At 40.4% G+C, this 131883-nt stretch overlaps 1 protein-coding gene across 3 annotated transcripts; it reads right to left on the reverse strand.

Annotated features, from left to right (window-relative positions):
* Nucleotides 1-78363: 78363 nt before the first annotated feature.
* SS18 (SS18 subunit of BAF chromatin remodeling complex) lies at nt 78364-120849 on the reverse strand. 3 transcript variants are annotated; one of them, XM_061994958.1, is made up of 11 exons: nt 120355-120849; nt 117271-117347; nt 115880-115964; nt 102856-103009; nt 97424-97645; nt 88514-88681; nt 87713-87817; nt 85419-85511; nt 84530-84652; nt 82255-82388; nt 78364-80062 (listed from the first exon to the last, which is right to left on the reverse strand). In XM_061994958.1, exons 1-11 carry the CDS (start codon nt 120421-120423, stop codon nt 80036-80038), a joined length of 1257 nt encoding a protein of 418 aa, XP_061850942.1. In that variant the 5' UTR covers nt 120424-120849; the 3' UTR covers nt 78364-80035. The 3 variants fall into 3 exon arrangements, with proteins under 3 accessions (XP_061850942.1, XP_061850943.1, XP_061850944.1); XM_061994959.1 differs by lacking the exon at nt 85419-85511 and having other exon boundaries at nt 120355-120798; XM_061994960.1 differs by lacking the exons at nt 85419-85511; nt 87713-87817 and having other exon boundaries at nt 120355-120806.
* Between the last annotated feature and the right edge of the window lie 11034 nt (nt 120850-131883).

The following is a 131883-nucleotide window of genomic DNA, read 5'->3' on the forward strand; positions in this document are numbered from 1 at the left end:
CATGATAAAATTTGGGGGACCCATCTATGCGCTCTGCCTGTAGTTCTCAGTCCATCTGGAGGTCCTGATGGTGGGGATGATGTCAGTGAGTGGCAGTGAATGGAAACTGACCACAGCCCCCATGCCTTCAGTATCCAGCCCCAAATCTCATCTGGCTCTTGCAGTATCCAGTGCAAGCAGTAACAAATGGAGAAAAAGGCACTATCATCTACGTGGGTAAGTTGCAGAAACTGAGGTTTTGCAGGATCTCTTAAGGACAGAAGGGGCCTGCTACAGGGCAGACACCCTTTTCCCTCAGCAAATACACATGGATGGAGCCATCCCAGTCTCTGTACGGGCACAGCTCAGCCACGTGACATTGGGATGGACAGCATGCCAGGTATGGGTCACACAGCAGGAGAAAGAGGACAAAAGCTCCCGTGGACCTCCTGATAACTCACACCTGACAAGAACTCTGGAGGCAAAATTTCTTCCAGGACAATAAAGTCCTAAAGCACAGGCAGGACATTGTAAAGATACTTAAACCCATGAGGTTGGATACTGGTAGCAGTTCAGTCATGTCAACAGAGAGCCTTCTACTGGCAAACTAACCCAGTGGCATACCTGGATTAAATTTTGCTTTGTTGTGTGAGCAGAAGCTCATTAAGCGTAGTCCAGGGGCTTTGTGTATCCACCATGGTCTCTAATGTGAAACATAAAGCATATTCTCTTCCCTACCATGCATCAGCATTTACCTACCCTTCCAAGTGCCAACTCCACTGAGAGCTTCGGGCAGATGTCTGCTTACAGTCCGAGGCTTTCAAGTTGCCTTACTGTCTCTTAAAAGCTTCATCTTATGGTGACACAAAAGCTTACAACTTTTACTAAGGCAGGGGTAAAATGTAAACTGAAATTTGGATCTTCCATTTGGGAAGAGAGGTAAGCCAGAGGTCCGATCTCTATGCTCCAGAGCTGTGGGTCTTGCCTTACACCTGTGGTTCCTTGAGGCAGGCAGCCCCAAAAGGTCCACGTAAAGCCTGGAGGCCTGGTAGACCCCATTCATCCATAGTGTTGGCTTCATCCCAGACTGTTACTCTCGGCAGTAAAGTCTTCTATGTATTTTAATGGTGAGTTTTATTTGTTGAAAGGATTAAACATTTGTAAAATGTTTGACAAATCAAACCTTGATTCCAATAATCACGATAAGATGGCAAAAGCACTGCGTATATTCAATGGCATGAACATCGACTGGCATTTTAGCCCCACAAGGTCTGCAAACCCACACCTTACTGTTTTTCTTTGCAGAGGTTTCTAAGGACCCTTAAGTGAGTACAAGATGCCACTACAAAATTATACAAAGTGAATCACTAACCCACAGAGCTCACACGTTAGAGCACAGGCAATATTAAACAACCAAATAAACATGCAAAGGGTAGGAAGATGACTGATCAAAGACAGGAGAGTTCCATAAATCAATAATTACAGAGGTATCAGTGTTCACAGCAGGCAGTCATTCCCACCAACCCAGGCTTGTCATGATTCATTCCAGAAAAGCGGGGTCAATTTTACTCTGTGTTTACCACTGATTTAGCATGAAGTACATATTAAAAGGATTATAAATCATGTGCTCTGACTTCAGTTAAGTGGGAGATGCCAAGCAGCCTTCAGACCTACAAAGTAAAAAAAAAAAAAAAAGAAAAAAAAGATACAGAGGTTTTCACTGGCTATAAAGTGCAAATCATCGATTCTGAGTCTCCAGGAAAACTGGACTACTGTTGGCTGAGTATTTTAATGTTAGGCTGCCTGGGTCAAAATCTGAATACACTGATATATCAGAGTAGTTTGGTGGCTGGATAAATCAATAAGCCATTGACATTCTCAGCATTTATGGCAGAAGGTTGGGGCATACACCTAAACCAGGGGGAATTACACAGAACTCCTGTTCTCTGAGGAGAGCCATGACAACATCCATCTGCCTTTTCTCAATATAGGCTTTGCTAATGCTGAGCAAATATAGTTTGGGCAGGCTGGATGCTGTTCATTTCTGGTCCATTTCTGATTTGTTTTACTGTATGACTCTGGGAAATGGCCAGGTGACAAATACGTTGACTAGTCACAGTTCTCGCCATCTTTACAAAGATTATTCCACTTTTCCCTCTTTACTGATGAAATCCCACCAGCTTATTCCCGTCAGTCAAGGCTTATATGAACTAGCACTCCAGTCACAGCCTCAGGCCTTTTGGCCCTGGCTGACTTCAGGGGTATTGTGTTACCTGGGATATTCTCCAACCAAGAGAGAATTGCAGAGCTATTGAGAAGTGGTACGTTGGCTCATCCCACCACAGCAGCCTGCTTCCTGAGAAGCTTGCCGTTCTAGCCACGCTGAAAGTGAAATTTTAATATGGCCCTGGCAGCACTCCATTGGCAAGCCCCCAAATTTGCACTAGTGTAACCAAGATCTGCGCCTGTGCCAGCGTCTGTATTACATTAAGGATAAATTGGAAAAGATGTGTTCATATCTGAACCAAGCTGAGCAAATGAAAACCAAACTTAACAAAATAAAATCAGATGGTCTGACTCATCCTCTTTTGAGAGATCCTGATAAAATACGGCTGTTCCAGAAGTGATAATGTGATCTTAATAGAAGATGACACTGTGAAAAAGGGTGGTGGGGAAAATGAATTGACCAAAAAAGGGGGAGTTTTCACTGCGACTGGATCAGTCTCATAGATCCTGTCCCATATAAATGGAAATAGATGAGAAATCTCAACTTACTTCATTGACATACACGGAATAAAATCACTGCATAGGCACTGTGAGCGTGCACAGTAGGTAGGTACCAGACTATAATTTATTGTTCAAAATACCAAAATGCACCACTTTAACTTAAAGAACAAGGGCATTATATGAAACAGGCATGAGCTAAAGGACAAAACAGGAGGAATGACTGGAGTCTACTTCCTCGTACTTCCGAAAAAAGCTACCTAATCATTAGCCTGGGGAGTCATGCCTTCACTCACCGTTTCTCCTTCTCTCAGTGAATTCAAACCATTTTTCTGCACAGTGGTGCAGCTTCACAAGGAGGGGAAAAGCGTTCCCAGAAAAAAACCTATAGCCTAATGACTAGAAGTGTGTTTGAATTCTTTCCAACAAGGATAGAAACTGAATATGCATTCCCTACTTCCTAACTCCTGGGCTGATGCAAGATAGCAATGGTGGCGGTTGCTTTTTCAGAAGTGTTGTAAAAGAAAGTGAAGCCTTCAGAGAGTTTTACAAAAAACTTAGTCCAGCCAGTCGATGCTGGGCATGCTCTGAGTGCATCTCCAGAGCCAGTCAAGGAGATGCTATATCTCATTGTTTGTTCATTACTGTGGAGGAAGGGATGGAGTAGATCTGTTTTTATATCCTGATGGGCTGATGGGATGGTAGTTAAGAAGGAGAAGATATGAACATGACATTAGAGGGGGAATTTATTGCTTGTTTTCAGAACTACAGAAAGTACCTTTGGATGCCAGGTAAAGGAGCAGTCACAGCTCTGTAGCCATGACCTGCAACTGCTCATTTAATTGCCTATTTGCCAAGTATTTTGCCAAGTCATTTGAATAGCAATATTCCTTAATATGTCTTTTTTTAAATACCCGTGTGTCTTGTCATCGGTGAACATACCTACTTTTCTTTGTATATTCCATGTGTTTTCAAGGATGGGGTGTTCTACCTGGATGCAAGTAAGCATTCTCACTGCAAAATAGATAAAAATACAATAATGCCAATCCCTTACCAAATGTCAGAGGGAAGAAAGCAGGGAGGGACTCAGAGAAGCCTCCACTAGTGTATGCTCATTTGAAGGCATGCCAGTAAAGCTCTTAGAATCATAGAATCACTTTGGTTGTGGAAGACCTTTAAGATCATCACATCCAACCACTAACCTAACACTATCAAGCCTACCACTGAACCACGTCCCTCAGCACTTCATCTATCAGTCTTTTAAATGTCTCCAGGGGTGGTGACTCCATCAACTCCTTGGGCAGCCCGTTCCAGCATCTAACAATTCTCTCAGAGAAAAAGTTCTTCCTAATCTCCAGTGTAAATCTCTCCTGGTGCAACTTGAGGCCGTTTCCTCTTGTCCTATCATCTGTTACTTGGGAGAAGAGACTGACCCTCACCTTACTACAACCTCCTTTCAGGTAGTTGTAGAGAGTGATCTTGTCTCCCCTCAGCCTTCTTTTCTCCAGACTAAATAACCCAGGCTCCCTCAGCTGTTCTTCATAAGACGTTCTCTTCTATATGGCCTGTGTCTTGACACCCGAGCCCATTCCTTCCCTGTAGGACACAGACTTTCTGCTGTATGCCCTGTCATCCTTGGACATTAAGCCAGAGTGAGACCACGCCGTACTTGAAACCCTTCCCCTGCATGGAGGCTCAGAGGTGCCTCAGGCTTGCAGCAGAAGGGTGCACAATACACATGGGCCACAGCTGAGACCAGACGCAGCTAGAGAAGCCAAAGGATCACTCTCATATGGTCTCATACAGGGAACCTTCTTCAATGGCAGTTACATTCACGCCGGTAAAGCCAATGTAATTTTAAGGCTTTGACCCAGGATGTTGAGTGTGAGAGTGTTCTCAGGTGAACTCTGACAGCTCTTTGTCAGTAAAGTTGAGGAAACAGAGACAATAACACAGCAAGACATGAGAAGACCTTTGTAATGGGGTCATTAAGAACAACCTGAGAGTACATTCACAAATATCATGACAACATTGTGGATGCTAAGTGCTATCTAAAAAATGCACTCCTGTCTAAGTGCTAGTATTAGATAAGGTGCATTCTTGTCAAATACTGTTTGGTCCAGTAATTGAAAAGGATCATTAAACATTTACTGAAAGTCAAACTGGAAACACATGGATGAACAGAGCTGTACTTGGATATCCCACAGCTGTCACTGATGCCACCAGATAAGTGTCAGTGTGTTACAGGTTTCCAGGAGAAAATAGACAGTTGCCCACAGATACACACATACACACAGAGCTAGGGAAGGTGACAGTGAAGGAAGACACTTTTGCACGTGACCAATCTCCACACTCACCTTAGAGTAAAGCTTAGAGCAAAGCATCATCATTTGCACTTGCACTCCATTCATAGAGACACATCTACAGATTTATTTCACATGCATATTTGATATGGCAACAGATTTGATGTCAACTAGGCAGAGTTTGAATTATTTAATTGTTTTCCTAGAGTGTTTTATTTTTACTATTTAATGAGCGCTGACTTTGTAATTGGTGCTGGACAGTCATGAAGCAAACCCTAACTCCAACATGCCCATGGACTGATCTAATACAACCCTTCACTGCTTTGAGAGATCCCATCCCATGTTAAATTCTGACTCTCTGCATGATGTTGTCCCAAGAGTCTTCAGGATTAATCACACCAGCAGCAAGCCTACAGTTGTATATTGTGATGGTCTCCTGACAAAATGGGCCACAGATAAGCCTCAAAACAAGGATAAGGCGAAAATTCTACAAACTCCTTTCCCTCTTCCTCTCTTCAATCCCTTCTCTGCAGTGGACAGAACTTTTGTCAAGATTTGATGTGGCATATTTAAGACATGAAAACAACAGAGAAAAAAAAATAATGTTTGTGATCCATTACGCAGAAGAAGCATATTCATATTATTTATTTGGGTTTTCTATTCTAAAAGTTGATTTTATATTCAAGATTTAAGGTCTCCATGGATGTGGAAAAAACACTTTGAGACTCTGAGGCTTTGAAATGCTGAATTGCCTTGTATAAGATAAAATCAATATTTTTGAAAAAAAAAAGCAAAGTGGAAATTAATGTTCTTGTAATAGGTGAGTAGCTTTTACACAATTATTTCATGGTGATAGACTTGGTTTTGATGTAGCTTAATTAGCAGAATATAAATTATATATTTTTTTTAAAGATGTGCATATGTATGTTACAAGAATTTTTTAGTTCATTGTGGAGCAAACCATTTGATGTGGCTCTGCAAAAAGCTCTAATACACATCAAAAAGCAATCAACAAACTCTTTGAGTACATCAAGCAGGATAATTTAGATGGTTTTTAATCATGATTATGAAAATATAATTAGGTGGTTTCATGTTGGTTGGTGAGTGCGTAGGGAAAAGTGATTCTCCAAACAGAAAAATATGGATAACATTACCCAAGAGCCACGAAACAAGCACACACACATACATACACAAACCAAACAAACAAACAAAAAATGCTGGCCTGCTTCTCTAGTAGATCAGCAGGTAACATGTTTAAATAGAATGTCATTTCCTTTAGGATGTCAGGAAGATTCTTATTTAACACATAGATTACACAGAATTAGCTTTGGAAAAATGCCCCTTTTTAATGTGCTATAAATCATTAGTCTGTGATTTAACAAAATAAAATTCTCTTTTCAGAATTTAGGCAACAAGCAGAAGATGCACTTTGGGTCTAATCAAACAAGAGCTTTACTGAAGGGAACAAAAGGTATTGATGAGATTGCTTTAGCTGTGCCTGGGCCTCGAGCACCAGAGCAAATACCACATGTCTGTGTGCACAGTCTTCAGGTGAAGGCTTTTCTAGAAGCTTTTAATCTCTTTAAGTGCCCTGCTGTTCTCCAGTCCAAGAAAGGTTGACTAAAGACTCCTTACTTAAGAGTTGCCACATCTAAACAGCCTCATCTTTGCAGTTTCTCTTTGCACCAAGCCTCCCTATGTTTTTAGTCCTTTTCTGTGTGCTGATCAGGATCTCCCGTGTTCCCCAATGACTTTTCTCACTAGTGCTTGATTAATCCTGGACACAGGTGCTCTATGTCATGATGCTTCACTCCCTTATACAACAGTATCATAGATATTTGCAGCGTTATTCTCGAGTCCTTTTGTTTTATGTACTAACATTACATTTTTGGTTGTCTGTGAGCATTGAGCAGATGTTCTCACTAACCATAGATCCATCTCCTGGCTGGGTGTAGGTAATCTATAACCTCACAGTTTCCTCAGTGCATGCTTGCCTGTACATAATCCTCACACACTCAATGCTCCTCTATCATGGTCTCCACTCATCCATCCACTTCTGGCAAAACAAGGTTACCACTGTCAGCTTGCCAATACATTAAAGAATTAGAGAAATTCTTCACTTTTTCCTATAGTGAAAACTGTCTGTTTTGTCCTTTCGTTTTTTTTCTCTCCTTACTGGGTCTTGTTTCTTGGAGGGCTTTATCTCTTGCTTCAAGGGAATGATTATCACTATAGTGATGGCTAGAGATATCTCATTAATCTCTTACCATCTAACAAATACTCTCTCCACTTCCTACCAAAGGCTAGATCTGTTTTCAGTGACTTAGTGAAAAGGCATTTCATACTGGTTTAGTGATAAAAGAATTATTTGAGGTTCTTTTTAAACACTTTGATCACTTAAAAAAAATATTTAGATAAATAGTTTTGATAGAAATCTTATAGAGATATATATTGGAGAGGAAAAAAAATAGTAGATGTCTGGAAGTGGTTTGGGTTTTTGTCAGCTAAACACAAATTATCAGTGTGCCCTTAGAGATTCTTAGGAAAGAAAATATTGCCTTCCAGTCGGTCAGTCTGAGGTAAAAAATAATGCAGTGGTGTTCTCAAATGGCAATCACAAAACACAGGGTGGGTCTGAAATTTTTTTTTATTAACTTTTTTAAAGACTCACTGGAAAAACAATTAAGCACCTTTTAATTTAGTGGCAACAGAAACAACTGAAGTCATTGCTCAGAGCATGGCGAATCTTGACAAGGCAATAGCAGAAAGGGTAGGGGTGGAGGGTAGACGCAGTAGTTCTTCTGAGTGAAGACTGCAAATAAAATCCTGGGGGTTTGTATGCTTGTGGGTGGATGTGTAAGGGAATTATGAACAATAAGAAAAGAGAAGACATTGGGAAAGCCACTTGCTAGAGTAATAAGCAATGGTGCATTTTCATGGGGTCAAAGCAAGCTATAGCGCTTCCTGGCTGACAGGTCACTAAAAGGAGACTTACACTTCCAAACAAGAAACTATCATGCTTCCTCCTGCCTTGCTGTAATAGCACTTTGTGTTCACCTCTGTAAATAAACAGAGCTGTTACAAACAAATCCTGGGTTCCTATCTTCCTCTTCCCTTCCTAGTGCAACAAAGCCAGCGAGGCCCAGCTTTTGGCTAAGTATTCACACCATGTGGACAAAAATATTAGCTGGCAGCAAAGCCTGTGCTGAACAAATTAGATCTTCTTATCAGGAGTTAGAGAGCTGAAGAACTAGTGCTCTCTGCCTGGGAGGCTGGGGTCCGTGGCTTCCCATGTGGTGTTGCAGGCAGCATTGCCTCCTTCCTTTCAGAAGATTGCTGCAAACTCTGGCCTGATCCTGTTACTTCTGCAGCGAATGGGAGTTTTGCCATTGACTTCAAGGAGGCAAGAAGCAGGCCCTCTGCTAGCAAATCCAGTCTTTATAGTCCTTTCCAGATACTAAATAAAACTCTGCTTGGAAGTAATTTGGATGCCAGCAAGCTGGCCCAGTTTGCTGTGAAATTCAAAGATGCCCAACAATGTGCTGTTTATTAGGATACAATTAGAGTATCTTCTTCACAGCGCAATGTGTAATTTCTTTCCCAATAAAAATATAAACTTGCCTTATGCACAAACAATTTTAGCATTTCTGTTTTTATGCCATCTTACTGACAAGAAACTCCCAGCTGTTATAATTTGTCTCATCCTTCTCTCTCTTGTAGAACCAGCTTTTGTTCCTTTTTGCAGTGCCAGGGACTTGCTGAGCTCCACCTGATGTGATTTGTCCAGGCATTAATAATGCATCTTCAAGATGCAAGATGCATGAATTCCTTCAGTAACAGATCTACCAGCGGACTGCCGCACTGTATTGTGCCACTTTCCTGAGGTGGGGGAGGCAAGAGGACTAGTGCAGGTCATGAGGCTTGGGAGCAAGGGGTGTTCTGTTACTACGAGGGGGTCAGAGCATCCTCACACTGAGGTCAGGCTAAGGATAATGAATATTACAAAAGCCATTCCTCCAGCAGGAAGGTACTCACCCACCATCCAAAGAGTCCTCATAGGATGACCTGAGGTGTCCAGAGATTGGTAGTGACTTTATTTATTGTGTGTGGTGAGAAAGGGAGATGTTACCCCATAGAATAACCTCACAAGCCAGGTGGCCCACTCCCAGGGATGTTGAAGTACCCTGATGGCTGCTCTCCGTACAAGCTCTACTCCGTGCTTTTCCCACATGTCATTTGCAGTGAGCTGCCTGCCCCGCTGCCTCTCCGCTTTAAACGAAAAATAGGTAAAAAAATCTCAAAAAATAATAATATTAAAAGCTCGTTTAATCGATATGATCCCTCGCAGGGCCGCGCTCCCACACTGCGGCTCTGCTCTGCCAGCGTTGCCATGGCAACGGCTCCCGACTCTCTCGTCGGGACAGCTCCAGCCCCACCAGCTTGGTCTCGGCCCCCATCAGCGCGGCCCCGGCCTCCCTCGCGGCAGTGCAAGCGGCACGGTGGGAGGAACCAGCTCTAATGGCCCTGGGGACTAGCAGGTGCTGCTGTTGGTGATGGCCAGGTTAAAGCCCCGAGGCCCAGCCCTGGCTCCTGTAGCTCTATGAATACACCTCCACACATGTGTTTCCAAGATAATGTTTCTGGTAGTGTTGCCACCCTTCCCGGCTTGTGGCATTGGCAGGACATCACTGGGACTCCTTGGGCAGAGGATGGTCTCTACCCACAGACCTTGGTGAGAATCGTTGTGCAGCTGAGGTGTGTATATATGCACTCAATATGGGTGCCACACTGAAAGAAATGCACAGAATTTGCCATTAAAAGCTACCGATGCCTGCGCAGGGGAGCTTGGCAGAGCTACTGTGCATAGCCTGCAGCCCGCAGTGACCTCAGGTTGGTGATCCTCAGCTGTGTCCCCTCTGCACGCAGGTGCCAACAAGTGTCTGATGGGCTGTACCTTGTGTTATGCTTCCATCTGTTCAACAGGCAAATCAATGGTATAGAAAAAAAAAAAAGCAGAAATAAAGTAATAAAGTACACTTTGGGAAAATATATGCAGCTTCTTTTTGTGTTCTTTTTGCATCACTAAACAGCATTGCAATATTGTGTGTGTTTTTTTCAAAAAAAGCTCAGCCACCTTTCAAGTTGTCATTGGGAAGAGTATAAAAAAGTTACTGAGGTGTGTCCACGATCAGAGAGATACCTACAGGTGGGTGAATAATGGGAGGAGGGAGTGAAGAAGGACCATCTGTCTGGGGATCAGTTTAAAGAATCCAAGCAGGACAAAAATGAACCAAAACCCGCCATGCATCTAACTGGACAATAATTTCTCCCGTTTTATCCACAGTGAACTTTATGGGATTCTTTTTTATTTCAGCCAGAATATTTCTATTGTTTTCAATAGGATTTCGTCAGGGGGTTTTGCATAGAAATATATAGGAGAAGCTTTTATTCATAAATTTATATTAAAAACAGTGAAATAAATACTCATGTGAATTTTATTTCCAACAAACTTCCAAATTGTCTGCAGAAGTCATCTTGAAATCACTTTATATTTCTGAAGACTATTCACCTAGAGAATAGAAGCAATAGACTGGTGCTCAAATGATCCTTCATGTACAAACTGCATAATGAATTACAACTCACAAAAACTCTGATACACCATCCAGCCTGTAACCAATACTTAGGCTGAAATATATTCACATGAACAAGTCACAGAAGTATTTATACAGTGAATAAAATTAATAGAAATTAAACTGTGATCATTGATCAACCACAATCAGGAAAGAGAGCTAAATTCAACAAATCAGATGTTTGCAACTAATAGTTTTCCTAGGTCTCATGACAGATGTGGGTAAATGTTGACTTTCTAATTATGACAACAGAACTGAAGAGAGTGCTGAGAAATCAAAATTAACTAGTGCCTTTCTGGAATTGGTGTCAGAATCTGTTGACACAGGTCTGAAGTAAAAGTTCTGAGTTCACAGATTACGCTTTTTTAATATGTGGCTTGTGGAAATGTGCACAATCTTGTCTGTCTTGATATGGGGGGGGGGAAGTATACTTTAATATTAAAGTTTGGCTGAGTACTGGGCAACTGAAAAAGGGTTTCATCCTGGGAGATGTCCAGCTATCCTTCTAGCTGTATCACCTCCTACATCTCCAACAGAAAAATCTGCCATGCACCTGTGAGTGGTGAGGTGGCCTTGCAAGACCTTTGACCTGCCAAAGGGAAGTCTACCCCCAGTGAGTACTTTCTGGTCCACACCAGGATGCTTCCCAGAATTGCCAGAATTGTATGTTTCCCACCATCTTCTGTAATTCTTGCATCACTGAGCTGTTCGTTGAGACCTGTGAAATGTCTCTCAGACCCTTCTCATGCTGAATAACTCTCTGGTCACTTACTGGGAAGGTAACTGAGGCTAATAGGGACTAACAACATCGTTTTCAAAATCTGTTCCTTGGGAGAGGTGAGCTCAAGGAGAGTTACCGCAGGGACTCTGCAGAGCACTAGATGGGGCCAGCCCCACAGCAGCCTCACTGAAAATGCAACAAGGCATCAACCTACACTAGCAGCTCCCTTGACCAAGGAGTTTGGAGTATTAGTGGGCAATGTCAAGGTTTCTGTGTGATGTATGTACTCCCTTCCCTTGCATACTTATTGAAGAGTTTGATGTAGCCACAACGACACCCAAGGATCCATAATGCCGGTGTAGCAGCCCTGGTCTGTACAGTGTTGTTCAGACATAAGCCCTTGAAAGCCTGGACATGAGGAGGCACAGCACCTCGCCTCCGGATGTTGTGCTATTGACAGTCCTGGGAACGATCAAGAGGGTAAGCAGTGATAAACACAAAAGCATCAGGAGTTGGGCAGAGCACCTGATTACAGCTGCCTGTGCTGGCTCCCGGCCCTAGCAAAGCTGATACACTCAGGCAAGGTGATGCAGGTCACCATTGCTGGGGAAGCAAGGGAAAGACAAGCGAGTGAGAAGAGAAGAGCATCTCTGCCTTGCTGCCTGGACCCGTCAGGCAGATAACCCACACGCGTGCACTCAGACATGAGGTGGACGTGGTCCCTCGTCATCCCTGAGGCAGCCCAGGCCATCGTAGAGGATCCGACTGGCAAGGAAGCAGCTGGCCTTGGCAGCGAAAGAAAAAAACAACAGAGCCCAAGGCAGCAACACTGGGAGAGATGGGGGAGAACTGGTCTGGGAGCTGTTTATTCAGAGACATCACCTCTGACCCTTCCCCCCAGCCAAAAATACAATCTAGCTATGTAGGTATATTTAGCAGTCTTGATGATTTTATCATAAGCTATGGAGCTTTAGCATTTGCTTAACTATACTTGTCTATAAATATTAATAATCAGACTGACTTTTGTTGACACCGTTTCATAACAGAGCGTATCCCAGCTTCGCAAAGTTGTAGTCGTCTGTTTGCCTGGGGTGAGCAATTTATTTTGAGAGGCAAGAGTATTCAGACTTTCTTTCTCGACATTTACCCAAAACAGGGAGATTTTGGAGCCTGCTGAGGCAAATGTTCAAGATTTCGAGATGCTCACAACATTTTAGTGTTCTAAGGATCTCTGGAAGGTTCCTCTGTTGGGGTTTTTTTTCCTCTTTGTTTATTCATTTAGGGTTTAGCTCTTTATGTAGCCTGCTGTGGTATAATGTGGAATTGAGACCATTTGCTTCATTCGATAGAATATCAAACTACAATGTGTACAAATGAAGAAACGGTAACAGTTTATGCTAACTATTCAGTGCTTCACTCAGTTTCTGCTGTGTACTGTGTGAGGTTTTTAATCACTGAACTATTAGATGAAAGGACAGTAGAGTTAATTCCCTCTTTACTCTGCTTTACTCCTCTAATCTTCTTCTCAGGTATCTACAGCACTATTCCACTCAAAGACTGAGAAAACCCTCGATTTGTGAATCTCAAAAGAGATTAGACTGAGGCAGAAGCCAAATGCTTCCAAAGATGACAAAAATGTTTCTGGCCATACAGAGAAGCTGAACTTTAGAAATCCAGTGTAAGGTGAATTTTAATATCAACATCTATAGCACTTCCAGAATTATCAAGGAATTTTAGGATCACAAGTCCAGACTCGGATGCCCTTGGGTAGAGTGGGGCCAGTGTTACGTACCTGAGGTTTTTTATGTATCTAGCTGCAAAAATACGTTTTAAAGGAACAATGAGTACAACTCCAGAGCTCCAACCATGAACCTGACTTGATAGCTTCTTGCACCTTGGAGAGTGTTTGTTCTTAGGCTAACATTCATCATCTCTGCAGTCAAGATGGTTCCACCGCTATGCGTTGAACTAGCTAGAACATACTGGTTCACTAGCACGTAGTCTCCACTTAAGAGAAAAAAAAAGAATCTTAACTTCTTTTGCTGCCAAAGCCAGTTTGTCACATAGTTAGATCCTTGGTCCCTTAAATCGTCAAGGTGTTTGTTAAAAAAAACTTATTCATTATCTTGGAACTGATGTGGTAGTGTGCCAGCAGCCTTTTCAGATCAACAAGGCAGTAAGGCATGTGCTTACCTTTAGGTATGTACTTAGTCCCCTTAACTTGCTGGGTTCACAGCAGGTTAGAAAGGCTAAGCACATACTTAAAGGTAGGTGTACGCTTACCTTTCCCATTCTGTATTACAGCACTTTATTACAGAACCTTAAATGTAGCCAAATTCCTATTTCTACTAATTCTAAAAACAAGCACAAATATTTACTTAATATTTTAATATGCTTGCCATATCTTATCTTCAACATAATTACTTTAAAGGAATTTGCAAAAACTAATGTTGTGCCTGCATGCCCTAGAAGTAACGTGTGAACAAAATGGAATTTAGAGTGGCTGATTTATTAATGTGAAAATATGTACTTGGAATGAAACAGGTAAAATTGTATATGGGGAAGAAATATATATGAATAGTGTGTTCTGTAATTTAGATTTGGATGAGTTGTGTTTACACATATAAAGGGCATATAATAGCTGATTATGGGTCATTTTTTCAGTTTTATATTCCATAAAATATAAAAATATTTAACTTTTCTATAAAATGCAAAAATAAGTACAAAGCGTATCATTTTACTGCTTCTTGAGAGAAAATTTTTAGATTGCATTGACTTTCATATGGACAAAATTTACATAGCAAAGATTACTGAGATCTTTAATATTGTATATACAGTAATACTAATGTTATGTACTTGCTATGTACTTCATGGATTTGTACACCTGACCCCAGTTGCCTCTACAGCTTCTACCCTGTCCCTACACATATCAAATGCATCATTCTCCAGTGTTTTCCCCTCCTCCTCTCCCCGGAAAACTTTCTACAACCTGTCTACAGTGCCTTGCAATCAGGTGAAATCTTCATTGACCTCTTCATAGCCAGCTCTGCCCTCCTTAACCTATGAATACCTTCAGACATCATTCCCCCACCTTTTTCTTGAAATCTTCTTTTCCTTTGGCTTCTCTGTCTCTTTCTGCCTGTCCTTCTGGCTTTCTAATTTCTTTTTTGTAACGTCACAGTGCTTTATAATCATTATTGACCGTGTAATTGAACACTGCCTCACTGGTTACTTTTACTCTCTGCCAGCATCCATCAGTCATCTCCTGTCTGGTAAGTATATTGCAAACACATGGAAAGAACCATCTTTGTCTTCCCCATTGATATAACACTGACTACTGGTCTGAACTCTTAAGAAGTAAATGTTAATATCTACTTGATGGACCATAAGAACTATCTGAAGCTAAGTGTATATTTTACTTGTTGATTTATTTAAACAATTGGTAAAGGAATGGCAATGTATTGTTTACATAGGGCAGTTTTATGTCATGTAGATGACATTATCTTTCCTAAAGTGCTTACACAGCAAAATAATGTCAAATCACAACTTCTTTGTAGGGAAGTCTAGTCTTATAGACAAGAAGTCTGGAGTACTAGCCAAAAGTATACATAATTTAAAAATCCTTTTGAATACTGCCAGAAAAATTGTGTGAAATACAAGTGAGCTTGGAGGGAATAAACTATGCAGAGGTTAAGTTGCTTGAGAAAATTGTTCAGTGCTGTTAGAAAATAAGTGTTGGATACTTTTTCTCTTGCTCGTATATCCATGTCAGTCAGGCGGTACAGCTCACAGGCTAGAAGAGACTCCTTATCAAGAATGTTATTTGTGTGACCCCCTGTTCAGAAAAGCACACAATTGATTACTGAAAAAAATATGTTTATGAACTCTGAATGCTATGAGGTTCAAAGTTAGTCAAGCATACTGTATAGGTTACCTGTGTTTGATACTAATGTGCTCACCAAACTGTCTTCACTGCTTACCTCCACACTCTACCAGGTGAAGAACTACCAAAACAATGAGAACTGTGTAAGACATAAAGGCAAATGAAGCTTTTTTTCAACTGTGAGTCAGCCTAGACATGATAATTGTATGGAGAAATTTAACTTGACAATTACAGATTTTGAGTTTAGAGAACATTTTGCTGTTGCTTATATCTGGCCTTGCCTGTGAGTTCTGGAGTTTAAAGGTCATTAATTCTAACAGCAATGTGAAAGCAGGGGAAAAAGACACGGAATGGCATGAAACAAAAATCCTATGAGCAAGAGTGATTTAACGTTTAAATCCAATCTCCTTTATATTGTGTTAAGGAGTCTGAGATGTGCTTTTTTTAATCTTATCTTCCAGGATTTTCTTTTTTTTTTTCCACAGGAAAACTTCCCCATAAATTCACTAAACGTTCTGATGCTTGGTATGGTTTTACACCCTGAGAATTTATTATTCATGAAATAAGTCTTTTGAAGTACAATTTCTAAGTATTGATGTTTTGTCTTTAAACAGCAAAGATGAGCACAGTCTTAAAGGCCCAGTGACATTGATTCAGGAATAGCTCAACTGCTCATGTCTAGGCGAGGTCTTCTCCACACAGGGAACCTTTGGTAAATATTAGTTACTAGAATTGCAACACTAATACATGTAGTTAATAATTACCGCAATGTGCCAAAACTGCACAGTTTGCTCCCTGATTACAATATTAAATTGCTATTGAGCTGTGCTGTTTGCTTCAGGCAATACTATTGAGAAGCCTCCAAAGACTTTGGTTGGCCTCCCTGCACAAGCATGGGAAATGTATGACTGCACAGAAAGCAGAGACAGCGCTGGGGTTTGCCAGAAAACAAACAACACTCAGACAATAGAAGGAAAGTTTTATCAGAGCTGAAGTGTCCGTTCACTTGGGAACTGTCATCTCGTGAAAAGAAAACACACATGCACACTTGATTAGAGCTTCTGTGGCAGGCCATTACCACAAGCTTGGTGATTCAAGCTGTTCATGGAGGGTACTGCACAGCCAGCTCTGAAAGCTTTGTTTTAGTTGCTTTTGATGGCATCTAAAAAAGTGTTAAACCCCTTCAGAAAAGCTCTGAGGTTCTGCTTCTGAGTTTGTACACCTCTATCAACGGGTTATTTCTGTCAATACTTTTGCCTGTCACCCTGCAGACTGAGTAGTTGTGAATGACAAAGGGGAGCCAACATCGCTGGAACCATTTGTTCTTCTTGATGGCACATTACAAATTCATGATGAGTCTGAACACAGGCCCTATTCCTCAACTTCAGGTCTTGATTCTTTATCTTTCTAAACCAATGAACCAATCAGAATTGTCTCCATTTACCTGTAAAATTCAGAAATGGTTCAGGCTCTCACATTTCAAGCCTTTGGGCTGGTATCAACATTCAGACAAGACTGGGCAAGGGTGTAATTAGTACAGCGCTATTTGAGCCTAGACCAGGTCCTACATCAAGGTTTCTGCTTGAGAGCAAGAGTTGGAAAATACTTCTGCAGGGTATCAGCTAACTGGTGCTCGGTAATCTGGTACATAAATGTAACCATAATTTGATGGGATAAGCAGGTGTGACAAATCTATCAGGAGCAATGTTTCAGTCTCAGGATTTTTTCCTTCTCAAAGATGACTTCGCTGTAATTTTTCTAATATGAATGCATTTAACATTTAGTGATGTATTGAAGGCAGCATAGAGAAAAGGACTGCAGTTATTAGGGCATCAGTAGGAATAGTCCAGGAATGTCATTTTCAGGTATAGATTCCAATCCTTGCACTGACAAAAGACCGTTGAAAGAGAGCATGTGGGCTTTTGACACTTTCTATAAAACAAAGCCAGGTGTTTGCACTTGGAAAGTACAGGTGCAAGTTTATGTACTTGAGTTTATCAGGCCCAGGTTGAAACCACATCCCTTATGAGATCATATGCTGTTGTCCAGCTTCTGCATCATTAAGGTATGCTATTCATGTAGGTTCTGGGAAACACTTTTGAAATCACTGTGCTGGGTTTTTCTAACTCTTTTTTTTGATGAGTTTTATGGTGTCTTTAACAGAGCTATGTGAGTTACATGGGGCAGAGCTTCCATCCTCCTTCAGAAAACATATGTTAAATTGAAATAGTAATAATACTATAACTGCTAGAAGGGGAAACAAAGAAGGAAGGACACACATTTGCTGGCTGCTTACCTGAAACTATGCACAGGTACCATAGGTGAATTCAGTGTTTCATTTAAGCATTTGAACTTACTTCAGATGTTTCCTCAGATAAGATACTGGTTCTAACTTGTCCTTTTTATTTATACACTTGCTGAGTTGCAGAATGTGTGTTTTGGGTATCAGTTGTCAGCCTTATGCCATCTCTTGTCCAGAATGAAACATCATTCTTAAACTAAAACACAAAGGTGTTAGAAAGGAAAAGGATAAAGAAAAAATTGTCTCCAGACTATTTTCATGGTTCTTCTGAAACCCAGATTATAAAGTCAAATAGAAATAAACTGTTGTGCCATTAAATCTATCCTGTTATAAACTCCTGCTTGTTTCCTAGTATCGAATTTATGGGACATTCTAGTGCCTGATTTTAAATGTCCCAATCAAAAACTGTGTCTGTGGGTTCTTTTGGTTCATGCACCAAATTCAGATTAAGGTAGCCAGATATTGCAGGGGTTTTGTTCTGCTGATTCTCTTCTGTCAGGTACTGCTGAGATATTTTATATCCTGTCAACAACCTTTCTTCAAGAATATCTTGAGAAAGCAGGCAGGCTTTTACACAAGGAGCAAGGATTTACTCTCTTTCTTCCAGTTTCTCCTTCTACAACAGCAAACACAGAAAAACATCAAGGCTTGTCATAGAAAACAAAAAGCAAAGAACTACCTGGTGTTCTATGTTACATTGGGAGGTACGATAAATTATTTATGCAGTATCATTGGTAGAGCAGCAGACAGGTCAGGTTCCTGATTATGCTGTCTGTGGGCATTTTGCTGATGTATGTCAGCTCCATTCTTGGTTAAATATTTTGGTCCCATCCTGCTGTCAATTGTATCTGTCTTTTATTTGTGAATTACCACTAAAAGAAAAGACATAGATCCATTAGGAAAAAAAGCCATGTGAAGTTGCATATATATAGACTGTTCAGGAAAGACAGATTTGTTCAGGAAAGACAGGCTGACAAGGTGTGGAGGTGGAGTTGTTCTCTATGTGAGGGAGCAATTAATGTGTACTGAACTGTGCCTGGGTGGGGATGAGGAGCGAGTAGAGTGCTTATGGGTAAAAATTAATGGGCAGGGCAAGGCAGGTCTGCTTGCAGGCCACCTGATCAGGAGGAGGATGTGGATGAGGCCTTCTACAAACAGCTGAGAGCTGCCTCACAATCACAGTCCCTGGTCCTCATGGGGGACTTCAACCACCCTGATATTTGCTGGGATAGCCACACAGCCAAGCACACGCAGTCCAGGAGGTTCCTGCAGATTGTTGACGACAACTTCCAGTCGCAGGTGATCAAGGAACCAACAAGGAGTGTGCTGCTGGACCTGGTACTGGAGAATAGAGAGGGCCTGGTTGGGGATGTGAATGTTGGAGGTAACCTCAGCTGCAGTGACCATGAGATGGCAGAGTTCAAGATCCTGTGTGGAAGAGGCAGAACAGAAAGTAAGACCATGACCCTGGATTTCAGGCGAGCCAACTTTGGCCTCTTCAAAGATCTACTTGGATGGATCTCATGGGATATGATTCTAGAAGACAGAAGTGCCAATGAGAGCTGGTCAATCTTCAAGCACCACTTCCTCCAAACCCAGGATCAGTGTGTCCCAATGCGCAAGAAAGGAGGAAAAGGAGGTAGGAGGCCTCCATGGATGAGCAAGGATCTGCTGGGACAACTCAGGCAGAAAGCAGCCATCTATGAGAGGTGGAAACAGGGGCTGGCTTCTTGGGAAGAGTATAGGAACATTGCCGGGACAGGCAGGGGTGCAACTAGGAAGGGTAGAGACCTTCTAGAATTAAATTTAGCCAGGGATGTTAAGGACAGCAATAAGGCATTTTTCAAGTACATCAGCAGCAGAAGGATGGTGAGGGGTAATGTGGGCCCGCTGCTAAACGCTGAGGTGTCTGAGGATGCAGAAAAGGCCGAAGTACTGAATGCCTTCTTTGCTTCAGTCTTTACGGGCAAGGCTGAACCTCCGGAAGCCCAGTCTGGCAGGGTAACAGGATGGCCACGACAGCAGAGGACTTGCCCTGGGTGGAAGAGGAAGAGGTTAAAAACTTGTTGGCCAAGCTTAAGGCTCATAAGTCAATGGGTCCTGATGGGATGCATCCTAGAGTGCTGAGAGAGTTGGCTGATGTGATTGCTAAGCCTCTCTCCATCATTTTTGAACAATCATGGAGGACAGGTGAGGTGCCTGAGGACTGGAGAAAGGCCAATGTCACATCAGTCTTCAAAAAGGGCAGGAAGGACAACCCAGGAAACTACAGGCCAGTCAGCCTCACCTCCATCCCTAGAAAGGTGATGGAACAACTCATCCTGAATGTTATCACTGAACATATGAAGGATAAGATGGTTGTCAGGAGGAGTCAACATGGCTTCACCAAGGGGAAATCCTGTTTGACTAAACTGATAGCCTTCTATGAGTGCATAACCGCCTGGCTAGATGTGACAAGAGCAGCAGATGTCATCTACCTTGACTTCAACAAGGCTTTTGACACTGTCTTCCACAACATCCTCATCAGAAAGCTCAGGCAGTGTGGCTTGGATGAGTGGACAGTGAGGTGGATCAAGAGCTGGCTGAAGGACAGAGCCCAGAGGGTGGTGATCAATGGCACGGAGTCGAGTTGGAGGCCTGTGGCCAGTGGAGTTCCACAGGGATCGATTCTGGGGCCAGTCTTGTTCAACATCTTCATCAACGATCTGGATGAGGGGACAGAGTGTACCCTGAGTAAGTTCCCTGATGACACCAAACTGGGAGGACTGGCTGATTCCCCAGAAGGCTGTGCTGCCATTCAGTGGGATCTCGGCCAGGTTGAGAATTGGGCAGAGAGGAACCTCATGAGGTTCAACAAGGACAAGTGCAGAGTCCTGCATCTGGGAAGGAACAAACCCATGCACCAGTACAGGCTGGGGGACGAACTGCTGAAGAGCAGCTCTGCAGAGAGAGACTTGGGAGTCCTGATTGATAATAAACTAAATATGAGCCAGCATTGTGCCCTCGTGGCCAAGAAGGCCAATGGCATCCTGGGATGCATCAAGAAGAGTGTGGCCAGCAGGTCAAGGGAGGTTCTTCTCCCCCTCTACTCTACCCTGGTGAAGCCTCACCTGGAGTCCTGTGTCCAGTTCTGGGGTCCTCAGCTCAAGAGGGACAGGGAACTTCTCTGGAGAGAGTCCAGCGCAGGGCCACCAAGATCATCAGGGGAATGGAACATCTTTCATACGAGGAAAGGCTGCGGGAACTGGGGCTGTTTAATCTGGAGAAGAGGAGACTGAGGGGAGATCTTATTAATATTTATAAATATCTAAAGGATGGGTGTCAGGAAGTTGGGACATCCCTCTTTTCTATAGTAGATAGTAACAGGACAAGGGGTGATGGGATGAAGCTGGAACACAAAAAGTTCCACTTAAACATAAGAGAAAAACTATTTCACCGTGAGAGTGACAGAGCAGTGGCACAGGCTGCCCAGAGGGATTATGGAGTCTCCTTCCTTGGAGGTCTTCAAGACCCGCCTGGACATGTTCCTATGTGACCTGACCTAGGTGAACCTGCTTCTGCAGGGGGGTTGGACTAGATGATCTCTAAAGGTCCCTTCCAACCCTACCATTCTGTGATTCTATGATCCTATATGTTTTATTAAATCTGGACTGTGCAATGATTTTGATCTGATCTTTCAGTCTGGAGTCTGGACAAAAATGATTGGATTTCAAGCTATAACAAAAGAGGTGGAATAACTGTATTTAGTGTCTACTATTCCTGAGGCAAAACTAGAAATCTAGAATCTTTTAAAAGGCTAAAATTAAGAGGAAGGGATGAATTGAGTTTGGCATTGTTTTGAAGTTTATGCAAAAATTGTTGTTAAATATTTTTTTTCTAACTGTTCTTCTTCTCAGCCTTTCTAATGTATCTCCCTCTCCCACTGACTTTTAGACAAATTTAGAAGAGACTCTCATCTGTACCATTAAAACTCATGCCCTGTATTTCACAATCAACCCGGTATCACCACAAGCCCAAGGCTGAGATGGGCTATGACTTCCCTGTCTGCTTCTACTAGTGAAGATTTGCCACCACTGCTGACAAGCTGGCAGAAGCCTTGCCAGCCACAAGGAACATCTCTCCTCACCAACAAAATATCCCATCAGTCAGTATTAGTCTGGAGAGCGTGTCTCTCCCAAAAACCCCTACGTCATCACCACACCATGACTTGCAATTTGAAAGCCCTACCATGAGGGCAACAGTCAAAATTTATTCTCAGGCCGGCCTCACATGTTAACTTATCACCAACCTAAACTCTCTGCTGGAGCTTGTATTCACAGAGGGTGAAAATTGGTTCCACTGGGAAAGCTTCAAAGTCATTTCAGCCATTAAACTATGACTGCATGTATCATAAGTACATAAGAGGTCGAGGCACTGCCTGTGAACTACGGGGACTTGGTAAAGAAGTTCTTGCTGAAATTGGCAGCACAATTGTGTATTCTGTTTCAGTCTGACTCTGCAGTAGGAGCAAGTCACGTTGGTACATGAGACTCATTATGCTTCCACTGTTTAACATACCAATTACTTTCTGTATTTACCATGTTTAGAGCGACTTCATGTCAAAAATTAATAATGCTAAAATAAAGAGCTGTGATGATGTATGCTAAAGGGGAAGTGTGGCAGGCTAATAGAATGTGTAATGGAAATTGAAGGTGGATTTGCAGCTGTGGGGATCACATCCAGATGAATTTCACAGCATGCCGTAGTAGGGGTCCCACAGAGGCCCATGTGCTCTTTGAGGCACACTTCAGGCTGTGATAAGTGTATCTCAAGAGGTTGCAGCACCTAAGTAATTTCACCTTGTAAGCAGTGTAAACATGTAGTGGTGGCAGTCAGTCCCTCTAAGAGCTTCACTCCTCTGAATTTCTTGTCTGTCTCTCCATACTGGACAGAAGTGTTTGGGGACAAGTCATTGAGTTTGGAGGACAAGATGACAGGGAAATGCTTTTGTCTTTCTTACCTGATCTTCATACAAGCTTGAGCAAGTGAGGAAACTTTGATTCACCCCTGCTGGTTCTGGACAAACCCCTGTAATAGTAGCAGGTCTCTGACCTTCCTTTTCAAAACTCAGGAGTCCACAAAGCATTTTACTCAGATTTCCCAGAAAGCCTATACACTCCAATGCATTGAACCTTTCTTACAGCTCTTGAATTCAGCATCTGTCTGGTACTGGGTCTTGAAACACTGTCAAAGCCTCTAGTAGGCAGCAAATAAGGATTATTTCCTAACTCACAGTCTATGAGTCTGATCCCCATAGACAACAGACTGGACAACCTGCTAATAGGAAATAACAGCAAAAGAATCATATTGATTAGTGTCATTGGTCTGTTGTCATTAATGGAGATCACAAAAGCAGTTACAATATTTGTAACCAAAACAGATGGAAGTTTTATCTTTTTGTTAAAAGAAAGTCTCTGTATAATGAAGATCCCAACAAGCAACTATTGTACAGGCATGTAGTTATTTGTCACCTCCATTTTCAGCAGGGCACCTTCTCCAGGTTGGTACGGGAAAGATCCTGATTTCCACATCATTTTGCTCATAAGCATTGATTCCTTTGTGGGGGACTGTGTGAAGAAGAAAGAGAAGAAGCTCTGAATCTGCCTGCTTGTTCCAGCAGTAGTGGATGATGTTTCAACATTTTGTTGTTTTTCTTGCAGTAGAAAGTTGATCCATTTGTAAGCAAATAAATTATTTCCGCAGTAAAAATGTGCTGAGTGCTGAGAGTTTGTCTTGCATGTTTGTCTTCTTGTAAGAGACAACTTCCACTTAGAAATCCATATTTGATAGTCCATTCAATGAGATTTTAAGAGATGAGATTTTAAGAGTGGAAGTTTGCTTTTCATGGATTTATGTATTTACCTGACTTTTTTTTTTCCCCCCACTGCAAACTCAGCCATGCTCTGAAGGCAAAGCAAGGCTCTTTTCCTTTCAATCCACCACTCACAGGTCATGAAATTGCTGTCAGTGAAGAGATGCAAGAATTGTTGCTGGGCAAACATTATTAGTCTCTTACACCAAGGGAAATTCCACTCATGCCAACACTAAAGGTGAAAAAGGGAGAGATCAGAGATCCAGGAACACTTGTCAACAGTCTGTGTGCATTGACTGGCCTGGTAACTGATAAAGAGTACAGAGTTGTATTAATAATGCAATAAAGAGGAACTGACTCACTTGTCCTGAAGAAGGCTGGTTTTGCAGGGCTAAAAATGATAAACTTTAGTTCTGAACACAGGCAGCAATGATTCTCAATTCACAACAGAAATAGATCTGCTGAGTAAGAAGGTACCATTTTTATAACATTGCTTTTAGAATGAGAGGTACATCAATCTTTTACTCTTAAGCAAGCTCAGTGTTATTCTTACAACAGAAAAGTCAAAAATTCATGATACAAAATCTAAATCACTGTTTCATTCTGCTTGGACTGGATGTGTGGCTATTTGTCTCTCACTGGCTGTGTGAAAGATGATGTAAGTGTAGGACTATCTCAGGTTTCAGTACCCTCCAGAAGGTACAGTGAACAATGGAGTATGGCTACCAAGCAAACAGAGGCTGGAGATATCCATACTACAGCTAGGAAGCACAAAAATGAACACCAGTTTCATGACCGGCTGCTATGCCCAGTCACTATGCCCAGTTGTGGAAGATGCTTGGCAGTACTTCGTGTGCTGACCTCCAGGAATTGCAGTAATAAACCCAACAGCTTGAATATCTGTTTGCAATTAAAACACTCTGATTTTTCTTCAGTGCTTTCTATACTCAAGACATATGAAAACACATGGCACAGAAGGGGACCCAGAGGTGCCAGCATTTACTGTGTGGGAGTGGACAGTCCTTTTCACTTGCACTTGGGTGGTCTGAGGTCTCCACTTGCTCTGTGATACAGTATTTGAGGCCAGTCACTCCAGAGTTTGCCTCAAAGGGATTGGCTGGAGTCAGTCAGCAATTGTCAAAGCAAACCTTCTGGTGAGAGACCTTCAAGGACAATCTTCCTCCTGCCATGGTGAGTAATGGTCTGTCCAGTGAGAGCGTTCACTCAAGCTAGAAGACATCGCTCCTGCACTCTTTTAATCACTAAGGACTTGTCTCTCATCTAAGATTAATGTTTTATTTTGTCATGATCTAGAGTGAATCCAGTTTAGGAAATATCACATTTTTTCACAGCAGCTATTTCTCTGTATGCCCTGGATTTTTACTCTCTAAGACATGCACTTATAACTATCTACACCAGAAATCACGCTACAAGACCTAGCTTCTTGCTGTAATTATAAGATTCGGTTAACAGCAGTAATTTGTAACTGCTCAAAGTTATGAACAACTCTATCATTTCAGGGCAGTTCATTGCCTGGACCTGGAGATACTTCCTTGTTTGAATCCTGATGATATTTTAAAGTAATCTAATCACTTGTCATTGGCTTAGCAAAAATTATATGTCACAGGATGGAAAATTCACATAAGATTCACATAAGAATAGCAAAGATGCAGCAGTGTTGGGATTCCAGAAGAAAATAACCAAACCTCACACCAAACGTTCTGCTCAGGGATAAATAACATTTTACCCATCAAAGCATACTATAGTTTGCATGGGTAACATCAGAAATATACAGTTGAATCTGTCTCCAGCACGTAATGTGCACCTTCCTGTGTGATAATTGTACAACTTAAGGCCATCAACAAAACACAAATAGAATAATTAATATCTCCCTCATAACACAAAATGGTGGGATGGACTAATGTTTGATCTCCTTGAGTCTTCTTGTAATAAGCTCTCATTTTATATTGCATTATGCATAGTATATTCACTCATGTCTCACCATTGCACTGTTTTCTACCAACACAATGAAAAAAGGGGCCCCCTTTTACATGAACCCACACCACATATTGCCAGAAGTGGCTTACATCTAACCTGAGGCCAATAGCTGCTGGGAAGTAATTAGTTGTGTTGCTGCTATAATCCCTTAGTAAATGTAAGCACAACTCCTATTTGTGCTGAAGGTGAAATGTTTGTGGTAACAAATGCCCTTTTCTCTGAATAAAAATGTATTTACTTTTAATCAATCAGGGAATCATTATCAGCCTTGTCTTCATCTTCCTAAACCTCGGCCTTTTGTATATGTTTTCAGCGTTGGAGGAGAGCGTCTGCAGGTTATTAAGACAATGTTGAAAAATAACTCTAATGACCTGAATCAGCTGGGGATAAATGGTCAGAAATTACAAGGCAATTCTGTTATATCCTGATACCTCCAGGCTTTCACCAGACCCTCACAGTCCTCAAAACAAAAGGTGGAGGACACTGTTGCCGCTACTATTTAATCAGTGGGCACATTCACACGTTGCATTACATGTGTACACGTGCATATCATACATGTGAAGAGCAGCCTCCAAAGGGAGAGAGGAAAGTGATCCTAGGGCTTTGCTGTTGAGGACTATAACTGGCACACTTTGGAAGGTGACACAGAGAAATGGCTGCCTTAATTTACATAGCAGAGCTCGCTGAGGAGCAGAGGGGTAGCTAAGTGAGGAGAGCCAGAGCTGTGCAAACTAGAGGGCCAAGTTGGCTGCGGGGCTGAGGCAACTGAGGGTTGGCTGAGTTGGCTGAGGGTAGAAAACAGTGTCTGTCTCTGCAGTGCTGAGTCCACTACATCTCACAGCCATGGTCCGCTACATCTCACAGTCATGCGAGTGGACAGGGAGCTATTGATGGCTTCTCTCACAAGCGCATCTCTCCCTAAGAGTGCTACTAAGCCAATGAGTGCCACCAAGCAAAGGTCTCCTGGACACAAACAGCCCTTGAAGACTCCCATAGATGGCTGCAGTGCTTTCCCCTCTACACCGCTTTGCAGAGACAAAGCATCCAGAGTGGGATTGAAGGTTTGAGTCATAAAGTTTTGCTGCTTTTAAAGGCTGAGGAGGGAACTCTGGAAATCAGTTGCTATGAACTAAAGCTGTAGCTTTATTTATTTTCAGTTTCACCATTCCGCTTCTCTTGGCCAACCCTGGAAATAAAAGTTACAAATCTCAGCTATTACGGTAAGTAACTCCCCAGCAGGGGCCCTCTGTGTGATCAGACGGAGAGTCTTTCCAACAGGCTTTTCCAGGACATGCATGAGGATGGAGGAGGATCCTGTGCTAGAAAGAGTATGAGTGGTGCTTCACCTCACCTTCTTGGTCTTCATGTTTGGCCCCAGAAAAGCACCTGCTTCAACAGGTATGTCATCAGGGATGTGAGAGTGTTGAAAGAACTGAGAGGAAAATTGTTGTAGCAATCTACCAGAAAAAAAGTATTTTCTGAATTTGTGGCTTCTTTGGACAGCTGTAGGATAGCCCATTCTCCAGCACAGTTCACCTGTCAAGTCACGTCCTCCTCATTCTTTGGTGTCCTATTCACAGCAAGCAGGGAAGTGACTAATATTTCTGAATGTAAGAAAGTGGCACCGACTTCAGATATGGCTGCAGCACCTGGAATTACTTTGGCAACATAGAATCATAGAATGGTAGGGTTGGAAGAGACCTTTAGAGATCATCTAGTCCAACCCCCCTGCAGAAGCAGGTCCATCTAGATCAGGTCGCGCAGGAACATATCCAGGTGGGTCTTGAAGACCTCCAAGGAAGGAGACTCCACAACCCCTCTGGGCAGCCTGTGCCAGGGCTCCCTCACCCTCATGGTGAAATGTTTTTTTCTTATATTTCAGTGGAACTTTTTGTGTTTCAGCTTCATCCCATCACCCCTTGTCCTATTGCTAGATACGATAGAAAAAAGGGATGCCCCAAACTCCTGACACCCACCATTTAGATATTTGTAAATATCTTATTAACAAGTTCTCCCCTCAGTCTCCTCCCGCAGCCTTTCCTCATAAGGAAGATGTTCCAGTCCCCTGATCATCTTGGTGGCCCTGCGCTGGACTCTCTCCAGAAGTTCCCTGACCCTCTTGAGCTGAGGAGCCCAGAACTGGACACAGGACTCCATATGAGGTCTCACCAGGGCAGAGTAGAGAGGGAAGAGAACCTCCCTTGACCTGCTGGCCACACTCTTAGTGATGCATCCCAAGATGCCATTGGCCTTCTTGGCCATGAGGGCACATTGGTGGCTCATGGTTACTTCGTTATCAATCAGGACTCCCAGGTCTCTCTCTGCAGAGCTGCTCTTCAGCAGGTCAATGCCTAGCTTGTATTGGTGCATGGGGTTGTTCCTTCCCAGATGCAGGACTCTGCACTTGTCCTTGTTGAACCTCATGAGGTTGTTGAAGGTTGTTGAAATTTTGACACTGATTGTGAAATGCCAAGACCAATGAAAACGGGAAAATCTTAATAGCAAGCTCACTTTAGAGAGGAGAAACTCAGAACTGGCATCTTTTCCCATGTGGAGGTAATCTGTTATCCCTCAATATACAGTCAAGGCTTCCATAGACAAATGTAATGGCTGTGCATAGCATCTGTTTGCTATGGAAGGAGCATAAAGTTCTGGTAGAAGGTATGTATGTTGCAGGAGGAATTTTGTATTCTGAATACATGTGATTAGCTTTTGATACAAAACTCTGCCACTACCAGTGGTGATCTGGACTCCTTTATTACTTGTTTTAAAGATCTCTTCCTATAACAACAGCAATGTGGAATCAAGCCAGCACATTTGACTTACAAGAATAGCTTTAGCAAAGGGTAAATTGTGACAAAAACTATCTCCTTCCTTGTTTCTTTGTACAGTGCAGATCAAGTGATACACTCACAGCAGTAATGCAGCCTGATCATTACTGAGCACTCTCTCTGGCATGCCTATGAGCAAACTTTCTATTGTTTCAATTAGATGATCTTGGGCATTCAGGGAATTTAATGCTGATGGAGCTCAGCTCCTAAAATCCTAGAAATTAAAGCCTGAGAGAACCTAGGGAATCATCTTGTCCATCCCCCGACAATGCAGATTATTTTCTACTGTATTTTTACTGTGGTTTTTTCCAGTCTATTTTTAATGATTCTAGCAATGGGGTTTCCATCACTTTTCCTAGGGGACTATTCCACATTCTAATAGATCTCACTGTTAGGAAAATTTTCCTGATATTCAGTCTACATTTTCCTTTGCTCAATTTCATCCCATTACTCCTAGATATGCCCAGTAGAGGCGGGTGAAAACTGAAAGTGAGTAGGCAAACCTGACACATTATGTGTGCTCAGAGCCAATTTACAGCAGCAGGTAAAGTGATAGAGTCAATTTGCAGCATTCTGTAAGTGACAGAGAGGGTCTTAGGGCATGCACTCTCTGAAAATGGTTCTGAATCTTGATGAAAACCCCAAAGTATAGAAAAATATCCAGGAGCCGTAATGACTTTATATTTTTTACAACACTCTGGCTGAACACAACAAGAATCCTCTATGAAGAGATAACAGGTAGGGCACCTTGTTTATGCTATGGCTGCCAAACACCTTAAATTTATTCAGGCATCTGGGCAGCATACTTACCGTTGCACAAAACACTGCAAGTTGTCATTTACTTTTACATGCCAGACAGAATTAAAATCTATGGCACATTTCTTGAGCTATTATCCACTAGATAACGAAGCCTACAGCTGAAAAATGTATTTATATTGTAAATATTCTTGTGTAAGTAAGTTCATGTCTGGAGAATTTTCTGATTCTCTGTTAATAAACTTTCTAACAAAAGAAATTCACTAAATCCCCTCTGCACACACACATTGCTTTTTTTTATTTTCTCCCTTTTTTTCTTTCCATCCTTTTATGTGCCATTATGGGGCATACCTCTGTTTCGTTTCTTGCTGCTAATTAATTTCCAAACAAGCAGATAATCCTGCCACCACTTTGCTGCCCACATCTCTCAACCTTTCAGACCATTTGTCTACTTTCTTTTCTCATGCTGTATAAAGATCATGTTTCTTGTCCTTCCCTGCAATACCACAAATCTCTTTATTCTAGGACATACATGTACTGTTTCTACCCCATCAATTTGCATTACAAAAAAAATTATTTGCATCCTACTCCTTATTTATATCCTTTCTTATAGTCACGTGTCCCCTAGCACCTTTTACAGGTGCTCCCCCACGACCTATCTGTATCAACCTTCAGCTAATAGTTGTGTCTGATCAAATCTGCAACATTCTCAGGTATGGACAGTGCCTTCCTTTGTATCAGTTATGGAAGATGACAGAAAGCTAGTGAAGTAATTCACAGTGAGGAGTGATATGGACCCAGCAATAGGAAAGGAAGACAGTTCTCACTGCCTCTTGAGGAGCAATCCAACCTCCCTTGAAACCATAAAAAGTTTAGCAAACTAAAGAAAACTAAATGGCCATGTTAGCTTCATAGTGTACGAGGATGTGGTCAGAGTGGTATCAAGACGCCTAGTTGGTGAATGAATCTGGTGAATCAGATAAAAAAACATGAAAAGAGTCCGCTCATGACAAAACAAGTGCATCTGGAAGAAACACAAGTCTTCCACACTGGAATTGCTGGCCGAGCCACAAGTTCTGCCCTTGAGGAGGGATTCAGAACTTGGGACAGGCAAGGAACAGAGAGGTTTGTGAGAGGTTGCAAGGGAATGCCAGTACATATAAAGAGCCACAGTATGATGAGGGGAAGGAGAAAAAAGCTGATTCTGAGGCTGGTGGGAAGTGGAGGGAACAATGCAGTTTACGGGACAGGGAAAGTAGAATTAGGAGAATGCAGGGACGCATGCCTGATGTCTCACTGGTACTATCAAGGATGCAGATTTACCTGGTGTTTGTATGAATATCTAAGGCCAGACAACAGAAGGATAAGAGGGAAAGTTGTTTATCCAGGTACTCAACACAACCTCAGAAACATGTTGTTCGGGGATCACTGTGTGCAATGTTATGGCCTTGTTCAAGAGTCAGATCACTATGGACAAGATTACTGTTTCTTTTGGTCTTGGATTTCATTAGTCTCAGTGTCCTCTCTTATTTTCCTCTTCTTTCTTTTGTTCAAGAGGGAGATCACCATACAGGTGTTTCTTCTGGTCTTGGATTTTATTAATCCAAACGACCTCTCTTATTTTCCTCCTCTTTCCTTCTTTTTGCAGTAAGTACAAACACTGCTCCAGGTATCACTTTTTTTCTCACCTGTATTTAATCACATAAACCATTTGATCTCCACCCTGGACCTTTTCACAATCTTTAAGTCTTTGTCTTAGTCTGAACTCAAAGTGGGTGTTTTGAGCAAAAGAAAAATAATTCTATATCACAGAAGAAACAAATTACCACAGTTGAGGCCAGCAGCTATGTTCAAACTGGAATTATGTCAGTGGCTCAGCAAGCAATCATCTCTTGTAGGGAACTTCTGCTCTAAGAACTCTCTTCTCACCACTGTCCTCTAAAGTCCTCCACATGCCCTACCTGTACTACCTTTTTGGTTTTCCTCTCTCAAGAGAGAGGAATTTAGCAACACTTATAATTAGCAGTGGTCTTCATTCACGGCACCAATCTTTAACAGCATTTAGGAATCAGAAGAAAGTGTTGTAACAACTTCCACTGCCTTCATTATTCTTTAGGGGACCACGCACAATCTCATCTCTGCACTCCTTTCATCCTATTTCTCTCATCGATTCCATATTCCTCCGATCCTGCTGCTCAAAGTGCTCCTTGTGATCCTTTCTTTCACTCTGCTCTCTGTCTTCTTTCATGCCATTTAAGCTAGATTTTCACATCTCCTTGCTCCTTATCTTGTCTTAAAATCCATGGGAATGCTATCCTGATCTTCTCACCACTTTTGTCTCCAAGCGCTCTTTCTTCTCAATATTGATTGTAATTTGTTTCAATCTGTGAACTCATGAGGTCTTTTGGACAACAATCTTGACTCCTTGACTCCTTCAATGATTGTGAGATATTTATCTGTCTACCTAATGAAGTAATGTATCTATATGGTGATAACCACCAAGTTTAAACTTAACTGTTGTGCTTTACTTAACATATCTATAAGAGGAGTTTAGTGCATGTCTCTATCTAAATATAGGACACATAAAGGCTTAGGAGTATTAACTCCATAGATGGAGAGGATTTGTTGAGGTAGAGCTTTGCAGAAGAGACAGAGTACAAGGAGAAAGAAGCAGCAGCAGTCTGAGCAGACCTAATGCATAGCCTGCTCAGCATTGCTGTGATTCTGTGTAAGGGAAAACGCCTTTTCCCTGGCTACTACTGTATGCAGAGGACCAAAACACGCTAACATTTGGAGGAGATCTTAAAGGAGTCGTGAAGAGCAGAATGCACTTTGTCTCTAACCCAGTCTTGCCTACTCTGTCCTATTTAGACCCTTTTCTGGTGGCCATTGGTTTTAGAGCATTACATTTTTGTCTTGCCATTGGTTTTAGAGCATTACATTTTTGTCTTGGCTGTAACTCTTTGGCTTGGCATACCTTTGTCTGTCTGTGACTGGGGTGAGTGTTTCTGCCTTTGGTGTACAGATCTGTGACCTTCCTACAGGCCCCAAGGGGTGGATAATAGGTATGTTTTTTGACAGGTTTCTAACAGAAAGAGCTGTCAGGAAGAAATCTGTGCATGATTAACACTTCTCCTAAGAAAGCAGAACTTCATACACTATTATAACTTAACAGAATTGTATCAGAAGTATCTTCTCCATCATTCTCTCCTTCTAATTGGACTAACACGATCAAGTCACAAGATAAAAGCCTGATGTCAACATTGGGACCCCATTCAAATAGAGAAATTATGAGCTGGTATTCTTGAACCAATGTCAGATCTGCTCTTAGAAAACTAAACTAGCCAAAAAGAATTAAAGCAAGACCAGAAGGTGCTAAACAAGAGTTGGAAACTTTACAAAAGGAATTACAGCAGTACCTGGAGGTTTCCTGGAAATGGCTGAAGTGATTTGCAGGCAGAGGTGGACTCTCTGTTCAAGTAATGACTACAAAATGTCCTAACAGGCTAAGAAAGCCAGCTGCAAAGCTTCCAGGCTGGATTGGTAAGCCCCAAGAGGTAGATGGCAACCATACTGCCATAGATGCTTCAAGGAGGGGAGATGCCAGATGGGAACCCACTAGCAGGGATCAAGAGAAATGAGGACTCAGTGACTAAATTTCAGCTCCAGGAAGAAGTGTCTGGTCAAAGACCCATCATGGTAGCCAGCTATCTGGATGTTCAGTTAGACCAATCAGAGTGCTACTGTACTTCATCTACTTATTTGTCAAAGTCACAGAGTCTCCTGGGAGAGGCTGGACTTTCTTAGGTCAAATAATACATATACCTAGTATCTTTTAGGAAAAAAACTCCATTTGAGATTTACTGTGCTAAATATAACTTCATAGGCTGAACAAAAGCTGGTGAAGATGGAAAGAGGAGTTCTAGCAGCAATCTTGAATAGCCATGCCCGGAGAGTGCCTCGGCTCTGACTTCAAACCTTGTTTCATGCAAACCTTTGCCTCTTGTTAGAACCATCCACACATCTAAGTAGATCCAGGTGCAACTAAAAGCCAGAAGGAAAAGAGAAAATCCCACTTGAAGTGGAAGAGAAGCTGTAGAAACTTATGTTTCTGACACGTACAGATGTCAGTGAGGGCTTTCAAGATAATCTGTCAAGGAAGGGATCAATTCAGAGGTGCTCAACTAGACATAGGCTTTCACATTACGGTCAGTGAATGGCAGTCAAAGACACTGCAAGGGGCCTCTCAAGTTCATCATGGAAATTGTGACTCTCCCCTTGCATCTGTGGACCAAAGGAGGAAGCAGATTCTGGTGACAGGGATGAAAGATAGTTACTACAAAATCTCCAAGGACTATTCTGTATCAGGGAAAGAGGATACAAATCTGCCTCATTACGTTATTGCGAAATAATAAAAATGAAAGGTTTGGCCCAGTAAAATGAAATTGACAATAATGTGAACTTCATTTGAAAACTGGCCCCGTGAAAAGGGGGATTATTATGAACATAAGGCTGTACTGGGCAGACTATCATTACTTCCTAGAGAGGAACTTCTGTTTCAGCTCAGGGAATGGAAGGACATCAAACTGAAGAAGCAGAACTCAGGGACATGTAAAACGACCAGAGTGCCATTTTTATTTCAAGCTGGACAGCTAACAACAATAAATGGGAATGCTGGTGATTGAATGTGTAATAGAATCAATGAAATGTGAAGGAATTGTAGACATTGTCTCAAGTCTTACATTTATTAGACTAGACAAGCCAAAAAGACTAGGGATTTGGGAGATCCAAAACGGAACCTCCTAATTGGTTGCAAATGGAAAGAACATCTGGGGAATGTGAATGCGTCCAAAAACTGTAAAAACAGATTTTGAAACCAAGACCTCTGTAATTTGAACAAGAAGTATGGGTAACTGAGGTAACAGATGAACCAATAAGTGAGTTAGGGTTTATCATACCTAGTAACAACAGGAGAAGTATATTGAACATATGATCTTTGGAAGTTCCTTTTGCAGATATGGGCTAGCTGAAACAAATGAAACAAATTATTTTCTAACTGGCTTGCAGTAAAAAAAGCTCTCCTAATTCCAGGCATGGAAACCATTAAAGTAGCAGCATGTTCTGCTATCTTTTCTACAAAGGAAAGACGGAAGTGGCGGAAATATGTTTTGTAACCCAAAAGCTTGGTGAAACTTAGAAAGTTCTTGTAAGTCTACTCCAGGACTAAGTCGCCTGCTGTTTTTTGCTGAGCAAAAGATATTATTAATAAAAAAAGAAAAAGAAAGTTTGGTGGCATATTTTGGATTGGCCCTAAGACACAAGAAAATTGACACAGTGTAGAAGTGGCCTGTGCTTCATGTTGTCCCAGAAGCAGAAGTTTTGTATTACTGATCCTGTTCAGTTATGGGCTCGCAAATAGCACCAGAAACACCCCATAAGTTTGATGAGAACAGAAATCTGTATTTAAAAAAATTATCTATACACCTCACCGGAAGGATTGCTTAACATCTTCTTGTTTAGAAATGTCACTGCTGGGTGGTGGCAATTCCTTCAGTTCCTGAAAGACACCTGTTCCTCCTCATCCTCAATATTGCTTTCAAGCCAATGGTATGTCAAGCAGCCCTCAGCAGATTTGCCTGCATTTCTGGCAAAAAATTTCAACCATTGAAGTCTATTGAAGCTGACCATACCAACTTCCATGGGGACTTCTCCTTCCTGTAGTTGTTGTTATCTCCTGTAAGGCATCCCTAGAACTTCTCTGTTGTCTCCTGATTATGCGTGTGGCCATGGGAAAGTGTTAGTTTATACATTTGAAGCATCAGAAAAAAAATCAGGACCATGCTGATCTAGTAATTACTTTGTTTGCAGACTACCAATGTTGAGAATTCCTTTAAACTGGAAAAAGGTGAGAGGAAGGGACAGTATAGACCCAGAAAGAGAATATGGGGATCTTGCAGAGAAAATACTGGATACATTAAATTCAAAGGCTCACTAGAGATGACCTTCCATTTGGCAGCTAGAAGAAAATTAATTGGAGTATTATTATAAATACTAGGAATGCTTTATGATATGAAATTAGCTTACTAGGAAGAGTCTATTAAGGTGGGAAGACTTATGCTTTGTTTAGTTTTGTTTTGTCAAAATGTGAGAAAACTTTATCTTGACTTTGGCTGAAATAAGGTGGCTCCATTTCAGTAAACTGAGTTGAGGGGAAGGATTTACATCACGTTATTTCATTCAGACCAGTATGTTTAACTATCAGCCTTTAAGATAACTGTAAGAGGTAGATGACCATGTGCTTTCACCTACAATAGACAAACGAAGACATAGAAAAGTAAGAGAGAGTAAACAAGACACAAATCAACCCGAAAGCAGGAGAAAGTACACTTTTTTTCACAGGCAGTTGTAAAGGAGCTTTAAGCAAGGAAACTGCCTGTCTTTGGATCCTTCTCACATGGAGAATGCAGGACTTGGTATAACAGTTTTTTATCAAATACACCATATCCACCACTAATTTCCCCTCTTAGCCAGAATACTATAAAATTTTGGCTACCTGCTCATGTCAGAAGGAATCACAAAGCTGCCCAACTTTATGATAAAATACAATAAGGTAAAAAGCTCCAGTGGTAAAGCATCATGTTTTCTAGCAGAGAACTTAAATACAGAGGTATAGGCCCAAGAAAATCTTCTGCCATGTTTCTTACAAACTTCTTCTGTGAATTAATTAAAAGTTTGGTTCTCAGAAGATTAATCCCAATTTAGACATGTTAGGGTTTTTTTCCTAGTTGCAATATCTAGAGAACAATATATGTTAGAGTGGGGAGAACTCCCAGAAACATAAAAAGTGAACTAGGACGACAAGGTGAATATTCTTTACTGATAAGGAAAGAGGTTTGTGATGAGGAAAATGTTGTGATCAATAATCAGACACACTTCAAACTGAGAGCTGAAAGGCAAATCGAACAAGTAGGGCAGCACCTGGTGTGGCTTATTTTCTTTCCTGCTGGATTGCTGGGTTTGCTCTTTGTGTTAAAGTTTTGGATGATATCTACATAGTCTGAAAAGACATCCCTGATGTCATGTGTATTTATTCCTTTATTCCGCAGACACTCTACAGAGAGCAAGATCTGATCCACAACAGAGGATCCTTTGAGTTGTAGTGTTTACCGTACTGTCTCAAGGCCTAAACACTTCATTCTTTGTAATTTGATTATTTGGTCACGCCCTGGAATGCAAAGTATTACTCTGATGTATTTGTATAAACCTAGCCTCTTCAAATACAGTAAGTAGTTGAATGATGTATGTTAATGTCGTGCTCTCAATAATTTTTATAGTGGGAGATCTCAGCCTAGATTTGATGTTTAATATCCCTGGGATTCACACTGAAATTATTACACACATTATGTATTCCATTCCTTGGACTTAGAATTAATTTCAAAACAGAGCAAAAGTGCATCCTATTTGTTTTCTTGAGGGAGTTTGCATCAGTAACAGTCTATTTATTCTGGAGTTTCTGAAGTTAGAAATACCTTTTCCCTTTGCTATCTTTGATATATCCTGATAAATTTTGTAGAACATTTCAGTTCTGTGTCTTATCTCAGTTATGTCATTTCCTCGTTCACTTGAAAAAATATTTATTCTAGCAAAATTTACCTCCTTAAATAAAGGACACAGGTTGTTACAAAACAGACTCACAGAATCTTTGACATAAAGCTGTCTGCTAAAAACAAACAGAACAAAAAACCTAGCTGCTTCTCTAGATCCCCTATATGGAAGGCTGCATAGGAGAATTAATAATCTGCATTTCTTTGATCGATCATTCAATCTTTGCATTGGTGGTGTTTCTAATACAGGGGCTTAGCCTCTGGAATTACTCCAAACAGGATGAAACAAAGCAGCTAAACCTGTGTTAGGTTGTGATCTGAGTACTCTCAGGCAATAAATCTTTAATTTGCAAGATTGGCAACTGTCTCTAAATTAGAATTAAATGAACATTTAGCATTAGTGATGTTCTCGATGTTGTCAGGAATTGCTCTCTGTCCTGGTTTAGCCAGGAGCAGCTTTTGGCTTGGTAACAGGGGGAGCGGGTTGCAGTGAAGACCCTCCCCCGGCTCCTAGGTTCAGACCCACCTCCGGCCCGGCTGGGCCAATCTGGCGCCTCTGCGATCACTATTTAGGGGACGGGAATTTGAAATGCGAGTGGGGAGGTGGAGAGTGATACAAGATGGAGGCCACCACGCGGACCCTTCAGCCAGAGAAGGAGGAAGGAACGAGAAGCAGTAGACCGGAGACCCCTCTGCAAGCCGTGGCGAGAATACAAGCTGTGCCCCTGAAACCTATGGAGATTCGTGGCAAGACTGAGAGCCACCAACAGCTCCGTGTGGGTGAGCCCGGACGGGCGGGGGACTGTGTGGGGAGATGGCCATGGCCCAGGCCGTGCTGGAGAGCCTGCGCGCCGCAGAGCAGCCCCACACGAGAGGCAGAGAGGAGCTGCAGCCTTTGGAATAAGTGGGCATCGGAGCAGCCCGTGCAAGTCTGCCATGCTTGTGAGTTACCCCACGGACTTGCAGGGAGGACTGGTGTGGAGTTCACCCGTCCTGAGGAGGGACAAACGGCAGAAGCTCTCGGAAACCGACTGACTGAACCCCCCACTGCCTGCCCCCCCGAACCGTTCGGGGGGGGCAAGGTAAAAACACCGGGATCAGGGCTCTGAACCCGGGAAGAGGGGAGGGGTGGCAAGAAGGTGTTCTTAAAAAGGCTGGTTGGACTCTCCATTGATGTATTACTCTGGGTTGTTTCATTTTGGTTATGTTTTGGTTGATTTTGCATTAAATTATTTTCTGTTTTCTTCCCCAAAACCGAGTAGCCTGGTCTGTTTTGTCCTGAACCTTAAGCGGCAATTAAGCCCTCCCTGCCCTCGAGCAATCCTCAGCCTCTTCAGTACTCGAGGCTAATCGTGGCCTTTGTTCCCTGATGGGCCTAAACCACGACACTCTCCTAGACATTTTTGAAAGGTCGGGTCTTAGTTCCAAGCATGCTTCCAAGATACCCAGTAAACCTACTAAGCCACACTTTCATTCTCCTTCTTCTGCCCAAATGAGTTGTTGAGTCTCCTTCTCTGGGTACATTCAAAACCCACTTGGATGAGTTCCTGTGTGATCTACTCTAGGTGGTCCTGCTCTGGCAGAGGGGTTGGACTAGATGATTTTTTGAGGTCCATTCCAATCCTTGAGATTCTGTGATTTAAAAAATATAAGACCAAATGGCAGCAGGAATGTGTAAAATATGAAAGGGGGCTAAAGCGCCTGTTTACTACAGTCCCACCTGATGGGATAGTTTGTTCTAGCTGGTCTTCTATCCATCCCCTTGTGTTGGAGCAGGTCTTTTAATTTAACAAGTGCAGAGAGAAAGCCACAGTGTGAACTAGCTTGTTTAGGGAACGGGAGTTTCCCCTCAGACAGGGGATAGCATATTGGAGATGTTATTTGGGTATGCGAGGGCAGAAAAATCCCCCCACAGTGGCTGAGGGAGGATTTCTGGATTACCTATGTACTTGCTTAAGCCTCAGATATGAACAGTTGCTTGGCCACACAGTCCTCCTAGGCTATAGCAGGCTAGAGCTGTGGAGGGTTTCCCACCTAATTTCTCCTTCAGGCATGTTAAGTCCAAAGCTATTTGGTTCCCAGCTTTCCTCTTTCTGCAGGACATATGCCCATGCATGAGTGAGCACCACGCCATCAGGATACTGAAACAGTCCCACCTATTTCAAAAGAAGTGCTCACACACTCCTCCAAACAACTTCTCCTCCCCTTCTCCAATGAATGTTCCAGTAGGTACTCTCTTAACAGCTCCACCAGGCATCACACCAGGCAGAGTGAGCAGGGGAAATAACGCCTCCTCTCATCTAATGACTCTGTGAAGTTTTCATATTAAGTAGAGCAGGAACTGAGACATCCCAACTGAGTGCCCTAATCCCCACACCATGCCTCCATACTTTCTCTCCCTGGCTACTTAATTCTCTCTTACAAAATAGAGCTGCTTCACTAGAGAGAAATTGGGAACAATCCCCTGCAGTCCCTGGCCTGTTAGTTATGGTATTCCCCCGTGAAATGTAAGCCTGAAGCTTGTTCCAGTAGAGGAGTGAACTAAGGTCTCCTACAGCCTGATACAGCCAATCAAATACACTTCTCCTTACCATGAAATGAAGCACATCTCCGAAGGACTGTGTTCCTGCCAATGCGTCTTTCCATATGCAATTACCTTCTCCCCCCTCCTCTGCTTTGGGATGGGGAAGAGGTGGGAATTTGGCCCTGAATGAAAGATTATTAGCTTCTCTCTCAGCAAGGGAAAAGACAGGGACATACAATAAGAATATTAATTTTAATGAGAAACTCAGACTGGCAAGAGAACTTTATTGGCAGAAGTGAAATTAGCTTTTCTACATAAACTGTTAGTGGCATCAAGGGACTAGTCATTCATTGCCCAGAAGGAAAAAACCAAAACAAAACACAAGAGTCTTTAAGGGTCCTTACTCTCAAGAATGCTCTTCTCTATTTAATGCAGAGAGGATTTGCTTTGTACTTCAGCAAAAAATCAAGTATGAAAGATGTTGTCCCTTTCCCGCGTTTTGAAGCAGTAAATATCCAAAAGGAACCAAGTACTTCAGGCTTCCTTCTTGACCCTTCCCCCTCTTCCACATAGATACATGTTCACGTGCTCTACATATTTATATTTTTTAAGTTGTTTCCCAAATTGAGAGGAGCATTAAGTGTAAAAATCTTCATAATCTCACCCAGACCTATATCTGGTTTGTTCCACCCTTGTAGGACTCACTTTTCCTGGTCCTGCTCTTCCTTGTTCTCTCTCCTTCTTGCCACCATCTTGGAGAACAAACCATCAAGGATGAATCCTTCTTTTTCCCTCTTTCCCCCTTTCTCATTCTTCTGACCTAGTCCAGGAGGGGCACCCGGTGTTCAAGGTCCCCCATCAGGTGACAGATCCTGCAGTGACCAGTCACCAAGAGTACATAACGAAAGGTAGTTTCTTGATACTTCTATGGCATCTATTAGGATAACTTCTGTACTGCAAGGGGAAAAGCCAGCCAAGTAGCCTGCCCAGTAGTTTTCCTCTGTGTGTGTTTGGTGGTAGGATGGGATCTAATCCCCAGAGTAAGTAACCATGGAAGAATTACAGGCTGTATGCTTCGCAGAAGGAAGGGGTGTTTTTTCTTGCTCTCATCTGAGAGAAAAATAACAATTTATGTTGGGGAGCAAGAATGTAGCCAAACTACCACAAAAGGTATGATTTGGTGCAAGTGATCCTATTTTACATTTGAGAGTAGGACCAAAAAGAAAATACTTACTGAGTCTTGTTTCTTCACAGAAACTGGCCACATCTGATAAAGTCTGGTTTTGTTGCCTACCACAAAGGAAGGCAAATGTGTGCAGATTCTCCAATACTTCCACCTTTGCCCTGGCCAGGAATGACTGTACGTGAAGAGAACTGGTTCCCCAAGGTGCATCAGTGAGCTACAGCCAACATCCCTCCTCCCCACTGCTTCAAGGCAGTCTGCTTCTCTTACCTGCAAAACTTTTGCAGGTTGCCTTTTGGAAACACTGTGGTGTTTCACTGTACCTGGAATGGACTAATCCAAGCTATGAAGACTAGTAGGACAGATACAAAACTTGTGTTTCAGAGTTGGATAAGGAAGCACATGCACAGAATGGGGGATTTGTGCATTCCACGACCTGTTGTGTTACTCATCCAGGAGTTGACATGCATTAAAATTTCTTCCATTTTTATTACCAATAGTCATACATTTCAGATTCTCCTTCTCTGCAATTGTTCACCCATGCAGACAGCCTTTAATTGTTGCTCAGCAGCCATGTGTTTTTTCTGGGATCAACTCTCGGTATTGACTCTGAAGCAAGTCTCGGCTCTAAAATTGGCATTGGAGGTATCAAAGCACCCACTGCCACTTTGCTGCATGGCTCCTTTGACTATGCCCAAACATTAGCAAAGACAGTTCAGTGAGGAACCACCGAGTGAAGAGGCAAAAGGAAAAAAGGAAAAAGTAGTGCTGCTTGTACCCTGAAGCTGTTGCCTGACTTCTCTGGGCTCCAAGCAGTAGAAAGGCCAATAACCCCCACTACTGAGGGGTTTTCCCTTCCTCCATCCCAATCCCTTAGTCTGTTGTCTCCCCTCAGGACCAGAACAGCTGGGCAGGCACCTCTGGGAGGTTTGGATCTGCCTCTGCAGTGCTGACACGCACAGAGAAAGACTCATTTACACTGGCTAAAAAATGTCTGTAACACATCTGTTGACCGATAAGAATGCATTTTGTCAAAGGAAGATGATTGCTTATGCTTAAACATTCGTTTTCATTTTTCTGAAGATATACAGCAAATCCCACTTAGGCCCAGATGCCATGTCCCAGTAATTCTGAACACATTCAGTTTACATCTAACTTTGCTCATCTTTTTTCTCATCTTGAATGCAGAATAAAAATCTGTCTCAGAATATGTTCTGCTTTAATTAAACAAACATAGTCAAGATTCAGAGCCATCTGTATTTCATACCATACTTTGTAATGTCTCAATATCACAAACTCCAAGGAGTAACACTATACATTAATGGGAACATGTGTCATATCTACTTGTTCTTTATGACTTACGGGCTATCTATATTATCCCCATGTCTCTGAATCTCTGAAAACAAGTGTAAATAGTAATTCTTATTAACTGCAGAGACACCTGCACTGATATGGACAAATCTGGTCAACAGCAGGTTCCCCTGCTGTTTTACTAAGCCAGCAACATGCTCCTGTCTCTGGCAGATGCTCCCGTTCTGTATTACTTCTTAAGCAGATACCAACTTTATGCACTTTTTGAGATTCCTTTCAGGAACCAGTGTCCTTCTGGCTACCAAGGGCCTTTTGCTGGAACAAAGCAATGAAGAGATCAGGGAGGTATCAGGAGACCGAATTTTGGTCCTGAAAATTACTGGCAGCTTTTGTAATCTTCTCATATCCCTTCTGCTAGGGATTAGTAGCAGCAAGAAGGATAGGTTTACTGGAGAAGTCTTGTAAAATAAACAAACATTACCAGTCTAAGCATCCACCCACTAAATACCAGTTAAATTACCAGTTTAAGCACCTAGGATTACTAAATATCTTTCTTGAGCACACTAATAGGTAATGCTTCTCTTGAAAGCTCTCAGTATTTATATGAAGCAAGAACAGTGTTGGGAAGAAAAAGTAACATAGCATCAACCTGGGAAAATAAAGAAATAAACAAACCCAAATGAATGGTAAGTGGAACACTCTCCACAGTGGTTTTTGACTATTCCAGCGGTTCATGGAAACACAGGGCTGAGGGGACCCCTTGAGTCACTTAGTGCAAAGCCGTTTGATTGCAGGCAACAACTTTACACAATCCTTTTCTTAAAATGAGGAAATGTCATTGTAAATCTTTCCAGGACTTTGCCCCATTTTTTTTTCCTAACAGACCTCTTTCCCCAAGACATATTGAAGCCCTGAATGGAGCCATCTCCCTTACAGAGATGGGGTAGGCATCAGAGGTAGCATGTGGCGGCTCTCCACGTGGTACTGCATCCTTCCTGGGACCCTAACCATTTCAACTGAAAAATTCATGACTTCCAGTGCAATGGATCGTTTTCTTCTTGTCGCACTTCTTGGAGGAAGCAGCAACTGTGTTTATGAGCATTTTTAATCCTTTTGTTTCCAGAGATGCTGAAGGGGACAGTCAAGAGCCGCACACCACATACTGAAACACCTGAGCAGCTTCACAAATCTAGGCACAGCTCTACTTGTGCAGCCCAGCTGGGAACTGCAGGCCCTTTGGCACAGACTCCCGCAGCCAGCAGTTTCTGCCTCAAAACCACCATGATTAAATCACAGCATGGTATTCCCAAGTAAACGCAGTGGATTAAGGAGAAGCGTAGTTTGTCGAGCTGTGTAGAGCTTCCCTTTGTTCAGAAGCAAGAATAGATCCAATATAGATATATAGACTAGCTACTTCTATGTCTTAAATAGAAATACAGAGATCTGATGTACTAAACCATAGCCTACAAGAGACATGCCAGGACAGCAAATTCAGAGTACACAGAAAAAGGAGTAAGAGCAGTGAAATGAAAAGGCACCTTTTTTAGAATTGTTAATTGTATGGTAATTGGAAGTAAAAGTAAGGTGTATTTAAAAATCCAAGTTGTCTACTAGGAGTCCATGGACCAACAGCACTCCAACAAAAATTAGAGAAGAAAGTCAGATTTTAATTGTAAATGGAATACTAACCATCAACAGCTCAGTTTCCCAAGTGTCAGTTAGAGATGGTTCCTTGACATTTTACATTTTACTCTTTGCTTTAACAAAAGCTCACTGATGGCCTGTATATGACAAGGTTCCTCATAACTGCTAACTCCTGCACATTTAACTAGACAAGCAGAAGTACCTATTATGTACCTATTTCGTTAAATGTCCAAAGCCTCACCTATAAGTGCCTACATCCTAGCTCTATAACTAAGAGGATGAATACATCCATGAATGTCTACAGCAAATTGTTGTACATTGGCAGAGGAGTCAGCACTGAGTGTAGCTGTTACTGTTCATTTATCCTGCACCCCAGCTTTGATGAAACACAAGCCAAAGTGCTGTCTTTGTAGGATTTCTTGGGAAACATTGCAGAGTTAAAATGGGGGCTAATGTGTGCAGTTCTCTGAGAGGCATTTAACAGTTCCCAGATACCTTTCTTGCCTACAGAGAGAATATACAGCATATTATGCAGGGGTCACATATAAGGGGTTGCACTCATTCTTTGGGATGATGTTTGGGTTGTACCAAGAACAGCTCCCTGGAGACTTAGCCCAAAGTATCTGGCACACTCTCAGTGTGAGTGTACTCATTTCTAGCTGAGAAATTTAGCTCAGAGAATTTTCAATCAGATGAAGATTGTCTACAAATGGAGGCAATTTCACAAGGCAAGCTCCTCACTGGACCTCAGATGAATTGATTTTATCCTACCACCACAGTTTAGCAAACAAGTAATTTTGCTTCCTGGAACAGGTAGAATGGTATCAGGTATTTCTTTTCTGTGTCCAGTGATTACAGAAACACAATTTGCAGAAGCCTAATGTTTTTTAGGTAATTTTCCATTATTTTGTCTATTAGAAATAAGTGGAAACATGCCCATTGCTGAATGCCAGGTAGGCAATTAGTACAATCCAATCATTCCTTCTTCCTTGCTGCTCCTCGAGACTCCAGCCCTCCTCAATGAGTGAGGATTAGTACAGCAAACTCAGCCACTATGACTGACTCAAAGAAACTGTGTTTCTGTTAAACTTGGGCATGTAGGGCACCCTATCTCCCAGGCACTCTGACTACTGTCAGCTTACATTTTAGAGGCAATATGGATAATAATGACCCCTTACAGAACAAAGTTTCACCAGAACACACAGCTCCCAAACACTCCAAACCAGAGTGATGTATTTCTGCTAAGAGTTTTTCCACAAAGTATCAAAACAAATTCAGAGGTTTTTTAAAGATTACTTTAAAGGTTACCTTTTGTATGGCCTGGGTTAAGCACTCAGGAAGGGTTTATCAGGAATAATTCCTTCATTTCAGTTCCAATTGGCTGTGTAAAGCCATCTGGCTATGTATGTAACATTATCCATCACCATGATATCTAAGTGTCCTCTTCATGTCCACAGTTATACTCATTATTCATGAACTTTTGTGCAAACAGGATTTTGTTCCCTGTGAAAGCCTGGATTAAAAAAAAAAAGTGCTCCTTGTGCAAATGGACACATTCATAAGTTAACACAGGTGTCTGTATGCAACCAGATATTCATTACAAACTTCCTCTTACCCAAAGAAGAAACTTCTGTGACCAAATAGCAAATTATAGAACTTAACAACTTGCAAAGACCACCCTTCAAATCACAAACATTCTCTTGTAATAACACGTTACACAGCTAAGCCCTAGTCTTTCATAGTGGTTTCCAAATACTATCTTAGTGCAGTCACAGCAGAAGCCTGGATTGTTTCACTGACAACCAGAAAAGAGAGAAAAAGCCATGTTCCCCAAGCAATTGATTCAAAACACCAGGGGGAACTGATTGGCATCATTTTCCTTCTAACCAGGGCTTTTTGTGTGCCTGAAACACTTCTAGTTTACCATGCCGTGTTAATCGTCATCCACAAAGCAGTGGATGTGTATTTAAAGAACAAGGTGCCATTTTCATAACAGAAGGACTGAAGTCAAGGATTCAGCCGGGACATCAAAATGGAAGATTTCATCTGCACTAGTGCAGACTGTCCTGCATCTCCAAAATCAAATTAACAGGAACTGCTTTGCCATCAGAACATTTGTGCATGAAGCATCTGCTTATGAAGGAAAATATTGGCTTTGAACTCTATTTTTTTTACTCCCAGTTTGAAATCTTGTCCAAAGTAAAATCCTAGAAACAGACTGCTAGTTCAAGAGATAAAATTTAGCAAGTGAATAGTAAAAAATCCCAATCAAAAGACTGATTAATGCATGAGTGCCAATGTAAAAGAACATCTAAGTAGCTCACATCAACAGTTAAGGTAAGTCTGATGGCATTCTCTTCAGCAGCAATGCATCTCAATCTATGCCATTGCAAACAGTTACATGCAATACAAGTGTGCAGTCACATTTGTCACAAGTGCAAAGGAGCCTGAGTCACACAGGGAACATAGTGAACCTAAATACAGGGCAAACCTGTTTATCACAAGTATCCTACATAAAATCAGATCAGAGAGCAAGGAAAATAAAATGCAGAAAGAGAGCTGAAAATTGGTTTGAACATCTTTTACAGTGTATAAACATACTGACACCTGTTTGTTTAGTAGTGAGTAGAATCCATTAATTAGTTTTAGTTTAAAAGGTGACTTTGAAAAAGTATTTGGCAGGAGATGTTGAGGAGAGAGAGCTTAAATCTTCTAGAGCTATTATCTTTCTTGTGCGAGGATGTTGCATGGCCTCCACAGTCATCCAAAGTGGCAAACGTTTCCCAGAATGCTCTGGGAGAGCTGACACACTGAACTAATCTTTAATTAATTGATGTACTACTTTACTAAGAGATGTAGCATATCAATAAATGGCTTTAGTTAAGAAGCTAAGGTCTAAGAAGCAGGGGTAGGAGCTTGCAAAGGTGCATCAAAGCTTACAGAAAATAAAATCAAGAGCTTGAGGGAGAAAATTGATGTTTAGGAAGGACATAAAGAACGAACAAACAAACATCACAAACTTTGAAGTAGAAGTTTTGTAGAAGACGGTGGTTGTGGACATCTTAAACACACATTTGGCAGGCTTCTACATCCTTCTGGATTGTCCAACAGCTTAAAAAAGGTTATTATGGAATAAATAGCAGCAGTCACCAGTAGCAAAAACAATTGCCCTAAGATGAAATAGGAAATCACTGTCCTACTTAGAGCAGTATGGTCTGGTAACTGATAGCTTTTTTGAAGTGATATACCACAAATCACTTAACCTGTTACTGCAGTCAGCAGCATTTAGAAGCTTGTTTGTCTTGATGGTAAGCTCAGCAGACAGGGCAAGGAGTGAAAGTAAGTTTGAGTTCACTCAACACAGGAAACAGTATTTGTGGCCCTTTTTTTAAACTCCTGTCTTTTGTCTTTTTTTTTTTTTCTCTAAAATCAATTGAAAATATGAGAAAACTAGTATATCCACAGCAGCTTCGGTACCTACCTGCAGCTGGTATCTTCAGTATACTTCTGTCTTCTCACATCTGCATACAAGTGTTAAGGGTAGTTCCCCACACCCAGCCCATGGAGGAGGTGCAATTGCCCCATGTCCCATTCCCAATCCCACTCTGCTGGTGGATATTAGCTGGCTCAACAGAGCTCCCAGAACTGATTCCCTCAACCCACTTACACCCTTCTTTACATTACACTGAAGGACATGCAGAATTAAGGAAGCTGGGTGGCAGGATGACCCAGTGCCACGGCAGGTCCTTCATGCAACACACTGCAGATGAACACAGGAATCATGCAGAAGTATAGCGTCTGCAGCACGGAGAGGAGGACATCTCTCATCTAAAGGTTTTCATCATATGGTTCCTTAGATTAACGTCTGTAAGTTGACATGCTGCGGTTGCTGGCATTGCATGGGAAGCTGCTGAAGATAAAGGAAGAAGCTGTTGCAATTGAAGAGATGGGCCAGGCCACTTGACTCAGGCCTTGCTCTTGGGTAAAACTATTCAGACATGTGGACATGCTCTCCCCTATGGGAAAATGCCACCTCTACAATCTTGACACATTCCTGCAGAACACAAGGTTCTTGTGAAATTTCCCTGGTAGAACTGGCATAGTTTCTCAAAAGCCTTGCATTTTCTATTACCTCATCTGCCTGTCAGACTTCCCTTGCACCACCCTCAAAGTCTGGGGATCCCCAGATAAGACACAGAATCCATGATGCTAAATGCATGGAGTTGAAAGCAGGCAAAAAGCAGCGTAATCCTGCTAAGAGCTGTTGGATTGCTGGACAAGGTGTATGACTACAAGCTCCAGCCCTGGTCTTTCTTTTGCTGCTCCTGCCTTTCAGGCAGCCATGGGGCACTGAGTCCCACTTCACAAATTAACCAAACAGTACCACAGGACCAGTCCATGGTACCATGCCAGGCATGTCCATGCTTTCCACAACCCCACAATACTGTTTTGAGTGTTTCCTGGTTCAATGTGTGGGTACCGTGAGGTGGTCCCCATGCAACAAAGAGCAGTGACATGTTTCATGGTTTCATGCCTAAGCCTGATCAGTAATGAAATTATTGATTCAGACAACAAAAAAAACCCCTCAAAAACAGTGGTGTCTATCCTGCTGTTGCGGTCTCTCTTCCCTACTTCGATGTCCTCTAAAAGTTCTTCTCCCGAGTTCTTCTTCTGACATGGCACATTCCCAGCAGCCTGTGCCATCTGGAGGATGCTCAGTGGGCTTTTCTGGACTCTCTGAAGCTCTGGCTCTCTCCTTCCAGCTCCATTTTTTTCTTCGAAAGAACCAATATGAGTGTCAGCTAAGGAAGTGAGAAGTGTCTCTGTCAAAATTGAAAAGTCCTGGGAAGGTTGTTCACCCAGGGGTTACACCCTGGTCCTGGCCCTGGCCTTTTGCTCTCTGATGGGCTCTCAAACTCAAGTGAAGCTGTCAAACAATCCTTTACTCCATTCAATTTCTATGCCAAATACGTCTTTGCAGATGAAAATGACTTATGCCCCAACGCATTGTTTTACATTCAGAAATGCAACGGCCCTCATTTATTGCAGATTTCACCTGTGCACAGCCTGTGTTCATGTTACAAATTCATTTAATGTGCAGCAAGTAATGTCATAGGCAAACCCTAGCATTTTAGCCAGGACATCTCGGTCAGACCTGCGGACGTTTGGCCAGGCAAGATGGTGTCTGGCTACAGAGGCCTTTGCTGCCTCAGGCTCTCAGGCATCTTGCAGTGTTGCTACTCCAGCTTTCACTTTAAATCAATCCACCGATTATGAATTTCTACAATGTCTTTGCAGTTTCAGAGCTTGAATTTCCTACTTAGGCAAAGCTGCCAGTGAAAACAATGAGCCATTTGCCCGAGTAATGAGCATAAAATTGGAGCCGAGGTCAGTAAAAATTATTGCGGGAGAAAGGCTGTTGTAACTGAGTATTTGCAGCACTCCTGATAGACTCCTGTCAAAAAAATAAACCTTTCATTCTATAGATCTTTTTATAAACCCCCCTAGCTTACAATTTTCTCTGTAAAACAATCATGGATTTAATTTGGCTTTTGAAGAACAGAAAGAAAGGAAACACCCCGCACCTGATCTGCGTCTGAAAGGTAAAGAGGGAGTTTTATATAAAACAAAGCAAGTCAGAACTTTTTTATTTCCATTTTTATTTGGACTCTTGATTTTAAGTTGGAGAGTATTTCAGAGAGTCTCATGTACTGCTGTTTTTTTCCCAATGATATGTTTTTAATCCTCGACTTTGCCGGTAGTCAATTGCTTCTTCTGTCCCTTGCTGCCCACCTCTGACTTACTGTCAGTATTTCTGTCTGACTCTATTCACAGCCTTCCCTTGCTAAGCTCAACGTCTGCGCTGAGATTTCTCCCTACAGTCACAAAGCCAAAAGCCTTAATATAACCTGGAAGCCAAGCAAAATCAGCTGCAAGACACTGTATGGGAGAGACTGACTGTGTCTACTGAGCACTTATTATGTATTTATAGTGAGAGCTAGCAACAGACAGAGTAAAAATTGACCTGGAAACAAGAGGGAGCAATGTGGGGTTATTTTAATCTATATATTTATTTTTTTATGATGCAAAATCTATTATCCTTATAAACTGTTATTAAGGTGGGCTAGGCAAGAGGTTCTCATCTCTTGTTCTGAAGACTAAGTCATATCTGTCTCGACTTTGCAAGAGTGTTTGTAGCTCACTGTAGAGCCAGTATTACTGTCAAAAGCATGACAAAGTAAACCTGAAAAAAATAAAGATTTCATACTTCTAGTCAGAGGATTTAAAGCTATTTGTTATTTTTTCATAGTATCTCTTCACCATACCCAAAACTGGTTAGGAGAAGCGATCTCTGTTATTCAGCATGCAAATTAAAGGCTGATAAATTTGATTGTTCTGAAGGGTTCTCTCTCTTTTACTAAGTCAAGGTGATCTCTGGCAAAAATGAGGAAGATATATATTGTTGTCCTTATGGATCAGATGGAATGAAAGAAAAGTGTTAAAAACTAGAAATTAATATTTATTATTTCATTGTGCCTACACTTTATGCAATTCCTTTTTTTCCCCACATTCCAGGGTACATTCTAGGATGCCATCTTCAGCACTTTTTGGAGAGGGCACATAAAAATTAGTCAGATCATTTTCACAAAAAGCCTAGAGGCAAATAACACACTCTTCTACTCATTTTAATAGTCTTAATAATTGTAATAATTAATAATAATAGTTTGGAACAATTCTCCAGCAGAAACACCCAGCATAAAAAAACAGAGGGTGTCACAGTCACTTTAAGGATTCACAAAAGATCTCTGCTGAAAGTTGGTAGAAATTTGACTCGTGAGTCTTTAAAAAAGTGCACTTTTTATCACTGATAATGTTTTCCCAGAAGCTGGGTGACAAGCTGAATAGGTAGCAGATTTATGAACAGCTAATCTAGCAGTGTAATAAATGTCCATGCTCAAAAAATGTATATTAAACAGGCAGGAATCCAAATGACACACAAAAAACAGTCTGTATCCAAAAAAATGGCACAAGCTTTCCCACCAGTTCACTGATTTCAGCCTGGTTTCAGGAGGAAACGAGGTTTCTGCAATCAGGCTGTCCTCCCCTAATAATTCTCTAACCCATTAGTGACTTTCAGACAAATTTGAAAAGAGCAATAGAAGTCTCAAAGATATTAAGTCCCTACAAGTTTCATAAAAATGAACAGCTGGATAGAGGAGAAAAACCCTCATGAGTACCCCAGCAGAGGGGAAGAGAGACTGACTGTTGGTGCTGGCTCTGCTGCCTGTCCCCACTCTCCTGCCTGGGCACTGTGGTCCAGCCTCAGCTCCCGGCTCCAGGGGTCTGGCTTCCCTCCAGGCCCAAGGCTGCCCTTGGGTGGTGGCAGCAATGCAGGGCAGCAAGGAGAAGCTGCAAAGTGGTCAGAAGAAGGGCTTCACTTACCCTGCAGCCCGTGGAGCTACTCATTTCCTTTCTCAATTCAGCTGCTCATAAAGTTGCTGTTTCTGAAACCACAGGTTTTGCTCTTCTTCCATGGAAAAGGAGAAGGGGATATGAAGGCCAGTCCACTTCCTTTTGGAAACATCTGTGCAAAACTTGACTTCTTTCATCCAATCTCGTTCTGCACAATTCATTTGTTGAATCACAGGTTATGGAATAGCTTTGGTCAAATGGAAATAGCATTATCCAGTGAATGAGGTGGATTCAATCAAAAATCTCAGCTCTTCTCATGGTTCTCAACATTCAATTGGAAGTCTGTAAAACAAAGCTTTTCTCTTATCTTTTCAAAACTACTGGGAAAGCCAGCCAAGACATCTGAAGGAGGCATGCAACAAGGAGCTAGGGAAATTCTATTAAAGTGTTTGTTAATAATTGATATGTAAGAATATTTTCTGGTGGAAGCAGATTAATCTTAAATTTCTTCCAGAAGTAGCACAGTTCTGAAGAATATTGAGAACATTTAGGTGTCTTCATTAAAAAATGCAAAGGGCGGTATGTAAGTTTCTCACCACAGTGAGTTTTATTAAGAAGTGAAAGTGAATTGAAAATGTTTTTCAGAAGACAGTTATTCAATATGTCTTATGCTAACAGTTTGCTGTTCCAGAGGAGATCTTTGGAGAGAAGAATGGAGGCAAAAAGAGACCAACAGCAGAAGTACCGGCAGCAACAGGCTCCTCATGTCTAGCTGACAGCTTTGGTAAAACAGAAGACCAACTGGGGTTAGATGTCATTGGCTATTTATGGGGATTTGCGTATTTATTTATTTCATTTTTGCATTTCAAAGGGAGAGAACAGTGCTGCTTCTCTATGGACCCTGCAGGATGCACTCTTTAAAAAAAATCTAGGTACATTTTCATACCCACAGCCCAAGCTAACAATTAATAGAAGCTGATAAACTCTTATTCTCATTCCTCATTCAGATTCGTCTCCCTTCCCAGAAGAAATGTGATAGCTGAGAGGTAAGTATTTTCTTTCCGGGGAAGACAAAAGAAATTGCCTGACCTCCCAGTTGACTGGCATTGCCTGACCTCTCATTGACCTCACTGAAACTCATACCAGCTTCTTAGAAAAAAAAAGCCACCTTTCAAAATAGGCCCACTTAAACACTGTGCTTGGGGAAGATGATGGGGAAGGGAAGCAATACCTGTTTGGATTTAACATTTTAGTAACAATACAAAACATACATTGAGGACGGACATAGTTCTGGGAATGCCTTGGGCTAGGTTTTCTCTCCTTTACCATCAACCTTTCCACAGTTGTTCCATTAATTTCTCATCCTGCTAAGCCAGAAGTGAGATCAGGAAACAGGAAACTCCTTTAGCTATTTCATCACTTTCAGAAAGTACAGGGGAAATTCTTAAGATCAGCAATTAATGTTTTCTATAATGAAGTTTGAAAAATCAGATACCTTTAGAAAACATCTGAGCATGTGGATCACACAGACCAAGCTCTTCAGACAGCAAAACCAAGTTCCTTTGGAGCTGTTTTGTTCATCAGAGCTCCATCGGGGTTAATTCAGTTCTCTGGATCTTGATGCTTCTTTTCCTCTCTTCCATTAGTAATAGACCAGTGCTCCACAATTCTTTATCTATAAACACCTTTTCCAGAGAAGGCAATATGAAACAGTATGGTCTCACAGTGCCTCTGACGTGTTGCCCCACCTTTTCCCTTCACAGCCCCACAGGCCCTCCTTCGGGTAGCCAGGGATCAAGTGAGACAAATCTGCAGGGTGTGCAGATGCCCGGGAAATAGTTTCTATAGCAACAGCGACTACAGTAAAGCATTTTGAACTTTCTTCCTACTCATCAGGCTTTAAGAATTCAAATAACATAGAGACTCTGAACAGGCAAATGTCATTTCCTTTATAGTGATCTCTACCCTGCTCTCATCAAAACCAGTTTTGTGTTGAGGGGAACTCCATTTGCAATGTCTAAAAGGAATTGTGGCACAAGAGCAATAAATAAGCAGTTGAGAACAATGCTCACCAGCTAGGGGAGGAATGGGCTAGGATGGCACAGTAAGTACATATCACTTTTAGGATCTCTAGTCCACCTGTGTTTTTCTCATGTTACATGCAAGCACCCGCAACCGTAGCCTGAGTCTTTGAAGGAGACAGAGTTTGTGCAACTTAATCTTTCATTACCATTGGTTCTCATTTAAGTACTGCCTTGTTCTGTCTGCTTGGTAGCTGTGCTACGTGTGACAGACTAATGAACACAAAATAGTACAGAAGTGGGTATTTTATGTAGTATCTCCTCCTTCAAAATCTTGCAGATGTTTGGATCCCAATGATATTTCTTAGAGGATGGAGTTTGCAACTGCTATAATTAAGCAATACAGTAACATTAAGTCACTCGAGAGGAAATTAGGAACAAAACTAGCGCTATGTGCCAAGGAAGCCAAAATTGTGAGCTGAGATCTTTATTCAGTCTGCCTTTTTCTAGTTTGCTTTGAAAGAGGTGTTGTTCCTATTATACACCATCAGAAGATGTAAAAAGCGAATTAAATCTGTATTCAATGTTTATTTTACGTGTAAATTGGGATCTTAAATTGTGGGAAAAATATGTTTTTGTCAACAGTGCTTTCTGTTTTAGTAGTATTGTATTAGTTTTTAATGGGCAGGAGAAATGTGCCGATTTGGAGACTTTCCAGGGGTTTGGCAATATTCCACTGCGTCAGCACCGAGTAAAAAAGATGTTATTCCTTCTTGTCACATTAAGAATTGGATAAAGGCAATGTCACTTCTCTGAGCTGTCCTGGCAGAGCTCCATCTACAGAGAAGCAGTTAGACCAAAACAACCACAATGTGAGACAGGGAAATGCTATGTGGTAGGATATGAACTCTCAGTAACCTGTCTGGGACAGTGATACTAACACTGCCTACACACATCAGCTTCTGCAGCAAAGAGCACAATAGGGTCAGGAGTGTTGGATCTAATGCAGGAGACAACTGTCTCCCAGACAACACTGAAGGGTTAGAGCTTGAATAATCCATGATCACAAGAGCCTCACATCTGAGAACTTGCTAGCTCATACAGAGATATACGAAGCAGAGGAAAGTGCTGTCTTCAGTGTTGATTTCAAGACACACAAGGTGGCCCATCTTCACACAGCTTTTTTTGGGCAATTGCCTCTGCTTCCTACCAGTAGATCTGCATCTCTGCTAGATGATGCTAGAGGATGGTTGATGTGGACTGGGTTAAGGATCACTTGAGTAATCTGGATGTGCAGAGGCCCCAGTGGGATTCACCCATGGGTGCTGAGAGAGCTGGCAGAAGTCATTGCTAGACCACTCTCCATTCCATTGTCCTTAGTAAGTTGTGGACAACAGGAGGTGCCTGAGGACTGGAGGAAAGCAAATGTCACTCCAGCCTTGTCCAAAAAACACAAGAAGGAGGAGCTGGGTAACTACAGACCAGTCAGCCTCACCTCCATTGCTGAAAAGCTGATGGAAAAACTTATCCCGGGTGCTGTCTCCAGGCATTTAAAGGACAAGAGGGTCATTAGGAGCAGTCAACATGGTTTTACCAAAGGGAAGTAATGTTTGACCAACTTGATAGCCTTCTATGAAGACATAACCAGGTAGATAGATGGTGGTAGTACAGTGAATGTGGTTTATCTAGAATTCAGTCAAGAATTGACATCATCTCCCCCAGCATCCTCATAGCAAAACTGAGACAGTGTGGGCTGGATGATCAGGTAGTGAGGTGGATTGTTAACTGGTTGAAGGGAAGAAGGTAGAGAGTTGTGATCAATGGGGCAGGGACTAATTGGAGGCCTGTATCTAGTGGAGTCCCCCAGGGATCAGTGCTGGAACCGGTACTGTTCAATATATTCATTAATGACCTTGATGAGGGAACAGAGAGCACTGTCAGCAAGTTTGCTGATGATACTAAACTGGGAGGAGTGGCTGACACACCAGAAGGCTGTGCTGACATTCAGTGAGACCTGGACAGGCTGGAGAGTAGGGCAGGGAGAAATCTAATGAAATTCAACAAGGGCAAGTCTTGCATCTGGGAAAGAATAACCCCATGTACCAGTACAGGTTGGGGAATGAACTGTTAGAGAGTAGTGTAGGGGAAAGGGACTTGGTCTTGGTGAGCAGCAGGATGGCCATGAGCCAGCAATGTATCCTCATGGCCAAAATGGCCAATGGCATCCTGGGCTGTATTAGAAGGGCTGTGGGCAGTAGGTCGAGAGAGGTACTCCTCCATCTCTACTCTGTCCTTGTGAGACCACATCTGGAATATTGTGTCCAGTTCTGGGCCCCTCAGTTCAAGAAGGACAGGGAGTTGCTGGAGAGAGTTCGGCACAGGGCCACCCAGATGATGAAGGGAGTGGAGCATCTCCCTTATGATGAAATGCTGAGGGAGCTGGGGCTCTTCAGCTTGGAGGAGACTGAGGGGTGATCTCATTAATGTTGGCAAATACGTAAAGGGTGGGTGTCAAGAGGATGGAGCCAGGCTCTTCTCAGACATGTCAAATGATAGGACAAAGGGCAATGGGTACAAGCTGGAACATAAGAGGTTCCAAATAAATGTATGGAAAAACTTCTTAATTGTGAGGGTGATGGAGCACTGGAATAGGCTGCCCAGATGGGTTGTGGAATCTCCTTCTCTGGAGACATTCAAAACCCACCTGGATGAGTTCCTGTGTGACCTACTCTAGGTGTTCCTGCTCTGGCAGGGGGTTTGGACTAGATGATCTTTTGAGGTCCCTTCCAGTGCTTAAGATTGGAAGATCAGCTTGGTTGTCCTCTATCTGCAGTCCCACAAGAATTTTTGTTTTGTCTTTGTCAGCCTCCAGACAACTTCTTGACTGTGAAGCACTGACTGTCTCACAAGGAACAACAGCATTTGTCTGACTCCAAGAAGCCTTTGTAGATCTCAGATGTGTCAAAAGGTATTGTCCTTCCCCTCCCTTTTTCAGGTGATGTGTTTTTACTCAGCTACACATAGAAAGCCCAGCAAGATATGATATACATTTTCAATTTAGTTCTTGGACTGATCTTTCTGCCCCTAAATTGCCACTTCAATAACTTACTCTTCTCACTGGTCTTGACATATACCTCCTCTGACCTTGCACTAGGCTACAGTTTGGCAACTTTCATAGATGCACTTATCTGTTTTTATTCTAGTTCACAGGCCCGCAAACACTTCATTCTTCCCTAACTTACCTGCCTTGGCTGAATACGATTTACATAAAGGGAAGCTCTCTGCTTGCATACAAGGAAACAAATAATTCCACCATAATCCAAGAGATCCCAAGGCCTTGCTACACTCTCACAAGACCACTAATGAATGTGCCAAAAGAAGACACTTAGGTGCCACTTCGCAGACACATGGCTCCCAGGGTCAGATTTCAAGCTTAGTCTTTCTAGAGTGAGTGTTAACTGTGTTACAGCAGCAGCTTCCAGTCACCACAAACACCATACTATTATGTGCATTGATGTGCAAAAAGTAAAATAAGAGGCAGTCCTTTTCTGCAGGGCCTGACAAAGAAGTTTTATACAGTGGCTGAACCCACAAACATTTAAAGCAACCAGGTGAAATTTTATTCTGTCCTGTTTTTCCTCAGGGCAAAGTGGCACTGCAATGTTGATGTGCTACACTGACATTGCAATACACTCAGTCATACTAATTTTGTGTTCAGAAAAGTAAGGAGAGGCTTTAGAGGGGGAGGTAGGACCTGAACCTGTCTCCAAAAGATAGCCCTATGGAGTGCTTCTGCAGTCATCCAAATGCCATTCTTCTTACCCTAAAAGGTGCTGCCCCTGTGCAGAGGTGCACAGCCTGCTCTGAGGTCTCTGGGGGTGCCAGGGGATGAGGTCAGCTAAGTCCCATGGCTCTCTGCTAGCTTTACAGAAAGACTAGTCTCACCCTGCACAACTTCTGTGGCAGTGCTGGGAATGAGTCTTTTCCCAGCCCTCGCCTCTGAGAAAGACATGGTTGTTTCTCCAGAAGGAAATAAGTCTTCTAGGGTTATATATAGGGTCTGGCAGGATACAAAATACCCTGTTATTTGGTGAAGTCAAATTAATCACACCAGTTATTGGAACGCCAGACACTGCTCAAAGAGTTTTGAAAGGCGAGAATCAGCTTTGTCTCATACAAAGTCTCTGCATAACAGGGGAAAAAAATTCTGTTTGTCAGTTGCTTCCTTGATTATGTTCAATAAGAGTATACAGGGCTGTTTTTATTTTTACTTGGCAATTTCTGTGTTGCTATGACTTCACTAATCTCCAGCCCATAAATCATTTGAGTAAACAACACACCAACAAGCTCAAATCCAGAGGAAATTTCTCCAAGGCATGTTTTCTTTTTTTCATCTTTCTGTCTTAAAGGGAGAACTCAGAAGATTCCTCCTACATGGAATGTCACCATGAGAAAAAAAACTCCTGACATTCCCTAGGTTTATCTTTAAATCTTATCATTAAGTGTAGATATTAAAGTGAATACAGAATAGCAAAGTATGGTCAGCTGATTTTTTTTCTCTCTAAGAGTTCTGCTCTGTCTTGACCCTTACATGAGGATCCTTCTGTTGACTAGAGGGTCTCTGCTTCTCCTCCCACTTCAAAACCCTTCCTCCTAGCAACAGGAAAACTATCAATGCGTGGAGGCTTTCATGGCAGCCCGTAGCTGTGCTCCCTGAATGTCAAAAGGGGTTGGTCTCAGAGCTACAAATCGAATGTCATTCTACTCAATAATGTATTTCAATAATGTCTGTACCTCATCTGGGTTGTTTAGTTGCACAACTACCCTCTGAGTTTTCTCTATAGCTACAATCCAGCACAAATAACCCTGGGATCTGGGATAGGGGAAATGTGCACCAGCTTTATAAGACAAAATATAATCCCATGGGGAAAAATACTTTCTAGGAATCAGAGGCAGAAAAAACAACATGCAGAGATGTACTTATGTGAACAGGTAGTCAGATGGTCTAAGTCTCTACTGCTGTGTATCTTGCTATTAACACAGTGAAGAGTAAGTTTAAAACACAAGGGAAACCATAATAAGTGTAGAAAGTTAATATTAATTCATGGCATGGCCCACTTTGTGCAAACATTAGTAACCACACCCTGAAAAAGCCAAATTGATTTTGGGGTATTGTTCCCCACACATAGGGGATGGCTACATAAAAAAGATAATCTCAGGATTTTTAAAATCTCTTTTGCAGGCTGTGAATGAAGAATTTATGTGCCAGCCTTTAGGAACTCCTCACCTGGACAGGAAAACAATGTCATGAACTGGCTAGAAAAGGATGTCACGAGTGCCTTGCAATCATCTCCTGCTGGGTGAATTGTATAGTCCTTCTTTGTAATGAAAGCATTCTCTTAATAACTGACATGCAAGTTGTCAGGTGAATGACCTGACATGTAGGAGATCCATGCCTAGGTATGAGTTAGATACATTCTGTGAGGACACTAAGAAACTTAATTCCCCTGGCAATTTGTTTACCCAACTGTGTTAATATTTTCTTCATAGCCAGTAATCAAGAAGTCTAAAAAGTTCTTGACACATAGTATGTTTCTGCTGAGAAAGATTAAATAACATTTATTTCTAGAGTAGGTACCTTGTCCTTTACATTTATTCTTAGTCATTTTAGTAGAAAAAATATCTTTGTTGTTATCAGGATGTCAGGATCGATGTTTTCTTTCTGACCACCAGCTTTCCTAATCTTCTTCCATTAAAAGATTTATCCTGAATTTTCCAGTATGTCATGGTTTTTCCTAGCATTTTGTTGCCTCTTCAATGCTCAGACAATATTTGAGAGGTTTTGTTTTGTCCTCATCTGCCTGCATGTGTGGTTCGATTTCCTCTCTTCTCTGGCTCTTGGCTTTCTTCATCATTGCTCCAGGCTCACCACTCACAGGAGCCATAGAGGCTTTCTGGCCTGTCAGTTTTTGAGAGAATTTGCTCAGACATATCCTTGGGAGAGTCTTCACTCCAATAACAGCAAGAAAACCCCAGTACAGAGCAATTTAAAGGATGGTAGGAGGGTGGAGACCTACATCACAGAAGTCTTGGCACAGAAAAGGAAGCCCCAAGACAGAAATCTCTTTTCTGCTCCGGTTAGGCATATTTCCCCTTTGCTTCCACTTTCCTTCTTTCACATGAGATGATCTGCCAGAAAATATTTCTTCAGCTATCTTCAAATGTTCATCTTTTTTTTTCATCTACCCCAAGGGCAAACTCAGTCCCTCTTTTATTATCATTGGGTTTTTTTGTTGGTTGTGGGTTGTTGCTTTTTTTTTGTCATAGAGTCAATATAGAGCAATCTCAAAATAAAAGCACTGTTTTTCCAGGGCTTGGGTACAAGGATGGATGCTCAGGAAGCCAGAGTGGGGAGAGGGGGGCATAGGAAAGCCCATCCCAGCATCCAGCAGAAGGTCGCAGGGCAATGAAGGGGAAAGACAACGGAGACTGAAAAGGAAGTGTTGTGATGGACAATTAATTATCATTTTTTTTAAGTAAACCAACTGTCATATAATCATCAGCTAATTTAGATACTTGTGCAGTTGATTGAAAATATGCAATATCCTGCTTGACCAACCTGATAGCATTCTGTGAGTCTCGCTAGATGAGGCAGTGAATGTTATCTACCTTGACCTCAGCAAGGCTTTTGACACCATCTCCCATTATATCCTCATAGAAAAACTTAGGCAGTGTGGCTTGGATGAGTGGATGGTGAGGTGGATTGAGATCTGGCTGAATGACAGAGCCCAGAGGGTGGTGATCAAAGGCACAGAATTGAGCTGGAGGCCTGTGGCCTGTGGAGTTCCACAGGGATCAGTTCTGGGGCCAGTCTTGTTCAACATCTTCATCAATGACCTGGATGAGGGGACAGAGTGTACCCTCAGCAAGTTGTCTGATGACACCAAACTGGGAGGACTGGCTGAATCCCCAGAAGGCTGTGCTGCCATTCAGTGGGATCTCGACCGGCTTGAGAGTTGGGCAGAGAGGAACCTCATGAAGTTCAACAAGGACAAGTGCAGAGTCCTGCACCTGGAAAGGAACAACCCCACGCACCAGTACAGGCTGGGGGTGACCTGCTGAAGAGCAGCTCTGCTGAGAGAGACCTAGAAGTCCTTGTTGATAATAAACTAACCATGATCCAGCAATGTGATCTCATGGCCAAGAAGGCCAATGGCATCCTGGGGTGCATCAAGAAGAGTGTGGCCAGCAGGTTAAGGGAAGTTCTGCTCCCCTTCTACTCTGCCCTGGTGAGGTCTCGTCTGGAGTCCTGTGTCCAGTTCTGGGGTCCTCAGCTCAAGAGGGACAGGGAGCTTCTGGAGAGAGTCCAGCACAGGGCCACCAAGATGTTCAGGGACTGGAACATCTTTCCAGGCTGCAGAAACTGGAAAGGTTGCGGCAACAGGAAAGGCTTAGGGACCTGGGACTGTTCAGTCTGGAGAACAAGAAACTGAGGGGGGAACTTCATTAATACTTCCAAGTATTTAAAAGGTGTTCATCAAGAGGATGGGGCAACATCTTTTTCTGTTATCTCAAGTGATAGGACAAGGGGTAATAGAAAGAAGCTGAACCACAGAAAGTTCTGCTTAAACATAGGGAAAACTATTTCACTGTGAGGGTGAGGGAGCCCTGGCACAGGCTGCCCAGGAAGGGTGTGGAGTCTCCTTCTCTGGAGGTTTTCAAAACCCACCCAGACACGTTCCTGTGTGACTTGATCTAGGCAGACCTGCATAAGCAAAGAGGTTGGACTAGGTGATCTTTAGAGGTCCCTTCCAACTCCTACCATTCTGCGATTCTGTGAAATGTTGGGTTTTCAAATAAAGTTCATCTAGAAACAGTGCAAAGGAAGGAGGTAGAAGTTTTAAAAAATAAATAGATTTTTTGAAAAAAAGACCTTTATAATACAATTTAATGACTGAGGCATCAACCTTTTCACTTTGCTTCTCTTGACAGAATCTAGCTCATTGTTTTTGATCACTTGAGGTTTCCAAGTCCTAGAGGCAGGGAGACATCCTTTAGTAAGAGAGGGTCTAGACAGCAGGTCCAAGCAAGTCTTCCTGCAAAGAAGTGAGTTTTGTTTGTTTCTGCATTTGGTCTGTACCTGCCACTATAAGAAATGTTTGGTTTTCAGACTCTGCCAAATTTACCTACACATTCAAGCCCCAGCATACCCAAAGTGGAAACATGAGACACAGGGATTTGGTGAAGGGGGTGCTCTGGGAAGGGTCAGCTCATGCTGAAGGGAGTTAACGCCGGTCCCAAGGGATCTACAGCAGTTCAGTTGCAAAGTCTGATTCCAGGATGTGCTGCAGGGAGCCCACAAATCACAGGTGCTGTGTGTCACTCACATGGAGGGAACCAACCCAAGAAGCAGTCCAAGCACTCAGATACAGAAGTGAAAGCCATCCAAGCTACATGATGAACTGTATCAAACCATCGACCCAACCAGGCTCCAGACTTAATGGATGTTCTGGAAGGCTGTGAAGCTCAGCTGAAGGACTGCTGCAGATTTAAACAGCTTTAGGCTGGGCTTCCACATTAGCTGTTGGCAAAACAAATGCTTAAGAAACAGTGTTAAAAATGCCAAAGGAATTACAAGCATGAAAACTGTATGGAAAGGCTATATTTCTCTGGGTAGGAGCCTAAGATCTAGCATAAAGAGACTTAGACACTCACTGATTTCCAATAGGTTATAAATGCTTGAGTATGCCACCATTTAAACCAGCACTGAACATCTAAATCTATCACAAAAAGTAGAGTTTAACATCAGGTACAGTGAGATATAATACTTACCCTTCAGGAGGATAAGGCTTGCCAGATTTTGTGCCTATCAGTCCTCAGGAAAAGTAAACTGAGACTATGCAAGGGAAACCAAAGTGCAGATGGTGAGCTAGAGTCTGTAGAAGGAAATTCATTCCTCTCTGAAGGAAAAATGCTAGTATCGCAAATATTGTTCCTGCAACACAGGTCAGGTAGGTAGAAGCAAAGCCTTATTTCTGGGCAGACCAGGACTGCTTTTCTTTAGGTTTTGTTACTTTGTGTTTAAAGACCCTTACTGGACTCTTGCTATTGCCTGGAGAGGCTCTCTCACATTGAAGATAACCGCTTAGCCTCCTTGAGAACAAGAGCAGTCAGGGCGAGACTTGTGTAACCTCAACAAACTGAAATCAATCCCTCCTGTAACGGCTTTTCCAACTCTTTGCTTTTGTTTTTCTCCAAGCCAAGGAGTATGTCTGAAACAAAAAAAACCCATGATGTGATACACAGTTCTCCTCCTTGGGAATTTCAAAACTACCTTTAAAACTAGAACTCACAATCACCTTTTCAAAGTCAGATTTCCTTTTCTTTGCTACTTGAAATGTGAATTTGAGGCTTTACCTAGGCTTTAAATGAACTTTAGACACCTTGATGTTCTGTGTTCAGTTTGAATGAACATAGTCTAAAGTAATAAGGACAGAAAGTTCTTCAAGTTAATCTGAGATGTAAATATTACTACAGGCCATTTGTTGCATAGACCTTCATTGATCACAGCAGAGTTCAGTGTCTATGATCTGCTGCCAAGCAGCGTTATTCAGCCCCTTGCTGTAGGATATCTTATCTTTGTACAGGCATAACAGCAGAAGATTTGACACTTCAAAATGAGTTGAATACTGTGGTCACTTATTACTAAGCCATGCAAATGCCCACACTCTCCTGTCAGATTCTAGAAAAAATATATTTGCTGAGGTGTGAGCAAATGTAGAGCAGAAGCTGGAGTGCTCAGTGCCACCTACCTTCTCTAGGTGTCATTTCCCCCTTATTGCAAACAGGCTCTTACATTCCTCTCTGCTTAGTAGGATACTCAAAAAATGAAAACACATCCCTGAAAGATTATCGCTGATAATGGAAGACAATTTTGTGGAAAGGAGAAAGATAAAACACACAAATATATATTGACTGACATTCTCCAGTTGCAGTCTTACCCTTATTTTGGGTCCTGGTATTTGTCAGAGAAAATCCTTTTCCCAGAAAGAATGTCTCCCCACTGCAACCTAATGAGATTCTGGTTTGGGGAATAAAACACAGAGATATGAGGGGTGGCCACAGATCTCCAGAGGCCAGCTCTGAGACTGCTCCTCAGCCACCCAGGGGAGCAGAAAGCAGTGCTGGAGCTCACAGATGAAGGGCCAGGGCCTGAAGACAGCACAACAAGCAGCTGCCAGCCCTGACCAGAGCCTCCTCTCACCCTGCCAAGTCCTCAGAACCAACAAGCAGCTTGAAGGCTCCACTCTCATGTGCTCTTTTCTGTTATCAGAAGACCACTGCCCCACTTTGCTCTTCAGGACTGGATTGCATGGTTGGGTTTCTCCAGGCACACTGGCACACTCTTGGCAGCTGTTGTCACTGCAAGAATACCACCAGCCACCCTTATCGGGGAAGGAGATGGGAGCTGAAAATGCAAACCTCAAACTTTGCAGTCTTCATTTTCCCATGGGAGAGAGAAGGAGCACCTGCACCAAGGGGAGAGCAAATGGGCACGGGCAAGATCCCACCACCCACCCATATGCACACACTCACACTTGACTGCTTTGCCAGCACAGCAGCACCATGACAGTCTCTCGCTCGGTGCCCCCATTCACCCCCACCCTCGTTAAGATGGCGGAGGCCCCAGCGAAATGGGAGTAAAAAGATAAGCAAGATTGTTGTGGATTGAGACAAGGGCAGGGAGGGCTCACTGCCAATTACAGTTCCAGGCAAAACAGACTCCAGTACTCGACTTAGAGAGGAAAGTAGGAAAGTTTATTCTACAAGAAACAGAATGGAATAAAAGCAAAAAGGGAGTAGGATGATGAGAAAATGACAACCAACACTTTAAGATCTCCCTCCCCCATCCCTCCTTTCTTCCCGGGCCCAGCTCACTGCTCCCCATATCTCTACCTCCTCCCCCCTCAACAGCTCAGGGGGGCAGGGAGTGGGGGATGTGGTCAGTCTCTCACAGATGGGCTCTGCTGCTTCTCCTAAGATGAGGACAACGCCTGGCATTCTTCCCCTGCTCCAACACGGGCACAGTCCCTAACAAACTTCTCTGGTGTGGGTTGCTCCCAACAGCTGCGGCTTCTGCTGATACAGGGTCCCTCACACGGGACGCAGTCCTTGGTGAATATCTTTGGTGTGGGTTCTTCTCCACAGCTGCAGCTTCTGCAGACACAGGGTCCCTCCCTCGGGACTTGGCCTCCTCCGTTCATAGCTTTAACGAGCTTTTTTGGTGTGGGTTCTTCCCCACAGTTACAGCTTCTATGAATATTGGGCCCCTCCCATGGGACATGGCCTGTTCCACCATAATCACTGCCCCTGACACGGGGTCTTTAATGAGGTGAGTCACTGCCCCTGTTGGGGGGGTCTTTAGCAAAGTGCAAACAAATCTCAGCTTCACCAGCTCTCTCCATAGAATGCAGGGGAGTCTCTGCTCCAGAACACCTCCTCCTCTCTTTCCTCACTGACCTTGGAGTCCACATGATCGCTTCTCTCTCTTCCCACTCCTTGCACCATCACCAGCCAGAGAAGAAGAAGGGAAAGTAGAAGGAAGAAATAGAAAGCACCCTCCTCTTCTGACTTCTCCTTAAAAAGTGATCATGGAGGCATCTAATTGGCTCAGCCCCAGAAGTGGGTCTGGCTCAGAGCTGGGGAGAGTTTCGAGCAACTTCTTGCAGGAGTCATCTTTACAGCCCCTTCTCCCTTACCAGAAATAGCTGGTATGTCAAACCATGACACCTTTCTGGGTCATAAGCTGGAGTTTTTGCAGGCAAAAGGGCTCTTAGTGCAGGCGAGTTTTCTGTACTTCTCTGCATTTGCTTACATTGTCATAAGGTGGTGTTTTTGCAGGCAAGGGGGCTCTGAGCATGGGTGAGGTTTCTCTACTTCTCTGAGTTTGCTTTCCATTCTGATCTCAGCTATGGTGTCACCCGTTTCTTCTCCTACATTTGATCAGACTGAAAATAACCCATAAAAAAATCACACGGCTCCATTCGTAAACAAAATAAGCTACTGTACCTCTCTGGAGCAGCTGCTCCCCTCTGCCTGTGAACCCTGATGACAAGAGAATTGCGATTGACCAGACTGAAATGAAAGCCTTGGGAGGCAGTTTTCACTGCTATGAAACTCAATGCTCCTGAGGAAAGGATGTGACAGCAGGTCACGCTGACATATCTGTACCTTGGGTAGGGTCTTGGGTAGCTGAGTTTTGAAATGATAGATGTCCTGGGGCTTCAAATGCTCCCAGCTCCATTCTAGGTAGGTTTCAGACATATGCCTCTGGCTTCCTAATTAAGGGGAAAGCCACAAGTAAGGCAGAGTCAATCTCTTGGAAGAAGCTTCCCTCTTCTGTGGTTGTTTCTGTCAAAGGGAATGATTAAGATGACTATAAATGATATTAATGTTGTCCTTAAAAAGTCGTAAGGAAATCTGCTGTGCGCCAGGCTGCCGTTCCCTTGGAATTCAGAAATGTGCTTGTTTGTTTCCCAAACAGTCATTTGCTGCAGACAAACAGAGAGCAAAAGGAAATACATGGCGCCGGGTGGCGATTGAGAGGGTGGGAGAGCTGGGAAGCGCTGCTGGAGCGGCACAGCCGGGGCTATCTCCTGCCTCCAAGGCTCTGGGCAGCGGCATGTGACCCCTCGGATCAGTCATTGCCATGGAGCTGGTGGGGTTCGGGAGAGCTGCTACAGGAACACTCAGTTTAGAAATGATTTTGTTCCCATACCATATTAGCTGTATTTCCCCTCTGTCACTGCCATTTACAAGGATATTGACATACAAACTGATGTTTGTTTTGTTGAGCTCATTTTCTCTTCCTACCTATTTCCCCTCTGAAATCATGAGATGAACTATTTGCAGAAACAATATATTTGATAAATACACTCCTTTTTCCTTTTCACAAATTATCTGGGAACAGACTTTGATTTCTTATTACTTTCTTCATTATCTAAAGTATTTGTCAAATTGTTTACAATAATATTCCAAACCATGCATTGCTACCAAGCGGCCTGTCACAGCTATCGTTAACAATTTGACTCGGTGATTTACTTTCTGGAGCCAAATCTTGAATAATTCTTCATGTCATTTCCAAATCCCACAGACACTGTTAATTTGCTTTGCAGGAGCATCTTCTAGCCCTTGCCATGCATCAGGATGACAGTGTGCTAGGTGCTGCCTAAACGTAGATCAAAAGTATTCTTATTGCAATACATAGCCTAAGTCTAGAAATAGACAGATGTCACCAGAAAAGGCATGGCACAGGAAAAGGCGAGTATGCTGGACGCCGGTCCAGCAAACAGTTATCAAATGTTTTGCAGGAATCATAGCAAAGAGGAGTTTTTCTAAGCAGAGACTGGAAAAGCGATGAGGTATTTTGCATATCTAAATCATTTTGGTTTATTCATTGATTCGATAGTTCTGGTCCTCTGTATTATTCAATATTGCTTGAGTTCTTCTCAGACCTTGCAGGCGAGACGCATGAACAACTCTGGTATCAAAACGTCTAGAAAAACAATATCTGTAGCGATGATCTCCGTTACCATTTCTTGTAATTACATTTTCAGAGAGTACAAGAGATCACAAACACAATCGGAGCAAAAGTAGTCGCTCAACCTTTAATTCAAAAGACAGTTTTCTAAGCTCAATTAGGAAATCGTCTCATTTTTACTACAGTTTTCCTGCCTGACAAGGAAAGGGTCTGCATAAAGAGACAGAGTCCACATATGAAGAATTTTCCCCATAATTTTCCACAAGGAGCTCACAGCTCTTTAAAACTAATAATCACCATTTCAATATATAAAATCAAGCTTCAGCAGAATCAGGCCAGAGCATATCATATGTGACTGCTGGGATTATATAATGGGAAAGTTCTCATTGATTTTTATAAAGCGCCGGATCTCAGAGATTTTAAAATTAAGCACGGAGGCTGACCCAGTTTGGGTTGAAAAAGCTTACAGAATCCCAGGGAAGAGCACAGCCCAGGGAGAAGTCTCAGGAGGTACAGTTATTTTTAACCTTTCAGACCTGTGCGACAAAGAATGAATTCTGAAAACTCTGGGTAGGAAAGAGGTATTTAGTTTCAAAATTTGAGAATCCTCTACCCCTTCCCCTAGATCCTGACCCTGGTAGAAAACTTGTGCAGCAAACTTCTTTTTTTTTTTTTTGGATGAAGAAAAAATTTTGGAGTAAACTGAAGCTGTCATTTCACTCATCCCTTCACAAGTGTGCAAGGCATTTTCTAGGATGTGATTCAACCAAAGAATAGAGCATGCGAGGCTAGAATACCAAGACAGAAAGGCTTTTCATATTAGCTGGAATTAAGAAAATGAAATGTATAACCAAACATGGCAGACATAAACTGTCAAAATAAAAAGCTGCATTTACCCTCTGAATTAACACTTGAAAACTGCTCTAAAAAATGCTGCAGTTTTCCAGCAATTAAGTGTGCCTCGTTAGATGATTCAAACAAAATTAGATCTGAACAAGTATTCTGTTGAAATCATAATTGAATTTTCTTTCAACTATTGCAGGTTTCAGCCCTTCTTATAAATGTGATGGGACCATTAGCTGAATGGTTTTTATTATCTGCACTGGACAGTATTTCAGATACAAATTTGTTTATTTGTAGCGGAGTAATAGTAAACAGGCATTTGTGTTTCAAATGAGATGCTTGTATCGGTACCCGATCTTTCCATACCAGCCCATATATTTTTAGCTGCTCTGAAATGGGGAGAGGACTGAGTACCCATTATTTTGACAATCTAGTTATTGAGTGCTTGTCATTTACGGTTTGAAATCCTCACTACCATTTCAGCCTCATCGTACCAGATACAAGGTCTAGTCTGAGGCTTTAACACATTCCCTGATCCCTAAAGAGGGAAGGAAAGGTAAGGAAATGCAAAGAAAAGAAGAGGTAGAGCAAGGGTGTAATTTCCAAAGAGGCCTTTAGAACCCTGGGCACAAACACAATGGGGAGCCATCAGTGAGACAAGGGAGTCCAAGCTGGCTCATGACTTGGTCTGAGACACAGGCTGCCTTTTATCAGTCTGTATGGAAATTTTACAGCATGGGACTTTGGAGGAGCTCATGAATCTGACAGCATGGCCAGCAACAGACAACAGAAACCTGGCAGTGGAGCTGAGTCCTCCCCGACGCTGTCCTGTCTGGCTCCACAGCGTGCTTTCCATGGTGGCATCCTCCAGAGCCCACCCCAGCGTGCTGGGCAATAGGTAGCCTTGGGCAACCTTTTCTGAGTTAGTACCTGCTGCTGCTGTCTCTCATTCTCATCACTCACTGTGCCAGTCCGTTGTCCCAGGACAACACTGCCTGGAACTGAGCTGGGAAGGGCTCAGGGAATTTACTTTGTTGGATTGGGGTTTTTTTTAAAATGTTTCCTTATTTTTCTGCTCAAGCCAGTCTGGATTCCTCATCATGTCCACGTCTTGGCGCAAATATGAAGGCAATGTGCTGCGGAACTGACAGAAGGTGGCAATGCCTTGAGCTGGTATTGCCAGTGAGGACATGGGCAATTTCTCAGATGGAAATCATTGGCCTCACAGCTATATTTTGTTAACAGAGATGAATGTTTCTCATTCATTGCAAGCTGGCTTTGTTTGAATTCTCCTTCCCATTTTTAGCAGAAGAAAAAGAATTCTGTCTGTGCCTTGAAAATTAAGATGTTGGTCTTTTTTTACATAATAACCTTCCCTAGCTCTCACAAACTCTTCTTTTTTACCCACGAATTTTAGAGTTGCTACCTCAGCCCAAAAGCCAGAAGCACAATCCTATCCTGTTGATCCTCAGCCACCTGCCGTTAGAGACACAACACAAAGCACACGACCACAGAAAGGCGCTTGGACAAACTTCATTCTGAGGCAAGAAAGAGTCAGATTTCATTGATCTACAACTTGACATTCAGTTCCTGCAACTGAATAGAAAAAAGGCATTTATAACCTATTAAAAACCCAAGGATGATTTTAGTCTTTTTTTTTCTTTTCTTGTTGGAGAAATCGGTCTTTCAGAATAGGCTGGGAGTTGTGAATAAAAAAGAACTTTGCTGTGTTTATTTAGAGAACCTAACCCCTTGGAGCCAGCATTTTCACTAATGCATTTTACATTAGCGGGCTGCATCAGGAAATCCTGACTTTTGGTGCCAGGGGGGTAATTAATATCAGATCATGTTTGCAAAATGGTTGTGTTTATGTGGGAATGAGGACTGAGCTCTAACTGGCAGGATTTGAAGTACTCAACTTTGCTACGGAGCCTCAACAACTTGCTAGAGTGTGGGATGTTGAAATTGAAGTACTAGCTCTTGATGGCTTAGTAGAGCTATGGCTGCTGAAGAGAGCTGCAGTCTTTAGGATTCTGCTCAGAAACCTTCAAGCAGAGTCTGAAGGGTTTTTCTTAAAAAAGTGAGGGGATTGTAGATAACATAGAAATAGTTGTTTTGCTCCTGTGGTCTCAGATCTTCCAGGAAGTGCCAAAATAGGCATAATACAGTCATCACCCCCCAGTATATTCCCCTATCCACTCACCTCTCCCCTCACTGTTGCTGCCAAGTCCCTGTGCTTACAAGCTAGGAAATATCCACAGATGGTGCCAACATTTTTTTTTCAGCACACTTCAAAAGAAGCACTTGCTTTTGTGTATGCACTAGCTACCATGGTCTAAAGCAATAGGTGCAGGTCAATTTAGTACCTCTGAAAACCAGTTTCTAATGAGTTGTGTCTTGCAGGGTCTCTGCTGTGCCATCCCAGTGCTTTCCACTCTGGGAAGTGCAGCTCCCCTTGTGCTTGGAACCCAGCTGCTCAGCACACCTGCTTCTTCCTCCAGCGAAAGAGGAAGTATACCAGCTCTTCTCCACCTCCTCTTCCTCCTGACTCAAGCAAGTGTGTCTAGGGAACAGGAACAAATTTTGCAATGGTGATACAGCCTCCTTCCCTAGCACAGGCACTGTCTGCAGCTCCAGCTGGTACATCCCCAGCTCAGCTGAAGATGATGGTGGATGGATATCCTGAGCATCTTTAGGTTTCTCAGAGTCAAAAAGAGAAACAAACCATAGAAGACAGTGGTGCTTAAGAACAGGCTATTTAGCAGAGCACTTGGATGCTCACCTCTCCAAAAGACACAGTTTCTCATCACCAGTTGTGAAACTTGCACTGATGTTTAATCAGGATGAAAAACACTTGGGAGTACCTATCCACTGAATCATCATGAATTTGTGAACCCTAAGTTTAAAATTAAAGGATGTTTTCTGAAGTTAAAAGGGAGAAACAGTAGCACTGAAGAGAAGCAACAATTGATGCTAAAAAAAGGAGCTTTACCTATGGTTTCCCAGCATCCATTTCCATGGGATGTGGCAGCTGGCATGTTCTCTGCAAGACCATTTATTTACTCCCTCCCCGCCAGACCCTTTGCTGGAAGTTCACGGCTCCCTCAGTGGTGGTGGGGATTAAAAGTGCAATCTATGTTAGAGCTAATATATGTTTCGTACTATAATGAGCCAATATACTATTATGGATGTTGTGGTCTGCTCACTGTGTTTGATAAATACGATCAATACATGTTATTCCCCTCTGAGATCCACCCACCATCATCTCTCCATACTCACCTCGTGCCAGTAGTCATTTGGGGAGAATTATCCCCACCAAAAGCCTACCTCTAATGTGCCCACTGTCTTTCCTCCTGCCGTAAATTGGTCTGATACAGCCACTAAGATAACAAATCTAGACTGTATCATCGTTATTGCTGTTATTTTACTAGTTCCTTGATCCTAAAACAGGGGTATCAATCTAATAATTTGCTGTAACTATGGTTAAGTTATATGTACTTCATGAATTGTTCCTCATCAGGTATTTGTGTAACTGATAATTCCTACCTAAGTCTAGTAGCAATGTTCTAAGTTTGAATAATCTTCAGCAACACTTTCTACAGCTTTGTTCTCTGTAAAGCAATGGACCAACTCTTCCTTTTCTACCAGTAACTCTGAATAGCTACAGTTCATTTTGTGGCTTGATTTTATTTCAATGTGTACTACTTTTCTTCTAAGCTTATTCCTAACAAAGAGAGATTTCTGTGCACTTCCTCTTTTGTTTGAAGGTGCTGATAAGCTCTTGATCATCCACATTTGGATAGTTTATATGTCTACCCACAGTATTACTTCTTTAAGGGCTTGCCAGCTCTCCTGAACTCCTTTTTCTTTAGACTTTTTTGTCCCCAATGACATGTTTCCTCTTCATTCTCTGAGATTATAGACATCTTCTTGCAGAAGTTTGATGTTTGTTAAGCTTCCCAAGGAAAACTCCTGGACAAATTTAAACCAGATTTGACAAATTTCACTCAACTCTGACTTGAAACTCTGTTTCAAGGCATTAGATTCCTACAAGGGTCATGAAACAACCCATCACAGAAGGAAATGAAGTATGATCATACCTCCATTCAGCAAAGGCTGTTGTTAGAGCATAACTCATTAGGCATCAGTGAATCCAACCACCAACTTATTCTTGATACTACAATGCAAAAATGGACAACATTGGTTCTGCTGTTCAAAACGTGATTTGCTCCTCTCCTTCCTTCCGAGAGTAAACTCTTACTACCTCATGATTTCTAACTGAAGGTGCTTTTAAGCCCTGCATTGAGTGATTATTCCTGTTTCCTCTTCACTGGTGAGAAAGAACATAGAAAATCTCTTCTATTTGGTTGTTTTCCCTGTGCCTTCTATACCAAAACTCTCCTAGGAACCTGCCCATTCCCTGCTGCTGCATCCCTTGCCCAAGAGATTATCAGTTACCATTTCCCATTACCACCAACTCCTGCACATCAGATAACTCGTCTCAGTCATGGAATGGCCTGGTGTACCTTAGGCAGAGCAAATTTAACTCTCACCACAATGACAGCATTTGCCCTCTTCCAATTTGTTGTTGCCACAGATTCTCAATTGGTCAATCTTCCATACCTCAGAGAACACATATTGTACTATTCACTAACAAAGTATCTTTTCTCTTCAATTTGTTGTCTTTCCTGAGAAACATTTGGTATCAGTTGATGTTCAAGCCCTGTAAATAAATAAAACAGAACCATGCTTGTTATGCCAATACAGTCATAATTTTGATCATACACTTAAGTACCTTTTTGTACTTACTGCACTCATATAGAGACATTTATTGTTTCAAACGTATTAGTTCACTATCCTCATTCTTGTTTCTCCTCTGATAAGTACTCCCTTGTATACCACTTATAACAAAACACTCCTTCCATATAATCTTTAGTTCCTGACATTTTCTGTTTCTGGGCACTGACATCACTGACTGCTAGTGACTGTGTACTGGGAGTTGTGTGGACCTGCAGTACTGTGTCCAGCCCCAGACTTATCAGTCTACAGTATGGTGGTTAAATGTACCCTTTTTGCTCTTGTGATCCTGTGTCACAGACTGTTGGCAACACTGGTCCTGAGTGCACTTAGGGATCTGCTCTCCCTAGATATTCATTTATCTGGAGAAAATGGTGCACCAGTCTCTGCTGCTCTTAAGATCTACATGCACAGAAGATGGTGAGGGAGAGAGGTGTCCCATTCTGGTTCAGTGATGTCTGTCTGTACATCTGTGGAAAGCCATGAAGCCTTGCTTGGAAGGAGCAGTAAACTCACCTTGTTGATGTGGTTACAGGTGCCAACAGTGCTGGAAATTCAGGACTCCACAATGCATGATGTTCCACATGACCTTGTGGATGTTGCCAGAAGGTGGCAGATGTTGTCCATCTTCCTTGTAGTAAACTTCCCCACTCCAAAGTCACCAGCTACTAAGCAATAAAAGCAAGGCTCTTGAGCATGCTCTCCCTCACATGTGCTGGTGCTTGAAAGAACATAGACAATCTCTTTTATTTGGTTGTTTTCCCTGTGCCTTCTATATCAAAACTCTCTTCTAGAAACTCTTGGAGCAGTTCCCTATAGAGATCTTCACCCCAAAGCTCTGCTTCCAAATTATAAGAATGATGTAAATACACAAATTCATAGTTGTCTCTTGGGTTTAGAGCCTCCTCACATGAATGGAAAAGGTGGTCTCAAATACATTTTCTTCAATGACCTGGATGAAGGGACAGAGTGCACCCTCAGCAAGTTGGCTGCTGACACCAAACTGGGAGGACTGGCTGATTCCCCAGAAGGCTGTGCTGCCATTCAGCGGGATCTCAACCGGCTTGAGAGTTGGGCAGAGAGGAACCTCATGAGGTTCAACAAGGACAAGTGCAGAGTCCTGCATCTGGGAAGGAACAACCTCGTGGCCAAGAAGGCCAATGGCATCCTGGGATGCATCAAGAAGAGTGTGGCAAGCAGGTCGAGGGAGGTTGTTCTCCCCCTCTACTCTGCCCTGGTGAGGCCTCATCTGGAGTCCCATGTTCAGTTCTGGGCTCCTCAGCTCAAGAGGGACAGGGAAGTGCTGGAGAGAGTCCAGTGCAGGGCCACCAAGATGATCAGGGGACTGGAACATCTTTCATACGAGGAAAGGCTGTGGGAACTGGGGCTGTTCAGTCTGGAGGACACTGAGGGGAGACCTTATTAACATTTACAAATATCTAATGGGTGGGTGTCAGGAGGTTGGGACATCCCTTTTTTCCTCTAGTAGATAGCAACAGGACAAGGGGTAATGGGATGAAGCTGGAACACAAAAAGTTCCTATGCGAACTGATCTAGGTGAACCTGCTTCTGCAGGAGGGTTGGACTAGATGATCTCTAAAGGTCCCTTCCAACCCCTACCATTCTATGATTCTATGTACCAAGGTGGAACTATAGGCCATCTTATCCACCACCACTTATATCCACTTATATCCACCACGTGGATGGTTCCATAAATAACTGCTATCTGTTCTTTGTCACAGACATTTTCCAGTACCTCCAGCAGCAATTCTACCTTTGTACCTTTATCAGGCTTCAAGGTGAGTCTAGCCTGCTAGAAGATGGCCATGGTCAAAAGATGAGTTGTCATGGCTTACAAAACCAAGAGAGATGATCATCCCAAGATGAGAGAGGGAAACAGCAGCAGAGAGTTTCTCAATATTAATCTAAATATACAAACTGTCTGCACTACTGATGGCATAACATGGGGTAGCCTACAAGTTATTGAGTCATTGGACCACTGTGTTGCAAAGACACAGATACACACCAATCAGTATGACACCCTGCAGCAGCAGTCTCTTGCCAACAACTCTCAGTGGAAACGTAGGCAACACAACAAAAGGCACTTTGGTCCACTATCTCACCTTAAAAATCAACACAAATCAGTCCTGTAGACATAGTGCCAAGTGTTCATTACAATGGGGGCCAGCTGTCAGTGGTAATGATAATAGAGAAGAGTATCAAAACAGCCAACAGCTCACCTCTAACATACCTGGCCCACAGACCAGACTGGGCCTCATGTAAGACTCCTGGTTTTCTGCTTTCCTTGTTTGTGACCAGAAAGCTGAAAAACACAAAGCAATGTGAAATTGAAGGGCAAATAATCCAGGCCATATAGAACTGAGCTTCTGCAGTAATAAAGTATCAGTGCTGTCTTTACAGCAAGAGCATAGCAACAGTCATAACAAGCACGGATGAACATCATAACAAGCACGGATGAATGTCAGCGTGCGCACAAGGTACTTGTAGCAGTTACAGATACCGTATTCCCCACCAAGCATCTATTTACGGTCCTGGAATCAACCACTTGCCATCAGCCAAAAAACTTTTGGGGATATAACAAAATCCTTCATGCTTGCCTCAGTTTTGCTGTGTTCTTACCTCTCCTGAGCCTACATGGATACTGAAGCAGGTGATAAATCTAAAACCAGTGTCAAGCTTGCAAACACTTTGTCATACTCAGATGGGTAGGCTCTCTGTGCTTAAGAAATTACAAACTCTGGCGTTTATAGGCAGAATCCTTTTCCCCAACAAACAGGAGTTTCTAAATACTATATTTCATGATAGAAAGCAAACATTTTATCTAAGCTGGAAACAGCCTTGGGAGCAAGCAGATAGATGCAGTTATCTAGGTGCTCAAATAAGAAGAGCCCACTCTGAAATGATCTGTATCTTTGCTGGGGAAAAAAAAAAAAGAGAGAAAAAGATATACAGATCATTAACCTTTGAAATTGACACCATATCAACTTGGAAAGAAACTATCTTAACAAGGCTATAATCAGTATTTAGACAGAAACTCTTACAAACTGTGGTACTTGTTTATATTGTAGCCCCCTGGAAAGGAAGTCTAAAGGCTTCGAGGTGAGAAGAGCTATTAGTGGTGGAAAAACATAAAGATGGCAAATTAATACTGGAGATAAAAAAATCATCGCTTGAAGTTTGTTAAAAAAGAAGAGATATAACTGACGTAACTTAATTTCATAAAAACAAAATGTGTGCTCCTACCAAGCCAGCCTCAGCAAATGGCATTTTTCTACAGAAGTTATCTGTAATGGACTTGTGTCAAAATGCCAGCCCACTACTGGCAGCACCAACTGCAGTAGGTGATTAGAATTTATGCTGTGTAAAATTAACTTTTAGATTAAATGAAAATGATGAACCAAAATGCAAAAGCATTTATATGCCAATTCACCTACACCATTTGTTTAAAAAGTATCAAGGCAAGTGACTAGAACGCAGCGCTCCGAAGAGTTCACAGGCTGTTAGCTCTGCCTATTCCAGCAGCTTTCAGCCACGTAGCTCTTCCCCACCAGCAACCCAAAGTGTGTGCACATACGCTGGCTCACAGACGCACTGAACTACCTTCATTTCTTAAAGATCGAGTGGAGAACAGTGAGGGAAAATTCAAATTCATTATCTATATAAAAAACTGCTCTTCTAAAACTCTCAGATCTCAGGCACAGGAAAATCACACATGCTGTTGGGTTAGTCATGAATCTTTCTTGAAAAACCATGTCACTGGAAGCTTATGAGAATTGAGTGAAAGCACCCAGCACCTTTCGTTATTTGCATTATTTGGGCAATATATTTCACCATGGTGGAAAAACGTATGTATTCTTTTTCTGAACGGGACATTGCCTCTCCAGTTCAGATCTACATTTCAGTTTAGTTCTGTAACCCAAGCCAACAAACAGTCTGCTGTGAACAATGCCTGCTTCCAGGATTTGCAGAGTGAAGCTCTAAAACTTAAAATAAAAATATGTCTAAATATACTCCCAATATCTTCTGTGAAGGCACTAACACAAAGATCTTCCAAGCTCTAGCATGCTCCTTGTTGCATAAAGCTGTGAAGCACAAGGTCTCTCAAAATAAACCATTTCCTCTGATCTAATGTAACTGTGCCTGTTCTCATACATACCTACCTCAAATTTATTTATTTTAATCCTACCAAGTCTCTGGCTTCAATAGTATCTTGAGGACTGAGCTTTCAGTTGTGCATGTTGTAAAAAGCATTTCCTGTTACTGATTTTAAAGGTGTTGCCTTTAATTTTCATCATATTGTCTGTACCCTTGCAAAAACCCACAGTGTCATGTATGGCTGGTTTATACACACTGACTTATGAAATACAGAACACACGCTTCATTTGTTCTCATTGCCCACTTCTCTTTTACCTAAGCGACTTTTTTGTTGTGACAGGGGGGAGGCAAGGATGAACATAGTTAATTCACAGTGTTGACAGAGCTCTGATCAGTGTTACAGTATTGTTAAGCATTCCATACCACTGCTTCCCCAATAGTTTGGTGGCACTGTGGCTTCTGACACCCACTGAAGAGAAGTTTACTGCATTTCCCCAGTCACTGCCCCATGCTGTGTGATACTGGTGTTATCCCACTCAGTATCTACTTTGCTGTATTTGTAAACATCAGTTATCTCTTTAAATTCTGCTAGGTCCAACACGTTTCTGCAAAGTTTTAAGTCCTGCATGATCCAAGTAGCACTGTTTCCACCCCATTTTGCAACTGGAACATATTCTTTCCTCCAGTGTATTTGGGTGTTAATCGGTGGTACCAACAGAGCTCTGGCATAAGTTATGACCAATCTCCATCACTTTTTATATTTAGCACTAACTATATTTATATTTAGCACCTAACTTCCAGAGCTCCACAGTCTACCTCACTGCATGCTGTATTTCCACGCTTCAGGCTTTGTGAACATACAAATAAAGATCAATTCCCTCAGATTGTGCTATCATCTTTTACAATAATTCTAGCTGAGTAATGGCTATGTTTCGGTCCTTTAAAAAACAAAACAAAACAACAAAAAACCAATTCACAAACATAATTTAACATACTAATGAAAATATCTTTTTTTTTTAATTAACTTACTATTTCATCCAGTTATTTATTCATTTCAGAAGGTTATTTTGGGTTCATTGCATATGATTTCACTCTTAAGTTTCTATTTTATGAAAAAGCAACTGTTGTCTGGGTAGGAAAATCAAGTACGTACTGCTTCTTCAGGGCTCCTGGCTGAACACCTTGACTGCTGATGTAAGAAATTCTCTTCATTTTGTAAACATAACTATTGTCACATTCTCTGGAATCTAAAACCTGGGTTTAATTTTTTTTTTCAGTTTTAAAAAAAAGCCAAAGTTGTTTCAGCATCTTCTGTGGTAAAAGCTGTAGAAGTACAATGATATTTTTGCACTGAGGTCCTTGCTCCTCTTTAATCAGGAGTATCCTCTCTAAAAAAATCAATTACTTTAAACACAGCCAGCTTCTCCCTTCTGTGAGTCATTCACAGAGCAAAAAGGGAAATGAAACCATCTGAAGAGTAAAATACGATGGCAAAAATTTCAGTGCACTGACAACCAAAAAAATCACTTAATTCATTACTCTTTGAACATTTCTATAATTTCTGTTCACATATTTGATTCGCTGCATCAGTCCCCATTCTACATATAAAATGTCAAAAGTAACACCTTTTTTCCAAGTTTCATGTTGGTTGCACTTTAATAAAGAAAAGTAAGTAGAATGAACCTTGTTATCTCGCTATTTCATCCTGGGTTTGTGCATTCCAGCTTTTTGTTTGTTTGTTTAGGGAAAACAGTTTCTATTTTAATAAATACTTTCGGCAGAAACACTTTTACATGGAGCTATCTCCTCTCAAGTTGTTCTTCTGGCATAGTATCAGAGGAATAAGGTAATTTTTGTCACCACCAATTAAAAAGTTTTACGAAACAGGACCGTTATAAAACAATTAAACCTTGCAAATGCAGTAGTCTCTAGGAGGGAAACCCTGGAGGAAATTCTGCTTATTAAAATTGCAATTTTAGTTTCCATTAAAAAGGAGAATAAGACAACAGAAGATGGGCTGGCAAGACAAATTATTTCTTAATGTCAGTTGAGCTTATTTCAAATGAGATAACATATCTACACCAGGTTGGGTTCAACACATTTTTGCCTCCTCAACTCATTTATCTAATTCAGTCATCTTGATTATAGCCTCATGGACCTTCATTTTCAGAGGAAGAATTTCGTAACAAACAACCTACACAACATGCTGATTACTGAACAGTTAATTCTAATTAAGTTGGCTGTGGCAAGAGAATTTTGATAAAGTCCTAGAATGCAAACACAGTTTGGTTATTCTGGCCAAACTTCTATAAAATAAAAACCCACAGCAGAGTCTCCAGATGAGACATCAGAGTGATAGGGATCTAATTTAAAGAAACAAATGAGAAAATTAAAATCACAAATAATTTATTCTTCCGTTAGAATTGATGGGAGTACAGTTTTAAATAGCAATGAAGTACACAGTGGTGGAAAATTGGCACAGAACCTACAAGCATTTCATTCATAATAATGTTCCTTATGCCATATCTGTTCAAACCTTGATGTGCATTTTCTATTGACTTTAAGAAAATTGTTTCCCTTGAGAAATAATGAACACATTGAAAATTGTCTTCCACGGATAACGTCATATATATTATGAATACCAGTTTGCTTTTCTTTTTCTCTCCCCCTAAACGTGATGACTGACTGAAAAACAAAGTACTGTCTTACTCCTGGGCTAATTTCAAGTTTTGCACTTTATGAAAGTTGCCAGGAATTCCTGAATTCCTGCACAACAGAATATCCATTTGTTTATCTGATACACAGTTGCAGGACAGTCTCAAAACCAATTTTGTGTACTATGCTATTGATCAAGGTGCTGCCTCTATCTCACATGCAACGCTATAAGCATTAATACAGTTCAAAAATGAAATTTGGCATTTACCTCACCAACAGGTTTTATATTTGATGTCATAAAACATCCCTTGGTCTCATGTTAACCAATAAGAAAAATGGACACACACAAAAAATGCCCCCTTTCTAAAGATATTAACTCTCAGTTAGGAAAGTTTAGATAGGCTTTACAAAGTCTTCTAGGCTATTTTGATACATACAAATTATTCAACTAAAGGTTAAAATACACTTATACAATACAGCCCTGTCCTCCATATTCTTTTTCAAGTTCTTTGCATATTCAAGCCAAGTTAAAATTAACACTTGTCATTTTCTTTGTTATTGCAATTATTAAGAGGGATTACAGCTTGCTTATGCAAAGCTGCGACAGAACACTTGAGAAATAAAATCCAAACGTTTACCTTGTTACCTAAAAAGTGTTGCAGAAAATTGTCAAACTATGTTAGAAACAGTTTTTACAAAAATGTTTCACTCTGAAAAACTGGAAAGCTTAAAAAAATTAATCTTTGCACAAGACTGTATTATGCTGTCCTTAATTATGTTCCCATTTAGATAACTGGGATTCTTAATTCTTTGTGCATGAATCTATCAGAGATGTACGATGCTCTCCATCTTTTTTCACTGGTATCTTTATTGTACACCATTTTGAGACTTATACAATCAAGCACTTATCATGCCTCAACCCATTTGTAATAGCAGATTTCTTATCCTGTCCAGCAAGTAGTGTACTGTCTTGCATATTCACCACATGAAAAACATAATATACAAAATATTGCTGCTGTAAAAAGTGTGCATTTCCCCTTTCCCCTACAAAAAAAAAATCTGTCGAAAAAATATTAAATTCCCATAACCTTCAGAAACATACAAAGCTCTTTGCACCTTTCAGTCTGTAACAGTCTATTTGACACACAGTTCTCAACTCACTGCAAATTGTTATGTCATGTATTTTCTGTCCAATATTGCCATCTAGAGTAGAGATGTGAAATCAGTTTCTGAGAATCTACAGTCTTTAACAATTAACCCATAAAGACTGTATACCATAAAACAGCCACAAGATTTTCCCAAAAGCTAGATGGAATGGAAGGTTCTCATCTCAGGAAGATGTCCACAGTGCTGAAGAGATAATATGGCTCCCAACAGATCCCGCCTACTGGAATGTGAGTACTTCTTCACTGTTGGTAATTTCCATACTGACCCTAAAAAGGAAATTTCAAATACATAATCAGACCATAAGGCATATCTTTCTGTATTAAAAGCTGAAATCAGAAGACCATACAAATAAACTATGATGTTAAAAGGTGGAAATGAGCAACGACATATGATAAACCAATGTGAGTGCTACAGAGTTTCATCTCACTAAAAATCCTCTGTGTTTGAATGTTAAGATTCACAATACAGATTTAAAGCTGGGAACTTAATTTGATCAGAAAAGTAGATGTTTAAATCCAGAAGATTGCTCTGAAATTTGCAGAACGGTGTCAAAAATGAAAGATGGGAATTACTTCCCACCTAAACTTTGAAAACCATTTCAAAAAAACAAGGTCATCCAAATTCAAAGCAATTTAAGGAAACTAACCTTCTTTCAGAGACACCTAAAAATATTCATACATCAAGCACCACAGAATAAACTGATATTTAAAAATTCAAGGCATATCCCGGAGAATATAAAGAACTAGTCAACATATCCTATGGGAATCAATTACTCCATAGATCTGGTACACAGAATTACTACCCTTACTGATGTTCTCTATTTCCTTTGACAGAATGTCACATATTGCAGAGGGCGGAGGTGAAAGCATCAGTGCAACATGCTTACCATGATGCTTCACCACAGGGCTCAAGACCTGCAGAAACAACTAGTGTGCTAGGAAGTGAATGTTCTCCAACCTGCAGTCGGTCTCACCACCGTACCGTGTTAAGCACTGTCACAGTAAGGCAGTATTTTAAATTCCAGTTTTCTGCTGCCATGTCACTTCTTTCCATTGTAATATGACAATCAGTCAGGAAGAAGAGTTTCAGAACAGCTGCCAGATGAGAATTTAAACAGCACAATTCCTGTGGGAATGGCTAGTATGAAAGAGTGGAGAGGTCTTCTATAATTCAATTTCCCAGTGGAACTTAGATTGCACAGACTGGAGGAACAGAGACTATCTACAGAGAAGGTTATCCACTTCTACTGCAAAGAAAGCTGGAAGAAACTCAGCTGAATGAGATTTAAGTTTCCTTGACCCTGCATATGCCAGAAGCAGAGTTTTCCTGTAGTTTATTTGCAGAAGGAAGCTATTAGTTCAGAGCATGATTTTGTTCATCTGTTAAACAGTTAAAAGTAACTGCATTTCTAAATTACCACACGGAAAGAGTTTGTTCTTTTCTTCTTGTCTTTTCAATTTTCTGTAGAGGAAGCCAATTGTTCATGAAAAATGCAGGGAACTGTGGCTAGTCCCACTTCCAAGGGAAAGTTTTTCTTGAAAGTTTCCCTTTCACTGGCACAGTGATCTAGGTGAACTTGCTTCTGCAGGGCGGTTGGACCAGATGATCTCTAAAGGTCCCTTCCAACCCCTACCATTCTATGAAAGTTCAACTGATCTTCTGCTGACAGATCGAGATTGTATTTACTAGAACTCCAACTTGATCAACATAAGGTATATTTGCTTACGTGCCGAGGAAACTAATAATATACATTTTAGTGACATTTCTGAACAATTCACACTGCAAAAATGAGATTTCTATGGTTTAGTACCTTCTACAGGAGTAAAACTTCTGCCTCACCCCTTAATTAGAAAACAGTTTTCTACAGGAGTCCTCCACTACAACTTCATCCTAATGGTTTGGTAGTTCTTGTTTGTTTCTTTTAAACCTATCCTTGTAGTGATAGGAAAGAAGTAGTCGATTTTTTAGGTTACTTCTTCCCCACATTCAGTGCAACAGGCTTCAAGTCTCCCCACACAGCTCTACAGTACAGTGACTTCAGTTGCACATCTCAGGTGATTCAGCAATTAGAAAGGAGAATTACTGGATTTGTGTTTGCAGAAAACCAATTCAATCATTTTCATTGCAAAGCAATAATGAAGACGGATACACCATGAGGTTTAAGAACCTCACTTTTCATATTAGTCAGATCATCTTCATTTTTAAGGTCCAAAAATATTTTTTGGAGCGCTTCACTTTGCCAAATTGCATCAAAACTTTGTCAACTCAAAACGTAATTACTAATCACACCTGCAGATGAATAGTTCTGGGTAACTCACCTGAAAATAACATCCATGAGAACTGGATATAGACACCTGAGAGATCATGTCCTCAGATTAATTAACTTAAATCCAGAAGAAACTAAGAGTATAAAATGAGCATGTAAGAATCACGACTTTCTCATAAAATGAAAGAATACCTGGTCATATCCATAAGGCCTTTGCTGTGGTGGCTGTGGTGGCCCAGGCTGTGTGGGTCTGTATCCCCCATATTGCTGGCCTTGTCCTTGTGGATAATTGGGATACTGAGGTCCTGGACCACTCTGAGAAGGGCCTGGAGATCATAAAAATTGGAAACAAACAAACAAAAAGATTGCTTAAGGTGTTAGGAAGAAAGGAACAGTAAAAGCACTGAAATTTTACAACTGAGCAGGGCTACCAAGTATCACTACTGTGCAATTAGGTCTTTTCCTACCTATAAACGTACCAGGGATCAGTGGTCCCCCTTTCACCCTGGAAAGCACCTTCGCTGAAAGGGCCCGTGCTTCAACCACAGAAATATTTACCTTTATTTATATATTCATTATTTATTACTAATGCATGTAGTTTCATACGTGAGGTCATAGGACAGAGAAAAACAAGGCAAGAAATGACAAATCACAATCACTTTTCAGGATTTAGGGAGGCATGTTCTGCTCCTGCTGTATGCTGCTCCAGTTCCAGAACTTTATAATGCCAGGAGCAGGCAGATGATCAGCTGTGTTCAGCATTTGGACCTTTTGAAGAGACCAGCAGCGTTGTACTGCCAGAACATCGGTTCTCACACCACAGCAGGCAATCATAAATAGAATGTCAGGCAAGCAAGTTACACACATAAAATGCAGGATGTGACAACCAGTAAATGCTACTGTGGGATGGAAAAAAGCACCTTCTACTCCATACGCCTCTGATCATCTTAACTCTCCAGGAAAAGGAGAGGAAAAAAATCCAACCTCAAATACCCTCCACAGTAAAAACTTAAGACCCCAGTCTTTTTTGGCTGTAAAAGGAAGCAGTTCTTTTGTCTATCCAAACACTTTCTGTTACCATTCATAACAACTCACTCTGTCTACCATTGGAAGCTGCACGTTACTACCACCAGGCAGGGCAGCCATGTTCCAAACAAAATTAAGTTCATCTCTTTCCACCTTAGAAGAGGTGGTGTACTGTGTTTTCAGTGAAATGATAATTTAGAATTGAATTCTAAATATTCAAGGATAGATTTTATAAAATAAAAATGAAACTTCAATATCTAGTTCCACTAAAATATAGAAATTGAGAAGACTGCTATTTGGGTTTACAAATTAGACTGGATTAAGTTGTTCCAACAGACTTCTTCATCCCTTTCACCTAGTATTTCTTAACCTAAATTTTCAGAGTAAATCAGACTTTATTTCTTTACTTAAAACATTCAGAATAGTGAGCTAGATGGACCTTCACTCTGATGTTCATTCTGTTACTGTGTTACGTGTAGTAGAATCCAGGTGTAGGAATATTATTTTAGAAGTATCAATTCATCCTTAACCATCAAAAGGAGAAAACTTGCTAAATCTCAGTGGATGCTCTTAAAACTTACTTCTGTCTCAAATATACCTGTCATTTACTTAAATAGCAAACAAGTCAGCTATGCACTTCCTCACATACAAGGTTGAAGCTAACATTTAAATCTGCAAGAAAACTAAATGGTAAAAATCAACAGAATCAGATTTATGAGATTCCTTCTTCCAAGATAAATACACATGCGAGCAAGTAAAAGTTAGGAAAGTAGTATTTTCACTATGCACTTCTGACCAAGTTGTCAGAAGAGAATTTTTCACAAAAATTACACACTACTGAGTTTCCTGTTTGGGAAGCTTTCCTTGAATCCAGGGACTATGCTACCTCAGCTGTTGTAGAGGATTTCTCACTCCTGCCGTACATCAGACGGTTCACACCACTATTACAAATTCCTAAGACAAACTGTTTTGAAGCTGCACTGGCAATGCTTCTATTCATTTCCGTAAGAGAACTATTCACGTATATTGTGTGAAATTTTAAACCAGTTTTTAAAACATCTTGTTCTGAATGGCAAATCCAGGGATGAAAGGGTATAAGTGGCTCACTGCCAGCTCTCTGCCCTCCTGACTCTGCGTTCACCTAGAGGACAGAAAAACTCAGTGTTTTTCTGGATCTTTCTACATCATGGACACCCATTATAATTTTTTCTAGCCACCCTCACTGTTCTATGCTACCACATTGTCCTAGACTGCCAACATTGGATTTACTTCCCAAAAGATGCCATCTTCTAGACCTTCTTCTCTGGCCCAGTGAAATTGTGGGCATACAACCTTTTTTCACAAGCCTGTCCTTTCAACCCAGTAAAATGGGGAAGGAAGAACACATGAAGATCCCTCCTGGTCTTTTCTGAGATTGCTATCTGTGTCTTCAGGTTCTTACCATAACCCTGCTGTTGTCCTGGATAGCCTTGTTGGCCTGGATATTGCTGCTGCTGTGGTGGATAACCCTGCTGTTGGGGTGGTCCTTGATATGCATCTTGCTGCTGACCATACTGTGAGTTTCCTGTAACGTGATTGCAAGAAAGCAAAAACTTATAAAGACACCTACTTTATCATTTTTTTTTCCTTCTAAGATGCACAGTCAACAACACAAGAACAAAATGAAAATGCAATATTGATTTTAAAAACTGAACAAAACAAAGAAAACTCAAACCAAACAGAAGGAATTCGGCCAAACAAACTGCAGTTAAAGCGAATTTTGCCAAGTTGAACTGCAGCACTTTCAGCATCTCTGCCAAACGAGCGTTACATTTACCGGAACATCACAGTCATAAGATCATGACTATGCTAAATAAAATTTAAAAAAAAAAAAAAGACAAAATTAAGGACAGCTACAAGAGCACACACTAGCTACACAAGATCAGCAAGCTGTTTCCTAACAGCACTATAATTATACAAAATATATACACACACAAAAAGATATACAACTGAACCAACAAATTCATGTTTAAATAAAAGTTTCCATTGAGGCAAAAAAAAAAAAAAACCACCATAACCAAAACCACCATAACCAACAACCCTCTAGAGTGTTTTAGTCATTTTACTGTTGTTAGAAATGGCAAATTGTGGTTACATATTTTAGGTGTTTGCAAGAAATTATTCTGAACGCTTCAAGTTCCCTGCAATTTTCAAGACAGCCAGCAACTAGTATTCTACAAGAGCTTTGCATGGGTATAAGTTGTGTTGATCAAGAATCTCTGATGCCGTTGCGGGTGGGGGAGGAAAGGGAATGTATGTGCGTATGTATGTGTGTGAAGGTATATAGATACCTCCTTCGTAGTAATGTTGTGAGGAATCCTCATAAGGCCTATCGTAGCCTTGTTCAGGATACGACGGTTGCTGATAACCGTAATCATTATGACCTACATCAATTCGACAAGAGACAGGAAGAAAAGTTAATGGCCTCTGAGTGAAAACCCTAAAAATATTTCATTTCTCAGAAGAATGAAAAAAAAAAATTCAACTGGATATACATGAAAAAGAGTTTTCAATTGTATTAGCCAAAGACTTATTAATATGATTTCCTTTCATATTGAATTAACATGTGGCAGGGAAAAAAAAAAAAGGCTTAATGCAGTAGTTTTAGCAACATCACAGCAAGGGATGGTCTTAACCTTCTGATAATCCTTGTTGGGGGGGGCAGGGGTGGGGGGAAGTACTTAATCTTTCACTCAAAAAAAAAAAATGAAAGCATTTAGGCCTTTCACATGTAAATAACCTGAATTAAATTAGAATGAACAAAGAAAGTAATTATCATACTTTGTCTAACACCTGTTCTGCTGATCTCCAATTCAAAAGCATATGCTAAAAGCAGTGTGAAATATAACAAATAAAGCCCAATGAAGTTAGGAACCACAGTCGACATTAAATTTTGCTTTTAAATGACAGAAAAAAACATTCTCAAAGTTTTCCCTACAAACAGAATTCCTACAAGTCTCAAGAAAACTTTTCCTCTTACATTCCAATCCCTACCATTCCATGATTCTACGATTCCAGTCCTGCGCAGGATCAAACCAACCTGCCTTTTCAGAGACTACAGGCATCTCTTATTAAGAAAATATATGCAGTAAGCAGCCCACCTGTTGCCATTTTTAGAACAAATGTATTTTGTCCTATAGATGTCCAAAGTACATCTTATTCCTAACTTGGTCAAGAAAATAAGCCAAAATTTTGTTTATTTTAAAAATTAGACAAAATATATAAATCTGGAATAAAATTTTGGAATAAAAGTGAGGAAAGGAGAAAACAGGTCTAAAACTAAGTGATCCTTGCATTAGTTCTTTAACTGTACAATACATCATTGATTCAATCTAATATAAACACACAACTGTTAAAATAAGTATTATAAAATACTCTCTTTACGTTCCTCTACAGAAGAATAATAATGAGATAATTATCTTTAGAAGGAATAGGTCTTAGAGAAGTAATCTGTGCCGCCACAGAGCTATTGATGGTAACACTGAATTGGCCTTACTAGAGCAAATTGCCTATAAACATTTAAAGTTCACTTGTATAACATAAAAGTTCCAAAATGAAAGCTTAATAATTACGAGGTAGTGCAACTTGTAAAATAACTCTGCACCTATATCCCCAAAAATAACACATGTAAGCTTGTACAGATGTGTCTTGCTGTATCTGAAAATCAATGTAACAGAAATTAAAATTCAAACAACTAATGTATCTTCTCATTTGCAATTAGTAGTTGCTTTGACAATTACACAGCTTTGCTTTGTATACATTTTTAAAATGTTAACATCTGCCACGTTCCTTGAACTTTGTAAGATACCATTAGATTTCACATACAGTTACCACAGCAGTCATGAGTCAGCATCTTTGTTCTTCCAGTCTCTGCTTAGCCTAAAAACAGGTTAATTGCAACTTTTCTAACTTATAACACAACCCAATAGCCTTCAGCACTGAATTCCAAGAGGCAGGAGGACAGATCTATGAAATTCAAAGTTCTGGTCTTGTCTTGAAAGCACTGGAGGGACTTCTAAAGAGGATTCACATTTACAATTTCCTCATGGTAAGGACCATTTTATTCCGTTGTAAAAATTGAAGTCCCATACCATAGTAGCAATTACACATTTGCACAACTGATATGAAAACTAAACACTAAGTTAAAATAATATTTACAGAAAATCCACGTATTTTTAGCAAGTTTTTCAACTTCAATAAAAGCATTAACAAAAGGATATCGCCCCCTCACTTATTTACAATGAAGTTATGGCTGTTTTAGTTCATCTCCATTGTATTAGATAGGCTAAGGAACTCTCCATACTTTTAGATATACCAATTACAGAACTTTTATTTCAAAATACTTAAACTGTTGCTACAGTTTCAAATGTGGGTATTACAAATCACATGCTTTGAGTAAGTTGAAAAATTAACTAGTCATAGTAACTCAAACTGTAGTAACAATTCTGGAATTTGGAAGGTTTTGTAAATGTGAGGTATGATATCCAATTACTATTCTTGCCTCATTCCCTAATTTTGGGCATATGACTACATTAGTATTGGGCAGGTATAGAAAATGGGAAAGTCAACATTTATGAGAGATTACCATCAGGGTAATATTGCTGGTTCATGCCTTCTGGAGGACCTTGTCCACCATGACTGTATTGGTCCCCATAATAGTCTTCCTGGCCTGAGTACTGCTGTGGTGGGCCTGAAAAACCACAACCAGTCAATACGTAAATAACTTGTTTTCTCTGTTATAAAGCCTGCTAATTTCTGATTTTAGTATGAGAAATATTTCTCAAATGTACTCCCCACCCATATAGCTGCATTTCAGACAACATATGCAATTTGGTTTACTTAAAGAAAATAATAATATCTAGTTATATACACACACAGAGTTGTATGGCTATACTAGACTGAGCACATATAAATCCAAATTCAGTTTTGAGCTCATTTTAGAAACGTGTATAACAGATGAAGGTGTTAAAAAGAAATTTATTCCTTTCCTAAAAGGACTGGAAAAGAAAAACAAAATAAGCAGGATTGTGGAACATTGTTCCTACTTTGTACTTGAGCAAATTCAGAACCAAGTAGGCACTTTTCTGTACCTATCACTTAAATATCAAAACAGAATTCTGCATCAGTGCATCTGATATGTGTATTTTTAAGATACTTTTTGTCAGAAAGAACTCAAAACAAAAAAAAGAAACTTGTCTTCATGTTTCATGGTGATACTTGTAATCTGTTGCTGCAATAACCACCCTTATAAGGATGACAAAAAGAGTCTGCAAACAAAGTCTGTGGCTCCCAATTATTTGATTGAAATATTGAGTCAGCAAGAAAGTGATTTTAAATAGTTTTGAAGATGGTTACTTAAAATCAATGTAACAGACTGAAGTCCTACCTTGCTGTGGTGGCCTGTATGGAGGAATCTGTCTCTGACCCATCATGTGATTTCCTTGGTTAACTTGGCCCATCATTCCCATAGGTGGCTGCTGGCCCTGGTAATGCTGGCCACCTGCTTGTGGCATGTTGTATTGCTGCGAGGGAGGCTGCTGGTGCATCATAGGACCTGTCAAAGGAAAAGTAGCAAAGATGTCTTCTGTAACACACCACACACGACTAAATCTTTTCAAAAAACCAATGGAAAACCCAAGCTTTAAAAACAGATTAAAAAAGTCTCTGCATTTCCAGTGGTCTCGTAAAGACTTGTTTCTTGACCTATGCAAATACAGGTGATGAGTTCAGTGACTAAACTACTGAATAGAACCCAGCCTAAATAAAGCTGCTTTTTAGATGATTTTTCTTCAAACTACACAGACATTAGTTTATTCATGCACAAAGATAACTCAATCATTTTGTTTGTTTGTTTTAAAAAGCATCTGCAAAGAAAGGTTTGATGTGACCTGATCTAAGTGAACCTGCTTCTGTAGGGGGGTTGGACTAGATGATCTCTAAAGGTCCCTTCCAACCCCTATTCTTCTATGATTCTATGAAAACCTGATGGTGAAACCTTGATAAGCCATGGAAGAATTACACAACATTGCAAACTCCTCAAGGCATAGTTGTTGTAATCCATCAATGAGCCACTTGGCTGTTATCACAAAATAAATTTTATTTAGCCTGTAAAGAACTCACACGTACCACCACCAAGCCAGACAATCACACAACAGGCAGTATGCAGAAAGGCCCACAGGAATACACATTCTGCCCACCACTGAGCAATCCCAAGCAGCCCGTAACAAGTTGCACTAAGTTTTTATGAACCACAGGAAGAGACATGGAGAGATCAACTACTGTCCATGTTTCATCATTTGAGGAAATCTGATTAAGGCTGAACTTGGGAGAAATGTAGACTTCAGTAACAAAAACAGTTGAAGAGCACTGACATCATACAGCAATGAAAATGATGATTATTACATCATCTCATTATCTGAGATTGTGGGTTAGGTTGATACAGCTTTTAACGAGGAATAGCTTCTTCACTTCCTCTCTAGTTCCACTTCAGAAAAAGAGTTATTCCAACATTAAATTATGAGAAGAAAAGAGTTGCAACAAGGAGATAAACTTATCACAAACTCCTTAGCTCCATCCCAGGAGAAAAAGGAAGGTATCATCTACTTTTCTGTATGCTAGATTTTGCCATTGCGTTTAATGATTTTATGGAACTGGGTGCTGGAGCCCAAGCAGAAAGTCCTACATGAAACCATGGTACAGGAAAACTCAAATACAGTCAATATTGACAATAGATTTCTAAAAGAAAAGGAATACATAGTCGTTTTAGATCCTGTCTATGTGGAGTTCCAAGAGAAAGTTAAGCCAAATTAATTAATGGTATGAACCGAAAGTGCGTTGGTTAAATCCCATTAAACACCTGTGTGGAATCTCTCTGTGAGAAGTAAGGTGGTCTTACTTCTGTTCAGCTTCATTTTCCTCTGATGATAAATATTGGCCACTCTTGAAAGAATCCAGTTATGCTTCTATCCTTCAACATGGCAGTTTGTGTGTGTCAATTTTAAAGTGAAAAAATGGTTTAAAAAAATTGAGATACTGTAATTATTTTTCACTTAGCAAAATTATATTACATTTTTTGATCTTCTGAACAAGTAGGTAATTTAGATCATTTCATTTCACTGCTGCTCTGTTTGGACGTACTGAGAAACATTATGCAGCCTTAAAAAAATAAAAACTTGTTGCCATAATAATTCCTAGATCTCAAGAAAGCTTGTTAATTAACAATATTAATATTAGTCACAATACAATGTGATAAAATGTGTTGGGTCCCCATGGTGCAATGTAGAGGTTTGCTGTTTGCTTTTTAAATTAGAACTTCATTAACGCTTTGTAGAGTCACAATGAGAATTCACTACCCTGTATCAGACTGTGTACTGTGTTCATAACAGAGCATCTGGCTTCCTTCCAGTTTGGTTCACATCTCTCTCTTATTGCAAAGATACCTAAAATATCATCTCATGCAGGAACTTTGAATTTGTTTTTTCTTTTGAAAAAAAAAATCAAGCTTGCAATAAAGCTGCATTTATTCATCATAAAATACCTAATATGACCTAAAACTAACCTCCAAAAACCCTTCACAAAATCTAAGTAAAAAACTTAAGACTATTAGCTCATGGTCTAATAAATGTAGTGTGTAGTTTTACAGCCCTCTTAAAATATAGCTCTTGAATCTCCAGTCATGTCACAACAAATTACACTCAGTTGAAGTCATCTGTTCAAGACCTGGGGATGACACTTCACATACAGTTCAGGAAACTACATTGCAAGAGAATGCTCGCTGCTTAGAAACTCTCCTTAGAAAACCTTTCTTGGTGAATTTCTAGAACTATTTATTCTAGACACAAGACACCTGTTTTATAGAGAGTCCAAAATGAGTCCAGGAAAATATTGTGTAGGACTATGCCTGTAAATATGTAGGTACATAAGCAGACTACTGTCTTTCCAAGAAACTATTTTACATTTGGTAGTACAAAAGCCCTCTAGATGTTTCTGTATATCCAGAAGGCAGCCTTTACACGTCAATACACTGGAAGCATTCCTTGGATAAAAGTCTACAGAAAAAGATGCTAAGAAGTAATATCACAGGTTCTGTGAGAAGTGTAGGCAATTTTCGTAGTCATTAAACAAGTATTTGAAAAATGCACTGCGTAGACCCAAATCAATCTTATGGAGTGACTAAATATATAAAGCAAGCCAGACAATAGGTGAAAACTGAACTGCACATTGTTCAATTTAAGTAAAAACAGTCTACGTTATCAAGAATATGCTCACTTCATAGTCACCTATACCTACTAAATGAAAATAACTGTTCCTGCTCCAGAAACAGTCTCATAAGGAAGACTCACGTATATGGAAAAAAAGGTACATGGATTTAAGTAAATGGGCCAGTATGTGATCTTCTTGGAAGTGCAGTGACCGAGTGGCACTATCCTGACAAGAAATGACTTGAGGAAAGTGATAACCTAGTGTTCAGACATGTAAGATGAATAGAAACTAAAACACAAACTAGAAGCAAGGCCCAGATCTAAGACTAGACATGCATAGAGGATGAAAGAGTTGCAGAAAAACTTAGTGGTTTAAAAACGTCTCCTTAGCTTTGTCTCTTCTGCTGAAACTCAGGTGCTGGTGGTAAATGCTATGAGAGGACAAGAATAACTGCTGCCACGGTTGAAACTTCTGAAGAAGGAGGGAAGTGAGGAACTAACTCTCTAATGAACTGGTGGCTCTGCTGTTCTGATTAAAGAGCTATGGGAAAAAAAGCAAACAGTTACAGTACCAGCTGTTGTTTCCACAGTCTTCAAAAATATGTTCGTTTTATTGCTAAGAAGAGGCTTATACTTTTGGCATTTGACAATGTGCATTTGTATCAACAAAGCAATTGGACATTCACATCTCTATTATCAGCAAATTGCACCATGTCAGATTTGCAATGGCAAACGTCAGCATTGTGTCCACCACCACATAAATAACAAAATATATACTTAGCAATGCAACAACCCTCATCAGTTTTTCTCATGGTTAAAAAAAAAAGTTTGTTTTTAAACCTAGGTGATGGTGATAACTCTTGCAAGAGCTATCTTAGCAACTCTCCCACAGGGTAAATTTAACTTTCCATTTTCTCAACATTCTTGACTACAGTTCAGATGTACTTAGTCAAATAAGCCAACATCTTAAAGCTGTTTTAACATGAGTTTGAACTCCCTTATCCTCAGAAGATTTTAAGGATACAAATTTTTTCCTAGTCTTAATGTATAAATTAGACTACAGATTAAACATAGTAGAAACTTCTCCACACTCACTTATTCTCATCTCAAACCAAACCACAACTTCAAGTGTCATTTCAGAAAAAAATATGGTTATACAAACGAATTCCTTAGTTACCAACATCATCCTTCACATTTTACACGAGGGAAGAAAGATGAAAAAAAACAACCACTGTGGCATCTGTTTATATCTTTGTTTTTTCAAGATAGGGGAACTGTCGCATCTTCTAGAACTAGGTATCCAAAAACACCAGCTATAGTAAGATGGCACTAGAGAATGTGGAGCCAAATTTATTTTTCTTTAATAGGTTAACTGTCAAAAAAACTGAGACTGCCCTGCTTTGTCCATGACATCATGAATACTGTAAGCAGCTGAGGTATTAAAATGTTACACGTTCTGCTGGAAAGAACTGATGGCAAGACATTCACAAAAGGTCCTTAATCTCAAAAATCCTTTTATCCTTATTGCCATTTAACCCTACCTGGAGCAATTTGCTCACTGTTTCCCCACATTCCCTGGTGGGATGGGAAGAACTGGAAAGGAAAAAAACCCTAGAACTTGTGGGTTGAGATAAGAACAGTTTAATAATAGCTTCTAATGAATAATAAGAAGAAAGAAGATAGAAAGCAATGAAACTGAAGAAAGACAAGTGATGCATAATGCAATCGCTCACCACACGCTGATCAACGTCCAGCCAGTTCCTGAGCAGTGATCAGGTCCTCCCTGCCAACTCCCCCGTTTATATACTGAAAAAGACACCCTATGGTACGGCATATCCCTTTGGCTAGTTTGGGTCAGCTGTCCTGGAAACACTCCCTTCCAGCTTCTTGAGCACCTGCTTGCAGGCAGAGCATGGGAAACTGTAAAATCCTTGACTTCAGATAAGCACTACACATCAACAACTAAAACATCCGTGTGCTATCAATTATTCTCATACTAAATCTAAAACACAGCACTGTACCAGCTACTACAAAGACAATTAACTCTGTCCCAAACAAAACCAGACAAACAATCTGACTCTGAAAGATCTGTTCAACATAGCTAAGAGGAATTTCCATGCAAGTTTCAGGTTCTACAAAATTTTGTTTACACCCGCTCTCTGAAAAGTCAAAAATTGGCAAGACTTGAAATACTTCATTCAACGTAAGTAGTTTCCCATACAAAAGAAGAAATGCACCCATAAGAAAAGAGTTTCTTCCACATTCCCTCAGCTCCTGCTGCTTCTTATCTTTTAGAAAAAGGCAGACAACACTCCTTGTGGATATCCTAGGCTGCTAGAGCAGCTTTGTAATCAAGAGTCATCTTCAGAATCTTCCACTTAAAACATTCTGCTTCCTAAGGCAAAAACGATTATAATTCTTCTTTTAACTGGACTGACTACATTAAAAGAATTATTCAATTTTTCTTAACTATGATATATATATATACACATTTTTATAACAATATAAAAATTCTTAGAACATTTTTCTTCTCATTTTTAGGTACTCCTTCAGCAAATATTTCATAAATTAATGTAAATCAATGAGTACAAAGCCAAGACAGAAAGTAAATCCAACAATGGGTTCTGTTACTATGCATTTCGTTTCTTAATTGGCACTTTCTCATTTTTTCTTACTAACACCATCTGCCTCAAAACGTGTACATACAGCAAGATGTCTTACTAGAAAATGCACATAAAACCACTCAAAAGTTAGCTCAACACTTTCTGTGTGTTAGTGTCTTTACTACATGACAGCATGCTTTTTTTCCTACAAGTACTGGCCTCATTCAGTACACAGTAGGTATTACTCACTGAAAAGCTATTTTGGTATTTTGTTTCCTCCTAATTGTTTGTTGAGATGGTATGCCTAGTCAAACACTGAAGAAAGAAATATTAATTTGCTCATGGGTTTTCTTATGGCACTCATAACTAAAATGGCCAAATCTTTATAATGAATTTACTCCTACAACACTCCTGTGAAATCAGATGGTATCATAATCTTACCATCAGATTCATTCCTCTACAGATGGGGAATGCATGCAAGGAAGAATTAAGGTCAAAAATATCTACTAATTTTTAACAGTCAACTTGAGATGCTAAGCCCTTATCTTACAAAATATTTAGCACTATATTCAGCTAGTGCTGTTGTTAGCTAACAGACACAGTAACATCTCTTATTCTTAATATGTATCATTTCTTTATAGAAGCAACAAAGTGTGCTTAAGGGTTCACAAATATCTCCCAACAATAATATTGAGGTTCAGAAATGTTGGTTAATTTCTGTTTCTGAATGGCAGCCCACACTACCAGTTAAAAAAAAATCTTCAAGTCACAATCTGTTTATTCCCTTTTTGATAAACTGCATCTCAACGTTATTTCCTAGCAGCTCATCCCTATTTCTTCCCTGAGATAAGCCTACAGCATCCATGCTTGGCTGATACCTCTGCAAAACCAGACTGGATCTTGGCTGCCTAAGTCTTTCATAGTCTCATAGATTTCTCTGTCATTCTCTCCCCTGCTGTCCTGGAGTCACAAGAAAGTGAAGATATAAAAACATTTCCTCTAATTTGTCACCAAAACTCAATACAAATGCAACACCTAAGAGCAGAAAATGGAGGAACTATATTAAGTAGATCTGACCAGGAATATTTTTGGTCAAAAATCTTACCTACCAATACATAATAAAAAAGTACATCTCCAGATGTTCGACTTCTTCCACTATAGATATTTAAAATTTGACAATGTGAGACAATATTTTCATTGAAACAGCAAATAAGCACCTTGCTGGCATAACTGACAAGTTTGAAAGCCTTGCTCTACAGCAAGGGAGACCTGTAATGCTACATTTACAAATCAAGTGCTCTATTTACTTACAGGTTTTGAGACACTGAAATATTTTAAGGAACGTGAGAAATGGCTTTCTACTTCTGTGAAACTTCAAAGAAAAAAAGAGTCAGTCTTGAAGTAGTGTTTGCAGTGTAAAAAGTCTCAGCCTAAAGGGTCAAAACTTGGCAAAATTAAAACTACCCAATATGAAAGCTTACTGTAGCCCTAAGTGCAGCTAACAGTACTCTTGTTCTAACTACAGATTTTGTTCTTGTTCATATATAATTTCTTTAGATACTGCTTTATTCTTTATTCTCCAAAGCCATTTCAGTACTATTATTTGTTCAGAACAGAAACCTTTCAAGTATCTTTGTCTAATTTCTAATGAACACTTTTTAAGTTTGACAGAGTACTGAAAATATAGCATTGGAATATTATGAGGAAGAGTAAAAGAATGCTACTTTGAGATGGAATAATCAGTAGTCCTAAACTGTAAGCCAGTTATACAAAGTAAGTTCTTTCCTGTAGAGTAACTTAGTGGATGCTCCCTCACACATACTGCTACATATTTATTGCTAGCAGTCTACAACTAAGAAAGTTCAACTGAGCATGCACAGGACTATTCCAAAGTGTTATAGGTGCCGGGAAGATCTCGGGCTGTAATGCGAGAGGTGGAGAGGGCAGAAGAGGTGGGCACACGGTGAAGTGAAAGGAAGTGCTTGTGTTAGCAGATATAAGTGCATGGCGCAAGCAATAAGTTGGAATAAAGCATCATCCATACTGAGTATGCAGTGATCTTGTCCCCTCAGCGGTAGGTGGGCTGAGTGATCCGTGTGGGCAGTCTGGTGATGTTGCCGGTAGCAGCAACACTAAAGCATCTTAAAATGTTTACAAAATTACTCTATCCTTTATTTCGAAGCACACACAGATAACTTGCCAGTTCAGACAGTCAAAATACTCCCATTTGCGATGGTTTCCTCAGCTGAGTGCCTTTTGTTTCCTCTTTTGTTAAATTTTAAGAAAAATGCCAATAACAGTGCAAGCCATGAAGGTCTCAAGACTTCCCACTTTCACTACTAGTAAGAAAACTTCAGAAGCAGCTGCTCCATCTTGACTCATTTTTGGCCTTCCATTAGCTTAGTTTTTGGTCTGTTTTAAACCCTTCTGTGATCAGTATGACCTGGTCTGTTTGTACACCTGAGGAACAAATGTTACCTATTTTACAAAGGTAGCTTTGGTCTTCAACAAGAGTACACTGCAGTAAGGAGAAGCTATACCACTGGAGTATTATTTTTTCCACAATCACCTGGAAGGGAGCATTAGAAAAAAAAATACATTCTCCTATAGCATCAAAAGAAAGGGGAAAACCTCAACTCCAGCCATATCCTTCAGCTCTTTTATCCTAAGAGTTCACATATACTGGCAAAAAACAACATACTTGCTGTAAGTGTAGCAGAATAATTTTAAAAAAACCCAGACCTACAGTATATCTTCTATCAGGTACATCCAGATCCAGTGCACACTTAACAGGCAAACTAAAAATGCTGTTTGCTGACTCTTAAAGCACATTTGTAAGAATGCTGTACACATACAATTTAATAATTTGGTCTGTTGTGACACTAACGCAATATTTTAATTCTTTAATGTCCTTGTATTTCAACAAGGACCATGCTGTCAACAGTAGACATCATGTTTACACTATGCAAATATCCTAGACATAAAATTAGTTTCAAATTTTACAGTATACACAAGGACATCTCCTGAAAACAGTAGGGAGTAGTGGATTTGTTCCTGGAACTGAATTTTATTTCTTTAACAGACATTCCATGCTAAAACAGCATGCAGTAGAGAACAAAGATTAATTAGGTACAAAAACCTGAGGGCTACCTGACTTTAATTTTTCAATTTACCCAAGAGGCTGAAGAGTAGAGATGTATTTTATCAACTCGAGTAATAATAACACTGAGATAAAAGTGTAAAGTCTGCAAAAGATACACAGTTGTTGTTAAAACTCATGAAAGCAGATCCATTCCCAGATCCTCACACAATACTTGAAAACAGTTCCACGTCTGCAAATAAACAAAAAGTCTCTGACACATGCAAGAAAAGAGATATAGAGCCCTACAAACAAGGAACATAGCTACTTAAAGCCAACATGCATGTAGAGAACGGAATCACTGTTAAAAAAACAAGAAGTTTCCTTTTTACAGAAGCTAACAAGCACCTCACCTTGGTTTGGTTGCATATTCATGTTTGGTCTGGGACCATAGTTGCCCATTGGCTGTCCCTGGCTCATAGTCATCTGATTCTGCACTGGCATGCTCTGTGAGGATGGCACTGAGTGATTATAGCCACCCATTGACCCATGGCTACTTGAAGGCATGTTCATGGAACTGTTCGTCATATTGAGCTGGTTAGGTCCAGGTCCTTGCATAGGCATATGGTTAGGTCCTTCACAAAGAAAAACAGAGAAAAAAGTTACACATTAAGTATCAAGAAGCAAGCAAATGTAGTCATGCTGAATCACAAAACTAAAGTTATGAAATACTATTGCATTAAAACAAAGCTGAAAGAGAGTTTGCTCATTATCTCCCAACTTGAATTAAAGAAAAGTAGTCAACAGCAAAGTTCAGCCTTACTATGCAAAAACGTTCTTTTGTGAAGCAGCTGAAGTCACTAAAACAAAGGTGTAAAATATCATACAACACATATCAATACCATATGTACAACTAGTCTTTTTTGTACTCACACGACACATACGGAATTTCAACCTGAACTGCACAGTTTTACAGTTTAACAGTCAGCCTGGTAGCTCTACCATGGTTGCATACATAATTGTTCTAAAGGCTGTAACATATCTGTTTATTCAAACAAACCATACTAGATACTTTTCTGAAAGTAACACTTACTTTCTTCCCTTTTTTTCACAAGTCAAGCAGTATTAACACTGAGATGGTACAAATACATGTAGAATAAGAACAGTTGAAGGTATTTAGCATTACTTGAATTTACACTCTATAGTCAATATTCCGCAATTGTATTTAAAGATTACTAGGGTGTAAGTTGACGGCTGGAAAGACAACCATCAAATTATTAGCTCACTTCTCGTGCCTGCAAAGATGCAAAGGAAGAGCAACCTATTAAAATACCCATGAGGCCAACTACATTTCTGCACCCTTTAATTTCCCTCATCCTGAAAACAGAGGTTGAAATTGGATTGTTCTCTGAATTAAAAATACTCTCAGTGGGCATTTTAAAAAGTACAAACACTACAATAGCATCTAATCGGTTTATTCAATATTTTACCTGGGCTAAGTGAGCAGCTACTAGAAGTAAAATGAGTAAGAGGTGTGACTGGATATTAATATGACAAGTGAAAGGATTATGCATATGACAATGCATATGAACAGTATATGAGCATATGTACAATCATAGCATGTAACAGAGCAGATCAGCTGTAAAGAAGGCAAACGTAGGTATATAGAATTCACCAAGAAGCCATCATTGCCCAACACGCCATAGGTTTTTCTTGTTAAGCTACAAAAAAACCCTGAGAAACACAGAAAACTTCAGAAGAGGAACCTGAAAGAAAGTTGTAAAGAAGGAGACGTAGGAAGATATTGACTTGGTTGCATATCTCCCCATTTGATAAAAAAAAAGTATGTGCCTTCAGAGGTAAACTAATCCTGAGTTCTGTTTTGGCTAACAAAATAAATGCACTAATCTGGAACAGAATGAGGCAAAAATAAGAATTTAGAGAGCTGTACACAAGGTCACTGAGGCAACACCAACTGACCTGCAAACAAAAAGATGCAGAAGAACAAGATAACAATGATCAAGGAACATAGCTACTAAATGCAAACATGAAGAAAGAGAGAATACATTTAAGAATATGTTTATCTTCTTGCTCTTTTCAAGACTTACTGAAACGAACATATAAGCTTATTTTATCAAGGAAAGCAAAGAGGCAGAGATTGCTGAATTGTACAAAGCAGATCCCTTAAAAATACAGAAAAAAATCCCTCAGTGAACAGGATTAAGACCATGACAGAGAGCTACAGATGCCTGTATTGTCTCCAATTCAACTACCTAACTCTGTAACAGCGAGAGCATGGAGACAGTTTCATTCTGAAAAGGCAACACCACCTCTAACCGTAAGATCAATCATCAATGTATTGAAATAAAACTAAAGTGAAGAAAAGCTCCAGACTGTAGCACCAAGCAGCTATTGCAGGACTGCTAGAAAACTATTTTCTTATTTCCTAAGTAAAGGAAGGAACACATAGGATCAGTGCCAGAAAGTCGGGGCCTTAGAGTGGTTTTGTTTCTTTTTGTTTAAAAGGAAGCAATTGTCAATAATGGATTTCAGAGAGCTAGCCAAGTACATGTTTGAATAACTTTTTAAAAACTGGCAATGTAAGACGCAAAATGAGGAAGGCAAAAAGCATCAAGTGAGAAACTGAAAAAAAACCCCACCTTCTCTAAAAGGCTAGTTAACACTTCACATCTCAGAAAGCAACAAAAGAAGATAAAAGCATTTGAAAAAAAAAGGCACATGAAATGTCAAATGTGCGTTTGTTCTGTGGACAAAACCAAGTAGTTTCTTAGAAAGAAGCTACCACATAAGGACAGAGGAAAAGCTAAGATTATAGTACCAAAAAATTTTGCAAATGAAAAATAATCAGAATACACTTGACTACTCATTTTTTTTTAGTGTGACAAAATTTTTCACAGGGTTCTCCTGCACATATAGACATAGTAGTTGATTCTTTTTTTATACCAATAAATGAAATAAGAAGAATGGAATATGAATGAAATATTAATATGAACTGTGTATCTGCCATTAAAATAACTGCTTTAAATGCTATAGTAATTAGATTCTGTGTCCTAGTTTAGTAGAATAAGTGTCTATCTCAAGTATAAACAGAATATCTCTTTCCTCTTAACCACTTCTGGACAGTATTTTAGCTCTGAGAAGCTGTAAGCCAGTCTCAAAGTGCATTTGAGGAATATGGAAACACTTGTCATTCACGAAGGTCATCCACCAGTGAACACCAGCACTATACTCAGTCTTACCTTTTAACTTTCTACATATCATAAAACAAGCTCAAGAAATTAGAAAGATAACTTGACACACCAGCACATTCCCAGTTCATCATCTCATTCCAAATCCAGAACACCCTTACTTCGCACCCCACAAACTCTCAGTCAATGTAACTCTTTTAATGGTACTTTTTTTCAAGTAAAAGTCATTGTCTGTCACAGATACAGGTAACACTCAATTCCACCACAGGCTGAAAAAATTTATCACGACAGTCTTCCCTGGTAAGAGGACATAGATACTCATCTACCATGGGATGCAACTAAGGGCCTCAGCAGCACTTCAGGTCCTTTATTAATCAGAATAGAAGTATAAGAAAAATCATCTTTTGCCCTTTAAGTAATGGGACAGGTCTATAGCAGAACTCTAAATCAATCTGCCTTGACCCCTAGGCAGTTCTTTTAATCCTCCTATCAACTCCTCCACTCATGCTCAGGCCTGTGGAAGCCTCTGCTCAGATAAGGCCTTCCAGAAATCCTTAGCTGGTATTTTTAAGAGCTTGCAATGTATTTCTTCCAGGCTTGTCAACTCGTGTTTGTCAACCCTGAAATCTCTCAGTTTGCACCAGAGCGACTTTAGTCCTTTTGGACAGATCACTTCTTCAGATACTTAAGGTTTTTTATCTGGCTACTATTAGAAAGTGTTTAGGTAACTTTGGAGTAAGTGTCCTATAAACAGAAAGCAAATGCATACACTGCAGCAATGATTATGAATACATGTCTATGAAATACACAGGCTTGCATACAGCCAAACTAGCAAACACTTAAAAATAAAATAATCATTCAGCTACCCACTTAACAAGATGATTCTATTTCCCCTTCCTCTAACACCTAACTATGAAATCATTTTAGCATGTCTTTCCAATATTAGAGATGTGTTCATCCTAAGCTGTTTATCTTCACATCCTCAGAGACAAACTTAAACAGAGAATGGAAGGAACAGACATTCAAAATAGGCAACATGTTGGAAGAAAGGCTAAATTAAAGCTTAGTTGGAAACTGTATTTAAGTATCTGTCTAGGTGAATACCAAAACAAACCTATTTACCTTTTGCATATTTTTGTAAGAGCTCTTTTCTTATTCTATCTAATTACAAAATATGTATGTTTAAGGAGTGACTTTTCTCCCCCGTGGCTCTGTGGTGAAGTCATTACGCTCACATTGTGACTTAGTAATCCTTCTCCTTGGAAAAGATCATTATAATAATAATAATATGATTACACTAGAGGGTCAAAGAGACTGATTTGTGAGAGGCAATGTTACTCTCCATGGGAGCTGATGGATGTTAGATGGATAGAGGGCTCCACGACCAGAATATCTCTGTCCTACTTAAGGAGCAGCATATATTGCTCTTTCCACTTCCAAATGCAGACCATGACCATCATGTGTGATGAAAGTAACTTCTGCAGACCTTTTATTACACTTCTTACACATGGCCTCTAGGGGATATTCAGCTACTCTTCTCTGAAAAGCTGTCACTATTGGGTCTGCTTTATCAAGATTTGCACAGAAGAGACTATAGCAATCACTGAATTTTTTTACCTCATATTAAGTTTTGCATAGTTATTTACTGTGTTTGCTGTAACAAAGCTTATCCTTGTGACCACTGAGATGATTTTTCAGAGATCCTGTGACAGCATTTTCCTTTCATGGAAGAAGCAACATCTTGAAGAGCTTTTGTATGAAAAATTCCTCCATATACAAAAAAAAAAAAAAAAAAAAGAGGGTCCTGAACAAAAGTAATCCTGGGAATGCAATTTTAAGCTGAAAGCCAATTCACATGAAATAGGCAGTATGACTTTATGAGTGGAAATTCTGGAAAATGGCCTCTATATAAAGAAGTAAGCTTTTCCAGGACCTACTCTATTCTGATCTGACTGCTAAAGGGAATAGTTACCCCAAAGTCAGTACTAGTAGTTACAATGTGGAACTTTATCATCTTGTTTCACTGCTTTCCTTTCTGACTTCCCAAGTACTTTTCTTTTTATTACAAAACACAATAGCATAAAAAGTGACTCGAAATTTACACCTAGAACAATAATCTGGAGACCGTTTCTTTACAAATCCCTTACGATTCCACACATCTTCAACAATAAACAACACAGAGGATTGCTGGAAGCTGTATAAAAGCCATTTTGTTTTTTTAAAACATTTACCACTCTTTAAAGATATATCTATTTTATTATTATCTAATTATTTAGCTGCAATGATTTGACATTATCTTTTTATGGAAGGATTTGTGTTCACTCAGCCACAGGCCAATACCTTTCCCCAATAAGCCTTCTAAAGCCAGCTGTACTGCACGGTTTCAAACAGACTAAATTTAGCCAGTTCTGTTCATCAGAGGAATGCTGTGTGTCAGCTACATCAAAGCCCAAGGGCAGCCTGACAAACACTGAATACAGGTCACGTAGCTCTGTAGCTAACAAACTCTAAGAGAGCTTGTACTCCGGGGCATTCAAAGCAGTTTTGTCATCAACAATCTAGTATCCCTTGAGCCCCCATGTCGTTTCAGTTGCCAGGCAACGCTGGTGTTAATGTCTTAGAGGAGAAAAACTTACCAGGCATCTGGCCGTTCATCTGGTTCTGCATGTGTGGTGCAGGAGGGCCCCCACCTACCATACCATCTGAAGACATGTTGTGTGAGCGCGGAGGTGGGGGAGGGCCGCTCTGACTCATCCCTCCCGGACCCATAGGCATATTCTGTGTGGGTGGCTGAAAGGAGACAGTTTAGTCAAACACGAGAAGCAGTTAGTCTGACAAATATATTATATGTACATATGGTACAGCAGTTGCCTATATTGTTCAGTGGGGTATGAAAGCAAGCACTGAAATGCATTCCTTGCTCTTTCTGATTCACTTAACTCCTCCCAATATTAATTTCAGTAAAACGTTTAATATTTCAATCAATGCTACGTGATGTATTACATGCAGATGACACCACAGCACCTTCAAGCACCACTTTAAAATAAAGAAAATACAAATCAATGCCTCATTAAAAAATGATATCTCAACAGTTTAAGATTGCTGGAGTCGCTCCCTTCCCCCACACAAAAGCTTTCCTTCAAAGCAACATTCAGTGAACAGAAAAATAACTCTTCCATTATAATTCTCTCACATCAACAATTTCTTGCTGTTAACAGACCTTGCACCAGGACAAAACAGGTATAACATGAGATGAAAGCCTCTGACTGTCCATCGACTAGCAAAAATTTGCACCTGGGTGTGGTAAAATATTTGCAATCTCTTCCCCTTCTCTCCCCCGAAGCTCTGAAGGCCTAGTTCATAATTTTGTGCCAAACACCCCCTACAGACTGGAAGCACATTAGTGCTGGCCTCCAAAGGTCCAGAGACAGCTGCCTAGAAAGGATGTTTTTGGCAATTTTCCTAATGAAATTGTGAGGAAAATAACTGAATAACCTTGAGAGTTCAAAGAGGAAGAGCAAGAAAAACAGTTAATACAAGGGGGAATTTAGTATTAGGTTCTACTCACAGCAATGTAAGGAAATACAGAAACGGCTAGTAGCCAGCTTTGTATTACTATTAAAAACACCTGTGAGACTGTATGATATTGCTCCCATACCTTAGCCAAAAGCTTTCAGGAGAATAAAACCCATTTCTGTGAGATCAAATGCCTGCATATTGTGTCTGGCTTTTGAGAACCCTCTCTAAAAGGTCCTAACTACCCATGCAAAACCCTTCCTGTGAGACAACCATGTCTGTACTTCACAGCATTTCTTTTTATAGAAAGAATCAGGGTGGTGAACCCCAGGTTCCTGTTCAGTTCAGCCCTCCTTATACCTACATCTACCCATCAGGACGTGCATAAAGACAAGATGCAATGCAGAAGAGAGTAATGCTTTCCATATTAGTACTAAGGCAGGACCCTTTTTGTCCTTGGAGATGGCAACATCAGTGTAATAGAGAAACACACATATACACTTGCCGGGGAGGGGAGGAACAGTATTCATTCTTTTTTCTCAACATTTCCTCAAATACCTCAAGTAGGTATTATTTTCCCTGCAATACTTTTGCAAATTCCTCAAGAAATTAGTGAAGGCTTTTTTTCAGCAGAAGGAAGGAAGGAGATGAAGGAAAACACAGATTAAGAGAATGATATTTTATAAGTAAGTTTCTTCCTGATCCTATAGCAGAAGTGTCTGAAGGTAGAAAAGGTAACAGTGAAAGGCAGCTCTACTTTGAACAGTGTTGAAAGGCTGCACCATTTTGCTTGATCTTCCTCAACTAGTGAGCAACCAAAGTAAGGCTGCTTTAGTACAGTCTTTCTTCCCTTCACCTTCATCCAACAGAAATTATCTACAACTGATACAAAGAGAAAAGAAACAATGAAACTATTTTACATTTTTATTTAGAAAGTGTGTTTTGCAACACTAGCAAAACTAACACGCTTGGCACCTCCACCCGAGCAGGTGGAGCTCAGAGCATAACAGCCCCATGTCAGCAAACAGAGAGTAAAGACAAAAAATATACTATTTGAAATATTTTCAGAATTAAAATAAATTTTTTAGATTCCAAGTATAAATCATTAGTAAATCCAATAGTCACAAAACATGCTGATAATGAAAAATAGTAAAAGGTACCCAGGTTTTAGTTATTCTACAGGTGTCACTGCATAAACATGAGCATGCCCTTACGTATGGAAAAACAGACAAAAAACCTCCAAAGCCTGAGACAAAACTATATTTTCCAACTCTGAAACTTATTCTGTAAGTTCTCAAAACAACTATGTTTTAACATTAAGACAAACACTGTAGTGATCAAAAAACAGTGTTGAGAGAACAAACATTCAAGGACAGGAAAATACTAAGGATTTTTAAAATCCTGTTAGATGCAAAAAACTGCAAATGACTTCAGAAACCACAGTGAACTAAGAGAATGGAGGGACTCATTAAAGACACCCAAAAAGGTACCACCAGAAAATAACTTATTAGGGGCAGCTTACGGATATGGAAACAGCCCAAAGACCCATGTGAGCACATTTGAGATTCTTGAAAATAATGCAAGAAACAGGTCCAAGCAGCTAACAAATCCAATCTTTCATTAAACTATCCCATAAGATCACTACAAGTTAGGTGAACACTGTACCCTGTTTTTTTAAGAAAAGAGTAGGACAAATTCTAGGAATCATAAATCTGTGAGCCTTGTTCCTCACACTATAAGTAAATTGCTGAGAATAATCATAATATCATAATACTCTAAGGATGACAAAAAGGAATATGAGTTAGTAGAGTCAATATAGGGAAGTCATATATTTCTAATATATCAGAAATTTTCAAAAGCATAATTATGTCACTTGGTTGCATGTTTTACAAAAACTTAACATAAAGTTTTTGACAAAGCCTTTTGGAGAAATACACTGTCCAGGGGTACACACTTTCACTCATCAGAAACTGCCCAAAGAGAAGAAATAAGCAACAACTTTACACAAAGCTCAAAAAATAAAGGAACATAAGAGGGATCCTGGAAATATTTGTTAGTAAATGTCGACATCTGAAGTCATAGCAACACTAGTTACTGAAAATCATGGAAGAATAAGTAGAGGGTGACAGGTAAAATTCGACATGGATAAATATATAGCAATTGCACTGACTTTTGAACCACTCTTTTCTGAAGAAAGGGAAACTCCTATTGTAAGTATTCCAGAAAAAAAGATACCTGACCACTACCCAGACAGTTTGGTGGGAAAAATTATTTTTAAAATGAAATCTGTAAAAAGTACTTGCACTCACTGCACATAATGAGAAGTAAGGTACAATGTGCAAGGAAAAAAAATGTCACGATATTTGTCATCACAATACACATTCTGTTTGAGGAAAACAATCACAAAAAGGTAATGTAAAAGCAGAAGGATTCCAAAAACAGGCATGCAGTGATTAAAGATTTTGAATGTTATTATCCAAAACATGTCAAAAAGGGCAGGGGGGTTTTGTGGGTTTTTTTAACATTGAAATGAAATGAACGTAAGAGGATACGACAGAAATACAATTTAACATATGATTCATACAAAAAGGAGATCATCCAATTTATGCTTTAACAACAAAGAGAACCCCAGGAGAAGAGTCAATAAATAGAGGAATAACATTAAACACACAAGATATCACATAAACTGTATAAAACTGAGGAATTCGTCAACATGAGACCCCAGAACAAAGTTTGAATAAGATTCAGAGATAATTACACATACATAGATGCAACTGAAACACTTATATAGGATATTTTAAAAGTGTATTATGGGACTTCATATCAGGGTTATAAACCAGTCACTACTTGATAGTAATTAAAAAGAAATGTGTCCTGTAGATATAATCATTCCCCAGTGAAATTGCTCCAGAGTATTTTTTTACTGGCCATAGCCAGAAAACAAGAAAAAAAAAATCTTTTAAAAAGGCAAGTTCTCTATTTCTGTTAGAGTTGATCCAGGCTTTTACAGGTGATAAACTTATTAAAAAATCTTTAATTAAAAAACAAAACAAAACAAAAACAAACCCACACCAAACCAATGACAACAAAAAAAATCAACATCAAAACCCCACAAAACAAACCTGGATGGTTTAATGTTTTCATACTTCATAGAAGTCAAAGGAAACTGACTATACCCAGCAATATTTGTTTCAAATGATAAAGAACTTTCAAAATACAAACTAATCATACAGAATTGAAAAGCCAAATACTAAGAAAATAAAAAAAAGAAAAAAAGTCCTCACCTTTTGTGAAGGATACCCAACATGAACCTTATCCATTTAGTCTAGATATGAAGGGTGAAATGGTATCTAAATGTAGTTAAGAGAATCAAAGGACAGGCTAAGTTACAGAATTGAATGGAAATTAAAATCGGTGCTGATTTTATTCCAATAATGAAGTAGAAAATGTAAAATATTTTACTTTCAATAAATGTAAATTAAAGATTTATAAGATGTTAGATATAGTTTCACTTGTTAAACACTAATTTTTGGCTCACTTCCTCCAACACAGATTACAATATATAGCTGCTCTGAGCACTCATCAGAAAATAATAATAAAATTTAAAGCTATTTAAAGCTCTGGAAATCTGATCTGAAAAAGGATTGCAACTGACCTGCAGGTGTAACCAAAACAGAGACAGGAAAAAAAGTCCAAACATCAGATTTTAACTGACGACTTTCAGAAAACAAAATCCTATTAAACCAAAAAGTTATCTGAAAGAATATACCTTAAACAATAGCCAAAACACATTTTTAGAGGATTTTCTTTTAAATAATAAATTTGATCAAATGCAAGGCAGCAAGAAACAAATGCAGCTATGGTGAAACTGTACACCTGGAACTTTCATCTATTATTTCTTCCCTGTCCTATCAGATTTTTCTTATCGTCAATAACAGCTTGAAAGATTTGTTTCAGGAACATTTATTGTTATAAAAACTGAGGTGGAATATCAAGTCAATCATCAATAAAATGTAAAAGACGAGAAATACTGTTAAGCACACTAAAATACAGTATTGATAATCAATACAAATAGCAATAGATATTTAAAGTATACTATCAAAAATACAAATTTCTATAAATTCTCTCAGAACAACAATTAAAAGCTATATGGAACACAAACACAAAAGTCTTCTGATCTAAGAGAAGCACTAACTCAGGATTATAATCAATCATCTTTGTTTTCAGTTTTCAAATAACATTTTCTGCAAAGCAAAACATCCCATCCCAGGAGGTACCCCGCCCCGCTAATATCACATTGCTAATATCACAGCACCTGTCCTACTCTCAGAGAACAGTATTCTGTTGATAGGTGGTGATGGCACCTGCAGAGAACTTACCAAGGTGTCAGACTAGGAAATGAGATCATAAAGGAATACATTTTGGAGATTTAAAACAGGTGAGATTTATTTAATTGGATTACGACTCTTTCTACAAGGTGCAGAGAGAGTATTCTAGTACTGAGGGTATCTTATATGAAAAAAAAAAAAACCAAAAAAAACCCCTACATCTATTCTCAGTGTAATATTTGGGGATAGGGAGGACTTGAAAAGCATTTACAGTCATGTCTAAATAATGAATTCAGCTACAAATTAGTTTGGGCTGTCACTGTTAAAAGTACCAGTTGTGACACTTGCAGTAAAGAACTTTAAATTTAGAATAACACCCAGTTTCCAAATCTCGATTTACATCACCATCTTCAGAAATCAGAGGAACTCTAACTTAATATTTGAACAAAATGTTAAAATAGCACATAATGTAATACTTAAAACAGGAAATTGGACTCTCTAGTTGCTTCAAATTGCACATATCATGATATTAAATCATTTCACTGTACAAATATTGTTTAGCATCATTTTAACAACCAGAAAATTTAACCCTAAAATACTTATGTCCACATAACAACAGCTTTTCCAATACTTAAAAAATAACCACACAAAATTCTGGATATAACTAGAAATCATTTAAATCAAAAGTTATACTGCTACAAATTCAGACGGTTCTATTTTAAATGACCAGGAGTGAGTTAACTGTTAACACTTACTCGGTGAACACTGAGCTACAGAAACTTCAGAGGTACTCTGTAATTGCAGTTAGTACCCGTCTTAAAAAGCAGGAGCTTTCTGCTCCACAGCTGTTTACCTCCTGCCTCTCTGGCTTTTAAGACGGTTTAATGTCTGGTCCAATATTTGCAAGTTTTGCTTCCACTTAGTAACCTAAAAGAAAAATTTCACCCCTATTCCAGCTAAAATACTTCATGTAAACTCAGAGCAGAAAGAATCCTGCAGAACCCTTGAAACATTTCACTGGGGAAACTGCAAAACCATACAAGCTATAGGATTTGGCATCTGTCACCAGACTGCCTGGTACAGCTCTCAGCAAACTGCCTAGGGTTGAAATAAGTATTTGTTGTGCAGATACTGTACTACTGAGAGGCAAATAACATCTTTAAGTTTGAAAGAATTGCACTTTAGAGCATACTCCTAATTCAAATCGGCTTCTATTTTTACTGATTTCTAAATCAGACACAGAAGTTAGCAGGCAATGTAAGTAGTTTTTTGTGTACAGTGCACTAGCTCCCCATGTGGACATACCTGACTAACAATACATGCAAATAGTTTACAGAAGTTAAGAGTGATCCTCTCATTTAAAGTGGAGTACACTAATGGTCTATGAATTCAGCACTAACATGTTAACAACTTAAATTCCTGTATTCTATTTTTTTTTTCTTAGTGGAACTGCTGGCTTAAGAAGCTTCCTCCAGCAGCTCTCCATTTCCCAGTACTACCCTTTCAGTTGTGGCAACACAGCCACGTACATAGCTCTGAAGTTAATCTGAACTAATCCAGAATGAAAACATCTCCCTTTGCATCTAATTAATCTGGACTGATTCTCCAGATTGGTTTATCACGGAACAATTTTAAAACATCACACAGCAGAACTGCAGTTGATGAGAGTACAGCTCTGGTTATGTCACCATAACCATTACTATCAAAAGCAAATCTTGTCAAACAGACAAACCTCTTTACAACATGTAAAAGCCTCTCTGAAGCAAAACTAACCACCTGGAAAGGCAATTTTTATTGTAAGATCACTGCATACATGGATAAACTGAGGATCCACAACCTGAAAAGTCATTTTAAAATGCAGCATACACAATTTTCTTTCGTTAAAGCAGGATGACACTCTAAGCCCCAAAAGATATATATCAACCCAAGGACTGGTGGTGTTACAGGGATTCAACAAACAAGCTGGGAGTAAAACAATCTACAAAACTTAAATCATAGCAAATTTGTTTGGTTTGTCTTTAAGTCTTCTAAAAAGCTTGTACCACTGACAATTATACAAGATTTCTATAATGAGTAATTTTTCAGTTTCCTAGTATAAGCAGTAAGTGTGCTCCTTCATACTACACACACACACAAATAGCTGAGTAACTATTTGTAAAACTAGCTCTCTTTTGGTTAATATCCCATAACCACATTTTCACATACAATGAACATGTAGGCAATTAGCATTCACTGAGAGGTCAGAAGTCAAATACCATACAAAGCCTGGAAGAAAGATAATGGATACAGATTATCACCAACTGGCCTTGGAGCAAAGGCAATTAAGTGACACAGACACACAAGACCTCTCTGTAAGCACTTACACGGCTAAATCATAATGCACTGCTTTTATGACTGGTTACTGCAGTCATACCTTAAGAACCAGACTACTGACAGCAATGAAGAACTAAATCTCACCTCCAACAAACCCATAATACTGTACAACTTCAAGAAAATTCTTCTTTGCTATTTTGCTCAAAGTGTTGAGTCTCCAAGATCACCAAAACAGCAGAACACTTAATTCTTATATGGTATATAGTAATATAGTATAGTAATATAATATAGTGATATTATAGTAGAATGTCCTACATTTCCTGTTCTTTTGTGACAAAGCCTAACTCACTCGAGGCTAGAGACTACTACCAAAGGAAGCTTATCTCATGTGTCTCTCACTCACAAAACACAGGAAATATTTTCTGCTACGCAAAACGAACATATCAAATAAAAAGGTTAAGGACAAAGACTTGGAGGAAGGAATGACTCAAGAAATTATGTTTTCAGAGAGGATATACGTACAAATAGATAAGCCTTTATCAATTACAGATTTGCACTGGCTTGATAATTTCTAGGAACTACAGAAATCTGAAGCTTAATTTCTTTTACCCATTCCAACCACAAAGGCTATACTTGTCTCTCATTTGAAGACTAGCAGGAAAATTCCTTGGACTGTACTTGCATAATATATGTATGAGCACAACATCTTCCCTTCCTTTCTCAAAAGATCTGGTACCTTATGTTTCTCTTTTTAAAGTCTTTCAAAATTATTATGAGTTTAGAAAACTGTTTAATAAACATTTAATCAGAGCAATTATTATTCAAAATCCAAGCTCCCCTTCCAACAACTCACATGCCCCTTGACAGGAAATATTCAACATTTCTTTTGCCTCTGTTCTCTATTACCTTAGTTTATAACTAGTTGAACTTGAATTTGGCATGGACTTGCGTTCCGAAGGGCTAATGCAGAATAATACACCATACTGCTTCTTGTAGTTGCTTTGAAACTAATCTAATCAATATTCAATACACACTGAATTAAGCTAGAGGTTTAAAGACCAATGTCAGCTGTGATCAGCAGGAAAGCAGATACCACAAACAGACTTTCGGCAATACTACCACAGATATCAGACTTTCCAAGGCAATTTGTACAGAACTGGACAAGAATCTTAGTAACTTAAGAATCTTCTCATCTTCTGCAGAAATTTTATCTGCAAATTTTAATTTAAGCTACAAAAACTGAGATGTATTTTTCTTGTCTTGCTTTTTCCAAGAAAAATGTTATCAAGTTGTCTAGATATATCGTGTTCAAAACGAAGTCTACTAAAAGTAGAATGCGGTAGTCAGTTCCCAATACTCTGAATTGTTTTACTAATCACAAGTACACTAAAGCCATTTATTGAACATTACTCCTTCTAAAAATACTGAAGTGTATTTAAGATCATGTAAGACTTTCCAGTGACTGACTAAAACCATTCTTGCATTGAACATTCCTATTTAGTCACTTGAACCCTGCAAAAAAATCCTTCATCTTCCATTAAAGAACTTGAAAAAAAGTTGTAGTCAGGGTGCTAGTAATGATGTTTAATGGTTCCAGACCTTGAAGTAGTTTCTTCAGAAGTAACTGGCATTTCAGTGTTAGTTCATGTTGGGTGTTTATAAAACACAATCACCCTTTTGTATAGAAGTATTTGTGCCTAAGATGGCATGGACTCTGCCCTAACCTGTTTGGGAACAGCATCCATTAAAGTATTTCATGAGACCTACAAAAAACACTATTTTTGAGAGAAGTATCTCAAGCAAAAAAAAAAAAGATAAACTTTATTAATAAACTTTCCAATATTACAGAATTAAGAAAAACAATTTAATGCAACTTGTACTTATTTCCACAACTCACAATCCGTTTTCTTGGACGTCACTTCACTTACAGATTTTTGTGTGCTGCTGGAGAAACCAGCACTTTCAATATAAAATACTGGTATGTTTTAGAAGGGAATAATAGTCACAAGCATTTATATTCATCACCTTGAAATACATACTGAAATCAAGAGCTCTGCATGCTGACAGACAGCAAGTTGCATTATGTAATATAAACTCAAAAAACAGTTTTGTCTGTTTTAAAATAACAATGAAAGAATTCCTGCAGACTTCAGTGTTTGCCTATTATAAACTAATGGCAAAGTGAAAAGGCCGGAGTGCAGGACAATTTCACCTCTACTTTTTTCCCAATAAAGTGATGGTTCTGGGTTGTTTTCTTATAAATATTCAGAAAAATAAAGACATGTGGCAGACACGAAATGTCCAAACAGAAAAGTTTGGGGTTTCTTTATTCCACGGTTTGCAATTAAAGTGAAGGAGGATATGATGCCTGCTCTAGAGCTTGAGATTTGACATGTTTAGAGACACATAAACATAATACTTTGCTACTATTTTTAGAGGTTCCCTTGAAAAGTCAAAGTAATAAACTTTTATTGCATCTTTGCTCTCTACAGTTCAGGGATTCTAGTACTGCTGTTGCCTCTCAAAATTAGCAACAGTGGAAGTCAAAAGAATGTAAGTGTTGTGTTCCTCACCATACAAGTCCCTTTTGGGAAGCTGACTTATCCCATGTGGTGGTGGTAAACAGAACTGTTGTCCAAGAAAGAATACCTGCTGTAACTTGGAACAGGTTGGCAAGAAGTTGCATCAATTTCACATGGAGACTTAGCCACCACTGTCATTCAGCTAGGAAGACACTCCAAAACAGCCCCACCCTTCATGATGCTGTCCACATGGCTAAGATTGGTTGACTGAAGGAGGTTAATCTTGCACTTCTTGGTCTTCTGATGTGAAAGAAGGTCTCGTAACCCAGAAGCCATAATTTAATACTCTAAATTTATCATATGTACAAAGACAACTGGAGCTTTGTTATGACACTGGAGTTTCAAAGTCTTTCTAGTTCACTTCACTCACACCCTGCAATAGTTGCCTCATCCATTTCACCTTTTTCTCACTTCCAGGCACACTTTACAGAAGCATTTTTCTGTACAAGACAGTTAGTTCACTATACTTTTGTTTAGTCTAAGATCTAACATTCTCTACAGACAAAAACACTCTTTCACAAAGTATGTACAGTCATCTGATTAGAATATTGTATTTTAAAAAAAATGTAGACAGTGGCACAGAATCTGACTGCAAGCATTCCTCCCAACAATATGAAGCATTAAGTCTAAGGAATATATTGAGAAGACATAAAGTTATCATCAGGTTCAAGTCACTACTGCTTATATAAAAAACTTCAATTAACCTGATAATTTAACTCCTTTTGTTCAGTGTGAATGCTATCTTAACAACAGCACGTTCTTCTCAACCTCATTTTATCACATAACTACTACTTTTTATGAATGCCTTAAAGTTGTGAAATGTCTTGTGAGTGTATTTACCTGATTAAAACAAAAATAAGATAAAATTTTAAACAAACATTTAAAAAGTAGTTTACTAGAGGAATGATCTTCCACATTTGATCAGATACAACCTAAATCAGAAGCTATCCAGACTCAAGCTCTCCTAAGTTATGTGGGAAATTATTGCAACAATAGTATCATAAAATTTATGTATTTTACTATTAAAAATAGATGTTTACACACACAGTGTCTTGCTCCATATTTAACTGTTGCCACTCACGGACACTTGAATTTAATAAGACTCTTCAACAGCTGACACAGCAACATGGTGAACAGAAACATAACACTTCCAAGTCAACTTGAGCCTCATCAGTTCTTAAATGGAAAGTCAAAGGCAAAGAGTCTGAAGTAGTTTATCTTGCAGTTAAAAAAAAAAAAAGCAGCTCACACATTCCCAAACTCTTCTGAGACTAAAATTTGTTGGGAAGACAGAGAATTTGAAGAATATTTTTTTAAAAACCTCAAAAAAAAGTAATTTTCTCCAATTATGTTAGCACATTTCAGGCAAATCTTCAAAGATTTGGCTTGGTAGGTCCAAGCATCTACGTTTGCAAGAAAAACCAAGGAGCTACCTTTTTGCTCCCCTCAGTTGTCCAAAGCAGACTCCCTCACACTCTTCCATCTCAAACTTTATTTTTCTCATTACTGTGAAACATTCCTTATACTAAGAATCAGAAATGCACTTCAGTTCTGATCTGAAAAAGCCTTTCCTATCCTTATCTTCGTTTTCTTTTAAGAAGAGAATGTCATCACACTCAACTTTGAGAACAGGGCTGTTCAGCAGGGACTAGAAAAAGGGCAAATTCATTTCCAGTTGTCATCAGAACCTCCAAAAATGTATTACTTCAGTAATATATACTGCCCTCTTAAAGGTTTCTTTCCTTTCCCATCAGCTACAAGCATGTATTTATAAAAAGAGAAGCCTCTACAGGCACAACAGGTTGGACATAATGAAGCACAGTTCCTATAGTCCTCTAGGTACCAACTTTAAAGGATGCTTTTCTAGTAGCAATGATTGGAGAACACTTCTCCAGAGACCAAAGAAAAAGTAATTCAATTTCAGTTGGTGAAAACTAGTATCTAGGAATGGCTGTTTTATAGACATTCTTTTTAGCTTTATATTACAGAAATGAATCAAGACTATATTAATTCAAGAAAAGTCTTATTACCAAAAACCAAAGAATATCCTTGTGCTACTCACAATGAACTCCCCAAGCTTTCTGATTAACACAAAAAGCAAACAGATAACAACCTATTTTAATGTTTGTTATATCTTTTCCTACTGCTCCATAAGCAATACAAAGAGGGAAAAATCTGAGTTATGTTATAAAATAAAGAGTTCAGGAATACAGATTCAAAAAACTTCAGAATAAAAAGCAAAAGACAGTAAGTATTATCCAAGAAACGCTTGTGACCCCAGTGATGCAGTGTTTCAAGTTAAATCTGTGCAACTTCTTACATATTACCTTTTCCACCTTAAAAAAAGTTGCTTTCTGACACAGGACAGAGGTAAAGAATTTAAGAGTACTCATATAGAGTACAGAAAAACAGACAAATATTTACCCAGCCTCATTCCACTGAAGCAAATGAATAGAAGGAAAAAAAAATTAATCCCACCCACCACCTTTCCCTAACCTATGAGCAAAACCAGAGTACTGCTCTAAGAGTCACACCACTAGAGTTCTTGTCTGAGAAAAAATATCTAAGACTAGAATATGACCTGACCTAGGTGGTCCTGCTTTAGCAATGGGGTTTGAACTAGATGATTTCTGAAAGTCCCTTCCAACCCCTACCATTCTATGATCTGGCCTAACAGATAAATTTAACGTACAGTGCACATATTAACAGTCTTAATTTAAGTCAGATTGTGAGCAAGACCTAAGCAGTGAGATTATTCCAATTGCAGCACAGAGAGATAGTGTATCATGTATTCACTGTACACTAAATCAGAGGCTAAATGTTTGGTAGTTACCTAAAATGCTTCTGCTTGGTTTTGGTTTTTTTTCCTCCAAGAACAAACATGTAATCTATTCCCTACTTTCACACTATTTTGTACTTACTGCTGGTAGCAGAGACTGCATGTTCTGGTTGGAGTCAGCTATAGTGGCTAGGTAAACCAAGTTTGTATGCAGCATCTGCTGGTATCTATAAAAACAAATAAAAGCAAAACAGATCTTAGGTCAGAAATACAGGAACATCGTAATTTACTTATAAAAAACCACTATCTATGTAGAAAGTTACTTTTGCAACACAAGATATAGGAGACTTAGAAGAGTTATCACCATTAGGAATCATAAGCCTTTGCTCTAAACTCATTACCCAATCTTTCCCAATATCTCCATCAAGTCTGTGCCTGCATCTTCTCTACAGCTCCTGTCTCGCTACCAAAAAATCTAAAGCTAAGTGACACTGTTCCCACCTATTTCACTTCCTGCCCCAAACTAGAGTCACCAGGAGACCTCACAGTGCATGTGGCTATCTGGTGTCATTTTAATCACAATCACTAGGGAAAGAGAGCTCCTTCTATTATGTCCCCAGATACAAGATATCATAGATTTATGTAAAACATGACCAAGAGCAGTGCAAACGTTTCATCAGGGCCCTGAGTTTTGGAAGTTTGCTATTTGGAGTTTTTCTTTTACAGAACCATATTCTGGAGTCTCAACATCTAGTCCATAGTCACAAAACTAACCTCAAAAACAGGAATAGATCACAAATACATAACTATGGGCTTGCAAACAGCTTAATACAGTAACTGTGCTACAATAAAAGCATTCCGTTAAATAAAAATACCTACTATTTATGACCTCTCCTCCTACTCCCAGACTATCAGTTCTCTTAGTAACGGATTCAAGACATACCGCGATGCCTTGTCTATCATATAACACTTTATTTGTCTGACTACAGGTGCCGTGATCACTTTATATCAGAATAGAGTAACGGGAAAATAATATTGCTTAATAATTCACTCCTTCCACAAACCACTCTCCAGAGACATCACTAGACAGCAAATCCACATGGGATATTCTGGCAAGCCAGACTTTTAAGACAAGTCTGTTTCTTCTTGGGCAAGTGGCAAGCAAGTAGGTTTCAAACATGCCTGCAGGAAGAAGAAAGGTCTATTCCTACATCATTTGGGAAGATCTGAGAAAAAAACTCTCTTTCATGAAGTGCAATTATGATGCAAAGGAGAAAGATCTTGGTTATACAGTCCTCATTTTTATAAGCTCCAATCATGACATCAACTTGCAGTACGCAAGTTTTAACATTTCAGTGACAGAAGTGATAGTCCTATGGCAAATTAAAAAAAACAAAATGTGTAGTATCTATAGTAACACTTTTCTGTTCTTTACAGCACAATCTTGTCCTACAAGGTGAGCTAAACAAATCAAGAGTAATGATCTAGACAGAAATTAACTCAGTCCACAATAGATTTGGATTAACGTCTTACTGAGAGCATTCAGTCGTCTTTCCTTTGTTCTGATAGTCCATTATACACTGAATAAGATGGTTATTTTCATCCAACATCTGAAACGATAAAGAAGTTTGGAGTAAATTTCACATTCTTTGTGGAAAGAAACAAGAACTGAGCCTTCACAGCTTAAAAATAGCAATAAAAAAAGAAGGATTCCCAAAAGTACTACTTCAACCAGACATTTATAGGACACTCTTTTGCTCCCATTTATCCCTTCCAGATAGTTTTACAGCTTTTGAGTTTTCACATCACTATTCTAGCTATATTTGTGAAGCTTCCCATTCAAATACTGCACTTGTTCTACATCAACTTCTTAACAAACTTTCAATTTTGCACTTCATTTGATCTCTACTGAGAAATTTAAAATGTAAGCCTCAAGTTTCCATTTTTCTAACGCCTGCAACTGTTCATAAACTTAATAATAAAATGCATTTGAAATTGCTACTGATAGAAATCAAGCTTACCACAACAGTTTACTTCAAGGAAATGCATTGGAAAGCTAGGCTGTACTTACACAAAGAACCTCTAGTTAAACTGCACTTCATAAATATTCTGTATAATGGGCACGATAGAGCTATCATACTTTGGAAGTGTTCATAAATATTAATATACGTGAATTAATTTTCTGACATAACAGTCCTAAAATCATAGGAAATTGCAGATCCCATGGTTTTCTACAAAAAGCTGAAAAACTTGAGGTATTCCAAGCTACATAAATCCATTAAAAACAAAAAGTTCTGCCATCCTAGAGTTGCACATCCCCACACACATGTGTTTTTAACTACTCTCTCACACTCTAATAATTAGACAAGGGTCAGCAGAACCATGGCTCATCTGAGCTACCAGGCAAGTTACCCAAGTCAACCGAACTAAATGCAAAAGATTACCACCAAATGGAAAATTTTACATTGATTTCTCCCTTTGCTTCCTTATCAGCAGAAGGCTAGTTTAGATCCCCTTACTCTACCCAGCTGCTAAATTTCACAGGACTAAGAGGATCTTAACCCCCTGCAAGACTCTTTCCTTCTTCCAGACATGGCTGAGACATGGCTCATGCTTCTATAACATAGGCACAAACAGTGTTATTTCATCATCTTTACTTCTCTAGAATCCATCCTAAACAAATTCCATAGAAGAAAGCAAAAAGAAAAGTAGTATTGTCACTTTTTATTTTCTTCTGACAAATCTACCTCTACCACGAGAAGGGTATGGAGTCAGAAATCCCATGGAGTCTACTCAGGACTTAACTCTACCTAAGGATGATCCAACCAGTCAAGTCTTCCCTAAATTCAAGCCAGTTCACCAGAACCGACTAGAACCATCATCATACGGAAACACTGTCATTAAGCACTACACAAACGTAACTGCAGTATTTGGAGTCACTATGTGACTCTCAGAAACTAGACAGAACTGTAGTTGCACACTCTGAAGATCACAAACAGTGCTACACATGACATATTTCACATGTCCAAATACGAAGCTCTAGAATGGTGTCCATTTTCATTAGAAAAAAAATAAGGAAAATGGAGCTCTAATACCTTTGATACTAAAGTCTAATATAGTGCTTGCCAAGGAAGCCTTGAATCAGGGCTCTCCTCAGAATGTCTTCCACCTTCCAGAGGAAGACAGAAGACACTTAAAACTTTGCAGATAAGTAGACTTGTCAGATAGTTACATTCTTCATTGTCCCCGCGTAAACTGGATCTCCTGGGGAGGTGGGAAAGGAACATGAGGGCCAAGAGAAAAGCAAACTAACAAAACTGTATCTTAGACTGGGCTGCAGGCACTATTTTACACAATTTTGATGGAATAGCTGCTGATAGAAAACTGAAACAGTTCTTTCAGAGTTATTAACTTACCATCAAAAGATAATTTCATTTCCAGCTGAAGACATCTCTAGGGCTTGTACATTACAAGGACTCTTCAGCTTTAACAATACTAGGGTTTTGCCAGCACATCATCATCAAAGTAATGGTTTGACTACAGCACAGGAGAAACTTCATTGTCTGCGTTTGCCACATGCACCCCAGTGATATGAAGTCTCTACTGACTACCCTTAGGCAGCTTTCTACCCAGTGGTTATCTATTTTTCCCCTGCACTTTTCAAGCAATTGTGTAGTAGAAATCTCCACTACAATTCTGGGGTCTTCTTTGAGGTCATGATCTCTAGGCCACCTACCTTAGTGACACTCTCATTCTCTACTAAATCAGAAATTAGTTGTAACTATGCAAAAGCCTCCCACACAAGGAGCTTGTATAAATCCGAATCTATTTGATTCGTGGCTATTTACCGTAGTAACACTGTGAGTATTCAGTTAAGCTTCTAAACACCAGCAAGTTGTCAGAAAACTTGAACACGTTCCTTTACTTTTGCTGATACAAAACACCGAGGATGATTACAAATTCTATATACGTTTGACTGCTTTAGCGAGTTAACTTGCTCCCTCCCACAAAAGCTTAAATGGAGTCGTTTGGAGTCGCTGCCACTGGCTCCGGCCCCAATGTTCTTCTTCAGTAGCACTTAAAAAGTTTATCGGGGAAACTTACTACAAACTAAACCAAGTTGGGAGCTGCCGTCGTCGCTTACCCCGCGGAGGCAGAGCCCAAAGTTCTGACGGCTTTATTAACACTCCAAGCGAAGCCTGACTTACAGGCACCTCTCACAGTGAAGAGTTACCCCACTCCCTTCGTTTTCCCACCGAACTAAGCCGAGCGCTTACAATTGAAAACGTGTCCGCGCCCCTGGAGCGCTCAGGGAAGCCAGGGGAACGGAGTGGCGGCGGGGGGGCAAAGCCTCCGGCCACTCTCACCCTGGCCGCCCATTCGGCGCCTCCCCGGCCCCGAGACCCCACAAGTGCCGAAATGCAGAGGCAGCGCCTCGCCGGCCGCCTCGCCGGGCCAGGCCGTTCCCCGAGTGCGGCTCCGCCGCCTTTCCCCCACACCAGGGCCTTGGCGCTCCGGGGCGCCACCACCCAATTCCTCGAGCAGCCCGGCGGCAGGAAGCGGCTGCAGCCCCCGCGTCCGGGCTGGGCCCAGCCCCTCTTCTCCTCTCGCCCTCACCTTCTGGATGGCGGCCGGCGTGATCTCGCCCTTTCCCCGCTGCCTCGGGGCCGCGAACGCCACCGACATGTCTCTCCGCTGCCAGCAGGACCCACCCCCGCCGCCCGCTCACGCGCCCCGCGGAACCAGCAGCGGCGGGAGGCGGCAGCGATCCGGGAAGAACGCAGCGCGCGGGGGGCGGGGGCGGCTGCCCAGCGGGACGGCCCATCTCCGTCCCGCCGGGGATGGGCTAAGGAGGCACGACGGTTCCTCTCCTTTTCCCGCTGCGTAGGGGAGCCCCAGTGAGGCCACAGCCGGCTGGCACCGCTCGACCAAAACAACGGGACCGGCAGTCGGCGCTGCACCGTTTTGAACACGACCTCCCCTTGTCACTCGACCTCCTTGACTACCCCTTTTCCTCCGCGGTGTGGTACGTTCCTGCCCAACGCGCCTCAGAGCCGGACAAGCAGGGAAGTGGTACGGCCGGCGGGGGGATGGGAGCGCTATGATGCGCACGTTACAGGGGACGCGCTCCGGCTGTGCTGAGCGGTGCGCTCTCCTCCCCCCTCTCCTCACCGCGACAGTTGGTTGCACCCGGACAGCCCGTTCCGGCGGCCGCGCTGGGCGGGGCGGGGCGGCACGTCGTGGGAGGGCCGCGAGGCTACGGCGGGTCGCGCGCTGCTCCGGTGGGGCGGGCGAGGCTTCGGGCTGGCCCCTGAGCGGGGTTGTGAGGCGCGGGGCTGGTGCTCACCGCCGGGGGAGGGGCCGCTGCCGCCGCGAACCCTTGTGCTGTTCGCGGTGCCGCTTCTTTGGCAGCGCCTGTGCTGGCGACGTTGGCAAGTGGCGGGAAAAAACAAACGGTGAAGAAAAAGTTGGAGAGGAAGCAGCTGTGCGCCCCCCGGCTCGTTGGTGTGGGGCGGCTTTCCTCGGCGGCCACAGCTTCCCCTTCGTGAGAACGTGAGAACGAAGGGGAGTAGGGAGAAGCAGTTGATGCCGCCGCTTGTAATAAACTACAGACGGTGAAAGTGCTGAGATCAGCCTTGGTTTCTTTCGTTGCGGCCGCTGGAGGGAATCTCGGCTTCGCCAGAGATCCTCACGTACAAGGATGGTAATTTCAAAGGGTAATGGCGCTGTAAAGCTGAAAGTCCCCAACTAAAGCATTTTAAACCTGTCTTTTCCCAGGCACGTGTGCTGCTCAGCCTGTGTACGTTTGTGTGGATGCTGTCTCTTTCCCGGGCCGTGGCCTTTTGTAAACTGACTTCTGCTCTTGCAGTTGGCAGGAGCGTGTGCTGCTGTGACTGACAGAGCAGCCCTTGGTGACAGGGGACTGCACCACAAAATGCGAATATTGTTTCTTTACTCAGTGCATTGTTTGCTGCATTTCATAGCTATTGCTGGCTGAAGGCACTGGTTCTCCTCTCAAGCCCTAACCCTTTTGGTTGCAGTGCACATTTGTCAGTGGCATCTGTGGCCACCCCATGGATGTACTGCTGCTTCCCTCCCAAATGGCACGCCCTTGACTCAGCTTCTAGGCTGGCTCCTTTCCCCAGCCCCATGAAGATTACTCTTTTTGGCTCTACTGTCCTAGGATGTACTGCAGCTGCTCTTCACGTCCCGCTTTTTTCCTTTGACAACCAGTGCCTAGGCTGCCATCCTTGTATTCCTACAGCATTCCCCTTTCCAAAGGCCTGCCACCCACTTCCAATACTGTCTTTTACTAGAATGGCACTGCTGCTGCTGCCCTGTCTCATCCAATTATACAGGACCCAGAGCTGATGTGATGCTAATCTGGCCTGCTTTCCTCTCCAGAAAACGCCTCTGGCCCAGTCCTTGCACTGTAGGTTACACTAAGGAGGAGTTTTGCCAGCACATCCATTAGGCTATTTGTGTTTCACTCATCACCATGATGTTATCCATTTTTTGGACTAGTAGGTTGCTTTTTCTCCCACACACTTATCATCGTCGTCACTATCATTTGTCACATTTGTCACATATCACTTGTAGGAAACCAAAAGAAAAAGGAAAGGCATGAAGGAACCTTTCTAAAGTTGATAGACTTTGTGGTTATCATTGTGTGATCTTTGAGTGAACTCAGAGGATAACTGTTTCAATAACTCTGTGTTCAAATTGATACTACTAGTTACTACAAATGACAACAAAGAATCCTGAGAATGAAAAATGCAAGACAGCAGTGGCTAAATCAGCATGTGATCAGAAGGTACCATCTCCTAGTGAGTTGCAAGTAGAATTATGAGGACTTATTCCTTTAGCAGAAGTATATACCTGGTTCTGGAGAACTGCTGAGGTGTGTGAAAGTGTCGCAAGGCTGCAGGCATCTTCAGCAGCTGAGGGCAAACATTCTCATAAAATACTCTGAACACTGGGAATTCTACAAAATGCTTTTACTCTTCCCAAAAGTAACTTATCTTGCTCTTATCCTCTGGTTACTCAACCACTGTTTATAAAATAATTTGCATTGGGGTGTCATTGTGATCATAGCATTTGAGACAATGTGGATTAGATGCCAGCCACATAAATACTGCTTTTAAGATCTGAATGTTCCATCATATTCTTCCACATTTGCAGGCTGGTGTCAAGTAGAGGAAAAAAAATAAGCTTGTGGGGTGCCACAGGTGAGGAACCTTAAAGTGAAAGAAGTAATTTCCCATTGTATTTACAAAAATGGTCCTAACTAAATATCTGGGGATTTTTATTACATTCCTATTTCCATGCAAAATCATAGAGTCATATAATCTTCGAATCATTTCAATTCGAAAAGTCACACCACTAACCTAACACTGCCAAACCCACCACTACACCATGTCCCTCTGCACCTCAGCTATATGTCTTTTAAATATCTCCAGGGACAGCAACTCCACTACCTCCCTGGGCAGCCTGTTCCAGTGTCTAACAACCCTCTCAGTGAAGAAATTTTTCCTGTCTCCAATCTAAACCTCCTCTGGTACAACTTGATGCCATTTCCTCTTGTCCTATCACTCATTACTCGGGACTTACTTGACCCCCACCTCACTACAACCTCCTGTCAGGTAGTTGTACAGATCAAGAAAGTCTCCCTTCAGCCTCCTCCAGGCTAAACTATCCCACAGGAAGAATATAAAGACATCACCAGCACAGAAAAATCCTGAGTTAGTATGATTAACTTCATACTTGCAGCCACAGTATTGAAATACATGAGAACGTTGTTTGAAATTCAACTATGTCACTTTTCAGATAAAACTATAAAATGATTCTTTCATAGAAACTAAAACCATCTTCTTTGCAAAATTTTGTCTGATTATTAAGTTAAATCCCCTTTGTGATGATTTTTCTTTAATACATTTAACATTTTGGACTTCCACATTCATAAATAGCAGCAATTCTGAAGACACATTGAAAAAGAGTCTGCAGCTCCATTTTTTTTACTATGCAAAGGGCAATTCACACTCAAAATCAACATTTAAATAATGGCACAGTTGTATACAAGCAGGGAAATAGATGGTTACAATGGAAATACGCCACATGTCTCAGAACATATAAGCACAACAGGGTGTCTCTTTTATGACTTTCCTAATGCACTGCAATATGCCTAGATATCAAAGGACATATGGTATATTTTCTCTTTAATTGCACATTTCTTTGCTCTTGTGAGTTACTCACAAGCTTAACATTATTTAATTCTAATTTAGATGCATAAATCTAGACCATCATCAGGAGTTTCAAATGCAAATATCTTTCTATCAGTTCCTACTTTTGTCTCTGTTTTAACTTTTTTCAGTGTAGTGTCTTTTTTTGTTGGTGTGCATTTGAGTATGTCATATTTTTTTGGAGAGGAAAGAATGTAGACAGGGGAGGATGCACATTTTTCTGAAAGTTTTTTTGCCCCATATCTGGAAAACATTAACATTTAGTTTCTAGAGAAAGCTATCTGTTTGAAATGAAGTGCTAACAGTAGAGCAATTTTAGTCTTCTCAGGATTATGTCAAAATTCCTAGTTGCAGAGGAATTAATTTAGATTTGGAAAACCCTTTAATTACAGTGATCCAGTCTTCCAACAATTCTGAGGGGGAAAAAAGGGTAAGCAGTCTTCAGTTTCTGTCTGTATTAGCTTTCTTTTTTATTATCTGAGTATCAATCAATTCTCTGGATTAGGAGAGATAAGTAAAAGAAAGGATCAGCCAACAAGCAGGAGAACACAGAATGCTGATTCATCAACATTTCCAAGTTTACATTTAAAAGTAACGTTTCAAACTGCACATTTACGAACCTGTATATATAGTAAAGAGGACAGCAAAAGATTTTGTGGTAGCACCCTCTGCTTGAACATGCTTGACTAAAGATCTCAGTATGAAAGTTGAGATTGATTCTTGAGAGTTGGATATTTCTCAAAGGCTTTAACATGTTGGTGACAGCACCTCATTTTGTGCGTTCACTCCAAATTGACAAAAACACAACCCACTTTCTTTTCTACACTAGATATGACAGCTCAAGATCTGCTGCTATATGGGATAGCAGGGTGAATTTGAGCCTCTTTTTTCAGGGTAGACTACTTTTTCATCTTGCAATTAAAAAAAAAAAGAGGGGGAGGATGTTTATGCCTGTGTTTTTTAACATCAGCAATACAATCAAGCAACAGAGCAGATCCCAAGGAAAGAGCATCTTTCAGTAAATGAAAAAAGAAGAGGGTGAAAGGGAGGAATGCTGGGTTAAGTGTAGTGTTTCTTCACCAACTAAACTTGGTGGGATCTCATAATTGTCATGGGATTTCCTACATGCCCAGTCTCCTTGTTAATTCATCTTGTTGGAAAATTAAGCTTGCATCTGAAGGTCTATGTAAATGGTTGAACCTTTAAAATGGTTCTTATTGTGGTTATTTAAAAAACAGTTACTTGTTATCAAAATACACAACAATATCAGTGGTTTTAGAGTAAATGGTGCTTTTTCCTTCCTAAAAGGGATCACAGTAACAGGATAAACTTATCTTGAATTTATTCTATCAGTTTCTTGTCTGGTTTGTTTGAGGTTTTTCCCCCCAGTTTTGTCATTTATGTTCTGCACTGGCTATTGAAAGGAATTTTATGAAGAAGTAGCATCTGAAATGCAAGCCCGTATGTTCTGGTATAAAGTGAAGTACCCAAACAGCACTGCATGCTACAGGGATATTGGTGGCCCTGCCATATTCCAGAGGGGCAATAACAAACCCAGAAAAAAAAACATTGGGATGCTAAACTTTTATTCTAGTATCTATCATTTTAGTCTGCAAAATAGAAATACTTGGAATAAAGAAACTCACAGCAGGTTCAGTAGTTTGCACTAATGGGAGTAAGTGCAACAGCTGTGGTGAGAAAAATCTTTCTATGTCCTGATTTTATTCTTCAAAAGGGAATCTCCATCTACTAGAAATGTAGGCTTTAAATAAAGAATAACAGAACATCTAATCTAAGGCTCCTTAGAGCTGAAAGTTCTTCAAGAATTCTTAGAAGTTAATATTTTATTTTAGGACACAGAGGCAAAGCACTGTAATTCCTCATTTTTGAATGTCAAAAGCAAAGCAGAAATGATGAACCTGAGAAAGCACTGCTAAGCAGTGCTGAAGACAAGGTAGCAATGACCTTGATGATCTCAGTGTTCATATCTATAAAAGGCAACACATTTGCAATGGAGGGATATAATACTTTTCTGGCACGGCCTCTCACTTCTGCATCAGCTACATAATCTTCAGCTTCTGCCTTCTGAAGACTCACAACCATGAAGGACCAAGGAGATGACTGAATGGCTACAGCACAGTACTTGCACCTTATTGTCACAATCCAAATCAACAACTTGCTGAGGAAGTATAGAAAGATAATTATATGAAGTGCAATTTTCTATCAGCAAGCTTGATCCCATGACCTGAGGAACACCTCCCTCATTCTGCTAGCAGTGTTTCTTCCTGTGCTGTCCAGGGAGCTGTTAGTTTTTGCTGGAAGGGCACACTGTCTCATATTCACCTTGCCCAATAGGACACTCAGGGCCTTTTCTGCAAAGCTGCTTTCCAGCCAGTTGTCCCCCAGCCTATACTGGTGCCTGGGCTTGTTCCTCCCCAGTTGCAAGACTTTGCACTTCCCCTTGTTAAACTTCATGAAGCTCCTCTCTGTCCATTTATTTCATCTGTTGTGGTCCCTCTGAATGAGAGCACAACCATCTGGTGTATCAGCAACTCCCCTCAGTCTTGTAACATCTACAAACTTGCTGAGGGTGTACTGTCTCCTGTCATCCAAGTCATTAATGAAGCAGTTAAACAATACTGGCTCCTGAGATATATCACTACTGGCCCACAACTCGACTCCATGCCACTGACCACAACTCTATGAGCCTAGCAGTTCAGCTAGTTTTCAATACACTTCACTGCACACTTATTTAATCTGTACTTCAATTTGCCTATGAGAATGTTACAGGAGGCAACTGTTTAAAATATCACCACATGCTTAGTGTATCTGTATTGTTCCAGGTCACCTGTGCCTGCTTTCACCTCTGGTAGGGTTCCTTTTTATGTTCAGGTTTTGTCAGGAGCTCCTTGTTCATCCCCACAGGCCTCCTTGCTCAATTTCCTACAGGTTGGGGTGGACCAATTTTGAGTTTGGAGGAGCTTTGAAAATTGACCATCTGTCTTGGATCCCTCTTCTCTCCAGGGCCACATCCCTTTGAACTGTTTCAGACAGGGCCCTGAATAGGTGACATTCTGGTCTCCTGAAATCTAGAGCTGTGATTCTGTTTTTTGCTTTGTTTCTTCCTCTCTGGATGCTGAACTCCACCTTCTTATAGTCAGTGAAGGCAAGCCTGCCCTAGACCTTCACATCCCCAACCAGTCTCTTGATGTTTCTAAGTGTGAGGATGAACAGAGCACCTCACGTCACCTTTGTTAGGGATTTGTCAATCAATGAACTTAAACTTTTTGAATTGTTTGTGCAGTCCTCTGCTGCCCCTCCAGCAGATATCAGGATAGTTAAAGTCTCTCTTGAGGACTGGGGCCTGCAAACATGGAGTTTTATTCAACTGTCTGAAGAACGCCTCCTCTACTTCTTCCTGATCAGGGAGCGTGTACTAAACATGCAGAACAACTTCGCCTGTGTTGTTCTGCCCCACCAGCTCTCAGCTGACTGCTTATCCGTCCCTAAGCAGTGCTCCGTGCTCCATTCCTGCTGCTTTCTCACATAAATGGCATTTGATTTTGTTCTAATCTACCTGCTCTCTTTCCTGATATACTCAATATGTTGCTTTTTGAATCCCAGAAGAATAAATAGCCATTTAACATTTTTTTTCTTTAACTTTCTACACACAGTGTTATCTCAAAGATGTGTGTTTTATCAGAAGGTCTTAAAAAGCTTAATTCTTTTGATGAACAAAAAATAATACAAAGCAGGGAATAGTTATATTTGACCTAGTGCCATTTCTCTTACACAGCACCTCTGTAACAATGAAGCATAGCAAAAGAAACAATATACTCACAGTTCTGTAAATATGCTTTGTGAGTATTACTGTGCTGGAAACCAGTTTGGCAAAATATACTCTAACTGAAATCTAGTTATATTGAATGTACATTTATTGTTTTCCACTTTTAACATCTGTGGGATTCTTCTTCCTTCTTGCTTGCTTTCTTCCATTTCTAAAGTATTTTGAAGGATAAAGTTATGATGACTGGAGATCCAGTTGCAGAGTGAGGCTTTATCGCATTTCATACACACACAATGCACACATTTCACTCTTAGCATGGAGTGACAGAGCATATTCGTATTTTATCATGTTTTTTAAAAAAACATCAACTTATGTTGAAGGCACATCTTGCTACATTGTTTGTACCACAGTATTCATCCAGCCCCATTTCTTTGTCTCCATTTCTGTATTTGCTATTTGTGCGGTAATTGAGTCATCAGGACCACTCAAAAGGTGCACATTTCACTGAAGGGCAGAACTCCTTCTTTCCTGTGAAAGCTTATTTGTAGATACTTTCTGTTCTGAGAAGTCTCATCATCAGTGGAAACACAGTAACTGAGTATGTACGTATTTTCAAGACCCAAGAAAATCACTAAGAAAAATAACTATGATATTTTGAAGTGTTTCTTTTATCTAATCCAAATTTCTAACCATAGATTGTGCAAGTACAGTGAAAAGTTGCTTTGAGTGGTGGTGTCTCTAACTTGCATTACTGTAAACATACATATAGCTAAATATATATATATATATAAATACGTATTTATACATGTGTGTTTCTTTTAAAGTGGGAGCAAAAGGGAAGATACTTTGTGAGAAGAGAGTCCCAAGGTACAGGAGGTCTGCTGTGCAAAATGGGAGGCTGCATCCACGAGATGAAGCCTGGCCTGTAGGGATGATGGCTACCAGTGCCCAGCTCTGTCCCTGCTAGGCCACTGAGGAGAGCAGGTGCACAATTGATCTGGGCATGTGTAATGATGACAAAATGTTTGAATATTCCCCTGTTATCTGAGGTGTCCTCTGACTGCCTGGGAGGATCTCCACACATGCTCACAGGTATAGGCACACCAAAAGGTAGTGGGGAGGCTGAACTCTAAGAGAAAAAAGAAGCACACACAAATACACTTTAATTACAATGCCTATAGTTGATATTTACAAGGTAGGAACTATAGGGCTTGGTCTTATTTTAGCATGAGGGTAACAAGAGAGAGATGCATGCTAGAAATAGGTAAACTGCCTTTGAACTACTCTACAAAGACTATAATTTTCTCTAAGCAACATATGGAACCAGAAATTTTGTCATCATTACATATGCCCAGATCAGTTGTGCACCTACTTTCCTCAGTGGCCTAGTCACAGAAATAGTAACTGCTTTCATTTCTAGAGTTTATTTTGCTTTAAGCACAAAGCAATGCTTTTAACCACTCCCTGTCTTTTCCCTTTATTTAGCATGAAATTTTAAAGCACGATTCTAGTCTGAAAACATACCATAGAAAAGTATCATAGTGTTATTACATAATTGCTATATATATTCTTTGGCAAGTGAAATAGCAATTTATCAGTCTGAAAATCAAGAGTTTGCTCTGGATATCAGTAAGAAAAATTCTAATTTAAAAGATGAATTAGAAGCCTTTCTGATGAGACCATGGATGCCTGTCTTGTGTTGATTCTATAAAAAAAAAAAGGAGTCTTTTATTCAGTAACATAATGTACACCATATTATTAAATACTAGTAGTCTTCTAATAATGATAAAATGTGATTTTTGTAATAACTTTTTTAATATGCTCACAGTTGAGGCATTAGATTGTATCTATTTTTCCAGGAGTAAGGTACCGTTGCTTAAATAAATTCATTATGCTATTTTCTAAGTGCTATACTCTATCTTACTCATTCTAAGTAGATCTTTGATTCCACCATATGCAATGCATCATTTTACCCTACTGATTGAGCTATTGGGAATAGTTCCGTTTGGAATAGTTCTGATTTGTAGGACTTAAGGTTTATGTATTTTTTGAAAATACTAAGTATAAATTTTCTTTTTCATTGATGTTTGTCTTTCCCAGATTTCCTCATAGTGATTGGTCAGCATCAACTTGAAAAATAGATTGGACACTGGCACGGACAACAAATTATAACCCATGAATCAAGAACAGGAGTAACTTTGCTCTCTGGGGATAGGAAACAAAAAGCATGAAATTCATCAAAAATTATGACAAGGAGAGACAAGTAAAAGACATAGTGGTCAAACCTGGTGAAGAAAAACAGATGGAACCTTCTACATTTATTGATATTTATTGGCTCAAATTCTAATTTTTGTGAGCAAAGTAATAAATTGTAGAGCTAGAACAAAGGACAGAACTTGGATAACAAGAAACTGCCTATGAACACTTTTGCTGGCTTATTTAAAGTGGAAGGTGAGTGAGCACTAAAACAAGTAGAATTGATAGCTAGGTTGTATATACCTGTTGATTTGGACTTTTTCAAAGAGCAAACATTTTGTAGTAGAGGTATGAAACCACAGTCTGTTATTCTTCCTAAATGCCCAAAGATATCATCTTATGTATTTTAAAATAATACAAAGTTTTCTACATTCATGTAACATCTTTTTTTTTTCCTTGTATGTACTTTATATAAAATAGTCACAGAAACTGAAAAGTTTTATGTTGATTGTGATGTAGCAAAGCTTTGGTCTTAGGTAAGTGACAAGGAGAATATCACTAGGAAGTTATATAAAAAAGGAATGATTTTTTAATGTAGTGCACTGAAAGAGCTTTTCTTTATTGAGGACAGGATAAGAAGATAAATTTCTGCAAGGAAAGGATTACTTCTGTGTTCCTGTAATCCCTCTTTTGTATCGATTCATTAGTGTTGGTAGGAAACCATCTTTGAGGAAGACCAAGAAAGCAAAGGAGGGGATTATTATGTGCTATTTCAGTCACATCCAAGACTTTCAGTTCAAAATCCTAGTTTGGTTATCATTTATCATATTGTTCATTTATTTTCTTCAGCCCATTGTCAGACTCGACACAATGCTGGTCAGTTTTTTTCTTTTTCATTGACTTGTGTCTTCTAAGAAAAAGGTTTTATGAGGGGAAATGCTGAATTTCAAACCATCTGAGAAAGAAGCAAAGTTCTTACTGGCTCTTCAGTTGTTGACCCTGCTGTCCTTTCCATTACCATTTCCTAAAAGTTTTCAAAGCAGCAGTCTTCATCTTTCTCTCTATCTGTGGATAGGAAAGGAGCTTCTCAGAAATGTCTGCGATATGTCATTGCCCCCACCAAAATACCCCACCAAAATACCTATGAAAACAGTGATAGCATATAAGTTGCAGTCTGGCATTATCTTATAGCCAAGTAAACCTTAGAGCTAGCTGTTATGAGAAGCCATGTTTTGCCTTCAGCCGCCTCTACACTCATTTGTGGCCAAGTGTTCCCCCTCTGTCTGCTATGCCTTCACTTCTACTTGCTGATCTTGTGGTGAGATGTTTAAAGAAGCTAAATTAGCAGAAAAAACAATTGCATTTCTTTAAAGCAGTTTTCTGACTGTTGAGTTTCACAAATTGAGAGCAGATGACTTTCAATGCCAAAGCAAGGGAAGACAATTACTGGGGTACAAGAATGGAGCAACATTTCCCTTCTTTAACAGCAGTTAGCTCTTAGATCAGTTCAGCTATGATTGCAGCTGTAAACATCAAGTATACTGAGAGTACTGCTTATCACAATTGATCTGTGTTTTCTTGCTGTCTCCCTGGGCTCATATGTCTGTAACCACTGTATTTCCTTTGTTTTCTGCTTTGGTTGTAATCTTTCTGTTCAGAGGCTTCCTCTCTGCACTGTATTTGCAAACCACAACTTTTGCAACTTTGAAACTTTTTGCTGTGATGTTTACCACACATTATTGTTTTTACTTCCTAAAGGACAGATGTTGTTTATTGTCCAGGGAGGATGGCACAGCCTCCACATAGCCATTTGCCTACATCACTGTGAAAAGACTTAATATTATAACATCTCCTCAACATAACATAAATAAAGTTAATGATGTAGAGAAGAACAATTTATTTATTCTCATCTAACAAGTTGGA

The sequence above is a fragment of the Colius striatus genome, chromosome 4 (assembly GCF_028858725.1).
Source record: "Colius striatus isolate bColStr4 chromosome 4, bColStr4.1.hap1, whole genome shotgun sequence".
In the NCBI taxonomy this organism is placed as follows: Eukaryota; Metazoa; Chordata; class Aves; order Coliiformes; family Coliidae; genus Colius; species Colius striatus.

What these genes read in the sequence shown, in the direction of transcription:
- SS18 (XM_061994958.1), bottom strand. Translation starts at nt 120,423, where the DNA reads ATGTCGGTGGCGTTCGCGGCCCCGAGGCAGCGGGGAAAGGGCGAGATC. An exon ending in AGGACAACAGCAGGGTTATG is followed by an intron (nt 82,389 to 84,529) that starts GTAAGAACCTGA and finishes TATGATCTCCAG; the next exon opens with GCCCTTCTCAGAGTGGTCCA. An exon ending in GGCCTTATGGATATGACCAG is followed by an intron (nt 80,063 to 82,254) that starts GTATTCTTTCAT and finishes TTTCCTTTTTAG; the next exon opens with GGTCAGTATGGAAATTACCA.